Source organism: Amblyomma mixtum, chromosome 10 (assembly GCF_055824585.1).
Source record: "Amblyomma mixtum isolate Tamu chromosome 10, ASM5582458v1, whole genome shotgun sequence".
Lineage (NCBI taxonomy): Eukaryota > Metazoa > Arthropoda > Arachnida > Ixodida > Ixodidae > Amblyomma > Amblyomma mixtum.
The window spans coordinates 156,135,887-156,280,065 of NC_143021.1; the positions used below are offsets into that span (position 1 = coordinate 156,135,887).

The window sequence follows — 144,179 nt, forward strand, 5'->3', positions numbered from 1 at the left end:
TTGTACCCTTTTGACCGGTGGGTGCCCGGCGGTGGGTTGGTTTCGAACCACCCACCTCCCGCAGCCGAGACGGGCGCTCAAACCACTAGGCCACGACAATGTAGGCCCTTTAAGGTTTTTCTTGATGTTATCATGTATGTTTCTTATGATTTACTTCGCGAGATGGGTATGTCATATATTCTTCCATTGAAGTTTTAATTCCGAAGAAGCGCTGGTGTTGTGTCGTTTCCCCTACTTTGGACCTAGTATTTTGCGCTAACTTAATCATGAATAAGATTCAACTCGCCCAACTTTCCACCTTACTAATATTTAAAGTAGCCGAAGAGTTTTACACAAATCTATAGAGCAACGATTGCAATCAGAATGTTAGTGTTAAAGGCAGTCGAGCACAGCAATGGGACATCCGGCCAGTAAGGAAAGAGATAGTAAAGAAAGCCTTAGGAGCAATAAAAAGGTGGAAAGCAGCTGGTAAGGACCAGATAACCGCAGATTTGTTGAAGGATGGAGGAGAGATTGTGCTTGAAAAACTGGCCACCCTGTATACGCAATGCTTTGTGTTATCGAGCGTACCTAGAGCTCGGTAAATTGCTAACATTATCTTAAATTATAAGAAAGGAGACGTCCAGGACTTGAAAAATTAAGAACCAATAAGCTTATTGTCTGTTTCCTACAAGGTAATTTCTAAGGTAGCCGCTATTACGGTCAGGACAACCATAGACTTCAATCAACCAAATGAAAGGCGAGCTTTCGTAAAGGATACTCAGAAACCATATTCACGCTATGAATCATATGATGGAGAAATGCGCAGAATACAACTAGCCCCTAAATGTAGCGTTTATTGATTACGAGAAAGCATTCGATTCAGTAGAAACTTCAGCAGTCATGCAGGCGTTGCGGAATGAGATATTTATAATGACTGCACAGCTACCATAGTTCTCCATAAAATCAGCAATAAAATTTCAACAAGGGAAAATGTCAGGCAGGGAAACAAGATCCCGCCTATGCTATCCCTCTCTGTTTACAGGAGGCATTTGAGGGCCTTTAAAGGGAATAGATGGGATAAAAGTTAATGGACAATACCGAAGTAATGTGCGGTTCGCTGATGACATTGCCTTGATAAGTCACTGAGGACATGAACTGCGAAGCATGATCAATGAGTTAGACAGGCAGAGCAGAACGGTGGGGTTGAAAATTAACATGCAGAAAACCAACGTAATATTGAACAGTCTAGTAAAAGAACAGCAGTTCGCAATTGGTGGCGACGTGCTGGAAGTACTAAGAGAAGTAGTAAGGGGCCCGACACAGTTCGCCGCACCATGTTTACGGCCATCCCCTGTTCCAGATGCTGACGTGCTGGCTGCCTTCCAGTGCGTGCCCATCCTCGGATTACCAGCCTTCAACTACCGCCTTCACCCTGAGTGGAGCTAAAAAGTGGAACCCGCCTTGGCTAGAACCCCCTCCAGTCGCCGCGAACTCGAATCCAGCCCGAATACAGCACTTCGCCTGGCAACGTACCGCATCGCCAACGTCACCAGTCACAAGACCGGATCGGGCACTACTTAAGCCAAGCAGCTGCGCCAGCCACTTGAGGCCCGACACCGTTCGCCGCACCATGTTTACGGCCATCCCCTGTTCCAGATGCTAACGTGCTGGCTGCCTTCCAGTGCGTGCCCATCCTCGGATTACCAGCCTTCAACTACCGCTTTCACCCTGAGTGGAGCTAAATAGTGGAACCCGCCTTGGCTAGAACCCCATCCAGTCGCCGCGAACTCGAACCCAGCCCGAATACAGCACTTCGCCTGGAAACGTACCGCATCGCCAACGTCACCAGTCACAAGACCGGATCGGGCACTACTTAAGCCAAGCAGCTGCGCCAGCCACTTGAGGCCCGACACCGTTCGCCGCACCATGTTTACGGCCATCCCCTGTTCCAGATGCTAACGTGCTGGCTGCCTTCCAGTGCGTGCCCATCCTCGGATTACCAGCCTTCAACTACCGCCTTCACCCTGAGTGGAGCTAAAAAGTGGAACCCGCCTTGGCTAGAACCCCCTCCAGTCGCCGCGAACTCGAACCCAGCCCGAATACAGCACTTCGCCTGGAAACGTACCGCATCGCCAACGTCACCAGTCACAAGACCGGATCGGGCACTACTTAAGCCAAGCAGCTGCGCCAGCCACTTGAGGCCCGACACCGTTCGCCGCACCATGTTTACGGCCATCCCCTGTTCCAGATGCTAACGTGCTGGCTGCCTTCCAGTGCGTGCCCATCCTCGGATTACCAGCCTTCAACTACCGCCTTCACCCTGAGTGGAGCTAAAAAGTGGAACCCGCCTTGGCTAGAACCCCATCCAGTCGCCGCGAACTCGAACCCAGCCCGAATACAGCACTTCGCCTGGAAACGTACCGCATCGCCAACGTCACCAGTCACAAGACCGGATCGGGCACTACTTAAGCCAAGCAGCTGCGCCAGCCACTTGAGGCCCGACACCGTTCGCCGCACCATGTTTACGGCCATCCCCTGTTCCAGATGCTAACGTGCTGGCTGCCTTCCAGTGCGTGCCCATCCTCGGATTACCAGCCTTCAACTACCGCCTTCACCCTGAGTGGAGCTAAAAAGTGGAACCCGCCTTGGCTAGAACCCCATCCAGTCGCCGCGAACTCGAACCCAGCCCGAATACAGCACTTCGCCTGGAAACGTACCGCATCGCCAACGTCACCAGTCACAAGACCGGATCGGGCACTACTTAAGCCAAGCAGCTGCGCCAGCCACTTGAGGCCCGACACCGTTCGCCGCACCATGTTTACGGCCATCCCCTGTTCCAGATGCTAACGTGCTGGCTGCCTTCCAGTGCGTGCCCATCCTCGGATTACCAGCCTTCAACTACCGCCTTCACCCTGAGTGGAGCTAAAAAGTGGAACCCGCCTTGGCTAGAACCCCATCCAGTCGCCGCGAACTCGAACCCAGCCCGAATACAGCACTTCGCCTGGAAACGTACCGCATCGCCAACGTCACCAGTCACAAGACCGGATCGGGCACTACTTAAGCCAAGCAGCTGCGCCAGCCACTTGAGGCCCGACACCGTTCGCCGCACCATGTTTACGGCCATCCCCTGTTCCAGATGCTAACGTGCTGGCTGGCTTCCAGTGCGTGCCCATCCTCGGATTACCAGCCTTCAACTACCGCTTTCACCCTGAGTGGAGCTAAAAAGTGGAACCCGCCTTGGCTAGAACCCCATCCAGTCGCCGCGAACTCGAACCCAGCCCGAATACAGCACTTCGCCTGGAAACGTACCGCATCGCCAACGTCACCAGTCACAAGACCGGATCGGGCACTACTTAAGCCAAGCAGCTGCGCCAGCCACTTGAGGCCCGACACCGTTCGCCGCACCATGTTTACGGCCATCCCCTGTTCCAGATGCTAACGTGCTGGCTGCCTTCCAGTGCGTGCCCATCCTCGGATTACCAGCCTTCAACTACCGCCTTCACCCTGAGTGGAGCTAAAAAGTGGAACCCGCCTTGGCTAGAACCCCATCCAGTCGCCGCGAACTCGAACCCAGCCCGAATACAGCACTTCGCCTGGAAACGTACCGCATCGCCAACGTCACCAGTCACAAGACCGGATCGGGCACTACTTAAGCCAAGCAGCTGCGCCAGCCACTTGAGGCCCGACACCGTTCGCCGCACCATGTTTACGGCCATCCCCTGTTCCAGATGCTAACGTGCTGGCTGCCTTCCAGTGCGTGCCCATCCTCGGATTACCAGCCTTCAACTACCGCTTTCACCCTGAGTGGAGCTAAAAAGTGGAACCCGCCTTGGCTAGAACCCCATCCAGTCGCCGCGAACTCGAACCCAGCCCGAATACAGCACTTCGCCTGGAAACGTACCGCATCGCCAACGTCACCAGTCACAAGACCGGATCGGGCACTACTTAAGCCAAGCAGCTGCGCCAGCCACTTGAGGCCCGACACCGTTCGCCGCACCATGTTTACGGCCATCCCCTGTTCCAGATGATAACGTGCTGGCTGCCTTCCAGTGCGTGCCCATCCTCGGATTACCAGCCTTCAACTACCGCTTTCACCCTGAGTGGAGCTAAAAAGTGGAACCCGCCTTGGCTAGAACCCCATCCAGTCGCCGCGAACTCGAACCCAGCCCGAATACAGCACTTCGCCTGGAAACGTACCGCATCGCCAACGTCACCAGTCACAAGACCGGATCGGGCACTACTTAAGCCAAGCAGCTGCGCCAGCCACTTGAGGCCCGACACCGTTCGCCGCACCATGTTTACGGCCATCCCCTGTTCCAGATGCTAACGTGCTGGCTGCCTTCCAGTGCGTGCCCATCCTCGGATTACCAGCCTTCAACTACCGCCTTCACCCTGAGTGGAGCTAAAAAGTGGAACCCGCCTTGGCTAGAACCCCATCCAGTCGCCGCGAACTCGAACCCAGCCCGAATACAGCACTTCGCCTGGAAACGTACCGCATCGCCAACGTCACCAGTCACAAGACCGGATCGGGCACTACTTAAGCCAAGCAGCTGCGCCAGCCACTTGAGGCCCGACACCGTTCGCCGCACCATGTTTACGGCCATCCCCTGTTCCAGATGCTAACGTGCTGGCTGCCTTCCAGTGCGTGCCCATCCTCGGATTACCAGCCTTCAACTACCGCTTTCACCCTGAGTGGAGCTAAAAAGTGGAACCCGCCTTGGCTAGAACCCCATCCAGTCGCCGCGAACTCGAACCCAGCCCGAATACAGCACTTCGCCTGGAAACGTACCGCATCGCCAACGTCACCAGTCACAAGACCGGATCGGGCACTACTTAAGCCAAGCAGCTGCGCCACCCACTTGAGGCCCGACACCGTTCGCCGCACCATGTTTACGGCCATCCCCTGTTCCAGATGATAACGTGCTGGCTGCCTTCCAGTGCGTGCCCATCCTCGGATTACCAGCCTTCAACTACCGCCTTCACCCTGAGTGGAGCTAAAAAGTGGAACCCGCCTTGGCTAGAACCCCCTCCCGTCGCCGCGAACTCGAACCCAGCCCGAATACAGCACTTCGCCTGGAAACGTACCGCATCGCCAACGTCACCAGTCACAAGACCGGATCGGGCACTACTTAAGCCAAGCAGCTGCGCCAGCCACTTGAGGCCCGACACCGTTCGCCGCACCATGTTTACGGCCATCCCCTGTTCCAGATGATAACGTGCTGGCTGCCTTCCAGTGCGTGCCCATCCTCGGATTACCAGCCTTCAACTACCGCCTTCACCCTGAGTGGAGCTAAAAAGTGGAACCCGCCTTGGCTAGAACCCCCTCCCGTCGCCGCGAACTCGAACCCAGCCCGAATACAGCACTTCGCCTGGAAACGTACCGCATCGCCAACGTCACCAGTCACAAGACCGGATCGGGCACTACTTAAGCCAAGCAGCTGCGCCAGCCACTTGAGGCCCGACACCGTTCGCCGCACCATGTTTACGGCCATCCCCTGTTCCAGATGATAACGTGCTGGCTGCCTTCCAGTGCGTGCCCATCCTCGGATTACCAGCCTTCAACTACCGCTTTCACCCTTTGTGGAGCTAAAAAGTGGAACCCGCCTTGGCTAGAACCCCCTCCCGTCGCCGCGAACTCGAACCCAGCCCGAATACAGCACTTCGCCTGGAAACGTACCGCATCGCCAACGTCACCAGTCACAAGACCGGATCGGGCACTACTTAAGCCAAGCAGCTGCGCCACCCACTTGAGGCCCGACACCGTTCGCCGCACCATGTTTACGGCCATCCCCTGTTCCAGATGCTAACGTGCTGGCTGCCTTCCAGTGCGTGCCCATCCTCGGATTACCAGCCTTCAACTACCGCTTTCACCCTGAGTGGAGCTAAAAAGTGGAACCCGCCTTGGCTAGAACCCCATCCAGTCGCCGCGAACTCGAACCCAGCCCGAATACAGCACTTCGCCTGGAAACGTACCGCATCGCCAACGTCACCAGTCACAAGACCGGATCGGGCACTACTTAAGCCAAGCAGCTGCGCCAGCCACTTGAGGCCCGACACCGTTCGCCGCACCATGTTTACGGCCATCCCCTGTTCCAGATGATAACGTGCTGGCTGCCTTCCAATGCGAGCCCATCCTCGGATTACCAGCCTTCAACTACCGCCTTCACCCTGAGTGGAGCTAAAAAGTGGAACCCGCCTTGGCTAGAACCCCCTCCAGTCACCGCGAACTCGAACCCAGCCCGAATACAGCACTTCGCCTGGAAACATACCGCATCGTCAACGTCACCAGTCACAAGACCGGATCGGGCACTACTTAAGCCAAGCAGCTGCGCCAGCAACTTGGGGCCCGACACCGTTCGCCGCACCATGTTTACGGCCATCCTCCTGTTCCAGGTTGGTTACTTAAACCCTTGTAAAGAATGCCGAAGTAGCAACCGCTGCCTTGTAGCGGTGTCGTGCCCCAATTTTGTCGACTGGCGGGGAGTTCTGCGTCTTAGTTGTGACATGCTGGCGCTTGGAATACTGTCGCGATTATTTCTTTTGCTCTCAGGCGATGTAGAACTTAACCCAGGCCCTCCCAAGAAAGATGATAAAGCTATACTGGACGCTCTGCAGCGCCTTGAGGAACAACACGCAGCCTTCAGTACTGAGCTGAAACAGCTACGTACTACCCAAATCGCCCATGAAAAGTTAATATCCTCACTAACAAACCGCGTGCTTGAGCTGGAAACATCCCAACAGAACTTGAGCACACACACCAACCTGAACGAAACCGGCGAACTTAAACATGAAATAGCAGTCTTAAAGGCCGCAAGTATTGATACCAGTAATCGAATGCGACGAAACAATGAGCTCTTCCCAGGCCTTGAAGACACTGAAAATGAATCCTGGGCAGAATCTGAAACAAAAGTCTTGTCATTCTGTTCGAATGAACTTGACATCGAGATAGACCCAACCAGCATCGAGCGCGCCCACCGTTTAGGAAAATATAATGCTGAAAAAAAAAACGTCCTATCATTGTTAAATTAGCACACTTTAAAACCAAAGACACCATCCTAGCCTGCGGTCCCAAACTGAAAGATACAAGTTACGCCATCAGAGAAGATTTTGCTTTTGCCACACGTCTCGCTCGCTCTAAATTGATACAATTTATTCGGCCTAAAAAATGCGCATTCAGGCTTAACGTAGACAAGCTTCATGTAGGGCATAAATGCTATGTGTATGACCCTGTGTCTGATAGCGTAATTGAGACTGCAAGACAGCCAGCTGGTCGTGCTCAAGCCGAGCAACTCTCCGACAAACTATCACAAAGCACCGATTGACACCCCGCAATACATGCTGCGCCACTAAATCGCCCCGACCCTTCACGTTGCAAGCATCTTAATATCGTCTTCACTAACATACGGAGCATTTTACCAAAACGAGATAAACTGAACAGCTTTATCGACGACACTGGTGCTGACATTAGCCAACTAACAGAAACGTGGCTACACGAAGGCGTGAAATATACTGAAATCCTGCCTTCAAACGGGAACTACGTTCTTTATCGTCGTGATCGGCGCGGACAGAGGGGCGGAGGAGTGCTTATCGCCATCAGAAACACCCTATCATCATCACTCATCTGTCACGACACCAAACTAGAGCTAACCTGGGTATGCGTGCACAACTTCGGATTGAAAGAAATATTGGGCATTTGCTACAGGCCACCAGAGAGCGATTTGTCCTTCTGTGACTCCCTTCATGACGCATTAACGGCGATTGAAAACACGTATTTGAATTCGAACATCTTTCTGTTCGGTGATTTTAACTATCTACATATAAACTAGGCTTCCCTCTCTGTATCTAGCCATTCACCTTCCAAAGAATCGAAACAATTTCCTGACTTAACACTGGACTTCAATCTGCATCAAGCCATCACACGCCCCACAAGGGGTGCTCACACTCTTGACCTGTTACTGATATCTTGCCCAGACAACGTTCACAGTGTAACTCTGCTTCCGGGCCTCTGCGATCACATGTTTGTGCACATTTGCACGTCATTACATTTAAATAGGCGATCACCTATGAAAAATTTATTCACCCACTATAAGCGAGGTAACTTCGATTCCATAAATAAGGAGCTTTCATTCTTTTTCACCGACTTCCTAGGTTCTTATCTAACCAACACAGTTCACGAAAACTGGGAAAGTTACAAGTCAGCAATGCTGCGACTAAAAGATAAGTACATCCCAACCATTGTCGTCAAATCGGATTCCAACAATATTTGGTTTAACGAAAACTTGAAGCACCTTCTTAGTAGGAAAAAACGGCTTTATCCTTCCGCTAAACTAAGCCAAAAACAAGAAGCATGGGAAAGATGCCACGCCTGCCCGAGTAAATATTTAAATGAATTGAGTGCTACGAAAGATAAATTTTTCTCTGTTGACTTCCTATCCATTCTCAGAACAAATCCCACCAAATTCTCGCGTATCCTCTCCCCTAAACATAAATCTAATCGGTTCGATCTTGTAGGACCTGATGGCGAACCAGCTGATACTAATCAATGCGCAAAACTTTTAAATGACTACTTCTTATCTGTGTTTTCGCCCGACAGCAATTCTACACCCACAGTTTTGCAAACCCATAGTCAAAAAGAAATGGCGAAAATTCAAAACAGTCCCGAAGGAATCTCCAAAATAATCAGTTCACTCAAGCTCTCATCATCTGCAGGATGTGACCAAATAAACAGTAAACTACTTAAAAACACTCTATCATTATCAAGCCAGATACTACACCTGATATTTACCCAATCTTTAGACACCGGAATCATTCCTGACGATTGGAAGATAGCCCATATTGTTCCCATTTTCAAAACAGGCGATCTCGCATGCCCAGCTAACTATCGTCCAATATCCCTTACTAGCATATCTTCTAAACTACTAGAGCACATTATATCATCAAGCTTAATGTCCCACCTTGATTCAATCAATTTCTTTTATCCTCATCAGCATGGCTTCAGGAAATCATTTTCATGCGAAACCCAGCTGGCAGAGTTCACCCAAGACATCCTTAAGGCCATAGACGATAACCTCCAAATAGTGCAATCTTCTTAGACTTCTCGAAGGCATTTGATCGCGCACCTCACAATCATCTGCTTGCAAAACTTTCGTTCCTGGAAATTCCTGCCAATCTGATATGCTGGCTCGAACATTTTCTAAAAGGACGCTCGCAGTTCACATCCGCCAATAACATCCAGTCACCCTTAACAGATGTAACATCTGGTGCCCCTCAAGGGGCCGGGTTATCACCATTACTCTTCTTAATATACATCAACGATCTAGCCGCCGCGGTGGCTCAGTGGCTATGGTGCTCGGCTGCTGGCCCGAAAGACGCGGGTTCGATCCCGGCCGCGGCGGCTGAATTTCTTTGGAGGAGAAATTCGAGGCCCGTGTACTGTGCGATGTCAGTGCACGTTAAAGAACCCCAGGTGGTCGAAATTTCCGGAGCCCTCCACTACGGCGTCTCTCATAGCCTTAGTCGCTTTGGGACGTTAAACCCCATAAACCAAACCAAACATCAACGATCTGCCCTCTAATATTCAATGCAAATCCCGACTCTTTGCGGATGATTGTGTCAACTATAATGCAATAAGTAGCCCAACCGATAACCTCACTTTGCAACAGGACCTTGACGTTATTGCATCATGTTGTGAAAAATGGCAGACGCCTTTAAATCTTACTAAGTGCAAATCGTTGTACTTCGCTCACAAACACACCTTGACGAGTCACACTTACAGCATTTCATCAGTCCCTATAACCGTTGCAAAATCTGATAAATATCTAGGTGTACATCTCACATAAAAACTTTCTTGGGTCACCCACATTAGAACCATTTGCTCCGACACTTCACGCACACTTGGCTAACTGAGAAGAAATCTGAAATCTCCATCCCCTAACATAAAACAACTCGCGTATGAAACATTTGTGCGGCCAAAATTAGAGTATGCATCATCCATCTGGCACCCATGGCAATCATATCTCACCATCGAATTGGAATCGATCCAAAATCGTGCAGCTCGGTTCATCAATTCATGTTACTCAAGAGAAGCCAGTGTCACCGCCCTCAAGCAGTCCCTCCGTCTCTCAACACTAGAATCCCGTCGCGTCGTTTCCCGCCTATGCTTACTTCATACATTTGATCATAACACAAGATCACGGCACTCTCTATTAACCGCCCCACTACGAACGTCCTCCCGGCTCAGTCACGGTAACCCGATAGCACGCATCAGTGGCCACACGTCTGCTTACAACAACTCATTTTTTCCCATCGCACTAGCACTTTGGAATTCACTGCCTAACGACATCGCTGCATGCACTGATCACAAAACATTCCGCGAGAAAATAAAAATTCACATCACATAGATCTTGATCACTTCTGCGCTCCTTGTAGCGAGTATTGCTTGATATTTCTTTAATAGATGATGTATCACCTGCTGGGGAACCCTGATGTGACTACAACCCCTTTTCTGTTTGTTTGTATGTTTGTTCTTTTTATTGTTATGCATGTTCCCATCATCGCCGTTGTAAACCAAAATGCACCCCCCCCCCCTCTTATCTAATTCCTTCGGGCCTTTAAGGGAACAATAAATTAAATGAAATGAAATATGTCTATTTAGGGCAGGTAGTGACAGCTGATCCGGATCATGAGAGCGAAATAACTAGAAGAATAAGAATGCGGTGGCGCGCATATCACAGGTTCTCTCCGATCATGAATGGAAGTTTAATAATATTGTCACGTTGTAGTGACGGCACTCCAGCGGTCAGGAAAACACCAACAAGACTTGGAAACGAAGCTCTTTATTTGGGCTGACTTGCGCCCGCTAAAGAACTGAATCACTCGGTGGCGGCGTAAGCAACAACTTGCTCGTCAATCGTCGAACTAAGAATGCCCGCCGCTCACGGCATCGCTCAATTTAAAGCCAGCAAGGAAACTTCGAGATAACAGGTCAAGATCATCTACAGCAATCTAGAAAAACGTACAGCCGGCCAAATCTTTAGCTGGCGTGCGTGACGGCCGCGTTTTCCGTGCTCCTGTAGCTTATGACGGAGCAAACTTTCGAAAATATCAAATTTAAGCACAGGCTCAGTAAGCCCGTCCTTAATATTGAGATTTCTGCAAGATTTCTTCATCCCAAAGCGCAAGAGCACAGAAAAAGCGGCCGTCGCGCACGCCAGCTAAAGATTTGGCCGGCTGTACATGCAGCTCTTCATGGCTGTGATCAATCGAGATTAGTCAGGTCGCTTCTCGCGTCACAAACAAAAATGATAACAGCCCTACAATGAACGGACACTACAATGATACGTGGCATTACCCCCCTTCCAAAGAAGCGTCGCCTGGACGCTTATAAAAATGAAAAATGAATACGGAGAATGTGAACATCGAGTCCATTAGCGTTGATAGTCAGGTATAAGGCGTACGACATGTACGACTTCCGGGCGTGTGTGTCGTCGTTGAGATGCTGTAGTGCCGTCGGGGATGAATTCATAGTCGAGGTCACCGATGCGACGGAGAACCCTGTACGGGCCAAAGTAGCGTAGAAGAAACTTTTCACTCAATCCACGGCGGCGAATTGGCGTCCATATCCAAACACGATAACCTGGCTTGTAATTCGTGTCTCGTCGGCACAGATTGTAGCGTCGGGCGTCGGCGTACTGCTGGTCTTTAATCCGAAGCCGCGCAAGTCTTCGGGCTTCCTCGGCGCGATCAAGGTAGGCGGCGACGTCGTGGATGTCTTCGTCTGAAACGTGCGGGAGCATTGCGTCGAGTGTTGTCGTGGGCTTCCTGCCGTATACAAGCTGGAATGGGGTAAACCTGGAAGTGTCCTGGACGGCAGTGTTATAAGCAAAGATCACGTACGGCGGAATGGTGTCCCATGTCTTGTGTTCGGCGTCGATGTACATGGAGAGCATGTCTGCGATAGTTTTGTTCAGACGATGTGTGACTCCATTGGTTTGCGGATGATAGGCAGTTGTCCTCCGATGGCTTCTTTGACTGTAGTTGAGAATGGCTTGTGTCAGCTCCGCTGTAAACGCCGTCCCTCTGTCTGTGATGAGCACTTCAGGGGCGCCGTGTCGCAGGAGAACTTGTTCGACAAACGACAAAATTTTAGCGACTTCTGTTGCGGTACCATTAGGTAACGATTTTGCTTCGGCCTATCGGGCCATGTAGTCGGTGGCCACGATGATCCATTTGTTACCCGATGCCGAAGTGGGAAAGGAGCCGAGGAGGTCCATCTCAATTTGCTGAAAGGGCTTACTTGGAGGTGGTATGGGGTTCAGGAATCCGGCTGGTCTATTCGGAGGCGTTTTGCGCTACTGACACTCACGGCACGTTTTCACGTAATGGGAAACATCGGCAGGGAGCCGCGGCCAATAGTACTTCTCCTGGACGCGGTGCAACGTTCGAGCAATCCCGAGGTGCCCTGCATCAAAATACCGCAAAGGCGTGTTAAGTACAGGATGGTTAACTAATATAGAATACCTAACTTTTTAACTGATATAGAGTGCCTAACTTTTAACTTTTTAAACAACTTGCCCAGCAAGACCTTCTTTTAAGCTGTATTTTTAACCGCTGCAGTTAGGCTCCTTAATTACTGATTGGCATGTAGCTTGCCGTAAGTAATATCCATACCACTTTCTTTAAATTTCGAAAATGTCGTTACCCTCGACACGGTAGCCCAACAAATTTTGGGTGTTTCAACGAGTTACGTGCACTGGAGAGGTTGCTTTGCCTGCAAGCTTCTCGAAAGCTCATGTCATTTGGCGCGTTGTAGGCAACATTTACTGGTCCACAGCGCCGAAGGCAACTATGTATTTGAGATTGCAAAAATTCATATGGATATTATGGTCGGCTACAGGCCTCTCAATTAATAACATGCTTCGCAGTAATATTGGAAAAGTTAACTATTCACCCTTTGCTAACCAACCTGCTGTTAGCACGTTTTAGAGGTATTCTGATGTACTATACTAATGGCAATGCTATGCCGAAAAAACACTCTTCTAATTCAAAAACCTCCTCCCGGTCACAATCAAACTCTGTACAAGAACCACATGTATTTTGTCCCTGTTGACGACGTGCTATCTTCAAGTGCGCTTTCTTGTCATATCTATATATTCTGCATGATAATGGCCGCCCACTCCTGCCCAGGACCTTGCGTAATGTTGGCAGTACCTGTGAATGAAATAAATAAAATAAATAAATTAATTAATAATTTTTGCGAAGTATCAAGTGAAGCACCCTGTATATGAACGACGTTGAGCGCTGCCAGTCCTTGCCGCCGTGGAGTTTCGAAGAAGCTCGCCAGCACAACTCCCGGGTTCGACCCCACTCGCCCACCTTCGGAGTGGAGAGACAGCGTGGGGCAGTACACGGGACGGCCCCGTTGGTTCCCTCCGGTAGCCGGGCTGTCGCGGGGCCCGGTGAACAAATTGTGTTGTGTTTGCTTGTGTCTCTCCTCCATTAGTGCACCTTAGGTGCAAGACCTTTGTTGTATATTAGTCTCTGTTGCGTGTTACTTTGCATCAGTTACATTATTTTGTGAATCACTCTGTTGGCACTCGTACGAGCCATTAGAAACTACGTCCTGTCCTCTCTTTGCTGCATAAAGTTTTGTTTGTGAACCTTTGGCTTCGGGCCATCCTCTGACTTGCGATCGGCGAGAGCTGAGCACCACACGAACACATCACGTCTCACATGGTAGGCGATTTCTCGCCACGCTTGTCACGATAAGTCTACGGCATATCGCTTGAGACCATGACTGCTACCCTCACACAGTCATAAGGGGCCTGGGAACGCATGTGAAAAGTTCACAAAGGTGACACACAAACAGACAAGCCACAGGACAACTCAGTCGCCTTTTTAAGAACAGCTTGCAGAGAGGAATGCCCTGCAGTTTCGAGAAAGAAAAAGCGTGCGACAAGCTGGAGAATAAACATGCCAGCAAGAACAGCTCATCCAGACTCTAAGGGAAGAAGTAAATTGCCTCCACGCAAAGGCTTCTATTGACTCGCCACACAAAGGTCACGATACTTGCATGCTTTTTCAACAAAATAAGTGCACATTGGGCGGGCGGAAAGATCATGTTCCTGACGCCATTGTGTATTGCCACAATGCATGCAGGCACGAAAGCTGCCGTAACAATCAATATGTCGTCCTTATTGTTCTGAACTCTTGGCCGGCCAGACCGCTTGGCGTCCGCAAGTCTTCCCTCATCTCGAAAGGCACGGATAATAACCTACCAGTTCTTCGGCGTATCTGACACCGCGGTACACCTTCCTCAAAAAGTCTGGCGATTAATATTCGGTCTTCAATCGGAACACATGGGGATATTTCAGTACACGACCCACCTTTGTTCGCCGTACCACGCTCTCATGCGTTTAAAAAGTATCACTGGCCAATGTATTCATAATACATGACTAGCGGGTGAAGGTAAAGGAACGGCGTGACAGCCGCGTTCCAGAATAACCAGTGAAAACCAGCTGGTTAATTATGTGGATGAATTTTCAAGCTGGCGCAGTGCCCTTCTCGGGAGCCTTTTTTAGGCTTTTTTTTTTGTCTCGTTGCTATCCGTTGTCCAATTAGAGCAAAGTGAGCAGCGAACGCTTCACCCTTGCCATGCGCCCGCCTATGTGCGAGTTTGACGTAGTGAACAAAGAAAGCCAATCATACCGCCAAAAGCTGCATGCAGCCAGTATACTGCGAGCGATAAGAAGATGCGGCTGCGAGCATGAAATTAAGCGCACGCGCACTGCGATGTCTCGGCCCAAAAGCACAATGCAGTTTTATCTGATTCTGGCTTTCTGTCGCACGCCCCGACTTATTTTGCCGCCTGTTGTACATTGGTTCTAAAAACGTTATATCCGCTATATATGCAATAAACTTCCTGGGTTTCAAACCGGTGAGATAGTCCAGCGAAAATCGCACGGTCATAAATCTACAAACACTTAATCTTGCCCCATGTGCCCGCCAATAGCATATCTGAGACATTCTTTAGATAAAAAAAATGGCTGTGGTTTTCCTCTGGTTACACCTGGAGGTTTGCGAAAGAAACGTCTGCCATATATCGTAGCCATATATTGTAGTGTGAGCTAGACTGCCTACAGTATCGCCGTTTCGCGTGCTCTTGCACGATCATATTGCGCATGCGTGAGGAGCAAGTGACATCACTACGCATAGCTGGCGTGCCGGTGGCCCCGGAACGCTAGCTGTGCGCCGCTACGGCGCATGCGCAACTGGAGAGCGCGGTTGCGGCACTTCTGAGTCACCCACGCAGCGACGGCGGCAGCGAGCCAGCTGTCCGCAGTCTGACTTCCCTGCTCTTCGCGCATGCGCAGTATGACCTTTCCTCGGATCCGCGAAATGGCTCGGCGACTAGCCTACTGTTGCTTTCGCAACAAGAGAGCATTGTGTAGAAGAAGAGACGATAGGCGGAGTGTCAAAATGTGTAGACGAAAAAGCGTGGATGGTGTCTTGAAAACATAAATGGGAAACCGATTGCAGCTGAGGCCGGCAGCGATTGTTGCCATTGGTCCACCCAAAATTCCATTGCCACACGAAATCTCGCAAACTCTCGGTGAACCTCCATTGCAATTATTTATTATACAAGCATGAAATAGATAGCTCAATTACGAAACAAAACTTGATGGGTGAACCAGAATATGGCAACTAAGAACACGATGCAAATTACTGTCAGCGCAAATATCGACAAATGTCCACCTGCCCATCTTTTCGTCTGCTGATGATTTTCCCTGGCACTAGCGTTCAGGTACTCGGAATTCGCGTTCATGTGCTTCACATGGACGCAGAGGACAATGTAGTTTGCGCAGCTATATGCTCCGAGGGCGCCACAATATTCCTCGAGCACAACCTAGTTTGGGTATCACCTTGATGTAGGCACAGCAAGCCAGTGTACTCAAGAATGCTGAGAAAAAGTATGATCGCATTTTCTTCGGCTAGTGATAAGTAAGCGAACTTCCATATTTTCACAGCCAAATGGTGCGGCATCTGCGAGAGTAATCCTTATATATCTCTCCAAATATAGAGTGCACGTCTATCACAACTTCGGCAATATAATCGATCCAGAAAGCGTATTTTTTGGCCGCTTCATTTGTTCAAACCGATTGAGAACTTCACGGCACCCATGTTTTTCGTCTTCTTGACCTTCTTTTTTGAAGTACGGAGTGATCTCCAGTAACATGTGCAGATTTTTATTTTAAAAACATTCAGATGCGTCGAGGTATTTGTCCATGTGGATTCTGCTGTGATTCGTAGACTGTGTACAGTGAAGCCGGAACGGAACGCGAGCAGCGCGTGTGAAAAGAAACAAACATTATACTCTGTAATGAAGTATACAAGTAACCTGGCCCATAGCTCCAGGAGAATGCTGTACCGAAATGTGTATTCATAAACCAGTTGCAATGACCTACCTTGCTGCGAAGTGGAAAAGCACAACATGTGCGTGTTCGAGTTCAATTCGGCCTGACTCTAAAGGGACAATGAAAAGAAAAGGTAAACATATCGGCGAGTCTGTGCTTCGCTATTCGCGTTTTCCTCCATCCCGATTGCAGCTCGGTCGGCCACGGTGCCATCACAGGCAACTCAAGCATCTTTTTCTTACCTTTAAAGTACAAGCGCGATGAAGTGAACAGAGAAGAGCAGAACGTCTAGTCGCCGCGCTGTTCCCATTTCTTCGCATTACGATAGTTTCATTTATTTTTAATTTATTTCAGACAATGGAGAGGTTGTCCAGGGTGACGTGGCAAAAGGCATGCATTGCCTGACGAGGCCACGCAACCCGGATGACCAGCGCCACCACAGGCTACAAAAATCAACAAAAGCATTGCATGATAGAAACACACATTCATTTTTTACACAATATATTAGGACATTCATAGAAAACACTGGCTTTCGTCGTAAACAAACGGCATACTTTGACCACAATTAGACCATAGCAATATTTACAAAACCTATACAAGTGATAGGCATACGTTTAGTTTTCACCTTCAAAGTTAATTTATGAGCATTGCTTTAAATAATATTTTGTATTTACGTATAGAGGTAGTGTGGCGCGCAGTATCCATAATAATAGGGTATTGATTAACTAAGTCAGGAATTTGCCATCCTAACCTCTGAAAACCATAATTTGTGCGCACACGAAGTGTTTCTATACAATGTTTCCGAAGTTCATATGTGCTAAGTTTACTGTGATAGGTGGTTTCGAGCGTATTTTGTCTAGTCTGTACTGGCGTAATATTTTGAGTAATAGTTTGTATTTGTGCAGTTCACTTATTTCTAGTATTACATAAGACCTAAATAAAGGCCGGCAGCTGTGCAATAACTGTATTTTCCCAATAGCTCATAATGCCAGCTTTTCAAATGCAAGGAGGGAATTTAGATTTTTCTGTGTCGTCGTTAACCATACAAGGGAACAGTAGCTTAAACGGGAATGTATCAATGAATAGTATATTTGCCGCTTTATCGACGCCGGGAGATAATATAGTTGATAGGAGACCTCAACTAAAGGAGCAGCCTTAACTAAAATAAATAATCAGCTTTTTATTATTGATTTCATGGAGGTGGATGGGAGAAAAATAAGAAAAAGGACCTCATTAGAAGTATACGAATATTCGAACTGAGCAAGCTTCACTTGTGCCTCAAAGCATTAATCTTATTGTGTTATTATATAGTACAAGCTACGCAAATATATTATAAGGAATTGCCGAAGGAGGAGGCATACAAAAAGTGGCAGCACTACGAAAATAAACCAGCTCTACATGAGATTTCGCAAGGCGTCAGAGTCGTAAATACTTTTGGTCGTGAACAAAGCAATTGGCTGTACTTTAAGTGGGTATGGTACCTAGCGGGATACGGGTATGAATTTGTGTAGGTTTCGCAGCTTATTTTGTGAGATAAAACTTTAAACATTCCCGAGTGTTTCTTATATAGTAAGCTTGCGTAAAGTGCACAAAGTTCCTTTGGAATATATTGTGCCAGTGCAAATTAATTAGAAGAAGAATAGGCATTTTGTAGAACTTTTTGAACGGTACACTTTCAAGTGCTTATTGCCATCAGAAGCAGGGAAATTTACATCAATACTATCAATTAAGTGAAATGTTTACATAAGAATAGGAATTGCACATGGGTGTTTATATTACAAAAAAAAAGAGTTTTTGAATTCTGACATTCAATTTTTCACAGCATCTTCAACGATATAAATATGTATTTTAACAAATAGTTTTTCTTAGCCAGGTTTTTCTATTTCAGTAAGTGTGCAAGGCGTAAACTGATGTCTTGAGAGCTTCACTACAACATTTCTGAAGGTTGACGAGAGTGTTAACTAAATAAACTAAAGCCGTGGCTTCATCCACTCAGTTTTAAACTCTCGTTGCGCAGTACCAGTTGAGAATTGTACCTGATGCGTAAGTAGGCCCTTGTTTTCAGTTGTTATTCACGTGCTTGTGCACAAGATCACAAAATACGCCTTGTAGAGCACACTCCTTTGCTCAAAATATGCGCTTCTCACGCGGAATTCTAAGAGAACTGGGACATCACTGTCTTCGCAATGTGCTCAAAAAGCACCAAGTAGCTTCCAGATTTTTTTAACTAAAAAAACTAGGCTGCACGCCTAGTAGAACAACTGATATCGGTTCGACACTAGCGCACAGCGCTCTTCTCCCTAAAATAGAACTATTACACGTAGAATCTTTTTCTCCAGGGTGCTGTGTCCAGTTTCTAAAAGGAAGAGATGCTTTAGGAGATCTTTTGTTTATTTTTAAATAAAAGAAGTGTGTTCAATATTCGGGCGACGAAGAGCATCGGAAGGTAAAACCATGCAGGGGAGAGGCATGCCATGGCCCGAGAGCGATTTTATAAAGCAAGTAGCTGTGTTATCATTGTTGTTAGTTGAAGACGTTGCTTTACTGCATCATATCCACTTGATGTGAGAACCATTCGGAGCGTCTAGCTATATTTCTTCCTCTTGGACGCGCCAAGCAGAATTGTATTCGTTCCTAATGAGGTCTTGTCTACATTTTTCGTCGTGCTCTGTTGTTAATATTCCTTTCTAGTGGGAGCTTTTGATTGGGTTTTTTGCTTGTGGCCTTGGTCGGAAAGCGCCAAGAAGTCGACAAATGTAACGTCATGACAGTGAATATGTTTGAAATATACAGTTTTTTTATAGATTTCGTTTGCCAGCCTTCATGCATTGTATAAAGAGCATGGCTCTGAGGCCATTTGCCACATGTATTTATTGTGTAGACGTATGGGATAATGTCTCGTTGAAAAAAAAATACTTTATGAAATAAGAATACTCTTGTGCATTGAATTTTAATCATGCCTTCGGCTACATTGAGGAAAAATTATTCCAAGCATCTATTAGGCAGATTAGAGTGACTTTCATTGTATATATTGTGCACCCCTAGTAAAATGCGCATTTATGCAGTGAGATTGCAAGTTGCCAGAACAGCAAGTTGCAATAATTCTCGGTAGAGCTGCATTGGTGGAACATTAAACATGAAACGCAGCATTGAAACAATTTACATCACCATGAAACTAATGCTGCAGGCTGGTCATACCCCTAAACTTCTTGAAAGAATGTGAAAAGCTATCGTTACGCCTATTATGCATCAAACCCGTGTTTGGATGTCAGAAATGCTCTGTTGCTGTGCTACTATGAGCGCTGTCGCCCCTGGCTGTTTCTGTAGCCTTATTGAGCAGCTCTTCGAATTGTGAATCAGAACTCATTGCTTGCATCGGTGACATATGAACACATGCTATGAGCATAAACTTGGCATTGCGGTTCAAGAACACAAACCTGTTAGTAAGTTTGTCAGTCCACACTGCTGTATCCGAAATCATTACTGTCACACCAGCGGCACGAATACTTGCTTTGAAGCTTTGTGTTGTAGCAAAACTTTTCAATTTTTTTTCTCTCAATGCTTCCACGGTTATCCTATAGAAGTTTACAGAAAGCTGACTCTGTTTAAATGCGGTGCTTTGCAGCGAATGAAAGCAGAAGAGTTGCTTCGGAAGCAAAATTAACCGTACAGCATGATCCAAGTTAAGCATTTAAGAAGGAGCAAGAGATGATAAACGGCTGAGCTAAACATGCATTTTCCTAACAACATGCTCACTGGTACAATGTGAAAAATTCGTATCTGAAAACATATAGATCCTGAAATAACACGCTCTTCAACGTGTGTGACCAACTTGGTTCACTCTTTTCTTCTGCTATATTTCGGCAAGAATTCAGTCTTTATGCATAGTGTGAGTGAACTAAAGCTTCACCTCCGAGTTATTTCTATCGGCCCGTGTTCCTTGCTTCTTCACTACGCACCTCTTACTTTCTGCATGCTCATGAAATGATTTGAACTGCATGCTCATGAAATGATTCATGGAAACTTGCGTTTTCCATGAATGCTTATTCGGATTCTTAGGTGAGTTAAAAATTCCTTCTCCAGCTGCACTACTCATCTCAACCACGTTTGTCATGGGGACCAAATATGGCTATCATACATCATTTGAATGTATTGCTGAAACATTAGAGATCGTTATCTTTCCACTATTTAGATAAGTGCTGCGGTTGCTACGCTATACAATACGTTAACACTGTTACGGTCTTCTGAGCCGGCATGGCACCAGTGAGATTACTTTCTCGTGCAGGGAATGTGTAAGCAGTGGGCGCATTCGTTTTTAAGCCCCTAACTGTCCGAGTCTACTTGCGGACTCGAGTCCGGTGTACGATTTTCTCGCGTAGCCCGAGAGCTCCGCCCACCAGAAAGAAAGCTGCCCGCATCGCCGTAGCAACGCGTTCGTTTTTCGCCGCTGCGAGTACGTGGGCTACTTGGGGCTGCGAGGAAAGCAGCAGACGACAGCTGCCTGGAAAGTGAAGCTCCACAATGGCAGCCATATTGAGCTAGGATCTGAGCGTATTTTGAGTATTTTTTCCTTTCCTTGCAGGACTATACCGAGCGTTCAACCTTCACATGAACTCCACAGCTGCTCTCTGAGCCATGGGGAGACTTTTTGTTCTTGAATCTTCGTTTTATTGTCATGAAATCCACTACACACGGACGCGCGTTCGGAGCTGCGAGCGCCTATTGTTTGCTGGTGTCGTCAAAAGGTTCTTGAGCGCTTGTTTTGCGACATGCTGCCTGCGCGCTTACCTGAAAGCATTGCAGGTGAACCGCTCCTATTCTGGAGCAGCTCGCGCTTGTTAACATTTTTACGAAGGCTTTCTTCCGTCTGCCTATCGGCAACGAGTTGGGCTACTTTGTGCGAACTTTGCCGGAGCAGTAGCGGCGAGCATACTGCCGAAGCTGAGTTCTCTAATCACCTATGCTAATCTGACAGTATGGTCTTCAAATCGACGCAGTGACCGTGATCGAACGCATGACGTTGCTTCTGCGTCGTGCTGGCTTTGACTTGCGTCGTGTGCTAGCAGATGACAACGGACTAGTACGGTTACCGAGGGGTAGCCCGGCTCCGCTTGTCCGCAAGCAGCCGCTGGCGAGTAGGTCATGTGACCATGACGGTGTTTCCTGGCGGAGCGGAAGCTGAGACGTGTCAGGAAATAGTCCGTGATTGGAAACTCGAACACACCCAGTGAGCGCTAAGGAGGAGTTACCGCATGTTTCGGGGTTTATCATCCCGAAGCTGGATTGTGGTTACGAAATGTCGTTGTTGCGACCTTCCGGCGCGACAGTCAAGGGTGACCTTCCGGCGCGACGGTCAGGGACGGGCTAACCCTACCGCCCATTAGTGTTCTTTTTTTGTGTGGCATCTCCCCCTTGTCGTTTTCAGCCACATGTCCTTCTGGCCCGGGGAGCGCCTGGGGGGGGGGCGTTTGGAAGCTCGCGCTCTGGTCTTCCCAAGTAATCAGTTATGAGCCGTGCCGGCTCACCCAAAGCGGAAGCTCTTTGTGTGAGCGCGGGCGCCGATGCCCCCTCAAAGGTGCCGCGGTTGGAAGGGGCTTTTGGGACAGCGTGGGGAGAGCGAGGGCCAGTTGTACTCCGGACGCCGAACGACGAGCAGCTAGCTTCGCTGACTGCTCGAGCGTTCCGGGAGATGTGTAGTTGCTTGCATTTGATTCTTGTTAACGTGTAAATAAATTCAACGAGTTAAGTTTCAACGACTGGATCAAGTCTGATCATTTGTGATTACGACAACGAACAGCGGCAGCTACGCATAGTTACAACAAAAGTTCTGGTGCCGAAAGCCGGGAACGGATTTCTTACATCGACCGGACCCCAACGACAACGACAAGATGGAGGTGCTGAAGAAGAAGAGGAAGGCTGTCAGATCATCAGCGACGCGTCTTACTAAAGAAGCCGACGACATCTTGGCCGCCGAGACAGCACCCGACATCGAAAAGGTGAGCGTCCTTCTCGAGCGCTTACAATTGGTGCAACGGCAGCTCAACGATGTGGACTCCGCGATCGAGCCACATATCAAAGGTGACGACGCAGACGCTGAGTTTGAACAGGTCCTTGAGTATACCGACAAGATTGCCATTAGCATCTGCAGATTAAAACTCAAGACAAATCCTGAAAGCCGGAAGGAATCAGCGACCACCTCTACGACTTCCGCACATCACAAGATAAAACTTCCGAAATTGGAACTATCGAAATTCGACGGAAGAAGAAAAAATTGGCAGCCGTTCTGGCAGCAGTTTGAGCCAGCTATTCATACGAATCCGGACCTCTCCCCTGTTGACCGCTTTAACTACCTAAAGTCGCTGCTTTCTGGACAAGCTGAAGCCGCCATCGCCGGGCTTCAAGCTACAGCTGAGTGCTATACTGATGCCATCGAAATCCTAAAGCAGCGATTCGGCGACCAAGCGGCCTTGATACAGGAACACATGCAGGGGCTCATCGATATCCGGGGTGTGATGTCTGCGGGAAAAGTGCGTGACTTAAGGCGGCTCTACGACGACGTGCAAGTGCGTATGCGAGGCTTGAGAGCGTTGGGTGTTGGCGACGACAGTTACAACGCGATGCTGTATCCCGTCCTGCTTCGTGCACTTCCAAGGGAGCTCGTCCTCGCCTATCACCGCGCGCACGCAGATGACCAACATGCTCCGAGTACAACGTCATCTACAACGGCAGAAGATTGTGCCCGGTCCGCAACATCCTCAGCAACAGCGACGGACAGCCGGACACCACTCAAGTCCTTACTTCGGTTCTTCAGACTGGAGTTGGAGAGCCGCGAGAAAGCCTTCGAGCATCGACCTGAAACTGCACCCGGTAAGCCAGCATCTCATTTTAACGGGCCAAAGGAAGAATCAAGAGGGAGCATTCGACCTTCCTCGGCAGCAGCTTTGCATGGCTCAGCGTCAAACAAATCCTGCCCAATCTGCGGATCAAGTAATCACGGAGGCGAAGATTGCGATTCACATCTGGATGTGAAGCAGAAGAAAGCAATTTTAACGTCCAAAGGAAGATGCTTTCGCTGCACGAAACAAGGTCACAGATCCAAGAATTGCAGAGTGAGACTGATCTGTAAAAAATGCACACGAAGGCATGCGACCTCCATATGCGATCCTGCCTTCATTAATAACTCATCGAAAGGAGAGGGAGCTACCGAAAGAGCTGGAGGAGTCATCCTGCATGCTTCCGAAGCCGAGGAGAATCGCCCCAAGCAAAATGTGCTAATGCCAACGGTGACCGCTTGGAACAAAGGGGCTAGGGCAAAACGAATGTCTCGACTATTATTTGACAGCGGAAGCCAAAGAAGCTTCATTTCCGAAGATTGCTCGCGACAGCTCGGTTGCCGACTGCTAGGAACCGAAATACTCACTATTGGAGTTTTCGGAGGAGTACAAAAGCAACGCACATTCCGACGCGTCGAAGTGTGTCTATTTGGAAAAGATGACCCAAAAACAGAATATAAAATTGAGGCCTTGGAGACACCTACTATATGCGACCAAGCCATCCCTTGTCCCGACGAGCATATCAGGAAGACTCTGCGCGAGCTCTCATTGTCACCGGGTGACGAGTTTGAGTATCCCCACACTGCCCTGATCGACGTGCTGGTCGGTTCAGATCACTTCTGGGAATTTCTAACTGGCAGGGTGAAAAAATTGGACGCTCGGCTAACGGCACTCGAAACAGTGTTTGGATGGGCAGTGCAGGGCAAAACTTCATTTTCCTGCCAAGAAGCGACTTGCGCTCATGCAGTCGTGTTGAGAGCGACGGTCGCAGATGAACAGGTTGAGCCTGTTTTGAAGCTCTTTTGGGAACTAGAAGGCATTGGTGTTTCGGACACAACGACAGCTTCCCAGGACGCTGATCTATGGGTCGACTTTACCAAGACCGTCAAGGTAGTTGATCAACGGTATGAAGTAAAACTTCCGTGGAAAAATCAAGTGGACCTTGCAGACAACCGAGCTGTAGCAGAAAAAAGATTCCACTTCCTTGGCAGAAAACTGAGCAGAGCGCCAGCTCTAATGCATGAGTACGATGCCGAAATGCGTCGCCTGGTTGCCGAAGGCATAGCCGAGGTTGTTCCGAATGATGCTTCCAGTGACGGTCAGCATGCTTATTACATGCCTCACCAGCCTGTGCTTCGTGAGAGCAGCAGTACAACGAAGCTGCGGATAGTATTTGATGCATCATCTCACGGCTCAGGAGCAAAATCTCTAAATGAAAATTTAGAGTGTGGACCGAACTTGAATCCTGATCTAGTTCGACTACTGCTCAATTTCTGTCGACATCGAATAGCTCTGGTGCCGGATGTGGAAAAGGCGTTTTTGCAAATAAGTGTGGCGCCAGAGGACAGAAATTCATTGAAATTTTTGTGGTATGAAAGCACTCTCGAAGCTGACGGACCACTTCCAAAGACTGCTGTGTTAAGGATGACGCGAGTGCCCTTTGGAGTCACTTCAAGTCCCTTTCTTTTGGCGGCAACACTACGGCATCACCTGGAAAATGTAAAAGACCAGTACCCCGAAACAGCACAACTTCTGAAAGGGAGTATTTACGTCGACGATTTACTGTGTGGTGCTGCCAACGACGAAGATGCTGCTAAGGTTTACGAGCAGGCAAACGCCATTTTTGAAGCAGCGTCAATGCGCTTACACAAATGGGGATCGAACAGCGAAAGGATGAGATCGATTTTCTCCGAGGGTTGCCCGAATGAAAGACCGCTGGGCAAACCTGCCGACTTGCTAAAGGTGCTCGGTCTCACATGGCAAGCCAAAGAAGATATTCTAACATTTTCCCTGGACCCCATCATTGAGTTTTCCGAGAAAAGGATAAACACCAAGCGCTTCGTTCTGCAGACAACGGCGCGGCTATACGACCCTCTTGGGTTTTTGTCACCGTACACAGTAAGGGCAAAAGCACTATTCCAGGAGATATGGAAGGAGAACCTTTCATGGGACCAACAACTGCCAGATCACATACTGGAAAGCTGGGTCAAGTGGTGTGATGATCTTCCCTCACTTAATGACCTCAAGATTCCCCGAACCTATGACGCTAACGTCGAAGGGGCTCCAGAGCGCAGGACGTTGCATATCTTTGCAGACGCCAGCACGAAAGCGTACGGCGCCGTGGCCTATCTTTGCAGCGAAACCAGCCCAGGCCAGTGCTCGTCCACCTTGGTGATGTCAAAATGCCGTGTGGCTCCAGTAAAGCCGGTCACTCTAGCACGGCTCGAGTTAATGGCTGCTTTGCTGGCGTCACGGCTTTTTCAGTTCTTGAAATCCAATCTTCAAGTCGAGATCGACAACGCGTATCTGTGGACAGATTCCATGATCGCCCTTTGCTGGATCCGTGGGGACGCGTCTAGGTGGAAAGAGTTTGTCAGAAACCGTGTTACGGAGATTAAGCAAAACACGCAGAACATGACATGGAGGCACTGCCCTGGCAAAATGAACCCTGCGGACCTGATGACCAGGGGTCTGACCGCAGATCGCCTCATTGGCAGTGACCTGTGGTGGAAAGGACCATCATGGATTACACGAACAGCAGATGCCTGGCCAGACGAAAGAATGCCAAGCTGTTTCACACCTGTCGAGCTGGAACAACGAAGGGAAGTAAAAGCCCTGAATACCGTCTGCGGAGAAGAAAGCGAACTCCTAGACTTGAATCGATTCAGCTCCGCAACTAAGTTAAACCGGGTGACAGGTTGGATTCTGCGGTTTGTAAACAACCTGCAAACAAAACAAAGACATACGGGACCCCTAACGGCTCTTGAATTGGAACATGCACAGATTTATTGGCTGAAGCAGGCACAGAAATCGGCATTCGGTACCGAGCTGCAGTGCGTAGCCAAAGGAGAAAAGACGCCGCGTGATTCAACCCTCAAAGACTTCGTTTTACGGAGAGATGACAACGGGTTGCTACGGATACGCAGTCGCCTCTGTTCAGCGGACAAGGACTATGACGAGCGGCACCCTATCGTCCTACCGAAGCAGCACAGATACACTGTCCTGTTAGTGCATCAGGCTCACAAGAAGTTGTTGCATGCAGGAGTGCGGGACACGCACGTCCAACTACGCGAAAGGTTTTGGATAGTGCGCGGCCGCCAATTGGCGAAAAGTGTAGTGCGCTCCTGTGTTGTGTGCCGGCGGCTGAGTGCCTCCCGCGTCGAAGTGGACACGGGCCAACTCCCCCCCGACAGAACTTCTCAAGCAGAGCCTTTCGAGGTCGTCGGAGTGGACTTTGCTGGCCCACTCCTCGTGAAAGAGGGTTCAAGTGTAGCTAAATCCTACATTGTTCTCTTCACTTGTGCTGTGACGCGTGCTGTGCATTTAGAACTGGTGAAGGACATGAGCACTGAGACTTTTATCCAGGCCTTCCGCCGCTTTGTGTCTAGACGAGGGCTGTGTCGCATTATTTATTCTGACAATGCACTTACTTTCAAACGAGCATCGAAAGAATTGAATATGCTTTGGGATGTTCTGCGACACCCGGACACTCAAGACCACTTCGCTAACTCTAGCATACAGTGGAAATTCATAGTGGAGCGGGCGCCTTGGTGGGGTGGATTTTATGAGAGGCTAGTAAGAAGCGTGAAGACAGCTTTGAAGAAAATAATCGGGCGTCAGTGCTTAGCCTTTGTCGACTTGACTACAGTGCTTGCCGAGGTCGAAGCGGTAATTAATTCCAGACCCCTCACATATGTCTATGACGACCCCAGGGATGGCTCTCCCCTCACGCCAGCTAATTTTCTTTCCGGAAAGCGCTTGACGGCCCTGCCCTCGCCCGAAAAGAGAGCGGTTAATAACACAGCAGCCTCCCTCCGAACGCTATGGAGGAAACGAAAACAGATGCTAGAATTGTTCTGGCAAGCATGGCAGAAAGAATACCTACGAGAGCTGCGCTCGGCTTACGCCTCTAGGGAGCAAAGGGGGCCGACACTGAAGCCTGGGGACATTGTTTTGGTCCGCGAAAGTCTTCCTCGCCTCCTGTGGAAAAGCGGAGTCGTTGTAACTGTGTTCCACGGACGCGACGGAAAGATAAGGTCTTGCGAAGTCCGGCTGCCGAAGGGCAAAGTGGTTAGACTACCTGTACAGCTTTTGTACCCGATTGAGCTGTCAGAAGCGTAGAATGAGTCGTTGACCCATTCGGCGGGGGAGTGTTGCGACCTTCCGGCGCGACAGTCAAGGGCGACCTTCCGGCGCGACGGTCAGGGACGGGCTAACCCTACCGCCCATTAGTGTTCTTTTTTTGTGTGCCATCTCCCCCTTGTCGTTTTCAGCCACATGTCCTTCTGGCCCGGGGAGCGCCTGGGGGGGGGCGTTTGGAAGCTCGCGCTCTGGTCTTCCCAAGTAATCAGTTATGAGCCGTGCCGGCTCACCCAAAGCGGAAGCTCTTTGTGTGAGCGCGGGCGCCGATGCCCCCTCAAAGGTGCCGCGGTTGGAAGGGGCTTTTGGGACAGCGTGGGGAGAGCGAGGGCCAGTTGTACTCCGGACGCCGAACGACGAGCAGCTAGCTTCGCTGACTGCTCGAGCGTTCCGGGAGATGTGTAGTTGCTTGCATTTGATTCTTGTTAACGTGTAAATAAATTCAACGAGTTAAGTTTCAACGACTGGATCAAGTCTGATCATTTGTGATTACGACAACGAACAGCGGCAGCTACGCATAGTTACAACAGTCGTGTAGAGGGTAAGAAAATTGACATCAGACACCCCACGTCATTGCTATCTACCAGTGTCATGCGCTACTTGAATGATTCTGCTTTTCTGTGCCACTCATGTATTCTTGTAATCACTTCGACCAGGTCTTGAAACCATACTCGGCGTCCGAATGTCCACGCCACAATGTCGGCACGGACGGTGACTGAACAGGAATGGTGATTAATGAAAACATACTATACGCATACCTTTGTTATAACAGCACGCCGCTACACCTTTGCAGCATTTTACTCCAGTATTTGTTCGTGTCTCTCACATGTGAAAGACAACTTCCCTTAGTATAGGCTTTATTTTTATCTTGAAGTACAAAACCGCCCCTTGAATTTTTACAATGGTAACAAATGTTGTATAAAAACACGACGCATGACAGGTCACAGTTACGTACACTCGTGCTCAAAAGTATTCGTCGACATGGTCTGCTCTTGAGCTACATGTTGAGCACTGACTCTTTCTTTAGATACCAAAAGTGCGTCAAAGGCTGGCACAAAAGTTCTTCACACCTTCAAGAAGTTTATGGCTTTATTGTTACATTTATTGCTTCCCTCCATGGCTTGCATGACTTATATGCAACCCTCTGCCCTAAAGATATGTCTGGGGGCGTACGTATTTTGTTTTTACTGCAATATGCACTACTAAAACCAGGGAAATCTCCGCTCGAGCTCTCATCGTATAGGCCAATAGCTCTGGCCAGTCGCGTAGGAAAGGTCATGGAGAAAATGACTTTGTCGCGCCTTGAGTGGTACCTCGAGCACTACAAAATATACCCCGACGCTATGGCCGGCTTCAGGCGGGGTCGCTCTTCTATTGACGACGTCGTTCATCTTGTATCCACGGTTCAACAACAGAAGCGCTTGAAACGTTTGTCAGTGGCACTCTTTCTGGATGTAAAAGGTGCCTACGACAACGTGACCCATGAGGCCATCCCTGATGCGCTGGAAACTGTGGGCATCGGTGGTCGGATGTTTGCGTGGATAGAGAGCTATCTGTCCAAAAGATCATTTTTTATCCAATGTGAAGATGGCCCGACGCCTGCGCATTGCACCTACCGTGGCGTGCCCCAGGGCGGTGTCCTTAGCCCTACATTGTTTAATCTGACTCTCATCGCCCTCCCTGAGAACCTCCCGAACACCGTCCAGGTGTGTATGTACGCCGATGACATCTGCATTTGGGCCTCCTCTGTGACGCGTCCCCAGGTGCGTGCAAGACTTCAGCGGTCAGCATCGATCACTTCTTCCTATCTCCAGAAGCAAGGTCTCAGCGTTTCACCGGAAAAGTGCGCGCTAGTGGCATTTACACATAAATGTATGACTCCATATCCGGTACGCATCGACGGTCAAGTCATTTCTTACAGCAAAACTCATCGTTTCCCAGGGATCCTGATCGACCGCAATTTATCATGGAGCCCGCATTGCACTGTACTGGAAAAAAAAGCTAACATCTATCGCTCATTTACTCCGATTTCTAGGCGGAAAATCATGGGGCTCGTCGGTCCAGTCAATGCTGGAGTTGTACAGAGCTCTATTTGTCGGATTTTTGCGGTACAGTACACCTGTACAGTACACGTGCAAAACTAACATGCGTGCCCTCCAGTCAGTACAGGGTAAGGCCCTTCGCACATGCCTAGGTCTCCCTCGGAGCGCATCAACACTGGGTAGCATTGCACTCGCCAAAGACCACCCGATCTCTACTTATATTGTCCTAGACTGCTTGCGAATGCACATACGTCATATCTCAAGGATTCCACAGAATCACCTTGCGCCTCTGCCACTGCAGAGACCACATTCTGCATTTGCAAAGGTCATAACGACGCAACAGTCGTCGATCCCACAACAGTTCACCCCGGCAGCGTATTCGCCAACTGCAGCCTGTACAGCCACAAGGCTTGAAACCACAGTGAATTAATCACGGTGACTGAAGATTGTCACAACGGCTTACCTAAAAGGGATAATAAATCCTCTTCAATGGCGTTATATGCCACTAAGCATCACGATTTGCGACCTAAAAGGGAAAAAAATTTGACAAAAATGAAATTAAAAAAACAATAAAATTACAGTACAGAGAGCGGAGTCGAACGGCCGACCTTCCATACACAACACGTGCCTCTAATCCACTGCGCCATAGCGGCTTTTTTTTTTCTTTCATGGTATTTATTAACATGGTTTTGTATACAAAGCATATATATAGTGTGCGCTACCTTGTTGTTTCCCAACCTGACTCGAATCCTTATGATATGATTCTTCTGATTGGACTTCATAGTCTTTGGAAAACACGCATGCAAGATCGCAACGTTGAACCTCTTGTTTCGCCCAGAATTCACTTTAGCCGAATGTTGCTGCAGGTAACGGACATTTACAAAAAATCGGACTTTGTACCGGATTGGTTTCCTCTCCTGATGCGCTGTATATCTTTACCGGCCTTTTAGTTATAATATGTTACTATTATGTTTCTGCCACCTAGCGCCTACCTAGGTGCTCTGTAAATAGTTGTTTTTGTGTGTGTATATGCACACACACATATGTATATATATGCACTGCGCCATAGCGGCGATGTCAAGGCGTCGTTCTGAATGAATATTTATAACCAGCCTTAATGTGGCTGCTACCTGCCGGTGGGCGGCGCTGTCATCGCTGGCTGTACCGGCTGCATTTGGCGAACACGCACCCCGGCAGCACTACCTCCCTCTCCTCTGTGGTGTATGCGGCTCCCATGTGTGCGCCTTGCTATTCCGGGGATAGCGAAGAAGTCAAATTTATCGACGCCAGCCATTAAGCAACTGACACTGTCCATGCTCCACTTCGAATATTCGGACCGTACTCACGTCTATACGGATGGATCAGTAACCTCTACTAGTTCCGCTTGCGCTGTGGTCGTTCCTGCGCGACAGACTCAAATTCACCAACAAATTTCGCATCGGACTACCTCTACTGGAGCAGAGTTGGCCGAACTTCTTGCGGCGGTACAGTATATCTCTCAACAATCACCTCAAAAATGGGCTGTTTTCTGTGATTCAAAAGCTGCCCTACAATGTCTTCAATCTGCCTTGAGACATAGCGACCATGAGCAACTTACAGCGGAGATACGATATCTGCACCACCAGGCAATCGAACAAAATCATGAAATCATCTTCCAGTGGGTACCAGGCCATAGCGGCATTGTTGGTAACGCCTTAGCTGACGATGCTGCTCGATCGGCTCACGATGCAACCAACACTCTCCGCATACGACTGACAAGAGCTGACGCAGCAAGGCACCTTCAACTGCTCGCCCGAAACCTGACTGTAACGTCGTGGTCTGCCCCTGGAGGTTGGTCACCCCGCTCGCATCACTTCAACCTCTTACTCCAACATCATATACCATTCGGCCTCCCCCGCGGTGATACTACGCTGTTGTGCCGCCTGTGGCTGGGAGTGGCGTTCACAAACGCCTATTCCCATCTCATCGCAATGGCTGACTCTCCTGCGTGTGACCAGTGCGGTTGTGACGAGACGATCAGCCACCTCCTCTGTGACTGCCCTCGTTTTGAGCGAGAGCGCGGCCTCCTAAGTGCATCTCTGCTCCGCTTGTACTCGCGCCCTTTAACAGAGTCTAACGCTCTGGGGCCTTGGACACAACCTTCCAGACAACGGAAAGCGGTGAAAGCGCTCCTGACTTTCTTAAGGGACTCGGGGTTGCATTCCCGCCTATAATCTTAAAGGGTCAGTCTACTCACCGAGATGAGTGTATAAATAATGGCATATTCTGGTAGTTGGCACCCTATAACATCAATAACGAGGGATGTGCGCCCGGTTTAAGCAGGAATTTATATTTTATTTCGGCGTTAAAAGTCGCGTAAAAATGCACGGTGGCGACCCCAAACGTTTATTTTCTTCAAGAAAGTGGTAGTCTTTTTTTGTATAAGCATAAGTGAATATACTACGTACCATTTGTATGCCCCAATGTGAGAGAAACGCACGTTTTGTTCTAGTAAACTGTAGAAGGCGTACCGCTCGCTTTTTCTGTAAATCACATGAATATTTATAGTTACACGTACGAAAAACGCAGGCACATTCCCACTTTTAGTTCAGCGTATGCTAGCAGAGACGCAAAAATAAACTCAGCCTATAGTGGCGCCATCTGGTCGTCAGGACGGGAACCATTGCTGTAAACAAACCGACTCTCCACATAAGCCTAGGAGAGGCAGAATCGTCTCTCTAATTATTAAAATAAAGCAAATTTATCTCTTATATGTTTTCTTATAGGCGAGATGAGACGAAGCGAAAGACAGGCGCCCCATTTATAGCCAGTGAACGCACTGAAAAAGGCAGCAACAACGAGAATTCAGTCCGAAGCGAGAGGTCCAGCTTCGACAGGCGCCGCCATGTTTGTCGCCGCGCGGCGGAAATCCAGATGGTTGCCAGATGAGACTACCATCTCATACAGATGTGTTCCCACATTAATAAATTCTATTTTAAAATGTTCTACCGCACTCCTTGGCACCACAGCTGGCTAAACGGTAATTTGAGTAAAGAGCTATCGGTTGCCGCAAAGAAAATATGGCCGATAAAATTCAGTAGACTGACCCTTTAAAGTTTTCAGTGCGCGCCCTCTGTCTCTGCGACATAGTGGTCGCTGGACACTTAGACAATTCATTTCCTTGCCGCTCTTTTTCCTTTTTTCCCCTTTGTTCCCCTCCCCAAGTGTAGGGTAGCCAACTGGGCATCGCCTGGTTAACCTCCCTGCCTTTCCGTCCTTTTCTCTCTCTCTCTCTATCTCTCTACAATATGCACAGTGAACAAGTGATGAGCATTCAGGATTAGTATTACGCTATCTTAGATAATTTTGCTCGACATAGCTCTCGCTATCTGTTGCCAATATTTATTGACGCACTGCTGGAGTTGCCACTTCTTTCTCTATGGGTTCACTGGCTGCGTTCAGACTGCTTTCAGATTGTTATGACCTTTACATAACTTGAGCGACCAATGTGATTCATGAAAGATGATTTCTCATACTGTTAGTATGATAGACTGTGGGGGCCATTGACAGGAAGATTGAAGTTTTCACAAAAAAAAGGCTGATTAATAGTGTGCCGAGCGTATGACAAATTCTCAGGGACGAAACCATCAATCCTATTATCAGCAGTGGTATCTTGAGGCCTTCCTTTTCGCACAAGGTTGACAAATAGCTATACAGCTTGCATGTGCGGATTGTGCTGCATGCACCAAACATCGAAGAAGTTATGCAGGCAGTTGGCTTTATGTAAACTTCTGAGGGTGCCGCTTAGAACTGTGCTGCGAAAAAAAATATAAGCATGTTGGAAAACTTGTCACATGAAGTTGAAGGTGTGCTTCTCGTGATAAACGCAGAAGTGTGTGCACGCATATTTAAAGTGGTAACATCGTTCAGAGAGCGCACCTGGGTGGTCGTTAGCTTTTTGTGCACAAAACAAGTTCTTGGCCTCTTATTACCGATGGCGCAAAAGCGCTGTGTCGACTTCTCACGTCCAGTAAAGCAATATCAGAAATTGCAAGTGTTTACCCAGTGTACAGGTATTTTAATTTGTGTTGATTTACAATCTTAATACAGAAGCGTACATATCACAACCTGGGCACACAAAGCGATATCTACCTCAAGCAAAGACGATTCACCATCGATATATGCAGCTCTCCTGGGCGACCTGCAATGAAATGCTTCACGTTCGGTCGTTAAAGGGCAACTCCGGCGATTTTTTGATGTTCATCGATCGAAATTAAATTTTAAGACTGTATTGTTTATGGTAGTCTGATATCTCATGTAAAATTTCGCACCTGAAAGCGGCGTAGTTTTTTAGCAAGCGAATTTTGAAGACAAGCGCACCTCGACGCGAGCGGCACCCAAGATCGAGCAACTTCTACAGGCCACCCTGTACTGTGATGTCACTAGGAGGGCGGCGTGTCAAGCTAGACGGGCGCGCGCTGAGGAAAGTAAACGACGCAGTAACGGACACCCGAACCGGGACGTAAGGGAGGAGTGAAAGAAGAAAGGAAGAAAGAGGTGCTGTAGTGGAGGTCTCCGGAATTATTTCGACCACCTGTGCAATTTCGCGCCATCTCAACGTGCCTGATGTGATGTGTACGCCAGAGTGATGGGTCACGGCAACTTCTGATGTGCTGTGGGCTGCACAAATTCTTCATCTCTGACAACGGGCGTGATCTACCATAGGTTTCCTAGCGATAAGTACCTTCGCGACAATTGGGTGAGAGCTCTACGGCGTGTCAACTGTTCTCCGAGCAAGCATTCCCGCTTGTAATCGGAACATTTCGTGCTAGATTGCTATGAAGACAGCGTGTACCTCAGAGGGAGCTTTGGACTCGCTAAGGCTTCGTTCAACTGGGGCTTGAAGGCAGATTCTGTGCCAACGTTATTCGAATACAACCGCCCATCGAAGCGGCCAGCTGAACGAAGCGCGGCCGTCAAGAGGAAGCGGACCACGGAGAGCGCGCTTAATATATGTTGGATTGTAGAACAGTAGTTGGCGTGAATTCACTTACCAAAGCTCGCCGTCGAGACAAAGTTTCGCAAAGAGAGGACTTATGGTTATGCATTCCCCTGTAAGGACATTGTGCACCGCGGCAACGTTTCGGCAGCAGATTCTTTCATCAGGCTGGGTCGGCCGCACTCGCCGACCCAGCGGGAGGATCACATTAACTTTTGTTCTGAGGACTGTGTCACAATCGCATGCAGGAGAAATGACTCAAACACACACTTCTCCGAGTTCAGACCGTCTCCATGCTGCAGGTTACGCGGCCTGGGGTGTGACTCGGCTAGCTCGCGCGGCGGTGGATCATACCTGAATGGCGACTCGTCCAGTCCAAAATAGTCGAATGAGTCGTCTTCTAAAGACTCGCTGGTCTAGGAAAAGCTGTTCTCCGCACTTAAACCATGTCGACAGGGCGGCTTCGAACTTCGCAGCGCGGCCAACTCGCTATTAATGTCACAGTCAATACCGCACGAAGGCACCTCTCCGGTTTCGGTTTTGCGGTTACAGTTTGGAGTTTTGAGTTTTGCGTTTTTTGCTCTTTAAAAATTATTTTGGGGTTGCATTTGAAAACCTTGTATTGTACACATTACAGGAGGTTCTTAGGAACACAAAACAGCCATTAATTTAAATGGCGGAAAAATCGCCGGAGTTGCCCTTTAAGGGACAGACTGTAGTCCTTGCCCCTTCTCTCTCTCCCTTTAAAAATCCTCTCATCCCTCTTCCCAGTTGCAGGGTAGCCAACCGGAACACCCTAGCGACTTCACAGGAGCTGCGTTTGAAATATAAGCGTGTGGTTTAAATGTTCCCTTTTGCGTCATCTAGCACTTTTTGACCCGGGTCCTCCTTACTGCGCTTTGGCGACCACTCTGAAAAAGTGCCAAGCCCGGACATTTATTTTATATTAATTTCTGCAATTTCTGGCCAGTCAATGTGCTCTTACTTACTTAATATAAATGCATTCGTTAATAAAACAGACTGAGAGGTTGGGGCACGCAGCAGGCAAATTCCTTTTCTTTCTTTTATTCGTTGTTTAGACGTTTGCGATAAGCATGCATCAACGTGCAGCTGTCTGGCATGCTAGATCGCCCTGCGGGTCGAAAGTGCCTGCTTCAAAGATGGATGAATCGTGTATTGCGACCTCTTTTGACGCACCTGAAGCCAACGGTTAGAAAATGTCAAAAAGACAGAGAGGGGCGGGCCCTTCCGGCTCGCCCCATGGACCTCTCACTGTAAATAGAAATAAAAGTTTTCCTCCTCCTCCTCCTCTAATTGGCGCTGAAACATTATTCAGAACAGCTGCTTTCTATTATGAACGTGGGGAGAGAGCAGCTAACGAAAAGAACAACGAGCGCGTAAGGTATATACAGGCACCTCTTTATTGGCATCACAAAATGATCATTATCACAGCAGGCATGTTGCGGGTCACTTTCTAGGATATGGTCCCGCAAAAATTTGTACAACTCAGCCTCACGGCAAAGCGCATTAATCTTTGAAAGCTGTTACAGCTTTGGTTCAGCCATTTCTTACTGCATTGGGCCGTTGATTCTATATCGTCAGCCGCAAGAGAAAGCCTCGGCGTGCCGATGCGAATCAGAGAAATCTGACCTGGCCCCCCGCCGTGTTCCACCCTGTCTCAATCTTCACTTCTGCACTCAAATCTCCCCTAACACGGAGAGGGGAATTTAATACTGTGCAATTTTATACCTACCAACAAGGGCAGGTGGTGGCCAATGAACTGAATTTAAACTATGAAAATAAATGAAATCACTTAAGGTACGTGCATTCAATTCGCTCAGTAATTAAGGCCTTACGGCTGACGCTGGGATACCATGGCAGAATGCATGCCAATATGTCTAAACCAACTGAAACAGCTTTCGCCTTTAAGGAATAAAAATGTAAGCACATGGCAGGACCAACTGATCATGATATTTTAGACAATGCATAGACGCAGCATATATATCTACAGGAACACGGGAACAACATTCAGTACGGTATCATTCTACTCAGGTGAAGCGAGCACGTCGCTCAAGCGCAAGAAATGCCTGATGCGACGAAGACAAAGATCGGGCAGGTCACCCAGCTGCGTCTGCCCGTCATCCCTGGCGCTGCACTCTATGCCGTCACGCACTACGCCTGCGAGGCGCATGAACTCTGTGAAGTCTTGTAGTCCGAGCACGCACCGAGCAATCAGCTTTTTAGCTTGAGCTTCGTCGACAAACGCCGTGGCCTTAAGCTCGTCTACCAAGGTTGGAGAGGTGCAGATCTGCTCAAAAGCCTCTGCAGTGTACTTCACATGGGTGCCGGCGACGAAGCGAGCAGCCCGCTTTGCCAAGGCTCGGTTCCTGTGTAGGATGTCCTGGATGTCCAGGCGCTTTCTGATCCCATCAACACCACCACGAAGACAGCGTATGTCCTGCAGAGCGTAGTTATCCGCAAGCTCCGGCTTTGAGAGCTCTGCGATGAACACGGTGGAAGCTCTGAGACTGGGAGCGCGTAATGTGAAACTACGCAGGGCTCGACTTCGGAGCAGGAGTCTGGCCAGCGGTGCCAAGTCCCAGGAATTCTGCCTCGAGAAGATCACGGTCATGTTTCTGATGCTCGTATTTCGGCACACGGCCTCACATATAGCGGGTCCGCACACATTCCAGCACTGGTTACAGCACCACAATTCCAGACACAGCGCCAGGTGTGTGATGCTAGTCGCGCTCTGGACCATCTGAACGATGGGCGTTGAGGCTGGCTCTGTCACACCGTTAAAGCACAAAATCGAGTTCACTCGTAGCGTGACGTGTGTGAGGTTACTAGACACGGTAGCTCTGTCCACAGCGGTCTGGAGCAGTCCGAAGGGCACTGCGAAGGAGGGGCAGCCCACCGGAGGAGGGCCTTCGTCTGGGTAGTCCACCAAGCAGTGGCCCTTGACGACGACTCTGTCTTGCAGGCCACATTCAGAGAGCGTTTTGCAGATTTCCCATCTATGGCGACCGAGGTCTTTGAGGATGATCTTCTTCAGCGACTTGTTCGCGGTCACCGCTCCACAAAATTTCTGGCACTCTAAGAGGCTAAACCCGCACATTGAGAATGTCAGTTCCGAGATGTAGGTGTCATTCTCCAGCAGAGCGGAGATCCAGGGCTTTACGTAGTCATCGTTGTGCCGAATGTGGTACCTTCGGAATTCATGCCAATGGAATCCTTCAACTACTTCGTCATCGTCGGTGCAGCTGCACATCAAGCTGAAGTTCCTGAGCGTCTTGTTGGTGCGCAGAAGCTTCTTTATCGCTGTGGCATACTGCAACTTGAATATGCTCACCTCTAGCTTGAGTCTAACCAGCACCGTATGAGTAGCCAGGGCATCACAAATAGTCAACACGTCCATGTCCGGACCATATTCAGGGGCTTTAATAAACACCGATCTCAGGGACGTATTCAGCCTCAGGTACGTTCCAAGAGCGACATGCGGGTTGCCTATGCCGTAGGGTGCACTGCCACTGTTGAGAATCCTTGATGGGAGTGACAGGTGTCGGATGCTGCTATTTAGGAACAGCCCTGCTAGGAAGGTGCTGGCGTCTTCAGGGTACGCACGTACCTCCAAGGCTATAAGCGTCTCCAAGCAAGCTGTTTCCGCGAGAAGAGGCGCAAGATCGGCAATGAAGTGCCCGTGCAAGTCCACGGACAGGTCGAGCGATTTCAACCGCGTCAAGCAAATTACAGTCGCTGCAAGGGCTCCGGAGACAACGACTCCCGGTGACCTCAAGACCAACGAAAGCCTCTTCAGCCCCAGCGCGTCGCGAACTGCGGAACAGATAATTTTTTCATGGCCGGTGAGGATATCGTCGTTGATGGTGACTTCCGCAACGCACCGGTGCTTAGTCAGCAGGTGGTACAGAAGTGTCGCGGCTTGGTGTCTGTCTTTCGTTATGTTCAGGCTTCTCGTGCATAGGCCGTCACTCGCCTGAACGAGGATGAGCTTCGAGGAAGCGTCCTCTTGTAGTTCCAGCCCGACGGCCCAGAAGAAGCTGTTCCAAGCTTTGATGTTGGTTACGATGTGGCACAGGTGGCCTTCGCGGCTCGTGCATGGTCGACGATGGTCGACTCTTAGACCACCGTACCGGCTGCAGACTCCGTCCATCTGTTCCAATGGCAGTGACGGGGCCGTTGTCGCGTGAACGTCTTCGAATACCTCAACGCTTTTGGGCGCTTCCTCGTTTTCCCTCTCCTCGACTCCTCTGGGCTCCTCGATGCCTGGGCATGCCTCGACGCCTGGGTATGCCTCGACGCCTGGGGATGCCTCGACGCCTGGTAATGCCTCGACGCCTGGGGATGCCTCGACGCCTGGGGATGCCTCGACGCCTGGGGATGCCTCGACGCCTGGGGATGCCTCGACGCCTGGGGATTCCTCGACTTCGGCAGGCGCCTCGTCGTCGGCGGGCACCTGCTCGTCTTCGGGTACGTCTTCGTGTTTGGGAACATCAGCCTCCTCGGGAACTTGCACCTCCACGGGAACGTGAACCTCTTTGGACTTTGGAACCTTTTTGGGTGCAACCTCCTCGTGGTAAGTTTTGACAGCAGCGCTTACATCTGGACGCTTCCGCTTGGGCATGATGGCAGCCCCGTCCGGACGGAACTGACCTGCACGAAAAGCATCACAGGATGAATATAATGCCGTTGGCGCAGCTCAAATCAGTAAACACGTTTACTACTGATCTCGCCCAGGCTAGTGCCAGGGCTGGTGCAATTTCCTGTCCCAGTTGATGCTGTTACTATCCGGTGACGAACTAAACCCCGGTCCTGGCTCAAATAACGACCCCTTATCCGTTGACACTCGCATGCAACAGCTAGAAGAAAGTTTTGAAGCAATCCGCTCCGTAGTTGATCACCTCAAGGTCACTCTAGCCTTGCACGAAAAACCGTAAGTATCCGTCCAGAGAAACTTGAATCATCCGACCATCATCCGAACCCTGGCAAACCCTCAAAGGAAAGAGACAAAATACACCGCGAAATCACTGTCTTGAAAGCTGCAAACCTTGACACCAAGAACTGAATGCGCCGCAACAACTTGCTTTTTTAGGCCTCGATGACACAAACAACGAATCATGGGCAGAATCGGAGAAGAAAATTGTGACCCTGTGTGCTGATTACCTCGATCTTCATCTCGACAGCAACTGCATTGAACGTGCTCAGCGAATTGGAAGTCAGTCCGACGACAAGAAACGCTCCATCGTTGTAAATTTCGCACAGTTCAAAACCAAAGAGAACGTACTGTCCTGCGGGTGAGAACTTAAGGGGACAAACTACGCCATCAGAGAAGACTTTGAATTTCCTACTCGCCATGCACGTTCAAAGCTACTTCAGTTCATCCGGCTACAAAAGTGCGCGTTTAAACTTGCTTTTGACAAGCTTTATGTTGGCAATAAATCTTATTTTTACGACCCTGCCACTGCTAGCGTATTGGAAACCCCTAACTCAGCAGCTAGCGCGCGGCGTAACACAGGACCACCCACCGAGAGCGCTTCAGGAACCACGACATGACCCACTAAAAACCAGATACCATCATCCGTCCCCATCCGGCGTCTTTTGCTATATCTTGATCTGAATATTGCATTCACGAATATCCGGAGCGTCATCCCAAAACGTGATGCACTTGATAGCTTCATTACTGATATCGACGCTGATACAGCGCTCCTAACGGAAACCTGGCAGAACGAGGATATCAAATGCAGCAAAATCTTTTCCCCTAACCTTCACTACACAATATACCGGCACGATAGGAAAAACAGAAAAGGTGGTGGCGTCCTCGCAGCTATTAAGAAGATATTATCATCGCCTCATATCAGCACCGACGACACCCTCGAACTCATGTGGGTATACTTGAACGACAAGGGAAGAAAAATTGTTCTCAGCATTTGCTACAGGCCACCGGATAGCGCCTCATCCTTCTGTGACACGCTTGACCGTGCCTTAAACAACATCAAAAATAAATTTCCTAACTTCCTTATCTCTTTATTTGGCGATTTCAACTACCCGCATATTAGCTGGCCCTTACTCTTATGCTCAATAGGTCATCCTGAAACGATCCAACACAATTCCTTGATTTAACACGTGACCTCAATCTACACCATGTCACTACATGCCCAACAAGAGAAAACAATATTCTTGACCTACTCCTGACAACTTCCCCTATCAACGTAAAAGGTATAATCATACGGCTACAGAGGAAAGCTATACAGCTTTCTCAGAAACATCGTAGTTAAAGAAAAATTCGTCCTGGTCCGGGGTTCGAACCCGGGACCACCGCTTCACCGGAGCAGTCGCTCTACCAACTGAGCTAACCGGGACGGCAAGCTTATGGTAGGGCGAGAGCGAATTGATCAATAACTCGAAGTGGGAACAGTGTTGGTCAAATGAATTTGAATTTGAATTTATTTTTCCAGAACAACTGGAAGGATTTCCAGGCAAAAAGCTGCTTTCGCAGCTTGACTGGGCCCGGAAAACCGTTACATACAGTGGCTTAGACATTTAAGGTGATTGAAATAAACATAAACAAGATACAACAAAAGGAGAACAAAGGTACCACTATTTGAATACAAACAATAAAATACACTTACAATGAAATATACATAAAATCAGAGTACTCACATCAAGTTGTATAAAATGATCAAAATTTTAGAACATAGTGCATCTAGAGAATTGTAATAAGGAAGTAATTACTCCCTTATTACAAATTTACTCCACCTTGGGGGATTCCCCTAAACATTTGACCAAAAGGTATAACCGTTCCACGAGGCATTAGCGATCACAACCTACCACACTACCGTCTTTCTTTACCCATTATAAAACGGTCCTCATCAAAAAAAAAATAATCACCGACTACAAAAGAGCTAATTTGGATGCCATCAATCATGCTTTATCAGAATTTTACAGCTCTTTCCAGACTGCTTATCAAACTCGCTGAGTTAATACCAACTGGGAACTTTCTAAGACCACGGTCCTTTCGTTGAAAAATGAGCACATTCCGTCGTTTTGTGTAAAATCCGATTCTAACAACGAATGGTTTAAAGGGAAACTGCGCCACTTATTGAGAATTTCGCGATACTCAAGGATTGAAATCCATATAGGCTGTAGGTAAAGCATTCCAGGTTTTTTTGCACTACCATTTAAAATAGTGACGTAATCGACGATTGAAGTTTTGCACTTCTCCTCAAGGCACCGGAGGAATGCGAGGAAGTTTAGTGTGACGTCAAGGAAGGTATGATTTCAAATTACCGCTGCCGTCAGCCACGCCCTGCCGTGCCTCATTGGACGCTGCCAAACAACCTTCGGCGGGCACTGCCCTCGGTGCCGTCGGTTTTTTTCTTTCAAAGCAGGCGTTTATGCGTTGGAAATGTACCGGTACCATCGGTGACGTCATAATGCGTCCCCCACTTAGCGTTGTGCGCTGCGGAAAATCTTAAAGGCCGCCCCAGTTTTAATTAGTGATTACGACACCGTTTCAAATGCCAGGCCAAAAGGACTTCGCATACTTTACCTGGAAGTTTCACACATTCGGCATTTTTAAGCTTGTCGATTTCTAAAACCTATGCAGTTGCCCTTTAGCAAAGAACTAAAAAGGCTTGTTAATAGGAAAAAACGGCTTTATTGAACTGCTAACTTGCAAACCGGCCCGTAGCGTGGGAACGGTACCACCAATGCGCGAAAGAATATAACGAAAAATTAGCCTCCACCAAAAAGAAGTTTTTTCTACCGACCTACATTCAATCCTCAAATCCAACCTAAATAAATTCTGGCGCATTCTTTCACTAAATTGCGATCGAATCGAATTGAACTTCTAGACGCTGATCGTTATCCAATAGACAGTAAAGAGTGCGCAACAATTCTAAATAAATATTTTTGTTCAGTCTCCTCCTCAGCTGCTTGCAGTCCAAATATTTCCCCAACCACCTCAACAATGCCCACGCCTCAAATCACAGTCACCGCGACCGGAATAGAAAATCTAATCAGTTCCCTCAAGACTTCTTCATCATCTGGCTGTGACCACATAAAAAGTAAACTCCTGAAAAACACTAGTCTAGTCTCAAGCCAGATACTGTACCTAATATTTACACAATCATTAGAATCCGGAGAAATCCCCGACGACTGGAAGATAGCCGAAATCATACCAATCTTTAAAAAAGGTGATCGCACAGATCCTTCTAACTATTTCCCTATTTCTTTAACGAGCATTCCTTCGAAATTACTTGAACATGTTATATCGTCCAATCAAATGAACCATCTGGATTCATTTATCTTCTTTTATCATCACCAACACGGTTTCCGTAAACACTACTCCTGTGAGACGCAATTGGCTGAATTCACACATGACATCCTTCGCTTAATAGACGACAACCTTCAAATCGACGCCATCTTTTCAGATTTCAGAAGGCCTTTGAAAGGCCTCCGACTGTGTTCCGCACTCACACCTGGTCACAAAACTCTCTTCCCCAGGCATTCCCGACAACCTTATCACCTGGATTGAGACATTTCTTAATGGGCGAATGCAGTTTACCTCAAGCAATGGTTACCGCTCACCCCAAAATAATGTTACATCAGGTGTCCCCCAGGGCGCAGGCTTGTCACCATTGCTATTCCTAATTTACATCAACGAACTTCCAGTTAACATAAACGCCAAGCTAAGACTATTTGCAGACGACTGTGTCATATACAGCCCCATTCGTCATCCCACCGACAGCCACCTTCTGCAAAAAGATATTGATGCAATAGCTACATGGTGCGACCGCTGGCTCATGCCTTTAAACCTTAAAAAATGCCAACTCTTGTCATTCTCTCGCAAGCGCACTGTAATCCAGCACACTTAAAGCATTAGCACGGTTCCGATTGCTCCAACAACATCCTACAAGTACCTTGGTTTACATCTGACATCGTCACTCTCTTGGGTCACTCACGTCCAAACGATATGTTCCGATGCCTCACGTGTCTTAGGTTGTCTCCGGGGAAACCTGAAAGCAGCATCTCCAGATGTTAAAAAACTGGCTTATCAAACATTCGTCCACCCTAAACTTGAATTCGCATCATCTATCTGGAATCCATCTCAAGCATACCTTTCCGCCGAAATCGAGGCCATCCAAAATCGCGCCGCCAGGTTTATCACCTCAGAATATTCCAAAGCAGTTAGTATCACTGCACTCAAACGCTCTCTTTCCCTCCCATTGCTTGAATCACGCCGCATCATCTCACGTCTTTGCTGCTTCACCGCTTCTTCCACCACCCAGCATCAAGACACCCACTTCTAAAATCCCCGATAAGAAATTCAAGTCGCCTTAGCCATAGCCGCCCCATAGCCGGTATCAAGACCTGTACATTAGCAATGAATAGTTCAACTTTCCCCAGTGCAATAACACTCTGGAATGCCCTACCTAACGATGTAGTTTTATGCAATGAATCAAAGTCCTTTCGTGCAGAACTCGCCCATCATCTTCACAATATGTGAATAGTTCGTCATTTTTACCATGTTTGCTCAATGACTTTAATCTGTGCTCGCTGCCGCAAGCGATTTTTTCTTTGTATGCTTCCACTGTGCATGTTAATCCTTTATCCCTTTTCTTTATTTTTTTTCTCTTTAGCTTTTGAAGTTTGTAGTGTGTGTTCTTTGTGCGTGTGTTTTTATGCTTCTTTTATATCACTTGTTGCCTCTCCTTATGTAATGCCCTTTGCCTCCTTTTAGAGATCGTGCATACTCAGCAGCACGGTCAATAATGCACCACCTTATTTGGCCCACATGGGCTTCTCCGCACGTCAGTGGTATCTCGTATGCCACACCTGTGCAGCACAGGTGTGGCATAAGAGATACTAGTGACCTGTGTTGTGCGGGTTCACGGGTAATGAGAGGAGAAAAGAAACAGCAGTGCACAAGAATGTATGCTGTCCTAAAGCACACAAGTTGCAAGGATTGCCACGGTCATTAAGAGTCCACATGAAATGAAAAGCAATTGCTACAACTGCCCCTCAGGCGCTGCCTGCGACTCATAATACAAGAATAAAAAAAATTAGGAGTCACTTTGGCGACTAAAGTGGTGCAAGGCGAAAGCCTTATTACAGCATTCTGTCACGAGTGTGGTTGTGAATGATGATTCAAGTGCTGCCAGCGAATGACGCGTCCATTGGCTGTCTGCGTGTGTTACTGATGTGTGGTTAACATGTTAAGCTTCGCCTGTAAGAGTGGAACGCGACAGCGTCTTGCAACGCTGCCAGGGAGTCCACAGAACGCCATCGCCAATTCGGCTGTACGCCTTGCTGGACGGTAAATTTATTTTTTGAGGAAAGGAAATGTATCTCTCTCGCATATCTGGGTGGACACCTGCACCTCGCCGTAAGGGAAAGGGGGAAGATGGGAGTGAACGAAGACGCCGTATTAGCTAGACGCGCCTTTGTTCATTCCAAACCATTCAGCTGGCATTACGGAGTGGCTAGCGTGCTCGTATCGCACTCCGGAGACCCTGGTTCGATTCCCCAACTCGACCAATTTCGTTCTCGGTTTTATTGATTTATGCGGTCTAACTAGAAAGGTTAATTAGGCTATTTCATATTTATATTATTGTATTTCTATCCATCTTGTTCTGTCATTCACCTGACAATTGTTGGAACTGTCTAGGATGTTCGACACAACGTATATGAAACGAGCAACGTCGAACTGACTGGGGCAGTGCGTGGTGGTGGAGGGTACGCGGCTTCGTGATTAGCGCTGCGGTGTGTGTTCCGGCCGCCGGCTTGCGTCGGTGGCCGGTGTTCGACCTTTGGACGTGCGCTTTTGTTAAGGTGTCCTTCGGCTGGCGGGCGCCTCAATATGGTGAGCCAGCCACCTACAAAGGCTCTTGCCTTTGATGTTGTCGTCCCTGAGGGGGCTAGTCCGGAGGATGTCGTCGATGCGACAGCCTCCGTTGTTGGATTGGAAGAAGTGTACTGCGTCCAGCACTTCGGTGGACGCAACTACCAAGTCACTGTGAAAAGTGAAGCCGCCATGGCTAAAATCGTTGAAGCTTCCTGCCTCATCATCGGCAAGGAACGCGTCGCCATCGTTCCCCTGAGCCCGCAGGTGACCCAGGTGACTGTCCTCTTTCTGCCCGCCCGTGTACCTAGTGACGCCCTTGCCAAGGCTCTCTCTCCTTATGGCAAGGTGCTACACATAAGTCGCGGCGTCATGGGGTCGCGTCCCACTGTCACCACCGGGACCCGTTATGTGCGGATTGAGATGAAGCCGGAGTCACCCGTACCAAACTACATCAAGGTCGCGGGCCACCGCGTGACTTGTGACTACAAGGGAATGCAGCGCGTTTGCCGGCGTTGTGGGTCCACTGCGCACTTCAGGGCACAGTGCACGGCTCCTTTCTGCGCCCGCTGTGGGGTCTTTGGGCACCAAGGCCAAGGTTGCGTGCTCCCATGTCGCCGTTGTGGCGATCCACACGCTACCGTGGCGTGCGCCATCAAGCCCTCGTACTCGGAGGCTGCGGCCCGCCCTGCGCCCCCGCAGGCCGCTCAGGGAGCCGCTGAAACCATCAAGAAGCCCGGCGCATCCAACACCGACGCCGTTACGGTTGCTTCTGCTGCGTCCCAGCCTCACTGCGTTGAAGAACCGGAGTCTGCTCTTGATGCGTCCAATACTGCACCAAGTGAGCAGACAGTAAATGTGCGTGCTGCGTCAGCCTCCGTCTCTCCGTGCGTCCCTGATGCCACGGGGGTCGAGCCTACTGTGGCCCTGGAAAACCATGATGCTGAGAACGTGCCCCTCTCGGAGCCCGTGCTACAGCCCGCGGCCAGCGTTGCGGATTTGAGCAGGGACACCGACATAGCTGAGGTTGACGGTGACGACAGCAGCTTGCCATCCTCAGCCTCTTCAGTCAACCTCGTCATTGACGAGACTGTCATCACGCCTGAAGAGGACCCGACGCCGCCGTCGTCGTCGCCGACATCGCTTGGAGAGGAGCCAAGATCATCTCCAGACGCTGATACTGTGCAATCGCCGTCCTCTTCGACATCGAGGACCAGCGCCAGCACTTCCAGCGCACAGTCTTCCGATGTTGAGATGGCCGCTTTGAGTTCAAGCTTAAAGCGTCCACATGCGTCAACTACGGACTCGGACAATTCTGCCGGTCGGCCAAGGAGGCCTCGTGCCTCCTCTGGTCCGACCCTCCGCAAAAAGTGAGGTGGTTTAGCGCCGTTCGCGGCGCGCTTTGTATTGCCTAAACATCACGACTTTTCAGGTTTAATTTTTCATTTCCAAAATGACTCATCTTAAAATTATTACTCTTAACGTACAGGGGTTCCGCAGTGTTTTGAAGCAGGCAGCGGTGGTCGCATTCGCTCGTTCCTCGGGTTGCGATATTGTCTGTCTGCAGGAAACCAATTTTTTTCGCCTCAGTGACGTGTTGAAATTCAAGCGTAGGTTTGGCGTCGATGCCTTCTTTTCGTACGCCAGCACGCGTTCTAGCGGCGTTGGCGTTCTCGTTTTGAACCGCTCACTCTTGCGAGATCATCATGTTATCTACGATGCGCTTGGACGCGTGCTGGCGTTCGACTGCACGTTTAACGCACTTCAGCTGAGAATTCTTTGCATTTATGCGCCTGCTCATTCTAATTGGGTAAACGCATTCTTTAAAGATTTAGATGTGTATTTTCTTGGAGGGCGTAATGTTGTGATGTTGGGCGATTTCAACTGCGTGCTCGATACGGTCGCCGATGTGCAAGGCCCTGGTAGGGGTAGGCCAGGCTGGAATGCGCGCGAGTTGCGCCGCCTAGTCAGCCATTTTATGCTCACGGACGCTTATGAGCTCCTCTATGGCAACGTCTTTGTGTGGACTTGGCGTCGCGGGTTATCGGCGAGTCGGTTAGACAGGGCGTATGTTCCGACGAGCCTTTCGCGGACAGTGTGTGCAGCCAATGTAATGATGCTACCATCCTCGCCGGTGCACATATCAGACCACCGCCCTTTTCTTCTATCGCTCGCGGTTCCGGCAGCTGCAGGATCTCCTCAGAGACCATGGCGGTTGGATGCACGCATCCTTCACGACGCCAGCACTAAAGAGGGGCTCACGCGCGTCTTGCGTTTTTCGGTTGTTGGGGCCGTGCCTGGTGACTGGGACCGTCTGAAGGAGCAGTGGCGTCACCATTGCGCCGCATCTGGTCGAGCCCTTAGGGCTCGCGTGTCAGATGAGGTGCGCGTGGTGACGGCGAAGTTGCGTATTGCTCAACGCACCCCGTCGCCTTCGTCGCTTATGTGCGCATGGAAAGAGGAGCTTTCGGAGCGCCTACAGCGCCTTTTACGTGCCTCCTCTTTGACAGCTTCTGCATGGCGTTGTCGACGCAGTCCAACTGCTCATCCCGAGATACTTCGGTTGGCCCGCCAAGAGCTGTTGTACACTCAAGGTGCCCCTGCGTTTACATCTTCCGCCGGGGCTACGTCCCAACCAGGTGGCAGGAACTTCAGTGCGTTTTTTAGCCATTTCAGGAGTATTGCTCAGTCGGTCATTCTAGTCGATCGCAATGTCGTTTCCGCAGCCCCATTTTTAGCAGGCTTGCCGCAGGTTTCCACTGAACTCCATGACGGCCTAATGGCTGTGCCAACAACAGATGAAATCAAGGAGGCGTTGGACTCCATGAAACGAGGCTCAGCGCCTGGTCCAGACGGCCTTCCTGTGGAGTTCTATTTAGAATTTTGGGATATTGTGGGCCCTATTTTCTCGGAAGTATTAAAAATATGCTTTACTGAGCACGTATTTCCTGAATCATTCAAAAGAGGCCGCATTGTCCTTATTCCTAAAAAGTCTCCTATGTCGACATGTCCGGCAGATTGGCGCCCTATCACACTGCTAAATTCAGATTACAAAGTATTAGCAAAATTACTCGTTCGTCGTCTACGAGCTCTCCTCCCGTCACTTATTTCCTGCCACCAGGTTTGCTCCATTCCAGGCCGTGAAATACATAGTTTATCTTCTGTAACGCGAGACATCCTAGCGTATACTTTACGACGGCGCGCACAGGGCCTTCTTGTTTCTCTTGATCAGGAAAAGGCGTTCGACTTCTTAGAACACGAGTACATTTACGGGATGCTGGTTGCTTTCGGCTTCCCACCTTCTTTCGTGCTTCTCATTAAAGAGATGTACAGAGATATTTCAAGCACTCTGTTCCTCGATGGCCGGGAAAGTACCGCATTTGATGTTCGCCGCGGCGTCCGTCAAGGTTGTCCGCTCTCCCCCCTTTTGTTTGTCTTAGCATTAGAGCCTTTCCTCTTGGCAGTCAATCGCCACTCCTTTATTAGAGGTCTGGCTTTGCCAGGCACCGAAGCGGTACGCGCCACTGCTTATGCAGACGACATCACTCTGTACTTAGCTGATGAACGCAGCCTGCTTGAAACTTTAAATGTTTTCCGTGAGTACGCCTCCTTGTCTGGGGCTGCTCTTAATTACTCGAAGAGTTGTTACTTTTTTGTGGGGTCTTCCCAGACTCGTATTACATCTTCAATACCTTTGCAGTGGTGCGCGCAGATGCGCATTTTAGGTGTGACCTACGACTGTGCTGGAATATGGAATGGTGTGTGGTCTTCGGTCGTCGAAGACATTACTGCTCGTGTGCGAAGGGCGCAGACATTCGAGTTGCCTCTGCTTGAGAGGCGCTACCTGGTTCAGTCCGTCATACTTGGTGCCTTCTGGTACCTCTGCTATACTGTTAAACCACCCCTCCGTGTCATAAGGCGAGTGCAGACTACAGTTTTTTCGTTCTTTTGGTCAGGCGGAACCGAGCTTGTGGCCCGTGCTGTTCTTGGACAACCACGGGAGAGAGGAGGGTTTGCCTTTCCAAATTTGTCCGTCACGTCCTCGCTGTTAGCGTTGAAGAGTATTTTGCGTATCCTGCTAGGAAACGCGTCTCCGGCGCGAATCCTGGCTCGGTACTTTTTGGGCCCTTCTTTACGCTTTTTGGATCCGGCGGCCCCTATTAATCATGGACCCCAGTCAGAGCAACCCACCGCTTTCTACGCTTCATCAGTGGCCTTTTACAGGCATGTAAGAGCAGTAGCACCTGCTGTCAACATCGTTGCAGACCGTGTGGTGGACATTATGGGCACGCTATTGTTACCTGTTGTGCCGGCGTCTCGCCGCTCACCTATGCGCCGCGTTCAGTGGGCGCGTTTAGCGTCGACACCTCTCCCAGATCATCTGCGTGACTTTGTCTGGAAACTTGGCTGGGCAGTGCTCCCTACTTGTGATCGGTTAGAGCGGTGGGGTGTGTTACGCTCCAGTACCTGTCCGAATTGCCCGCTCCCGGAATCTAATCGCCACGCTACAGTCACCTGTGTTGTAGCGCGTGTATTTTGGCGCGCGGTTCATGCGGGATTTCGTGGGCAGGGAATTTCGTGCTTCGTCTCCCGCGGCCGCTTCCCCAGCGGCCGTTTTGCTCGCCTGTTAATAGTTGCAGGTCTTTTTAGTTTATGGCGCAGTCGATGCGCCGCGGTCGCTAGTGGCTTTCGACGCCGCGCTGTGTGGCCAATTCTCGGCCGTCTCCGACGGGAGCTGATCAGTTTTTTGTCCGAGGAACTCTTTTTCTTGGGTGAGGAAGAGTTTCTCCGACAATGGTCATGCCAATTTATTTCTGTTAATAACGGTCGTCTTGTCTTGGTTTTTAGGCCAAACTGGCGCTAAGGTCAACTTTTCAATGTTTCAATGTCTAATTATCGACTTTTCGCTCTTCTGTCAATCGGTATATATGCATTCCTATTTTACATTGCCCATTCCTGTTAGTTACTTAGAAATGTTTATGGTACCTCTTTAATTGGCTCACCTTACATGCTTAATGTCATGTGTTTTTGTAAATGTGAATGTATCTTGTAACCTTGGCATGTGTACATATGTAAATAAATTTTTTCTAAACATCGTACGTATCTGTTTTTTTCAGCAGCGTCTCCTTCCGCGGACGCTGTTGTCGCTGCGGCGCGCGTCTTTCTTTTCTTTTCCTCTTTCTTCTGACCTCTTCATTCTCCTCTGTATTAATTAGGCTAATTGATTGATTAATTAAGCGATTAACTAAACTCAGTTGGAGCTTCACTATATGATCCCTTTGATTGGTTGCATGGTTACTAGCCAAAGTACAATTGGCCCCATTTGAAATTCGCGCACTGTGACGTCACGAGCATTTCGACCAATTGAAAAGCGTGACATTTTCTGTCGACAACTCCTGCTTACAACGATGAGGCATTAAAGGCTTCCGCCTTAATACTAGTAAATTAGTACCCCACGTAGTGGACAACGCAGCATTGTATGGAAAGAAAAATGATAGATGCGACGTCAAGAGCCTGGAAGCGGGCAGAGTTGGTGAGGGAACAAACGCGGGTTACTGGCATCTTAGTCGAATGCAAGAGGAAGAAATGGGCTTGGGCTGGGCATGCAATGCAAAGGCAGAAGAGAAGGCAAGGGTACCAGAGGGCTGCGGAAAGTAAGGTCGGTGGTTGAGATCAAGAAGTTTGCGGGGATACGGAGGCCGTAGCTGGCAACGGAAAATGGGGCATGCCTTTGCCCTGCAGTGGGCGTAGTCGAGCTGATGATGATGAAAGCAATACATTAGCCTAATGGAGCTGAAGACCAGCGCGCTACTGCAACGCTCACTAAAAAAAAAATAGAACATAGCGCACGCAGAGAACGCCGGCAATCGCTAGCAGCGCTATTATGATCTCGCATTCCCTGTAATCTATATGGAAACCCTGCTAGTGTGACAAAGCAGGGAGTGGTAGATGAAAAATCCCTACCCTGTATGGTCTGGGACAGACCCCTCCCCATTGTGGCAAGGCTGCCTGCGTTGTCAGGCTATTGCAGGGTCATGAGAATCGGCCGACGCCATTCGCTAGAAGGGCTTCCTTTTAGGGGGAAAGTCCGCTCCGTTCTTAAAATGCATCCACTTCACGTCTCATGAGTGCAGAGCTTACGACTCAATAAGCGCTTCCGAGGACTGGACATTCGGCACACAACAGCGAGCTATGTGATCAAACGAATCACATCTACAGCGAATCGGCATAGGTCGGCACACTCACTCATGAGTTCACTCATCGTTAGTGTGAGTGGATGCGAGTGTGGGTAGTCATGAGTGCGAGTGGAGATGAGTGCGAGTGAGTGAGTGGATGTGAGCGCGAGTAGAGGAGAGTGGACATGATTTATGAGTGGATGAGAGTGGTAGGTGGACGCGACAGCAAAGTCGGACGCGTATATTTCGACACAACGATACCCGCTCAGCTATTTTCACGTTGTCGACAGCTGAGGGAAGCAAATATTCACTACTGAGGACGCTCGAGACAGCATAAGGCATCTGCCGATGTCTTTGGACAACCGAAGCAGTGGATTCCGCTGGCACGGGAACGACAATCTTTCGTTGCTCTGGCAGTTCACCGTCGGCACCGGGGCAGGCCCTTCGCGAACGCAATCACCTGCTACGAATTTTGTGAGATCGCATTGCCAGTCCTGAGAATATAGCTAGATGTCTCTTGCCACGCTCCCCGCACGGCTCGATCTCATGCAGTGGACGTTTAGTTATGTGCCCAGTTGTGCGCATTGCAGAGCTCTGCTCTGGTTGTAATTTGTTCATTGGGCCGGACCCGTGCGAAAACCAAGTGCGCTTTTCGGCAACGCAAGAGGGTTCTTGTTTCTGCCATGTACCTGAAGGAGCCCAGCGTCGCAAATTAAGCATGTTGTTTTTATTTTTTGTTTGCATAGCATCAGGCATGGTGGTGCCTTTGACGCTCAAAGAGATATCCAAAATGGCAATATTTTACGTTTTAATTTCTGCCAGAAATGGTTCTTTCGAGTCGATGGTGACAGTGAAGTTCTTGGTGCTGTGCATTGTCTGTCGCGTCCGGGTTCGCGATACAGGAATGTCCATTGAGTTTTTTCTTGTTGTTCTGCCCTCTGGACAACTGCAGAGAAGCGGGTGAGTCACACACGCTGCCCCGTGGGATAAGGGGAGCCGGACAGCGGAGGATTCCGAGAATACGGGAAAGGTCAAATCTCCTGCGGGACAGTGTGTCGCGCGCGCGATTAGTCCGAGACAGGACGCTACGTGCGCGCGGCTATGTACATAGAGTTTACATCTTTTGTGATCGTGCGCAGTGGCCGCTCGCGCGCACTTATTTTCGGACAATGCTTGGACATTAGCGCGCGAGCGGCGCGAACTTGATTACTTGTGTATTTTGTAAATAGTGTACAAAGCTCTCCCCTGTCCTTTCTTGCTGTCGCTCCCGTCTATACTTCTCCTCACTATCATCCCCCTTTCCCTTTCATTTCCGCCGGCTGCAGCTCGGCTGCTTAAGATATTAGATAGCAATTGCCGCGGCCGGCAACACTCTTTTGCTTCACTTTTTTATTTTTTTTAAATAAACCACTACCACCACTACCACGTACACGTCAGGCCGCATCCCACTGTGCACGTTCTTGTGGCAAGGCGGATCGGCGTCGCGTGGCTTTTGTCCGATGTCTATGGCGGGGCGCATTGACAGCTTGAGGCGCGGTCAACTGGACATTGCCAGGCTAGCTGCAGGCAGGCAGACAGTTTCTAAGTGACGGTACTGAAAAGATGGGTCTTGAGGTGACTTTCCTCGAACCTGGGTTTACAAGACGTTGAAGCAACCTGCACCGTGGTAATGCGAGAACGTTCGCAAAGGTCGCGGGAGGAAGGGAGAATCCTCTGAATTCTGGATGGAATACAGTGCACATATTTATACAGTCTGTATCGACATGAGTTATTTTCTTTCCAAAATAAATTACTGGCTGTCGTCCTTTCCCAATTGTTGATGATTTCCGTTCCCCAATGATGCATTGGGTGGATATTTGAGCTGTTACCTGATCGGTTACTGCCCCCAACGAGGGCGGGGACATAGGGCTGAAAACCAACTGTTTCGGGCGGGACCGAGGACCGGTTTCATCTCGTAAAGCTACAAATCAATCAAATGTCAATAAGTTTTCTCCTTGCTTGTATCTTTCTTTATTTTATGAATTGTTAAGAATAAGGTAACCTCACCAGAAGTGTGGAAGCATCCTTCAATAATCATCATCGACGCAATTTCCCTCTACAAGATTGAGAGGAAAACTGAACTGTGATGAAACGTTGCGGCGATTTTCGGCAGTGGATATGAGGTGGCAACTAAATTGGCCGCACCCTCTTTGATTGGTTGGGCGCACAGTTTGAACTTAATTTTTATCTACGGGCGAAAGGGATATAAAATAGAATGTCTCCGAGTGTTGTCACCGCTTCGCTCGATAAAAGAAAACTACGAAAGAAAAGCAGTACAATCGGATGGAGGCTAATAAAAATCAAGCTAGGCCGACAGTTTTCGTTTCGGCTAATATTATCGTGCAAGCGAGTGCTGCTGCTCAATCTGGCAATAGACGCTTTACAGCGGCGTATCATGGGGGCTGCCATCTTTGATCACGTGATCACGCCGCCATTACTCGCCTCCTGACCGCTCGGCGCGCGCCTCGTCGCGACGGCTGCTGCGTCTGATGTTTCGGTTCCGACAGGCAGTATTTCGGCTGATACGGTTGCAAAGGAGCGGGAAGACGACACTGTGGTTGGTCCGAAGCTTCGAAGGACATGTGAAAACCCTAATTTGATCACTTTAGGCGTGAAAACGTGATCGGGCTTCATGTCGCGGAGAGCCCCTGAGCTCTCCGCTTGTTCGAGGCAACGGGTGGATCACCTGAATGCCGCTGAAGGCTTTGCTTAATATTTTTTTATTGTTATTATCTAACACAGGAAGGTTTAATCACCCTGCGGCTGCGCAGGTCGTTGTCGTATTGTGTACGTGCATGCGGAGGCTGCTCTAAAACGCTCACATGCACATCGTACTCATATTTCTTTACAACCTGTTAAAGGTGCTTAGGAAGCCTAAAATATTTTCTGTTCGTTTGCTAAACAAAGGAAGGCTACAAGAATAAATAAACAAACAAATGTTACCCAATCATGTAAGCAGTACCATGCATCAAACAGCCTTCGCAAGTTTGCATGCAATCGTTTACAAGGATTCCGCGATATAACTGTTATAACGCGCGCATGGCAGAGCGTTCACTACAAGAAGTTCACATTTATGTCAGCCTCACATATTATAAAATTGTGGTACGCTCCTTGCTCGATATGCGGTCATGAAAATGCTCGAGGCCTCGTTGGTTGTAAGTACTCAGCCGGAGTCACTTCTAGTGACTGTCTCGCATGGACCGCGAGGAAATGACAACCGCAGAGCACAGCAGCCGTAACACAAATGCTTTATTCCGATTGTGGTCCACAAAAACCGCGCTACTTGGAGCGAAGTTCAACAGTAGCACCAAGACAGTGTGTAATAGGCGAACTGACGGTAAGCGTTGTCCGCTCGCACGGCTATGCACTGCACAATATGCACTAGCGGTATAGGAGCGTAAGTCGTTTTTTTTTTTTTTGTGACGTTTCGGTGGCGGGACAGCTTGTTCATGCGGCTATGTTGCGCACTTACCGTCGCAGATTTTCCAAGATCGAGACCTTTCCTTCTGTATTCGCTGTCTAGCACTGGCGAACGTGTGTGTTGCGTTCGCCCGTTCGGAAAGGGTGGATGTCCAACGGGCGCGAACAGCTAGGGGCAGTACGTCCTTGTGCAGGTCGGTTCCGTGAAGCTAGCAAACGATCCCATCCCGCCCCATTAACTTTTTGTCGCAATTCTTGCAATCCACAACAGAGCATGTATTTTCTCTTTCCACATTTCCACTGCTGCGTCGGGGCGTACACGCCGGCGACTTACGAGGCAAGTAATGACGCCGTGTTCCGAGTGCACCTGTGGCGCCATCTGGTCTCAAACGGAATAACTGCGCACTGTAAACGGTCTATACCGAGAAGGCAGCGAAGAAAAAAACGTCCCACTGACGCCACAGCCAAAAATGTGACCAGAAGAGAACAGAAAACTGAGGGCAGAAGTGGGGAGGGGGGCAGGTGCTTTTCATAAACAGGTCGAAGGGTGCCGGCTTGTTCGACACTGGAGTATTCTGGTAGAACAGGAAAGCGTTGAAAATTAAGTACCCGATGCTTTCCCCGCAGTCCAAAAAAAAAAAAAAAAATTGTGGTCATGAAAAGCTCCCCTCAGCGTCATGCAATGACGCCCTAAGCTCCCCAATCTCCTAGTCTTCCCTATACATTTATGCTGTCAGACACGTTCCGTCATTGTCTACAGTGCAGTGCTATGGCCAATCAGGTTTGTTAACGGCCGAGGACCAATGATTTTGCGTCCCAAGAACTGTTTACTTGCCGGGTCATTTTGAGGCATTCTTTAAAAGTCATTTTTTGCAATATCAGTAACCAAAAAACAAAAACCTGTTACATTTTCTGGGGTCTAGAGAGAATCGAAATTACTCCGGAAGCGCGATGTTGCACTGATGCTCCATCGACGCAGTGACTGCCTTCCTCTGCTGGCAGTCACGTGGTGAACAAGGGAGGGGAAAGCGTCAGGGTGCTTGCGAACGTTTCAACAAAAGGACAGCCTTTGTCTGGACAAGACCTCTTGTAAAAACGCTGGCAAGCACCCGGAGGCTTTCCCTCCCTTGTTCACATTTTGAGCGTCAAAAATGCCGCTGCTTATCCTCTCCATACCATATATTCCTCTGCCGATGTTACAGATTAAAATAAAAACTACTGCCGAATAATATCTTCTACATTTTGCAATTCTATCACATGAAAATAAATGTTTCATAATCATTTCTCATATTTGCGCTCCGTTTTGGCCGTAGGGGCCTACGTGAGAGAAAATTGGGGCGGGAGACACTGTGCTGAAACTTGGCTCATTTTCATGGAGAACCCTGCGCACGCCTATGGACACCGTTCAAAAACTTGTCTAAGCATCCTTAGGTGACGCTTAACAGGCACTCATCGTCTCAGCAGCGAGTGCAGGAGCACACGTGCGTAGCATTCGGTGCATGGAATATGCGTGATGAGGGACCACTTTCTTCGAGCATCGAAACTGTGAAAACTGGCCAAATAGCCCGACAGAAACCGGGCGGCTCACCACCACATCTTTGCGACCCAGGCTATGCTAGGGGAGCTGCGAGGGCATTCGGCCGCTGCAGTAAATCTCCCATCCCCTCTGTTGTCAGCAAACAAGGAAAGAGTGGGTGAACGTGAATGAGAGTGAGTGAACATGAGGGTGACTGAATGGTTGTGAGCGCGAGTGAGTCATTGTGAGTGCGAGGGGTAATGAGTGTTGCATGCAACAACAATAAAGTGGAGCAGATTGACCTCTTGACCTCCGGGTTGCCCTCTTCGGTTTTGCTGGAGGTGAGCGAATAATTGGGGGAAAAAATGAAAAAGTTTAGAAAAGCCCGCATGCCCAGTGAAAGAAGATAGGAAGATCGAAGTGGTCCCCTACTTTCACAACACGTTACATGGGCAGAAAAAGTGGTTCAAAAATTTGATGTTTTCTGTCCGGCGAAAGCTATCCGGTTTGTGCGCCCAAATTTGTGGTGGCCAGCAGCAGACTGGCGCTTGCGTCACTAAACACCAGACAAAGTTCACAAAGTGCGCAGTGGGGATGGTTTACTCCATTCCATGGTCCTGCGGCAAAATATATATTGAGGCAAACTGGAGCGTGCCTAAATTAACGTTTAAGGCAGCACAGAGCAACTTTGGGCTCGGGCACAGGAAGCAATTTATCCTTGCATGTCAAGGAGTGCTACTGTTCCACTGGGCTCCACCTAGTCAGTATTATCGGTCGGGGGAAATCAAGACGTGAGCGTGAGCTGCTGGAAGCGTTTATAATCAGGAAAAACAAGCAGATATGCGTAAGCGACCCTTCAATCATAATCACTGAAAAGGAGTTTCGATTTTGGCCTTCATAAAGCTTTCCCTCACATTGTCCAAAGTGTGGGCTTGCGCAGGGAGCATGCAGAAATGTGGCTCAATACCTCGGAATAAATCAGTTGTAAGTACAGCGGTGTTGTGTGTGTGCCTTCTCCTTCTCGTCTTGCGTCTGTTTCGCTGGTTCCATCTTTGCATAAGCAAATCAGTTGTCCTTGTAGTTGTAAGCGACAAACCCCGGGTAACAACAATAAAGTGGAGCAGATTGACCTCTTGACCTCCGGGTTGCCCTCTTCGGTTTTGCTGGAGGTGAGCGAATAATTGGGGGAAAAAATGAAAAAGTTTAGAAAAGCCCGCATGCCCAGTGAAAGAAGATAGGAAGATCGAAGTGGTCCCCTACTTTCACAACACGTTACATGGGCAGAAAAAGTGGTTCAAAAATTTGATGTTTTCTGTCCGGCGAAAGCTATCCGGTTTGTGCGCCCAAATTTGTGGTGGCCAGCAGCAGACTGGCGCTTGCGTCACTAAACACCAGACAAAGTTCACAAAGTGCGCAGTGGGGATGGTTTACTCCATTCCATGGTCCTGCGGCAAAATATATATTGGGGCAAACTGGAGCGTGCCTAAATTAACGTTTAAGGCAGCACAGAGCAACTTTGGGCTCGGGCACAGGAAGCAATTTATCCTTGCATGTCAAGGAGTGCTACTGTTCCACTGGGCTCCACCTAGTCAGTATTATCGGTCGGGGGAAATCAAGACGTGAGCGTGAGCTGCTGGAAGCGTTTATAATCAGGAAAAACAAGCAGATATGCGTAAGCGACCCTTCAATCATAATCACTGCAAAGGAGTTCCAATTTTTGCCTTCATAAAGCTTTCCCTCACATTGTCCAAAGTGTGGGATTGCGCAGGGAGCATGCAGAAATGTGGCTCAATACCTCGGAATAAATCAGTTGTAAGTCCAGCGGTGTTGTGTGTGTGCCTTCTCCTTCTCGTCTTGCGTCTGTTTCGCTGGTTCCATCTTTGCATAAGCAAATCAGTTGTCCTTGTAGTTGTAAGCGACAAACCCCGGGTATGTTCTAGCGCTTTTCGCGGAACCGACTGCGCACATTTACCACATCCAAGTCTGCGGGAAGGTGACCTCTCTGCCAGTGCACGCGAACGACGAGTTCATTCAGCCGCTCCCGTCTTGAGGGCAGTCTGCTTTGTTATCCAGCTGATAAGGGTGTTGTATAGCACCGAAGGAAAAGACCAAAAAACCAGTTTGCATTGACCGCGGAAGTTGTCTTGCCTTTCACTATCTACCCCTGCCTTTTGATGACATATTTATCCCGGAGGAGTGATGACGTCATTATGAAGGGCCACGTTTGTGCCAGGGCTTGTCTGACGAGGGCGGGTTTTTGCTGAGGAATTCAACTAATGGTGTCCGGTCAAAAAAGAAAGCGCAGAAGCCATACGCTGCTGGTTGTTGCTAATAGCTGAGCCTCTATATTTCCGTGTTCGGGAGAAAGGCAGACAGAAACAGGAGGGCGGACGTGGTGGTTGCTGCCTCTCAAAACCCAACGCTCCATTTTTTAGCCTTCTGAGGCGACAAAATCGTAGAACCTCGTCCTCTTGATGGTGCCCACTATCTTATCACACAGTATCACGACCGCAAACTGGGAACTTGCAATCTCCGCAAGCTAATGAAGAACGCGCACTGGAAGCAGTTTAACAGTTTTCAGAATAGCAAAGGAATTGCGCACAGTGATAACTAAAAAATGAGAACACCCTAGTTAAGATACCAGGGTCTTCCAGCGCTCGTCGACTCTTAACACTCGGAATAGTCAGCTCTTATTGTTACCCAACGTGCTATCGATTATAAGCGAACCACCACGCCGATTAGTCGGACTGTGTCGAACGAGAATGCATAGCCGATCTCTTCGTTAGGGTCAGTTTTCTGTGGCACTGCAGCCAAAGCTGGGAAGGAGACCGGCCTTTGCCCCCTCGCCCTAACACTGCGCCATGTAGCGCTCAGGAAACGAGGGTGTTTTCCTCCCGCTCAGGGAATCGAAGCTTCTGTTATCGATACAAATCGGTCACCGCCACATTCTACTCACTTGTCTAATCTTATATTTACAAGGATTTGGTGGGGTAGTTCTCTAAGCTGTAAGGAAGGGTTATAATCCTTTCTATAAACGTGTTGGCCTCGTCAACATCTTCAGGACCAGATTCTGCCGTGGAATGACATTTGCGCTTCTGTGCTCAAACCCTGACTCCAGTACCCTGCTTAGCCTTAAAGGGCCCCTGCCCACCCCATGGCCCCAAACACTCTCTACCTCACTTTGAGCGAGCCTCCTCTCCTTCCATTCCCTCCTCGAAATTTTTCTCTCCCGCTCCTCGTCGAGTAGGCTCGGCAAGGCAAAATCACCCCTTCGTTCTCCGGTGTAAGCCGGAGGCGTGGTGTCTGTAGAGTGCGTCACAGGGCGACGTCATGGCCCCGCCTTCAATAGAATTCTTTTCTTGGTTTTTGCATTTTCTCCGCACACTGAACGATCGAGAGGCGCGATCGGCTCGACCACCTAGACTTGTTAGCGAGCGCATCCTTTCATACATCTGTTTGCCATTCCCAGTTAAAGGGGCTGCGAAACACTGCCTGGGGGAATACTGGCTATACTTCAGGTGGGTTCTTTATGTCACACAGATGCTGACTTAAAAAGAATTACAGGAATCGATGCACAGGAACGGGAGTTAATCAGTGAAGAAATTTCAAAATACAAGCAAACAAAACGCTGCCCTCAACTCGATTTTGGCGGGGCTTCCCACTCCTATTTCGCTCTCCCAATGACGGCACCTGGCGCAACCAATCAAAACAGCCAGCCAGAGCACGTCGCGGAAGTTTGTACTCCATGGTTGCCTGCTCTCTGTAACTCGTTCTTGCTGGGACTGGCAGCGTTGTTTCCATGCCAGAGCGCCCCTGGTGGTGTATTTTTATTTTACTTGCTTTGCAGGGCTTTTATCTAAGACAAACAAGTTGTTTTTGTTGATCTAATATAAAACGCAGACAGGTCACAAAATGTGTCTCTATTTATTCACACAATTTGCAGTATATTTACTGTTTGCCCGATCATCAAGCTCGCGCCAGGTGATGTCATATCCGCTGCTAAAAACCCGCCACTGTGTGGCGACACCATCAGGGCCATGAAGTTGTTTTTGGGAGGACATTAAAATATTAAAAAACGGAATATACGTGGTATTACTGACGCTAATAGCACCATTATAACTCACTGTATGCAATCAACAGGCAAAACAGCTAACTAAGATTGTGTTTCTGGGCCCCTTTAACGAGCCACCTTTTCATTTTCTTTTAGGCCTCCCCACCGTTTCACGAGCGGAGGGGCGGAAGTCGGTTGTGTTCGAAAAACAGGGCGAAGCGCGGACCCGGCAACCGCCCGTTTGCTTTTCTCCATGCGTGTTTGTGTTCTGTGTGTTCGTGTCTTTTCTCCGCTCCAAAGCATATGTCATTCATTGGAGTCAAGGCGTACGCAAGATGCACGAAAGATAAGCGGTGTGTGTGCGGAGCGGTCAAGTGGGCGAGCGAGGGAAAGGCTCTGCTGCACTAGTAATTAAAACCTTGTTTTGGGGGGCTTGCATAGAAGAAAAAATCTGAGAAGGGAGCGCGTACGCAGAGCGTCTCGTGAGGTGATCACGGCGGGGGGAGGGGGGGGGGGGCGAACCAACTCCCTCAGTTTTACTATTTTTTACTTTTTATGGCAAGGGTTCAAGGCTGTCGCCGCACGCTCCCTCCGCAGTTTTTTTTTGTTCCTTCATGCGGGTTTGTAGGCATGAGCCAGAACAGAAGGCGCTGCGGAAAGCGTTGTGCAGACGACGCGACGCCAAGGCTACGCCCAATGTTCTCCCGTCAGTCTGAACGATGCACCAATGGAGTGCCTTCAGCGAAAGTAACCCCCCATGACGTCAACGGGGCTCAGAGTAGTGGGCCGGGCCCGTTTTTGTTGAAGGAAAGAACGAGCGGGCTTTGATTTGAATTTTCGCAGCTTTTTGGGGCGCGCATGGCTCTAGTATTTTGCAGAGGTTATGTTCGATGCCTCATCTATGCAGTGGGCTTGTTTTTCAAAAATGTCCGGACCCTGGGCAGTGGCCCTTTAAGATGTATTTGGTATGCGGCGAGGTGTACGACGAACTCGCGCTCTTCTCTAATGCGTACACACATAAGTAAGAACGAACTAAAAATTAAAAAACATGTCCTGCTACATTATTAAATGGCGGCATTTCTAGAATACACCCTGAAGAAGGCAACAAAGAACAAAACATACCGGAAAACGAAACATCGCGTTTTACCGGCAAGTCTTATTGTGCAGCCGTACAACTAGCAGAGCAGTCTTAAATAATCAATTCTGAGATAAAACAACAAAACTTTCGCTATGGTAGAAAGTGGAGAATCCAAACGAAGCAGCAGGCATACCAAACAATTCTCTACAAAAGAATTTTTCAACGGGAAAGACTTCTTGAACGCAAATCTTTGCATATACTGCAAGATTTCAATGAAAAATAATAGGCGGTGTTGGGACTGGGGCACCTCGCCTTAGTCACCACTGTTGGCACGCGACATCCCACCGCTGCCACCACTGTTACGAATGGTGTGTCTCAGTCTGCTGCCTATGTTCAGCAGACCTGAGCGAAGAACGGTCGATTCGACGGTAAGTGAACTGACGTTTATGTACAATATTCAGAAGGCTTGTTACAAGATATGTACAAGGGCCGTGAGCACAACGGGCCGTGAGCAGGACGAGCCCTGCGGATAGCATCGTTGCAAGCCGTGCCATGGCGGCGAGTCCGGGCTTGCTTTGCGCGACGGCGGGCCCACGACTTCGGTTCCCAGACAGGCCAGCGAAATGAGCTCCGCCTGAAGGGTATTACAGGATAGCGTAGCGGGTTAAGCTTTCCATTCTGAGCAGATTGACACCTTTTTTCCATTGTTTCAATTAATTGTTCAATTGCACACAAAATTTCTTCCTCTAATTAGCATCAAGCATTGCGTTTTAATTCTGGGCATTTTGTCCCCTTTGAAGCCCCTTTTCCTAATTTTTTTGTTTTCTTAATTAAGCCATTCATTACAATGATTTCATTAATTCGTCCGCGCCTATCACACACGCGTCCATCATCAATCATTAGAACAACACATTACCATGATGCATTTATTTTACACAGCGCACGATTATTTCCGACACGCGTTGCCGACTACGCCGACGGCTTTTCAAGAGAACGAGCCGCATACGCTATCGCGTAATACATATGCGCAGATCTCCCCCGAGCAGGATTGCTTTTTTTTTGTTTTGCTGCTAAAGTTCTTGCTGTCGTCAAAAACGTCTAAACTTCTTGATGCTAGTTAGGGAAAAAACTTTCGGACGTTTCGGACGGAGCCTGTCCTTTTCCAAGACTGAAGATACAGGGTTCTTGGTTCTCTCTTAAAGGGTTTGCATCTGTACAGGTGCCGCATACATGAACCAAAACAACAAGCAAACGGTGCGGGAGAGAAGAACGGCTCAAACGAAAATATATATATAAAAAATAAAAAACTGAGCGTAAAAAAAAGAAAGAAAACCGGAACTGGAAGGGGGAGAATAGGCGTCGTCGCCCGCCACCCACGTTTGAGATCGCGGGGATAAAACGAGCAGAAGGAAAAAGAGAGAAAAAAAAGAAAGGACGGGAGGGAAGCAGGGACGGTGGCCTCAGTCGCAGCACAACAGCAGCAGCAGCGAGTAAAGTGTATGGAGACAGAGTGGCCGAAGCACAGAATAGATCTGAGATGCAGTCGCCTGTTGTGTACATAAACGACTAAACAAAATACAACAAAGCAAATGTGAAAAGAGCGGAGGACTAGAGCCACGTGTAACTCCTTCGGCCCGATAAGTCAAGACGGGCACACTGGAATAGCCACATGGGCTAAAACGGTGCCCGTGCTGCTCGAATTGAGCGCCTCAGTGTACAGTTATGACGCCGCCAATAGTCACTGACCTCCTCGTTTCATCAAAGAACTGTCAATGTTTTATTACGAGATTACTGTCATATTTTCGCTTTTCCCGACCTACACATGAGCGCCGCCATATTGCTGCACTACGGCTCATGTTTTAGAATGTTTTAGAAGAATGTTTTAGACCGCCCATTTAACGCTATCAGCATAAAAACCGATCGAGAGTCACCGCTTGTTTGTGTCATTCTTTCGCCTATTGTCCCGTTCTTGTTGCGCTGTGAGCAAAAACATTTGATGCTTCCAACGACAAAGCAGCCGCCATTTTACTGTCTATGGAGCAGTGCGAAAGGCTGCCGGCGTGTATAAAATACTATCGAGTCCAGCTCCGGCCGGCACTGCCGATGCTACGCGCTCAACAAAATGGCAAAAAATGTGGCCAAGCGCGAACACCGTCTGTTTGTCCAGTACACAAACATAATTTGTCCGTGAGAAACCCTGGATGCTACAAGAAAATCTTATCCACTCTGCGCGACAAGGACCACTTTGGCCGGAACTTGTTTTCGCTTACCGTGGAGGTCTGGCAGGCAAGAAGACGTATGTCGCGCTGTGCCGAAGTCTTCTTCAATAGTCCACGTGCGAGCGACGCTGCGATGTCGCGTCACTGCGGGCGGCACTAAACACCGACTGGCTGTCCGCGCAGAACTGGCGTGGAAGCGCGTGTGGAGAGAGGCCTCCGAAGACCAAACAAAGGGGAAAGAGAGGGCAGAAAGCTCTGGTGTGCGAGGAGGAAGCCCCACGTGCAACGCTCTCTAGGTATGAGCATGGCTAGGGTGGATGACCCCCGAGGGAGCGAGCTCGTCCGTTCTCCCCCTTCGCGGAACAGGAAACAGGAGGAAAGAAAGACATCCCCATTGTAGATTGCATTTCTTTCTCCCATGGACTAGGCGGCGCTCCATGCATGAATGGAAGAAGAATGCCATATCGATACTGGAAAAAGCAGATCAGGAAGGAATCGTTCCATAATAACTCAAGAGGCAGTGCCCTTCTCTTTGAAGCTAGGTCAGGGTGTCTTAGAACGCGCAGCTACAACAAGAGATTTAACAAGGAAAATTACAGATGCGCTGTGTGAGGTAAATCTGTAGAAAGAATTGAACACCTCATACTCAAATGTGATGGTATCCATCCGGATGTCGATGTAGCCACAGCCACTCTACCTGAAACCCTAGGGATTACAGGTAACAATGGCAATGCAAACAAATCAGCGGTGGAAGTTAGCAAAAAGCGATTGGAAGACTCGTGGCTAAAATGCAGAGAGCAGACATAAGGTTAGAAGTGTTGGAAAACGTATTGTCACAGAAGCAGGTAGGCAGGTTTATATTTGCCACAACGCCCCAGCACCAGCGGAAACGGCCCGGCCGGCTAACCGACTTGCGAGCGAGCTCTCGGGCGGAGAGCGCGTGCCAGCCTCCTGAGCGCGACTACTAGGCGGCGCCAGTAATGGGTTGCGGCATTACCCCTCCCGGTGGAAAAAGCATCGTCCCGATGCTGCGTGGCGAGGTCTGCTGCGTAGGCTTGGCCTAGCGGGCGTGGAAGGGCTTCATCCGGACAACGTGTACGACTTCCGACTGTGGTTGCCGTCGGGACGTACGAACAGTTCCTTGGGGAATCACTTCGTAGGTGACGTCGCTGAGTTTGCGCAGCACTTCGTACGGGCCGAAGTAGCGGCGCAGAAGCTTCTCGGAGCGACCCCGCTGGCGAACAGGAACCCACAACCAGACCTGATCGCCAGGGTTGTAAATTACCTCCCTGTGACGAAGGTTATAGCGTTGAGCGTCTTTAACCTGCTGCGTCCGGAGTCTCATTCGAGCTAGCTGACGGGCGGCCTCAGCGTGCTGGACGAATTGGTCAGCGCCGGCAACTGATGGGAGGGCGACATCGGGAAGTAACATTGCATCCAGCATGGCAACGGCTTCGCGACCGTACACCAAACGAAACGGTGTGAAGCGGGTCGTTTCCTGGACTGCGGTATTATACGCAAATGTTGCATACGGTAGTACCTGGTCCCAGTTCTTATGGTCTTCGTCGACGTACATTGAAAGCATATCGGCGATGGTCTTACTGAGTCGCTCAGTAAGGCCATTCGTCTGAGGATGGTAAGCTGTTGTCCTGCGATGACAAGTGTCACTGAGCCGCATAACTTCCTGGGTTAGAGCTGATGTAAATGCAGTGCCTCTGTCAGTTAAAACGACCGCAGGGGCACCATGACGAAGGACTAGGTTAAAGATGAAAAAGTTCGCAATATCAGTAGAAGTGCCGCTGGGAAGAGCTTTGGTTTCACAATAGCGGGTGAGGTAATCAGTGGCGACTATAATGTAGCGGTTGCCCAATGATGACGTAGGAAACGGCCCGAGCAAGTCCATACCGACTTGGAGAAAGGGCACTCGAGGAGGACCAATAGGCTGCAGCAGTCCGGGCGGCTTTACAGGCGGCGTCTTCCGACGTTGGCAATCACGGCACGTCTTAACATAGCGCTGGACAATAGCAGCAAGCTTGGGCCAGTAGTACATTTGTCGTACGCGAGCCAAGGTCCGTGAGAAACCAAGATGGCCGGCAGAAAGCTCGTCGTGGCATGCCTGCAAAACGTCGGGACGGAGCGGCGTTGGGACCACCAGCAGGTACTGAATGCCTGCGGATGCGTAGTTTTTCTTGTAAAGGACGCCGTCCCGCAAGCAGAACGACGACAGGCCACGCGTAAAAAGGTGAGGTGGCGATGAGACGGTTCCCTCGAGGTAATCGATGAGGGGCCGCAGCTCGCTGTTGTTGAGCGAGATCAGGCGTCGTGAGAGCGCCGAGAAAAACGGATTCATCTCAAGTGAAGAACACGGGATAGAGGCTCGGGATAGACAGTCAGCGTCACTGTGTTTCTTGCCGGACTTGCACACAATAGTGACGTCGAACTCCTGCAAGCGGAGACTCCAGCGGGCTAACCGGCCAGAAGGATCTTTAAGATTTGCTAGCCAGCAGAGAGAGTGGTGATCACTGACCACTCTAAACGGCCGACCATACAAATACGGCCGAAATTTTGTCACCGCCCACACAATTGCAAGGCACTACTTTTCGGTAGTAGAATAATTAATTCTCTTCGGCACGAGAGAGGGTGGGACTGGCGTAAGCAATGACCCGCTCAGCACCATCTTGCCAGTGAACGAGAACTGCTCCGAGGCCAACATTACTGGCGTCGGTATGCAATGCTGTATCCGCCTCCTCGTCGAAGTGGCCAAGTATGGGCGTTGTTTGAAGGCGTGTGCGAAGCTCCTCAAAAGCCCTTTGCTGCTCGTCGGCCCAGATGAAAGGTTGGTCGTCCTTTGTTAGACGAGTCAGTGGTTTTTTAGCACAGAGGCCCAAAAACCGTCGAACCGAACTTTTATCAGTAGGAGTCGGGAAAGCAGCTACGGCAGCCGTCTTCTATGGATCAGGACTAATACCTTCAGCGCTGACGACATGGCCCAGAAACTTCAGCTGTTGGAACGCAAAGTGGCATTTTTCCGGTTTGAGTTAGAGGCCGGCCGCGCAGATGGCATTTAGGACGGCCGTCAAGCGCTTGAGATGCTCGTCGTAAGTCGCAGAGAAAATGACGACGTCGTCAAGGTAGACGAGGCACGTCTGCCATTTGAGGCCGGCTAGGACAGTGTCCATCATTCTTTGGAAGGTCGCGGGGGCGAAGCCCAAACCAAAGGGAAGCACCTTAAATTCGTAGAGGCCGTCAGGAGCAATGAACGCCGTCTTTTCACGATCACGTTCATTGACTTCGATCTGCCAATAGCCACTGCGTAGATCGAGCGATGAAAAGTATCGGGTATGGCGGAGTCGGTCGAACGAGTCGTCGATTCGAGGCAGTGGGTAGACGTCTTTTTTTTGTAATTTTGTTGAGCCTCCTGTAGTCGACGCAGAATCTGAGTGTTCCATCCTTTTTAGCGACCAGGACATCAGGCGAGGCCCATGGGCTTGTGGACGGTTGGATCACATCATCGCGAAGCATTTCATCAACTTGCGCCCGAATAGCCTCGCGTTCCTTAGTCGATACTCGGTAGGGGTGTTGGCGGATAGGGCGTTCGGTGGGGTCAACTATAATGCGATGCTTTGCTACTGACGTCTGTCTCACCTTGGACGTGACGGCAAAGCAGTCATGGTAAGAGTCAAGAATTGCTTGAAGGCGGCGTTTCCGGTCAAAAGGCAAAGCAGGATTCACGTCAGTTCGAACTGTATGGCCAGTGCTCTCGGGAGGGTTCTTGTTTAGCAACGATAGGGCGCAGTGGGCTGAGGGCTCGCCGACTTCATGAAAGTAAGCAATGGCTGCCCCTTGCGGTAAATGGCGGTATTCGGCGCTAAAGTTCGTTAAAAGCAGTTCAGTTCGCTTATTACTCAAGGAAAAGACCCCACGAGCGACGCAGACTTGTAGGCTCAACAATAAATTCACATTCATTTCCGCGAGGCCTTGAAGGGCGGGAGGGTTGTTGCAGTGCACTGTAACAAACATGCTGGTGCGTGGAGGTAGTGTGACATGATCATCGCATACCCGGAAAACTGGCCTCTGCTGTGTAGTCGTCGGAAACTGCGCGCTGGGTCGAAAAAGTCACCATGAGGTCACGGAGGTCGATGATGGCGCCATTTTCTCGAAGAAAATCAAGACCGAGGATCAGGTTCTTGGAGCACTCCGCCAGCACAGCAAAGCAACAAGAGAAAGTTACGTGGCGAATCTCGACTCGAGCGGAGCACACGCCTAGCGGCGTCAGTACATACCCTCCGGCTGTCCTTATCGGCGCGCCGTGCCAAGGAGTCAGGACTTTGCCTAGGATTGTAGCAAGTCCACGACTCATAACGCAAAAATCAGCGCCGGAATCTAAGAGGGCAGTCGTATGGTGGTTGTCAACGACGATCGGTATCTCAGCGGAAAGAAGCTCACCGCCGACGAAGTGCGCCGTATCGCGGATCGTCGGACTAACGCGTCGTTCAGTGCGTCGAATTGCGGCGTCGAAGGTAAGCTTCTGTGGTCGTCGGGTCGTTCAGTGCGTCGAATTGCGGCGTCGAAGGTAAGCTTCTGTGGTCGTCGGGAGGTCGTCGGACTCGTTGGCCGTTCGGTGGGTCGATTGGAGGCGTCGGAGCAAAACTGCGGCGAATGTCGGAAAGTGGTCGGACTGCTGGTCGGTTCGGGGGGTCGGAGGTCGGAATGTTTGATCGAATCGGCGAACGGAGGATGTTGGTCGTTGTGCTCATCGGCGGCGGCTCTACCTCGGAGAGTCGCCGTCCTCAGTTTTCCCGGCGCGGACTTGGGGACTGCCTGAAGGAAGTACGCCGGTTGGGGGAAAACTGTCGCGGCGATGGCGACCTGGACAGGCGATGCTGTGGGGATGCAGGTGGGACGGTGGCGCTGAGGTACTGGTCGATGTCCCGAGGTCGTTCACCATAGCGCGGCCGAGGGGCATCAGGTGAGAATCCGCGCAAGCCCATCTGACGGTATGGACAGTGGCGCAGTACGTGTCCGGCTTCGCCGCAGTGGAAGCACAGAGGTAGATTGTTCGGCGTACGCCACACGTGTGCTTTGCGAACGGGCGGTCGAGTGTCCGGCGCATCAGCCGGAGCTGGATGTCGGGGTGCAGGACGGACGAGAGGAGCGGGCCTATAGGGCAGTGCTGGCAGTGCTGGCGCAGGGGTACGCAACGCGTCGCTGTAGGACATGACGTGCGGCGCAGGCGGCTGGGGGGATGGCATTGATGGCACTGCTTGCCGCAGCTCTTCACGTATAGCATCCGAGATGCCTCCAACACGCGGGTGTTGATCGGGAAAGGGCAGTTTTTGCAGTTGTTCACGTACGATGCTTCGGACAAGCTCGCGAAGGGTGCCACTCTCGTTGCCGTTCATCGGCAAGCGGAAGTCCACAGCAGTGATGTTCGCAGAACGATCAAATTGTACGAATCACTGTTGAAGGGCACGCTCCATGCTTGTCGCCTCCTTCTTAAAATCAGCCACAGTACATGGAGGGTCACGTACAAGGCCGACGAAGATCTGTTCTTTAACGCCACGCATCAGATGGCGCACCTTCTTTGCCTCCGACATGGACGGATCCGCGCGGTTGAAAAGCCGAGTCATTTCTTCTACGAACATGGCGACGCTCTCATTGGGCCGCTGCGCTTGGGACTGTAGAGCCAGTTCAGCCATCTCTTTTCTTGCGTCGTTGCCGAATGTGCTGAGTAGCTTTTGCCGGCAATCTTGCCAGGTGGTAATGGTAGTCTCGTGGTTTTCGAACCACATCTTGGCGGCGTCTTCAAGTTAAAAATAAATGTTCCGCAACTTCCGCTCCTCGTGCCACGCATTAAACGCAGCGACCCGGTCGTAGTTGGTCAACCAGTCCTCAACATCCTCAAATTTGTCGCCATGGAACGGAGTGGGCATACGCGGAGCATGGAAGAACAGCGGCTGGGCACTCACTGGAAGGTGAATTGGCTGGCTTGCCTCTGTAGTCGTCATGGTTCGCGGTAAGGAGAGAAGGGGACCACACTCGGGGGCTAAGCCTCTCAAGCGGCGGCTGGCCTTGTGCACAGGTGTGTCCACTGTGTGTAGCGGGGCTTCGGAGGCACCCAAAAGCTCTTCGGACATGGGATGTACCCAGCAAGCTCCACCAAAATGTCACAGAAGCAGGTAGGCAGGTTTATATTTGCCACAACGCCCCAGCACCAGCGGAAACGGCCCGGCCGCGTGTTCGCCAAATGCAGCCGGTACAGCCAGCGATGACAGCGCCGCCCACCGGCAGGTAGCAGCCACATCAAGGCTGGTTATAAATATTCATTCAGAACGACGACTTGACATCGCTGCTATGGCGCAGTGGATTAAAGGCTCGTGTTGCGTATGGAAGGTCGGCCGTTCGACCCCGCTCTCTGTACTGTAGTTTTATTGTTTTTTTAATTTCATTTTTTTTCAGTTTTTCTCTTTTAGGTCGCAAATCGTGATGCTTAGTGGCATATAACGCCGTTTAAGAGGATTTATTATCCCTTTTAGGTAAGACGTTGTGACAATCTTCAGTCACCGTGATCAATTCACCGTGGTTTCAAGCCTTGTGGCTGTACAGGCTGCAGTTGGCGAATACGCGGCCCGGGCCGGCCGGCTAACCGACTCGCGAGCGAGCTCTCGGGCGAAGAAGAGCGCGTGCCAGCCTCCTGAGCGCGACTACTAGGCGGCGCCAGTAATGGGTTGCGGCAGTATTTAAAGAAAATGGAAAAATTTTATAATATACAACACATTTAAACAAAACTAAAGAAAGATAAGCCGAAACCCCTCACCCCTTTTCCACCTCCCCTCCCCCCGTTTCAAAGGGGGCGCTCCTATCTTCCATCCATCCATCCAATTAGAGAACCTACATATACGCTGGGAGCCTACATGTACAGTCAGGCCGGAATGAAACGCGAACACGCATATGTCATACATTTCTGCTTTGCAGCGAGATATTCCTTTACAAACTATTTTCGATTATGCATTTCAGTAGGCCCTTTACCCAGACACATGAATCAGGCTAGTTGTACACTTCAGCTGAAAGTAGGCAGGTAAAATATTTTGTTTTCTTGACATGCTCTGTTCGCGTTTCATTCCGGCCTGACTGTACCTAGGAGACTACAGGCTCCCTAGGATTGATTAGTGTTGCCATGCGTGCTCCCGCATGCAGGGAGCAGAGTTTCGCGACTGTTTTAGTGGAGCGGCGATTACATTATCCCGCTGACTCCGCTGATTTATCCGTGCCCCGCGCGCTAGGATAAATCAGAGGCTCGGCGCAAGGATAAATTGCTTGAACCGATCGCCACACGCGTGGTTTTGGAATGCATGACGTGCTCGTGACTCGGCAGCCTTGTTTGCGTTTATATTTTCCTCCTGAGCATACAAGCGCCGTTCAGCACGCTGCGGCATTCCAGCTCACGGGTTCATGCGTGTACGCGCTACAGCATCGCTGCACTGTGGATATACAGTATGTTTCACCTGAGACTTAACCCAATTTTTTAAAAATGGGCTTTTTAAGTGAAAAGAGCATTTTTTTTCGACATAGCACTGTAAGCGGTGTAGTGCATTACAGCTAAGATGTGCTTGCTGTTTAACAATACAGTAACAATCCTAGGACTAGCAGGCTGGTTAACAATACTGGGATGCCTGTATCCCACAGTAATATCCATATCAGTTTTCAGAATTTCGAAAATGCTCTTACCTGACCACTGTGGCCGAACGAATTCTGGCAACATTGCGATAAAATACATGCACATGCGCTGTCGAGACGCTTGCAGGCAAAGCAACTTCTCAAGTGCGCGTAACTCGTAGAAATAGCCAGATGTCACGGACGGCCTCGGCCCACTCTTGCAGACCGAGGGCTCGTTGGACTGGCCGAGGTACTGCGAAATCATGACTGGGCAGTTGAATCCCTTCGCCCTGGACGGGCCACTCAAGGATGGCTGCTACATCTTCCAGCACGACCGCAGCCCCGTGCACAAAGCGCGCGCTGTGAGCGACCTCCTGGAGCGCTACGCCGTGCGTCAGCTGTCGTAGACACCTAAAGGGTCTACCAGAACCCCATAGAGAACATGTGGGAAATATTTAAAAAGGAAGCCTCCTCACGGTGCCTTAAGCCCGCGTCACACTGTGAGAACACAACAATGACATCACCCAAACACGTTCACAAGCGAGCCGTCAACCTAACCTAACCAACTCGTCCCACAAATTCTTGTCACACTGCACGAACGGCAGAGAAACGAGACAGGTTGCTGGGGCGTTGCCTCGGCATCTCAGCTTTCGGGGACCCGAAGAATAAACAAACAGCGTTCGTGGATCCGGTAAGCCCTGTTCGCCGGCCGGCCGAATTTCCTGGAGACACCCCATCAACCAAAGTGGCGCTTTGCCGTGATTCACCGCTTTTGTGCCTTTCGTTCTTGGAAACGTCGTTTGCAAAGTGCAAAAAAGAGCGTTTCCTTTCATTGCAATGCTGTCTGCCGTGGTAAGGCGTATTGCAGGCGGGCGCATACAAACGGGAATTCTGCCGTGGCCACCGTCGCCTGGCGGATGCGGCCGCCGTGGAGAAGCACGTTCCTTACGATCCCCGTCGCATTCTTGCGAGCAAGTGGACACTTCTGACGAACGCGGCTCTGTAGGGAGCCAAAAGGAATGCCTTGTGTAGGGACTGCCTAAGCCGCGCGCTCCAATGGAGGAGGATGGCTCCCAAGAGGTGCAGCCGTAACAAACATAAGCAGTTATTAGAGAGATATAGCATATCGTTACCGTGTTTACGTTACCGTTTACCGTGTTACCGTACGCCGGACTTTCCGATTAGCGTTCCAAAACACGGAAAGTGTTTTAGCGTAGCGTCACTCCCGTATCAAGTTACCGTAACGTAAAGACTGATGATGATAGCAAGCATAACTACGCGCGTATTGAAAGAATTTCTTAGTTAGATCCTGCATAGATGGTAATAATATTTATATGAGCTTATTAAGTACATACTACGTTACAGGCCGAGCGGCTTTTCAAGTGCACTCGTGAAGCTAACCAGCTTAAGCCGTAGCCAGCACCTAGTCAATCCCGTAGGCCTAGCCGACGTCTGTAGTTTTCATCTTTTCGTTTCATTTGTGTGGTTGGGAGCAGTGTTCTACCGCTTTGTCCGTACGATTGGAAGTCATGGCCTGCTACAGTGTTTTGAGTGACCCCCTCATACTTGGGGATCTATCGTGGAGGGAGATTGAAGATATGTATGCATACGTTTCCCTCCTGGAGCCGGAGCCGCGCCGAGATCTGGCGGCGCGTGGCCTCTTAAGGCCGTTGTACGATCGTTTTTCAGGCGGATCCGCCAGCGAGCGAACCGCTCGCTTTCAGCCTCCGCTCGGGCGTGGGGCGGAATGGTGTTGTACGATCACTTTTGCTGCTGGCGGACGAGACGCATGGTTCGAACGTTCCGATTGGCGCTCCCGGCAGTGCCGCCCGCCTAATCGCCTGCAGCGGTACAGGCATGTGTTTTTAGCGAAACACGCAGATATCTTGCGGTAGGTATCTGCGTATTAAATGCGGCGTATTCAAGATCCTGCGGGATTTTCGTCGAAGGTAGACTCGTGGTCGGCTGTGATTCGGGCTGGAACGGCACAAATCTCGGTTCAGACGACCCTGACGGCCGCGAAACAATTCTCGACAAAAGTTTGCAAGATCGAAGGCCAGTCTGCTCATCTGAAGCGATGCCTTCGGAAACGATACGTGTGTGGATCATTTCTACCCAAGAGATTGAAAAACGCGTCACATCGCGTCCCCGTTCGACGATACGTTCTCACAACGGACCGTGATTTCCGGCCCCAAAATAACAGAATGCTGCTTGCTCTGAAAGTTACGCTGACCTGACGATTTCGCTGCGACGACGCGATTCTTTCTGCGAATTCTCGATCGGGCCACACTGCAGTACAGGCTGCTAACAACCGTCCGTAATTACTATCGGCATAATCCCACTTTTTAAAATAGTTACGACTGCATACTTAAAATTTTTAGTCAGTTATTCAAAATAGCACACTTCAGTGTTTTTGAATTCCTGACAGAGAAAAAAAATAATTGCACTTGCAGCATTTCCCAAGCAATTTGCACAGTCACTGTAATATGTAAACGGCCTTCTCCTTGGCTAACTATACTGTTACTGCAAAAGACATGCTTACCTATTCAATATATAAGGTGCGTGCGTGCGTGTGGGGGTGTGTGTTAATTGTGCATGCGTTTAACGTTCACAACTTAGCACAACACTGCTGTCAAACACAAATGCTAATGGACATGAGAAGTTATGTTTCCAGCTAATTGGAACAGGTAAAATCAGTTGTAATTAAAGCAGTTATGCATTTCACAGAACAGTGAAAATGCAACAATAATGATTTATTTTTTTCATGTTTTTCACGCCATTATTAAAGCCAACATAGAAATAGCACTCTGTGGCTCACAGCATCACTGGGCTAAAAGGGCATGGCTTTGTTTTGCACAGTGACAGCGGGCCATCAAGTTGTGGTTTAACATTCCTTCCTTAGCTCATGATGCAGTTGCACAAGCCAGAATGCAGTGTTGAAAACAACTATGGGAAGTTCTGCTGAAGGCCATGCAATTGTTGCCATGTACAAAACAAGCTGGCATATACTCTGTGCACTCCAAAGCATTCTCAAATGTCGCTGTGAATGTAAAACAAAGTTGGTGCCTTCGTATTGCATAGAAGTCTGTGCATGCCATTCTCATTAATATAAATATAATGAAATGTCAGAGCCAGTAAACTGAATTACATGTTCAGTAAATGCAAGAACCAATTTGGAGGGTTTACATGGCGACGGCTCCCGGCTTAGGCTGATACTTGTATAGTCAGGGGAACAAGGTACGATGGCCATACTGTCAGGTTATCTCGAGCAAACACAAACACCTCAAGTAGAATTTGTAAAATTGGATTTTGCAATAAGGGAGCTGTGATGTCGTGCTATAAAATGAAATTACAAATAAGCCGTTTAAGTATGTGACAGGTTCTCTGATACAGCCTTGAAGCAATGTGTAAAGTTATTTTAACTGATCAGTAAAATGTAGAATGGCTGAATGTAACGATGACCACTTCCCAAGGTAGCAAGCAAAAGTGAACATTGCTAACTGTTAAGTGATGTTCATACCACTTAACATATGCTGAATTTTAGAGTGCTATTAGTTGCTGACTATCAACATGTTCAGCAAAATATACCTATATCACTGCCAGTTTGCTTTCAAAAAAAGAAATTAACTGAGGCGTTGACAGGCAACAGAAATATGGAAAATAGCAATATGAAGTTAGGCCGAAGAATGCCGAATAAAAACAGAATAGCAGTGATGGCTTTTGTCGTTTCTTGCATCTCTATACTGCAACTTGAAGTTGACGGCTTTTGTGTTTAAGATGAACCAGCAGTCCTGTAAACACTATCCTGAATATATAAAAGTCACATGCATTGTATGCATTTGCAGCATTCTCACTGAGCCATGTTATGAAGTCGATGTCTTGCTTAGCTGAAGATACGATAAGAGAGAAGCGCCAAGGAAAGACTGACACAGATAGGCACAGTAATGCATGCTTAGCTTTTCAGTGCACGAGTTTAGCTGGCTAGACCTAGCTTGTGCAGTGTGCAAGTTAGCCTAAATGCAACTGTGTACCGTCCGACAAAACTGTTGTGTAAATCTGCCCCAATATTACTTGAAATAAATTGTGAGGATAGTTCTTACACATAAGATAGCTTTGTATTGGTTTCCTGAGCTGAGCAAGCGGCTAAGCACTTTATTACAATAACTTATTTTAACATTTATTATACCTGAACAGTACTAATTTATACTAATAAGAAGTAATTAACCATTAGCATCCAAGTACAGCCATACCGCTACAAAGGAAAACTTTGTAGGTTTTCTTTGTAGCCTTATGGCTTCACTTGAGTGGATGCTAATGAGTAATTACTCCCTTATCACAAATCTTCACCTGGGGGATCTACCTAAATCAGAGGATGAACACCATCATTTACTGCATGGATTACTGCAGTGACTAGCTCAAAGGACAAGAGGTTAGTAAGCCCTGAGAGTTGGAAGGCCATTCCAGCCTTTTGTGGCAAAAACAAAAATGAATCTTGAAATGCAGTGGCATGCGCTAACTGAGGCACAACACTGTTTGTGCGACTAGTGCAGAAGGAACCATGACTCAGAACAGATTAGTTGGTTATGTGACAATAAACAGTTATAAAAAATCTGCAGTTTCTGCACGGCATGCAGAAATTTGAAGATTCACTTTTAGTGTTGTTACACTGGAACTTCAAAAATAGTCTGAGAGAATAAAACAAGTGCCTCAGGTCTGAACTCATTCCAGGATTCTAGTTAAGTTAGATTTTGTGGCATGTGCCATTCGAATACACAAGCTGATGCCACACAGGGGATTTGAACACAAGCAACTTGGAAGACGGTGATACTAAGGACACGTCGAATGTAAATATCTTGGGTTGTGGGTGTCTGTATGAGGATTATTAGGTATTTGAACCAGTATACAGTGAATATACCTTTATCGGAAGGCCTTATAAGTTGGCAAAATGTAATGCTGACAATAAAAAAACAATATTAGTGCATTCTTAGTAACATTAGCAAACAGGCCAACGCAGGGCATGCTAATTGTTGTTTTGGAGAACTGAAATGCTGGTATTGATTGCAATATGGCAGACCCCATATGGCTGTCAGTAAAGGCATGTGACAAAACACTGAAGGGACGGTAATAATGCAAGTAATAAAAAGCTGAGGCCCAAAGGAGTGCCTTGGCGGACGTCCGAGATTGCAGGAAAAGGCAGGACGCATAAGAATTGGCAAGGGAAATCTGCCGAAGGCTGGCTGTTTAAGCTTGGATCCAGTTTAGAGCTATTGGATGCAAGTTAAAGCACGAGAAAACCAGCCTTACATAAATAAGGGAATCGCATGCTTTTTCAAAGCAAACAACAAAAGCATCATGGGGGATGTTGCAGTCAAGGTGCAGGTCGTGAAGAACAAGAAAAAGTTGGCTATTGCAGAAATGTTTTCTAAAAGCTGGCCGATTGGGATGAAAAAACTTAATGGGCCAAAGCAATCTAGCAGGGTCAAGAATATGAAATGTGTTTGGTGATTTGCAGCACATGCCAATAACACAAATAGGGCCATAGGTGCTGGGTGATGAAGGGTTAAAAACAGAGGGGCCAGGCTATAATAAGGCAGGAAGCTATCTGTACAGCATGCAATAGATATGCCTATACAACCTGCTTCTTTTCTTGTTGTTGCTTTCTGTAAATTTCACAGAACTTGATCATAGCGTACTGTGGGGTGCACCGGTGGCCAGTTGGCATGTGGAAACTGTGCTAAGGGACGACGACAGAGCAAGAATTGCTACCCTGTGCAGTGATGTTGTTACCATCGTCTTTGTTCCTAGCGTAGCTTTACCAGCTCCACAGGGCTTATTTTGCAGTCTGCCAGTAGTCATGTCTGTAGCAAGCAGTCACAGGCAAATGAAGGTGGTAGCAGATAGACATATGCAAGTGCATCGACGAGATCTTCTCAAAGCTTCGAGAATGTCTTGTTAAACAAACTGCTGCGGCTGACCCAGGAAGCGCCGCTGAACAACCGCTTAACACCAATAAGGCCCATTTCGCGAGCAGCTCTGCAACAATAGCATTGCGAATACATCCAGTTTCATACCACTGATCTCCGGATCGAAAAGGACCATGAGCAAAATCAACAACAGACACTGTCATTGCCTATGAAGTGCTTCAAGACCACTGTATTTTTCTGATTGCAGTGGAAACCAACATCCCACTTAAACTAAATACAGCCAAGCGTTTGTCAATATTGACTTAACACTAAGCAAAAAGAGAAAAAAAACAATGGCAAAGGTTTTCTCAATATTTTTTTTCATCTTTTCCATCAAGACTCGTTATGCTCAACTTGCTCTGTGGACAGTTTTGATTGCATAAGCTGCTGCTACACTTTTTTTTTCCGCGCTACATCAATTGAAATGCTCATGAAAAACAGACTTATGATTTGGCACATATTAGAGATTTGTACACTGTCAATCAGTCGTGATTCAAAAGCGGCAATGATTCTTGTTTGTAATCGCGTAATACCATGTTGTTACAATCTAAACCGAAATGGCTAGAGGTAGTCTTCAGTCACCCATTCATCACGCCGATATGTTTATTGCAGGCAAATGTGCGCACAGCCGGCAGGCAATAAAAAGAAATGACACTCCCGAAGATACATTTGCACTGCACCGATGTTTTCACACAGGTTACACAGTTTCTCCGGCGAGTCGTAACCCGAGCACCCATCATCACAAAACGTACTGATTGGAGCACCAAAGCGCAGAAGGATGGCGACATCGCTGTTGTCGCCGCAAAAGTCCTACGGCCGTGCAGCCAAGCTCGCGTCGCGTCACGTCGCACACACGGCAATTCTCAAGCACAGTGCCAACACGAATCGCGAACAAAATGGTAACGAATGCGTAGCCAGCAACTCGGTCGCGATCACTGCAACCATCGCAACGAATGCGACTAGCTGCACAACGCCACGTTCATTTCAGCATTCGGAAAGCACGGCGTGCGTAGTGAGCTTTCGAAGGTGCACATTTCACTGCCTTGACGTAAAATCACTCGCTTCGATCGCAGTCACTTTCACTACGCGGACACTAGTCACTGTGCTAGGCAGCTCATGCACGCACAGAAGTTCACCGTGAGCAGCTGTTGCTCGCCGCTGTGCGTGATGATCCTCGCAGGAATTAGGAACGCTTGCCGCAACCACAAACAGCTCCATGTAAACACTTCGTGACACCGCCAACGCGTAGGGCTTGGGTCGGTTTGAAGAGGCGCTCTGTCAACTACATCAGCGTCGATTTCAACTCTGGAAACTGTCGCTGCTCGCCGCTGCTGCACGCGGAGAAGTTCGCAGTCGCCCTGAACACTCGTAATATCAACATGTGGCCAATATAGTATGCCTCGCGGCATAGCTGCCACCACTACAGCCACGTCTGGTCGTTCGGTCCGTCAGTCCGCCTGTCTGGCGGATCCGCTCAAAAGCGATCGTAGAACGGCCTTTAAACATCGACGGCATGGAGGACACAGATTTTGAGCGGCACTTTCGCTTCAAGAAGCACCCTGCTCGCTTGAACACGCTGCGTGTGCCGCCATGCTTCCTTTCTCTACTTTCTCCGAGCTAGCTATCTTGGATTGGCTCGTCTACGGCCGTCTCGCAGCCCGCCTCGTAGCTGGCACAAAAACTACTGTTGTTGCTACTTTGGCGACTTTGGCTACGTACGCGGATAGCTAGGCTTAACGTCTCGAAAATCACTGAATTATCTCAACAACATGGGCTAGTTGTCACTTAATCCTCAACGTATGGGTAAGAGTATGCGAAATAAAAGCGAACCGCTACCATTTGAGTGAGCTATCGCCTCAAAGAATCCAGCGGTGACACGCATTTATTCCGAAGCGGGCGAGCAGGGCGCCGCCATGTTTGTTTACAAGCGAACGCTAACTCTCTCCGCCACGCTAAAGAGATTCCGTCAAGTGTAACCGGCACGGTAATGTTCGCGCATGCGCAGATGTCGCTAGCCGAGCCCGGTAAGCGGTAACCGAGCCCGGTAAACGGTAACGTAAACACGGTAACGTTATGCTATAACTCCCTATTGGCAGTTGAAGTAGCGCGACAAAGGCTTTCGCCTAGCGCACTTTAGGCTGCCGAAGTGCCCACATAGTTTCTTACTCTCATACACGCGTATTTGTGTTTATAGTGTAGTGTTTTTAGAATAATTTACAAATTGCTGGCCAGTCACTGTGCCCTAATTTACTTCAATAAAAACGCATTCCGTTCCAAAGCTGAAAGGATGCATTAAAGAGGAATGTGAACTCGTCTTGTTACCGCGGGATCTCGATGTGCGCGTTCCGTGCATTCTTAGACACTTCGAGTTATTGTCTTGTGCGACCGATTTTCCTAATTTAAATCAGACTATACGTTCCGGCTCCCGCCTTTTTTTATTTTTTCAACTCACCGCTGAGGTAGGAGCAATTTTCTTATTCGTGGGGCGCCTTTCAGGCAGTCGCCTGGCGGTTTGGCTTTCGCTTTTATTTTGTTTTCAGCTATTCTTGAATAAATAGATCCAGTCAGAGGCTGCTGCAAATTAGGCCTCACGGAAAAAAAAATACACGTGGACTGTTTGCTTCCGCCGATTGCTACGCATAACTCCGCCGATGGCAGAGCGGAGAGCCGACACGGGACTGGCTGAAAGCCACTCCACGCGATGGTTAACTCCTCCTACCGTCAGCGGTGAGTTAAAAAAAAAATGCGGGAGTCAGAACGTTTCATCCGATTTAAATTAGGGAATTCGGCCGCACAGGACAATAATTCGAAGTTTCTAAGAATGCAAGGAACGTGCACATCGAGTTCATATTCCTCTTCAGTGCACCGTTAAGAGACCGAGGCACACTGCAGGCAAATTTGCCGATAAGCATCGTGCTGCATGCTGTGCAGCCCTGGGGATCGATAGTGCCTGCTTGATAGCTGTACGAACCGTCTGCGGCTGCACCTGAAGCCAACGGTTCGAAAACGCCAAGAAGACCGAGGAGAGCTCTAATCGGTGCTGAAGCAGCGCTGTTTTCCGTGTTGGTAGACCGCAATTGATAGACACTTTTAAATGAGCGTATGCTGTGGGTAGCGAATGCGCATGAGCCGAACACTACGTGCCTTGTTGTATCTCGCTGGCACAGGTGCCCGCTATAAGCAATAGCGCGCGGTCGCCGCGGTTGCTCAATCGTTATGGCGATCGGCTGCTGATCCGACGAGGCGGGTTCGATCCCCGCCGCGGCGGTCGGACTTCGCTGGTGGCGAAATAGGGGATATTCAAAATTCCGCAAGTGCGCTTTCCCGCATAAGAATGTTTTCCAAGACAAGATGACTTACCACGCGTTTCCACTTGAAACAAAGCAAGAAGGACTAGTTTTTTTGTTTGCCTCTTCCAAAATACGTTTCTTACATTCTGTACACAACCTAAGCGCCTCTCCTGTATCTTTATACATGATTTTAGTTTCGAAACCTGGGCGCCGCCATGTTTGTTTTACTCGAGCGCCGCCTACCGCCGACGCCATCGTGGGCTGATAATTTGCAGCCGGTGGGCTGCAGACGAAGCAGCGTGTGATCTCTGGAAGTGTCACCCGCCTGTTTTATTCCTTGCAAGCATAGAAATTGTGCGTGGTGGTTCGCCTCGTGTTCATACACGTGTGTGCAATGCTATTAGCGACTGCAACAGCCAACCGGGAGCAGGCGGCCATTCTTCGACGGAGCGATCAGCAACGGTAGCAACGGTGAGTGCCATGCTCGCAGTTCGCGCGTGTAGTTTCTGTCGCCGGTTGCCTCTAGGGCGAATATGGTATGATGTTGCATGTTGGAAAAACGAAAGAAAAATGCGTTGAAACTCAAGGTCGCGGAGAGCAACCGAATATCTAGTTTTTCGTGAAGCAGTTTCTTATGAACGCTTTCGGTGTCTGCTTGGCCATGGTGAGTGTGACAATTTAGATGCAGAGCTTGCGACAGAGTACCCCCGCTCAAAAATTGAACATTACGGAAACAACATCGAGTACATGACCGAGACGAGTCCACGTCTGATCACTGCAATGTTTGTTTGCGGAGAAACGCGCGATGAAATTGAAATTTGGTCCCCCCTGTCGCTCGCTCGCGCTGGACTGTTCGTATACTACGAGCGATACAAGCCAGTTCACTGAAAGCAATTAGCATTCTCGCCTACTTCACTCCGGCCAGTACTCGATGGTTTACAAATACCAGAAAATGTGCAGTTATACTGTAGATAGGTTGCTACGCTAATGGAACGCTATTACCGCTTACCAACAGGCCGATCGAATCGCCGCACCTGTGTTGAGAATTCCGATCTCAATCGGGTAGGGGCACTGCTCAAGTCGTTGCGTTTGTTGTATCTCTGGTACGGTTATGCATAGTGGACTTTTTTACTGTGCATTCGATTTGATTTCAGCCGAATAATTTAGTACAATGCATGACAGAGTTTACCGTCACGTGCATACCGTGTTTTTTTCTTCTTACGTTGCCGTAGCTGCATATTTGCTCACTTTGCAGTTGGGTAAAATTTCTTGTCCCCGCTTTCATTCATGCCGTGCTGTGCAAATTAAATTAGTATTTTTGTACAAACGAAATGTTCATTTTTTTTTCAGGGGGCGATGCCCACACGCTCCCGACGTTGGCGATCACGTAAGGTGCCAAAACGAAGTTGTGGGAAATTTGTGCTGTCCTTGCATCGTGTACTGTTCAATTAAAACAGCTTTGCCAAGAACGTCAAAAAGCTTCATCTCTTAAAATTATGCACAGAGTATAGTTTTGGCAAGCCAGGCTGTGCTCTTCGTTCCGCGCCAGATATTAAGCACAGGCAGTGAGTTTGTTTCTGTATGCATTTCATTCACAAAGCGCGCTGATGCGTAAGCCTGTTGTTGGCGCAGGCACTTTTTGTTCAGCTACGTCCACTGCCAATGCAACTCGAGACCGGCGAGAAAGCGGTGAAGAAAGAGACATCGCAGACGCGCTGCGACCTTTCCTTCGCATAACATGCTGCGCGTACATACTGGGGCGTTTTTTTTTTCTACTTTATTTGACAAATGTCGCAACCGGCAATAAAACAATGATGTCTAGAGGACGGCGTTCTGTACAGCATTGCTGCTTTTGTTGTACAGACGCAAACACGCGCTTGACCGGTGGCTAAGCGGCCGGACGTCGCTACGCGCGCCGGATTATCAGCCCAGGGGAGGACGGCAACAGCGGGGTGTCGCGCTGCACACGTGTTTGAGAGTATTTCTCAATCCCCTGCCGATTCCTCGTAAAATGCACCCGCCAGGCACCGCCACCGTCGAGGCTGCGTTCAGCTCCCCCGCGCGGCCAGTTCCTCGTCCCTGTCAGGAAGGCTCGCCCCGCGACTTCGTAGGGATGGCGTCTGCTAGCGGCTGCCGCTGTTCGTAGAGGCGGGATTTCGACCTATTCAATCATGAGGCTGAAAAATTCTTTCGAGGAGTGAACGTCAGGAAAGGAACGAAGCTTTTTGAAGCAGGCCATGTACACACTGTGAAAGAGGTGGTGTCGTGCGATGGGAGCGAATTAGCAGCCCGGTGCATTGCGCAGACAAGCATCACTGCACCACCGAAAACAACCAAATTAACGCTAAGAAATATTTTTATCTAATGCATGTCAGCGCTGCACTCTCACATAATTTCTTTGTATGTAGCTCTCCTCCAGTAGACAGCTTGTAGCCGCGAACTGCAGTTTCTAGGCAGGCAAATGTAAACACGCTGCTGCTGCTGCCGATACCGTGTTTTTGGAGCGGTGTGAGACGCTCTCCAAAACAAGCCACCAGCAATCCTGGGGTGTTCCTTCATTTAGAAAGGCTTACCCTGAACTTTCAAAGACGGCCAGGCGGAATAACATTGAAGGTAATTAGAAAACTCCAGTTTCTGAGCGAACGGCGCAAACCTGACTTCATAACATTCTCGTTTGCCGCACCTTCGATGATCGATGTGGACTACCCTGTTCAAACTACGTCTTGAAATGATGTGCCCATTGCGTAATCTGCCACTCATGTTTTCTCTTTTTTCAGCAACTGTCAGGCCATTATCGCTACAACACGTGCGTCAGTATTTTGGTCATAAGAAATGTCCAATGAACCAGCTTTTGCAAGCAGAAGAGAATGCAGGCTGCAGCGAAGCACCTGTGCGCACTGAAACTCCTTCGGAAAACAAAACTTTTTGACTGGGATTCTGCAAAAAAGGAGTACCCCGGCTATTTCATGCAGCATTCTTGCAGAAAGCTTGTACTCAAAAAGCGGAATTTCATTGCAAGGTTTGTTTAATTTCTACGCATTTAGTACAAGTGCCCTGACTCCTCGACATTAGGATATATGGTTATTGTACTAAATTATCACTCAGTCGTTGAGACGTGGAGGCAAAGATTTATCAGGAGTATGTTGCCGTTGCCCCTAAAAACGTGCCTTTTACTGTCGAAAAAGGCGCTGGACGACAAGGCGCAGAGAAAGCGAGCAAAGATTCTGCGCATAGCTGAAACTAAGGTAAAGCGCAAAATTTGGGCTCCTTCCTATGTTGGGACTGCGGGCGAGTTTCGGCGTGGCTTTTTAAGCCCACGTAATGTTGACAGCCAAGTCAGTGACCGGAAATTGTGGGCGCAAGAAGAGGGAAGGGTTCCCAGAGAGCCATTAGCATTCCTCCGAGTCTGCTGAATTTGCCATGAGTCAAAAACCTGTCTAGGAGGTAATGCATGAGTCAATTAAGCGTCTTCCACATGGGTTTGTCCATTGTTTGACCAGAAACCGCGCGCGAGTGCTGCCCGTCGCGAAGGGTGGGCCGTCTCCCAATGTCGCGTTGGAAATCCTTAAAACCTTGCCCGAGGCGAATTTAAACATGTATTATTGCATCCTGCAACACAGAAATGTGTCCTGCTGTTATTATTTGCCATTTTGTACGCGCCGCCGCCAGTGGCGCGCGCATACAAAGTTATGCGGGAAAGCAGACTTGAGGAATTTTGAATACCACTATTCAGAGGCACGTGTACAGTGCGACGTCAGTGCACATTAAAGAACCCCAGGTGGTCGAAATTTCCGGAGCCCTTCTCTACGGCGTCCCTCATAGCCTGAGTCGCTATGGGACGTTAAACCCCTTTAAAGGCCCACTTGACCGAAACTTTACTTCGGCTAATTTTGCGCTCGATATAGTGTGCATGTTATTAACAACATTTATATTTAATATTACGGCTGTGAAGCGTCTAGAATTTTAGTTAGAAGCGTTCAAAAACCTCTGTAGCAGACGATGCAGTCCCCTAGCGGTGTGCTGGACAACTAACAAACCTGACCGGAAATGACGCACAATTGAGACACCGGAATCGCCGGCTCGCCAGTTTCAGGCGTTCCGAAGTGAGTGCGCGCCCCTTGCAAGCTCTTTTTCTGGCGCTTTTCTGGCTGTTTTCACCGCGAAGCTCGATGGTCTACGAGAAAAATAAGTGCTGGCATCATGTCGGCGAAGTGCATGGCCGCGGAAGGGAACACGAAGAATCCGGAAAGCACCATGTATACTTCTCGGGCACTGCCCTTCACCCCCGACCTCGAAAGCTGGTGTCAACGGTCTGGAGCTCAGGCTTCAGCGTGAATTCTCCTCTCTTCTTCAAAAAAGATAATGGTGGGTGACTGACGCTCCTGCCTCGCGCTAACCCCTTTTGTGGGTTGGGCTTTGTCAATAGACCTGTCCCGGTCTGCATCATGCATCAGAGCACGCACGTGTTTCTGGCCCGATCGGCAAAGCATGCCACGAACCGGGTTGTAATTCGGAGAAGAAAGGCTTCGAGGCGTCTCTAATCGGGAGAATAAAGAGGAGGGGGGACCGTTTGTCACAAGCTAGCTAAGCCGGTTCAGAAGTTAAAGTGGACGGCTTTGCTCATCGAGCAACGCCCTTTTGACGGCACGTTGTTTACACTAGGTAGAAGTCTAAGGAGAGGTTTGCTTCGTCTGAAAAGGAATCAACATATGCACACCCGTTTATTGCAGGTACAGCTCTGCCCAATGCGCAATAATGCCGTCGTGCGCCGAGTATATCTGCTGCCTCGAAGATTTGCAGGCCGGGCTGAGAATCCTGGAAGGCCACACGGGCGTTACTGAATACGTCGACTTTCTTACTGCCTCACGCCATTCATACTTGAGGTCGATTACAGGAAGCTTCAGCGTTACCATTCGAGGCGCGTCTCCAAGACCCCAGAGAACTGAACGCATGTTATTTGAATGATAACATTTGCAAAGAATTTTGATTTTATGTTCTTCATTAGTCAATATAAACACACTGCCTACGGTAATTTGCACGGTGGGCGTATACGGTCGACTGGGGTTCGGCAACCACGTCGTTCTGTCCAGCTGTGTGGTTTGAAAAGATTAGAGAAACCTTTCCGTCCTTGCAGTACACGGGCTTTAAGTGGTTCTAGGTAAATACTGTAATGAACGCAACGCATAAGTTTTTGTTCATTTGAACCGGCATGTATTTCGCAACGTGCAGTGGCTTGCCCGACCGAGGCGCGCAAAGATGAACCAGTCCACCATCGGCACCGCACTGATGCCACGGTCCTCGAAGAGAAAAATATATATTTATTTTGCAACACAAATTTTGCTTCTGGCATATTCTTTCGCTTAACGCAGCACTTAATTTTCTTGAGCTTTCTTTTTAGACATCCATCTGTCTTTATTGATTGAACTGGCGTTCCAAATTTCACCGGTTCCAAATTTCTGTGCACAGGCAGGAATACCTTTCGGCGGGGCAGAAAAATGAGAAGGAAAAGGAGAAGGCAGGTGATTTTTTTTATCAAGACAACAACCACATTGCACGCACAGCAGAGCGCACATGTGCTGTTGGCACGCGCGTGCCCGCTCAGAAGAGCCGACTTTATAATATAAGCACTTCTACTTGGCCTCCATCTAAATACGCTTCATTCGTCCGCTATATCCGAACTTTGCACAAGCTGTAATCGAATACTGCCAGCAAACAGCGCTCACTAGCATTGCGGCGCGATCATCTTCGCTGAGGTTGAGACACGACTTTTCTAGTCTACTACAGCAAATAAAACACGTTTAAAACTTTTGCTAGGGCGTTTCATCCGTTTTAAGATGTGTGTTTGCACGAATAACCAGTATTTATAGCACAAACTGCTGCACGCGCTACGCGGTACCAGCGCTTTGCTCGAGCCGCAACGAGCAGACGCTCCGAACCCGTCCGGACTAGTCTCAAACATGCGTCACTTCCGGCGGGCGGCAATGGCCCCCGTTTTTCCAGTTTCGATATTGAAAACTCCGTTTTTTGCGTGCCTTTTTCACCGTAACTGCTTGAAACTGAAGCGTAATATTTTGTGGGTAGCATAATACGGGGGTGTACTATAAAAAAAACAATCTTTTTACGGTTTGAAAAATTTCGGTCAAGTAGGCCTTTAAACCAAATCGAACCAAACCATAGCGTGCGCGCCCTACGGGCACGTTACGGGATGCGTTGACAAGATGGCGGCGCCCTGCTCGCCCGCTTCGAATAAATACATGTCGTCGCTGCGTTGTTCGACGCGGTAGCCCATTCCGCCGTGATTTTTCGCCCTCATCTGCCTTCAAATCATTGCAAATAACTTCCCTCGCCACTCGCCGGCAACCAGAATCGTTAACATTTTCGCACTGTGTCGCTCATACGCACCACCGACTCTCAAGCGTCAGATATACCACGAATGCCATACCATCGTCAACAATAATTATCATAATCTTAATCTCGCAGCTTACTTTTCTCGCACGAACGTTTTTGAATATAGTTTCTTTCCTGCTACCATTGAACATTGGACTAGACTGCCCGCTCCAGTGCGTTCCCTCCCAACAGACAGATTTATGCGTGCCATAACTGACTCATAATATTACTTACTGTTCCCACGCTACCAATTTGTGTAGTGTCCCCTATGTTTCCAACTTCGGTGTTTTAATTTTTGCTACCATGTCTTATAGTTTTGACTGTATCTACGATGTTCTGTAATGCCCACTCCCGCGATAGCCCCAGCAGGGGTGCAGTATGTACAAATAAAATAAAATAAGATTTCAAATGGGTGGAATGCACGTTTATTTCGAACACTCTCGCCCCAATGTAGAGGTTTGAGCGACTACGAGCCCCAGATTTAATGACAATTTGGCGATTTTAAAGCTCTTCGGCGTAATTAAACTAAGCGTTTTCATTTTAGCAACGACACCTGGCGAAGCACTTCTCTAGCCTTTAGTTACTTGTTACATTTCCTTCTATTCGCATACTTTTTCTACTTGGAAAAAAAAAGGCGCGCAGTGCACCCAGCCATGTTGCGAATAATTACAGAAAAAAAAAACTCTTCAACACAGCCTTGATGCGCTTCGACGTCTTGTCGCTAGATGGCGCAACTGTTTACACGTGAATCGGAGGGCCGCTAAGGCACGGCTAACTGAAGGTGTCGTGTTTGGGCCGTTTACAGCGTCCGCAACGTAGTGAGCGATGCGTACGCAATCTCATTTTGAGAACGCCCAACTACAAGTCTAACAGAAAGAACACCGAGTACGTGAGAGGCACCACTTTATTGGTAAGCTTATCGACAGCTTACGCTGTGAGGGAATAAAAATGTAAGTACTTGGCAGAACGAATGAATTGATTATGATATTTTACACGATGCAGAAACCTAGCTAAGAGCATCACAGGAGGCACAGGAACAACGTTCAGTACGGCATCATTCTACTCCGGTTAAACGAGCACGTCGCTCAAGAGGAAGAACTACCGTATGTGACGTAGACAGGGTTCGGGAAAGTCACTCAGTTGCGTCTTCCCGTCATCCCTGGCGCTGCACTCTACGCCGTCCGGCACTACGCCTGCGAGGCGCATGAACTCTGTGAAGTCTTGCAGTCCGAGCACGCACCGAGCAATCAGTTGCTTGGCTTGAGCTTCCTCAACGAACTCCGCCAACTGGAGCTCGTCTACCAAGGTTGGAGAGGCGGAGACCCTCTCGAAGGCCTCTGCAGTGTACCTCACACGGGAGCCGGTGACGAAGCGAGCGGCGCGCTTTGCCAAGGCTCTGTTCCTGTGCAGGACGTCTTGGATGGTCAGGCGCTCTCTCATCCACTCATTACGATAGTAAAAAAAGCTCAGGTCCTGCAGAGCGTAGTTATTCGCAAGCTCCGGCTCTGAGAGCTCCGTGATTAACACTGCTAACGCTTATTGGCCGGGAGGTTCGAATGAGAATTTCCTCAGTGTTCGGCTGCGGTGCAGAAGCCTGACCACCGGTGCTGTGTCATAGCCCCACCGCCTCTGGAAGATGAACCTAAGGCTTCTGATGCCAGGAATTCGGCGCACGGCCTCGCATATAGCGGGACCGCACACATTCCAGCACCGGTTGCAACACTTCCATTCCAAAGATAGCACCAGATGTTCGATGAAAGTCGCTCCCTGGATGAACTGAACGATGGGCGTTGTGGCTGGCTCTGTTTCGCCGGTAACGCACAGTATGGAGTTGACTCGTAGCATGACGTGGCTGGGTTTACGAGACATGGTCGCTCTTTCCACAGCACTTTGGAATTGGCCGAAGGGCACGGCGACCGAGGGGCAGCCAGTCGGACGGGCGCCTGTGTCTGGGTAATAGACCGTGCAGTAGCCCTCCACAGTGACTCTGTCTTGCAGGCCACATTCAAAGAGGGTTCCGCAGATCTCCCACGAATGGCGACCGAGGTCTTCAAGGATGATCTTCTTCAGCGACTTGTTCGCTGTGACCGCTCGACAAAATCTCTGGCACTCTGAGAGGCTAAAGCCCCGCATTGAGAATGTCAGATGCGTGATGGAGGTGTCGTTGTCGAGCAGGGCGGATATCCAGGGCTTTACATGGTCGTCGTCATCGAAGCGCCTAATGCGGCACCTTCGGCAGCAGTCAGCAGATGGTATAGAAGTGTCGTAGCTTGGCGCCTCTCTTACTTTTTTGAGGTAGCCCGTGTACGTGCCGTCACTCGCCGGGACGAGGGTGAGCTGGGAGGCGGGGTCCTCTTGCATTTCCAGCCCGACGACCCAGAAGAAGCTGTTCCAAGCTTTCCAAGCTTTAAAGTTGGCTACGATGTGGCACAGATGACCTTCCCAGCCCGTGCATGCTCGATGGTGGTCTACTCTTAGACCGCCGTACCGGCTGCACGCTCCGTCTATCTCTTCCGGTGGCAGTGACCGTGCCTCTGGCGACTGCAAGTTTTCGGGCACCTGCAAGTTTTTGGGCACCTGCGAGCTTTCGGGCAACTGCGAGCTTTCGGGCACCTGCGAGCTTTCGGGCATCTGCAAGCTTTCGGGCATCTGCAAGCTTTCGGGCATCTGCGAGCTTTCGGGCATCTGCGAGCTTTCGGGCATCTGCAAGCTTTCGGGTACCTCGACGTTTTTGGCCACCTCGATGTTTTCGGGCTCCTCGACGCCAGTGAGATCTTCGCCTTTAACGAGCTCCTCGACGGCTGCGGAGTGCTCGACGCCTGCAGGCATCTGAATTCGGGGGCCACATCGAGGACGGCGAGCACTTTCTCGTCCTCGGGCACTTGTTTGCCTTCGGGAACCGCCGCCTGCTCGAGAACCTGCATCCGCACAGGAACCTGAACCTCTTCGGACAGCACAGCCTTTTTGGGCTCCGCAATCTCCACCTGTTCTCCTCTGAAATCAGCGCTTGCATTGGGGCACTTCCACTTGGGCATGGAACTCTAGGCGGCAGTACCGGCTTGGCGGGAACTGTCCTGCAAGAAAAGCATCGCGGATGGACATAAGGATGTTGGCGCTATGCAGATGACGCAACACGTTTCCTACTGGTCTTTCATAGCTTTAACGGTCTTGCAACGCGTCCGCATCACCGTTGTGGTACGTCGTACGTCGTATTCACCTGATTATCCCAACGAGCATGACCCACAATGGCCATGTGGGCGTTTAGGGTTGCCAGGAAAACATGTTGGCATGACAGTACTAAACATGCCACGAGTTAATGCGTTGTCCTCAGTGCCTCGTTGAAGGCGTTGTGAAACACTGCTTGAAGGGATGCCGGCTATACTTGAGGTGAATTCCTTGTCGCACAGATGCTGACTCAAAAAGAATTACGTGAATCGGCGCATAAGAATCGGAGTTTTTCAATGAACAACTTTCAAAATACAAGCAAACAAAATGCTCTCCTCAACTCGATTTTCGCAATGCTTCTAATTGCCATTTCACTCTGCCAGTGAGGACATTGGGTGGTACCAATCAAAACAGCGTATCTGAGCACATCGCAGAAGTTTGCACACCATGGTTGCCTGTTCGCTGTAACTCGTTGTTGCCAAGGCTGGTAGCGTCGTTTCCATGTTTAAACAACGACGTGGACAACCAGCTGGCCCAGCGATGCTTCATTGCCAAGTTGACGGCGTAGAAGGGACCATTGATCAATGGCCTTCCTTGACTTATCGAAATTTCTGGAGACCCTCACCACGGCGTCCCTCATAGCCTGAGACGCTACAGGACGTTAAAACTCTTTCGCTACCGCGCCATAGGCCATCATTCGCATATGATAGATTCAAATCGCTCGCGCAAAAAAGCTCATTTTGAAGCGTCGTGGACGTGCTCCGCCATCTAGTTAGCGAGCTCAACAACTGCTCTTTCGATTGCAGCCTTCGTTTTAGTGTTTTGACATGAGGGGGCGCCGTGAAAAATAAAACTTTGTTGACAGTTGACAGCCGTGCTGTGCGGACGTGCGTTTTTGGTGCTCTTCGGATCACGCGTGGAGACCGGGACCGGACAGACTGCGAGAGCGACTGCGTAAAATAGATGAGTACTTTCCTTTAATAGTTTTAAAAGTGCGTTTAGTTTTTTAGGCTGTTAGGGGAAGTGCAGGTTAAGGAATAGAATTTAGGTCAGTGACCTAATTTCGGCCGGGACTATTTGGCCGACAGTTGTCTCAGTGTTTTTTCTTTTTTTGTGCGTTGACTTTTAGAGAGATAGCTATTTTTTCCAAGTGATTGATCGGCATTTGCGGTAGCCAGACTTTTATTTTAATTTTGCACGTGTTTTCAAGTGTTTTCGTCTTGAGCGTGTAGATATCTGGGCATTTGGAAAAGCAATAATCGAGTGTTGCTACCATGGTTAAGCTACTGAAGGTTAGATGTATGGAGTGTGAGGAATCGGTGAATTTAAAAGAAACGCGGTTCGATTCAGTGGAGGAGGCCGAAGGCGCAAATTTTATGTGCAAATTCTGCGTATTAGGTGCACGCCTGGACAGGGCTGAACAGGCGAACAGCGAACTAGTGCTAAGGATGGATGCTCTAGAAACAGAGTTACAGATAGAGAGGGCAGAGAAGCGTAAGCTTCAAGTACAGCTATCTCAGATCGAGTCAAAAACGGCTGACACCGCCATTGGAAGCCACAATGGCGGGCATTCCAGCGCCAGCCACGTGGATGGGGCTTGCACTGGCATGGACAGCGAGGGGCCAGTAGGTCAGACATGTTCAGGCAGGAACAGCTATGCACAGGTGGCAGCTGGGAATTCGAGAGGCGGTACTGAGAAGGGGTCGGAGCTATTTCCAGGAAATGAGGGCACAGTCGCTGATAAGAGGCAGCGAGATCCGGAAGTTAGGAGGGAGTGGCAGAGTACCCTAGTGCTTATCGCTGGTGACTCAAACATGGGGCGCTGCAAAAGAGCTATTCTGGACCGGGTGAAGGGTGATAGGCGGGTAGCAGTCGGGGTGTTTCCAGGAAAGACAATGGACGATGTCCTGACAGCGACTAAAAGTGAACTTTCCGAGAAGGCTGCAAGGCGTAACTTGGTAGTGGTAGCGGCGGGGCTAAATGATGTCCTGAATGGTAACGCCGCACAAGTAGGGAAAACATTAGCTGAGGGAGTTGACGGTATAAGGGCGATAGCACAGCAAGCGCAGATCGTGGTGTGTACAGTGCCGGAGGTACAAGGAAGGAATGCAGAGGTTGCTAAAGACGTTGTGAATCTTAATCGCGAGATAAGGCAGTTAGGCCTCGATAAAGGCTTTGAGGTGGTAGAAATAAACAAGGAAGTGCACAGGGCAGGTTCGGGCAGAGACTTTGGACGAGATGGCATCCATTTCAGTGGAAGGGTAGGAGAAGAGATAGGCAGGCGCCTGGGAGGCCGAGCGGTAGCTTTTTTAGGGGGTCCACGGTGGCTCAGGGCGTAGGTGTAGGTAGAAGCGATGTAAATGTAACAATGGCGGCTGATCCCAACAAAATGGCCACTAGGAGGCCCAGAAAGAAAACTACGAAAAAGAAATTTAACGCCAGGATCAGTTACATAAACATGCAAGGGGGTAGAAAGAGAGCGAAATGGCTAGAAATAGAACAGCAGTTAAAGGACGAAGCAGTAGGTGTGTACGCTCTATGCGAGACACATCTGAGGGATCTAGAAGATCCACCTTTCATCGATGGCTATGTCTGGGAAGGGTGCAACAGAACAACAACGGAGAAGAAGGGAGGAGGAGTAGGTATGCTGATACATCAAGGAACAAATTGGCAAAGAATAAAATCAACTTGCAAAGAACATGTCTGGGTGTCAGGTACAATTGCTGGCAAAAGGACATGGCTAGGGGTAGTTTATTTAGGGACCGGGGACAAATGCAGGCAAGAAAACAAGGATCTAGTTAAGTGCCTCAATGACGATATAAAGCAGATTGGAGACGGTGTCGATATTATTTTGCTTGGAGACATGAACGGCCACATCGAGGATCTGGATGGATACACAGATTGTAACGGGAAGTTAATGCTAGACTTGTGTGAGCGGCACAACTTAGTTATTGTCAATAGAGAAACTAAATGTGAGGGACAAATCACGTGGGAATCCCGTAACAGGCAAACAACCATTGACTACTGTCTAATGTCGCAGGGCATCTATAGCAAGCTCGCAATAATGGAAATAGACGAAGAGGGGAAGGACAGCCTAGGAAGTGATCATAAACGTATTAGTCTACAGTTGGGAGCCCTAGTCAAAAGAGAAATGCAACGAAGTCCAAAAGACAACGCAAAATTAAATGATGAAGAAATAGCGCTAATATCAGCCGATATAGAAGAAGTAATTGAGAAACGCCACATGGAAAATTGGGATTATAATCAGTTGGAACTGCTCATCGCTACAAAAATGAAACAAGTGAAAGGAGTTAACCGCTGGAGAGGAAAGAGGAAGCCACGAAGCTGGTGGAATATGGAAATTAAGGAGGCCATCGAACAACGACGGGTGGCTTCAAGGGAACACAGAGAAGCAAAGAGGGCGCAGTTATCTGTGGAGCAAATAGGAAAAAAATGGGAATCTTATCGACAAAAGAAACAGCAAGTTCAGGTCCTAGTCCAGGCTAAAATAAAGCAGTCCTCTGATAAATGGCTGGCTGAAGTTCGCGAGGCAAATAAAGGAGGGCCAAGAAAATTCTGGAACCATATAAGCTGGTTGGGAAAAACAAATCAAAGAAAGCAGGAACAGATTATAGATGCTGAGGGAAAATGTTTGGAGGGAGACGATGCTGTGGACTACATTACGTCATTTATAGCTGCGTCTTTTAGCGACGCCAATGGGGTAATCTCCCCAAGTGAGGCGGCAACACAGGACAGCACAAAAGAGAACAGCTTAGAACTGACTAGTCTTAACTGGGAAAAGGCGGAAGCGAATATTCCTAAAACCACATCCACAGGGATAGACGAAATTCCAATTAAGCTGATTAATGAACTTGGCCCAAGAAGCAAGGACGCGCTGATAAAAGCATTGGAGGCAGTCATAACAAATCAGCAAATTCCGCACAGCTGGAGACAGAGTAAAATGAATTTGATTTGTAAAGGGAAAGGAGATAAGATGAACATAAAATCCTTCCGTCCGATTACGATAACATCTGTTATGTACAGGCTGGCAATGCAGGCGGTGAAATTAAAAATGCAGTCATGGGTAGAAGGGAATAGGATACACGGAGAACTTCAGAATGGGTTCAGAAGGGGTAGGCGGTTAGATGATAGCCTGTTCGTGCTTACCCAATGCATAGAAATAGCTAAGGCGGAAAATAGACCTCTGTTTATAGCCTTTCTAGACATAAGCGGTGCATACGATAACGTGAACAGGGAACTCCTGTGGAGCATATTGAAAGATTTAGGTATTGGTGATGAGGTAATTGATTTTCTACAGGAAATCTACCGAGATAATGAAGTTGAAATTACATGGGAAGGGAAAAAAAGTACCACGACTGTAGGGGTGCACAAAGGATTAAGGCAAGGTTGCCCTCTATCACCGCTGCTGTTCATGCTTTACGTGATAAATATGGAAAGAAGGCTAGAAGAAAGTAATCTGGGTTATAATCTATCGTACAGATTAGGCGGAAATGTAGTTGAGCAGCGACTCCCGGGTTTAATGTATGCGGACGATATTGTACTGTTAGCAGATAGCCAGGAAGATTTACAAACTTTGGTTAATTGCTGTGGAGACGAAGGAGACGCTCTAGGATTCAGTTTTAGCGCAACTAAATCAGGTGTGATGATTTTTAACGATACAACTGATCAGGTGCTTACAATACAAGGCCACGAAATACCCAAAGTGGCCGAATACAAATACCTCGGGATATGGCTAAACGAAGGGCAGATATACACGGAAAAGCATGAACAGGCTCTTAGGGCAAAAGGACGAAGAGACGCCGGGATAATGAAACATAGGGCATTATGGGGGTACAACAAATATGAAGTACTAAGAGGTATTTGGAAAGGAATAATGGTGCCGGGACTTACTTTCGGCAATGCGGTTCTGTGCTTAAGGGCAGAAGTTCAGTCGAGATTAGACGTAAATCAGAGAGCTGTTGGAAGATTAGCACTAGGTGCCCACGGCAAAACCACAAACGAGGCAGTACAAGGGGATATGGGCTGGGCATCTTTCGAGGCACGGGAAGCTAAGAGTAAAATACTATATGAAGAACGCCTGAGGAAATTGGACGATAACAGATGGGCAGCTAAGGTATTTAAATATTTATACAGAAAGAACGTTGACTCACAGTGGCGGAAAAGAACTAGAAAACTAACCAGTAAGTATGCCGGTCATGAGGACGGAGAAAGAAAGAGCATTAAACGACAGGTCAAAAACGCGGAAGTTAAAAATTGGATGAATTCAATGGAAAAGAAACATAGTGTAGAACTATATCGATTCTGGAAAAGGCAGATCAGGAAAGAATTTTTCTATGATAACTCAAGAGGCAGTGCCCTACTTTTTGAAGCTAGATCAGGGTGTCTTAGAACGCGCAGCTACAAAAAGAAATTTAACGAAGAAGATGACACATGTGCAGTGTGTGGTAGATCTGTGGAAACAATTGAACACCTCATAATCAAATGTGATGGTATCCATCCGGATGTCGATGCAGGCACAGTCACTCTTTCTGAGGCCCTAGGGTTTAAAGATAACAATGGTCATGTAAATAAATCTGCAGTGGAAGTCAGCAAAAAGCGATTGGAGGATTGGTGGCTGAAAAGCAGAGATGTGGCATAAGGTTAGAATAGTAGGAAACCGTAGGCAAAGTTGATGGAGAATCTTAATGAGAATTGCCAACACAGTAAACAAAAAAAAATAATAAAGAAAGAAAAGCTGAGCATGGTGGCAATTGCCACCACCCCATTTCAAAGGGGGCGCTCCTATCCATCCATCCATCCATCCATCCTTTGAACGGCCGCGGCAGCGTCAGCCGGAGAAAATGGCGTCCGCGTCGCCGCGCGCTCCTCGAAAGCGAAAGTTGACACCGAGCACGTCGGCCGGTTTCGGTTTTGTTTTTTGCGACAAATGCAGCGGTTATTAGTCGGGCAACAATGTAAAAACGTGGGATTTCGGTTTCGACAGCAAGAATTCGCTTCGGGAGCCTGGAATGTCAGCGCGTACTTGCATGTAAGTTCTGTTTTCGTTCGCTGTGTGTTTTCTGCGGTGCATACGGTTTGTAATTGATGACAGGGGTTTATTTTTGTGCTTCAGGGTCTTGACAACGTATAGCGAAGACAGTTTGCCAAATTCTCAAGGTCGCGTCGCGTTTTTCAACCAAGACGACAGCTAGGTGTCCATATCGGCACATCGCTGCGGAGCGGCGCTCGGAGATTCGCTCGACTTCTTGACTTTTTTTCGATGCTCTTCACGGCGGAGAGGATGAATACCGTGTGCGGAAACACTAATAATTATGCATGGAAGAATATTTTCAGCAAATTCGGCGTGACGGCTTATGAGAAGACTTGAATCTGTTGGAGATTCTGATGTTCATTGGAATCATCATATACATTGGAATTGTTGACCTGGCACGACTGTATCTCTACTGAAATACCAGAATAATCTATTCTGGCCCTCTGCCATCAAAAATGTTTTTTGCTTTTTTGTTGGTTTTTTTGCACGTAACGGACCCGGATGATTGAGTGGCGGCAGCTTCTCTTAGCAACACTTGGAAAGTGTCCTGGCTTTTGAACCACATCGATAAAACTTATTTCATCCATCCTGATGTTTTAGAGCTTGCCTAAAATGCCAAATTTTATCAGCTGGCTTTCAGGGAGGAGCTCATTCAAGAAATCTTCGGGTATGATGAGGGAAGAGAAGTCCACGCCCCAATCCTCATAGAATCCATTCAACACCAACCGAAAATAATGAAAAAAAGAAGAAACTGCAAGCTCGGCTATCAGAGAACAAGGGAGGAACAAAGATAAAACCTTATGTGAAGCACTTGTCAGTCTACCTCTGCTTCACATCTTCACCCCTGATTGCTCTTCACAGTTGCACCACAGCCATGACCCCTGACTTGACAAGCCATGGAAAGTGCAGTAAATTTTTCTCATAGCTGAAACTGTGAATAATGACAGCTATAAACATGTGCAACAGTTTGTATATTCCAGTTTCCCTCTAATCAAGTTCGGGCTTAGTGCAGCCGGTAATTTTTGTTTTTGCTATCTACTTTTTTTGTGTTTTTAGCAAAGTTCACAAATAAATGTTGATTTACTTTTGCACACACAACTCTTCTGTTTGTTTCATTCAGAAGTGTAACTACTAAGCTACAATTTTATGCATTGCAATATGTGCTGAGTGTATTAGTTCTTGGGAAAAAATGTTTTCTTTCAGTACACTCCAAATAGTGCATTTTTCCGCGGTAGCGAAAGAGTTAAACTCCATAAACCGACCACAAATGCCTGATTTTACTACATTATTCACCCAAACGATTGCATTAAGATATATGTGGGCAAAAGAATAACGTTCTGTGTACCAACCAGTACGTGCCCACGCAATCATTTTGTTGTACCGAGTGCACGCACTAGATATGGTGAACGAGTCACGGAATATTACGTTCCTTCAACAGTAAACAGACTGTCAGATTCAACACGAACACCAGAAAACCGATTAGAGTTAGTATTCTTGACATACAAATAGTTTTCTTCTGTGATCTCTATAATGTACTTTTGTGTACTTCTTGCGAGATACACTTGAATGATGCCGGCCAGTGCGAGCCACTGCCCTACAAGCCCGCCTGTTGACTCGGCAGGCCCGCATGTGCATAAAGAATGACCGACTAATCGAAACATAGGTTTGGTTTGGTTTAGTTTATTGGGGTTAAACGTCCCAAAGCGACTCAGGCTACGAGGAACGCCTTAGTGAAGAGCTCCGGAAATTTCGACCACCTGGGGTTCTTTAACGTGCACTGGCATCGCACAGCACACGGGCTTCGAGAATTTCACGTTCATCGAAATTCGGCAGCCGCGGCCGGGATCGAACCCGCGTCTTTTGGGTCGGCAGCCGAGCGCCGTAACCAGTGAGCCACCGCGGCGGGTGAAAAATGCATGCAATCGGATATCAAGCCTTGAGTCCACAACAACAACAAGGTCCTGTACACGGGCAGCACGAGACATTTTCACAGCAAGAAAGACATAATCAAACTTAAATGCGTCACACCTTCTAGTCTGCGAGAAAAGAGAAGTTTTTTTTAATGTTTAATTTAAGGCGATTCATTGTCTAATTGCAAACGGTGGCAGTCTTCTGAGTTCTCAAGCTTACGGAATATAAGATAATCTGCAAAGTGCAATATCCTCGTGTTCATGACGAGTAACGGCAAATGATTAATAAATACTACAAGCAACAGCGGTCCTAAGTGGGAGCTTTGAAGCACTCCCGATGATATAAGCTCGTCGAACACACAGCCGGAAAATCAAACGAGATTGCGACCGCTACCAGCCAGCAGGTTTTGAGCCATTTGCAGAACATGTTCAAAGCCCATATTTTTCCCATCTTCATCAGAAGTACCTCATGGGAAACCGCCAACAAAGAGTTAGTCATTTCAAAGTAGATTACAGCCGCGTTTACATGAGTGCGACAGGACAGCATCGCATTTACGTAAACGATGATAATGGGCTAGGAAAGCGCGTCGCATCAATGCGCCAGACGGGGGAAGATCAAGAATGGCAATTCGGCTTCAGCGGTGAAAGGAAACATGTTTGGATGTGTTCCTCCTCCTCACTAGAGGCGTTTACATGACGGGATTGAGTTCATGTAAACACTGGGTTTCATATTTTCTCGAGCCATCTGTCTAAGTTCCGAGGCACATATCATACTGCTAGCACAAGGTGACCTAAGCTCTTTTCGCATTTTTTTCTTTGAAGAATTTTACCTTGTATCTTATAGAAATCACAGAAAAAACCTGATCTTGCTCTGATCAGGAAAAACTACGGAGAAGGATTACTACATTCGAATCGGGGTGAAAGCATAGTTGGTTGGTTGGCCTCAAGTAGAATGGCACATACCCACTACGGGGGAGTGGCCAAGACACAGGCGGTGAACTGTTGGAATGATTAGCAGTTTTAGAGGAAAAGGAGTATTAATAGGGTATAGGCTGACAGATTGGACGACGCAACGAAAGGGGTCCTGTTAGCTGGGAGATCGAAGATGGGACGACGGCTTTATGTGCAAATTTGAGTGCAACATATGGAATGGTTTCATTTTGTGTTAGAATCTAGCTTGTTTAGCTCTAAAACGACGTGGCACGTCGAGTTAAGCACGAATACGTGCATTTCACGCAGATCGGGAGATATTACGTTTTGAGTGTACATTCAAGACCACTCGTAAAACAGTGTTCGAATCTAGCTTGTTTAGCTCTAAAACAACGTGGCACGTCGAGTTAAGCACGAATACGTGCGTTTCACGCAGATCGGTAGGAATTACGTTTTGAGCGTACACTCACGAACACTCGTAAAGCAAAGTGTTCGAATCTAGCTTCTTTAGCTCTAAAACGACGTGGCACGTCGAGTTAAGCACGAATAGGTGCGTTTCACGCAGATCGGGAGGTATTACGTTTTGAGTGTACATTCACGAACACTCGTAAAACAAAGTGTTCGAATCTAGCTTCTAACACTGATAAAGATATAGAAATAAATAAATAAATAATAATAATAAATGAACTGTTTGATAATCAGAAAAATGAAAACAAATCGAAAAATAAATAAATAAAATTAATATTAGCATAGGAGTCGCTGTGTTTCTAGAAGAAATTTTTGAACTGCACAGCGCGCACTCCTGTTGCTTTGTCCAAGCGAAGTAGCGCCAAAGGAAAGAACAACCTCAGTGGACACAGGCAGACCCAGCTGGTGAAACGGAATTTCTAATAGGCGCCTCCTCAAAGAAGAGAATCGGCGGAAGAACAGCAGGTAGTGATCCACTGTCTCAGGCTCGGCACAAAATGGGCACAGTGGAGAAACCGCCAAACCAGACCTGTGAAGGTAGAAATTTAGCAGAGGAACTCGGCATCGCAAACGCGTGAATGAGACCTCCAGTCTGCGCGAGGTCCAGTCTTTGCTACTCCAAGGGTGCAGAAGGTGCTGATATTCGGGAGATGAAGTAAGCGCCGAGGCTGAAAATTCCTGATATATTGTGTAACTGCGAAACCTCACCGCAGCTGTATATGCGCAGGTTGGCAGGACAGCAATTATTGGGCCACAAAGAGAGGCCCTTGCTAATGAATCAGCAACCTCATTTAGCCGAATGCCCACGTGACCCGGTACCCAAAGCAACCTCACCGAATTTAGATGGAGCGGGATCAGCTGCTTAAAGAGGCGTAATGCCCGAGACTCGGAGGGTGATGATAATGAAAAACAAATAGAAAGAGAGTCCATCATAACCATGACTTGGGAAACGGTCGGATCTAATTTACGTAATGCCAGAATTACAGCTAATAATTCGGCCAGATAAACTGGAGTGAAGTCAGGGAGACGGAGAGAAAAGGACCATCCCAATGCAGGTGAAAAAATGCCCACACCTGCCTTTTCTCGATCCTGCGAGGCATCGGTAGCAATAAGAATATGAAAAGGAAAGGACCTTAGGTGGTCCTGTAACAAACCGTGAAGGAGAGGAAGGGGCTGGAGCTTGGCATTCGATGGGAAAATGTTATCAAATGCAATCTCGACTGAAGGGGAGATGTTATACAGTGGATGGATATCTGTGAGCTTAATGTTTAAGGGATTGAGGAAACATATACACGAAACATATCTTCGTACTATGCAAACAAGACCAGGTGACATTTAAAAAGACTGCGGGTTGACTAAGAAATATTACGTTGGATGTGTGGAGAGGAGAGTCGTAGACTTCTGCTGCGTAGAAGATGACGGTGAGCAGGCAGTGCCGCGGGACGGAGCAGGTGGAAGTTGATGAAGACGACGCTCTCCAATGCACAGCGCGAGAGTGTGGTGCAGTTTAACATGAGGCGTACTGGCTGCGGCGATTAAATTTAGTTCATTAGTAAATTTTTATTTAATTTAGTTCATGTTTTACCCATCCTCATTGTTTCTTTTTATGCTTCTGATCGTCCTTGTTTGTGGGGATTTAAGCATGAGGTGTGTTGTTCGTTTCCTACTTGATCTTCCTGTGTATCTTGATCTTGATCTTCCTGTGTATTCTCTTAATAACGCACCTTTAGATCCGGTAACTACTTACAAGTATCTTGGCCTTCACATCACCTCTGATCTAACGTGGACCGTTCACATCGCGCATATAATATCCAATGCTAATCGAATGCTTGGCTACTTACGACGCAATTTTTCTAAAGCACCATCCTCTTTAAAATTACTGCTTTACAAAACTCTAATACGGCCCAAACTCGAATACGCCGCGTCAATTTGGGATCCCGGCCTAACAAACCTAACACAAGCTTTGGAAATGGTTCAGAATAACTCTACTCGCTTCATTCTTTCTAACTATACCAGAACAGCAAGCATCAGTGCCATGAAATCTAGCCTTAGCTTACCATCCTTATCATCACGTCGCAAAATTTTTCGCCTTTCCCTTTTTCACAAGTTATTCTATCACCCGCAGTTTCATACCGAACTTATCTCACCCCCTCAGTACTTATCATCAAGACTAGATCACATTCATAAGGTTGGCATCCCTTTCTGCAGAACAAAAACTTTTTTTTCAGTCATTCGTACCACGCACATCGAATGAGTGGAATCACCTTCCTTCTTCGACGGCCACCATCACCGATCATCATTTATTCAAGAATGCCATAGCTAACATTGTTTAACTAGGATGTATTTTATACTGTGTTATTGTTTTTTTTCTTTTCCCTGAATGCCTTAGCTAACAATGTATGTGTAGTAGTCATGTTTGTACTTTCCCTGTTTAATTAACTCCTGTTTGTTAAATTTCATTTTTTGTAACCACTCCCCTCTGTAATGCCGTAATGGCCCTGAGGGTATAATAAATAAATAAATAAATAAATAAATAAATAAATAAATAAATAAATAAATAAATAAATAAATAAATAAATAAATAAATAAATAAATAAATAAATACTTGTTCGTTTTTTCCCCGAGTTCCTTTTTTACGGTGTCAAGGAAACGACTGAGAAGACATAGTAGTAGCGCTAAAAAAACAAAGACGACAGGGTAGAGAAAGACAACACTAGTGCCTGTGTTGTCTTTCTCTACCCTGTCCTCCTTGGTTTTTTAGCGCTACTACTATGTCCTCTCAATCCAAACACCATCTAGCCCAGCTTTCTGCCTTAAATGTACAAGGACTTAATCTGTATGCTCTTTCCTCCGCCAAAGTATCGCTTTTTGTATTTTCGTTTACCGGGTCATGACGTACTCAACAGAGTACGTAAAATGCCCCTCTCGCCATGCACAAAAACATTTCTCTTTAGGGTACACACTGAGACAGTACCAATTAAAACATGGCTAGAAAAAAATGGTATTTTCGTGTCTATGTTGAACTGTCGCCTTTGGGATGCTTCTGAAACGATTGAGCATTGTCCCATTCATTGTAAAGATGCAATACTCTTCTGGAGCATCATGCAGCAGACACTGAAAAAAAAAGACTTCATTTAACGCCGCATTCTGTACGATATCTCACTGCACTACCATTTGTTGATCAGCCCTGGGATATGTTGTTTTTAATTGGATTACACAGCCTGTGGAAAACACGCATGATGGACCGACGTTGTGAATCTGTTGTTTCTGCGAGAGGCCATTTCGGTAGAATGACTGTACACATAAAAGAATTGTATACTCAGACCGAGTATGAACGGGAGTGGTACTCACTCTTAGTGCTCTGTTGTTCACTGCCTTTTTTCCAGTTTTTTGTTGCTTATGTGTGTTGATGTGCCACGGTTTGTAGATAGCTCATGCACATAGAACGTCGCATCAATGTAATAAATACCATGTTAAAAAGGAAAGCGGCGATAGCGTAGTGGTCTCGCTGAGCGGCCCTTGAAGGTGATCAGTTCGTGTGCAGCCGCAGGTTCGACTCCCATTCATGGATATTGATTCAATTTCTTTAATCTCTTTTCATGGTTTGACCTCTAACTAAGCTGAAGGTCAGAACTAGGCACCCGGCGATCGAAGCATGAGGCCTCGTATCGAAGCTTTCGTTTCAAAACACCGGACCGTGGGTACGCAAATCGAGAGCTGAGAGTTGATGTCAATATCTTCCCGCATTTCTTTTCTTTTTGGTTCACGGGAAAGTTCAGCTGGGTTTGGAGCACACCCTGGCTTGTTGTGTGAGCTGTCATAAGTTGGTGGTGATCTTAACTAAAACAGCTACTGTTGTAACTATGCGTAGCTGCCGCTATTCGTTGGCCTAATCATGAATGATCAGACTTGATTCAGTCGTTGAAACTTAACTCGGTGAATTTATTAGCATGTTAAATATAAGAATCAATAGCAAGTAACCACACATCTCCCGGAACGCTCGAGCAGTCAGCGAAGCTAGCTGCTCCTCGTTCGGCGTCCGGAGTACAACTGCCCTCGCTCTCCCCACGCTGTCCAAAGCCCCTTCCAACCGCGGCACCTTTGAGGGGGCATCGGCGCCCGCGCTCACACAAAGAGCTCCCGCTTTGGGTGAGCCGGCACGGCTCCTAACTGATTACTTCGGAAGACCAGAGCGCGAGCCTCCAAACGCCCCCCCCCCCCCCCCCAGGCGATCCCCGGGCCAGAAGGACATGTGGGGGAAAACGACAAGTGGGAGATGGCACACAAAAAAAGAACACTAATGGGCGGTAGGGTCAGCCCGTCCCTGACCGTCGCGCCGGAAGGTCGCCCTTGACTGTCGCGCCGGAAGGTCGCAACACTCCCCCGCCGAATGGGTCAACGACTCATTCTACGCTTCTGACAGCTCAATCGGGTACAAAAGCTGTACAGGTCGTCTAACCACTTTGCCCTTCGGCAGCCGGACTTCGCAAGACCTTATCTTTCCGTCGCGTCCGTGGAACACAGTTACAACGACTCCGCTTTTCCACAGGAGGCGAGGAAGACTTTCGCGGACCAAAACAATGTCCCCAGGCTTCAGTGTCGGCCCCCTTTGCTCCCTAGAGGCGTAAGCCGAGCGCAGCTCTCGTAAGTATTCTTTCTGCCATGCTTGCCAGAACAATTCTAGCATCTGTTTTCGTTTCCTCCATAGCGTTCGGAGGGAGGCTGCTGTGTTATTAACCGCTCTCTTTTCGGGCGAGGGCAGGGCCGTCAAGCGCTTTCCGGAAAGAAAATTAGCTGGCGTGAGGGGAGAGCCATCCCTGGGGTCGTCATAGACATATGTGAGGGGTCTGGAATTGATTACCGCTTCGACCTCGGCAAGCACTGTAGTCAAGTCGACAAAGGCTAAGCACTGACGCCCGATTATTTTCTTCAAAGCTGTCTTCACGCTTCTTACTAGCCTCTCATAAAATCCACCCCACCAAGGCGCCCGCTCCACTATGAATTTCCACTGTATGCTAGAGTTAGCGAAGTGGTCTTGAGTGTCCGGGTGTCGCAGAACATCCCAAAGCATATTCAATTCTTTCGATGCTCGTTTGAAAGTAAGTGCGTTGTCAGAATAAATAATGCGACACAGCCCTCGTCTAGACACAAAGCGGCGGAAGGCCTGGATAAAAGTCTCAGTGCTCATGTCCTTCACCAGTTCTAAATGCACAGCACGCGTCACAGCACAAGTGAAGAGAACAATGTAGGATTTAGCTACACTTGAACCCTCTTTCACGAGGAGTGGGCCAGCAAAGTCCACTCCGACGACCTCGAAAGGCTCTGCTTGAGAAGTTCTGTCGGGGGGGAGTTGGCCCGTGTCCACTTCGACGCGGGAGGCACTCAGCCGCCGGCAGACAACACAGGAGCGCACTACACTTTTCACCAAATGCCGGCCACGCACTATCCAAAACCCTTCGCGCAGTTGGACGTGCGTGTCCCGCACTCCTGCATGCAACAACTTCTTCTGAGCCTGATGCACTAACAAGACAGTGTATCGGTACTGCTTCGGTAGGACGATAGGGTGCCGCTCGTCGTAGTCCTTGTCCGCTGAACAGGGGTGATTGCGTATCCGTAGAAACCCATTGTCATCTCTCCGTGAAACGAAGTCGTTGAGGGTTGAATCACGCGGCGTCCTGTCTCCTTTGGCTACGCGCTGCAGCTCGGTACCGAATGTCGATTTCTGTGCCTGCTTCAGCCAATAAAGTTGTGCACGTTCCAATTCAAGAGCCGTTAGGGGACCCGTATGCCTTTGTTTTGTTTGCAGGTTATTTACAAACCGCAGAAGCCAACCTGTCACCCGGTTTACCTTAGTTACGGAGCTGAATCGATTCAAGTCTAGGAGTTCGCTTTCTTCTCCGCAGACGGTATTCAGGGCTTTTACTTCCCTTCGTTGTTCCAGCTCGACAGGTGTGAAACAGCTTGGCATTCTTTCGTCTGGCCAGGCATCTGCTGTTTGTGTAATCCATGATGGTCCTTTCCACCACAGGTCACTGCCAATGAGGCGATCTGCGGTCAGACCCCTGGTCATCAGGTCCGCAGGGTTCATTTTGCCAGGGCAGTGCCTCCATGTCATGTTCTGCGTGTTTTGCTTAATCTCCGTAACACGGTTTCTGACAAACTCTTTCCACCTAGCCGCGTCCCCACGGATCCAGCAAAGGGCGATCATGGAATCTGTCCACAGATACGCGTTGTCGATCTCGACTTGAAGATTGGATTTCAAGAACTGAAAAAGCCGTGACGCCAGCAAAGCAGCCATTAACTCGAGCCGTGCTAGAGTGACCGGCTTTACTGGAGCCACACGGCATTTTGACATCACCAAGGTGGACGAGCACTGGCCTGGGCTGGTTTCGCTGCAAAGATAGGCCACGGCGCCGTATGCTTTCGTGCTGGCGTCTGCAAAGATATGCAACGTCCTGCGCTCTGGAGCCCCTTCGACGTTAGCGTCATAGGTTCGGGGAATCTTGAGGTCATTAAGTGAGGGAAGATCATCACACCACTTGACCCAGCTTTCCAGTATGTGATCTGGCAGTTGTTGGTCCCATGAAAGGTTCTCCTTCCATATCTCCTGGAATAGTGCTTTTGCCCTTACTGTGTACGGTGACAAAAACCCAAGAGGGTCGTATAGCCGCGCCGTTGTCTGCAGAACGAAGCGCTTGGTGTTTATCCTTTTCTCGGAAAACTCAATGATGGGGTCCAGGGAAAATGTTAGAATATCTTCTTTGGCTTGCCATGTGAGACCGAGCACCTTTAGCAAGTCGGCAGGTTTGCCCAGAGGTCTTTCATTCGGGCAACCCTCGCAGAAAATCGATCTCATCCTTTCGCTGTTCGATCCCCATTTGTGTAAGCGCATTGACGCTGCTTCGAAAATGGCGTTTGCCTGCTCGTAAACCTTAGCAGCATCTTCGTAGTTGGCAGCACCACACAGTAAATCGTCGACGTAAATACTCCCTTTCAGAAGTTGTGCTGTTTCGGGGTACTGGTCTTTTACATTTTCCAGGTGATGCCGTAGTGTTGCCGCCAAAAGAAAGGGACTTGAAGTGACTCCAAAGGGCACTCGCGTCATTCTTAACACAGCAGTCTTTGGAAGTGGTCCGTCAGCTTCGGGAGTGCTTTCATACCACAAAAATTTCAATGAATTTCTGTCCTCTGGCGCCACACTTATTTGCAAAAACGCCTTTTCCACATCCGCCACCAGAGCTATTCGATGTCGACGGAAATTGAGCAGTAGTCGAACTAGATCAGGATTCAAGTTCGGTCCGCACTCTAAATTTTCATTTAGAGATTTTGCTTCTGAGCCGTGAGATGATGCATCAAATACTATCCGCAGCTTCGTTGTGCAGCTGCTCTCACGAAGCACAGGCTGGTGAGGCATGTAATAAGCATGCTGACCGTCACTGGAAGCATCATTCGGAACAACCTCGGCTATGCCTTCGGCAACCAGGCGACGCATTTCGGCATCGTACTCATGCATTAGAGCTGGTGCTCTGCTCAGTTTTCTGCCAAGGAAGTGGAATCTTTTTTCTGCTACAGCTCGGTTGTCTGCAAGGTCCACTTGATTTTTCCACGGAAGTTTTACTTCATACCGTTGATCAACTACCTTGACGGTCTTGGTAAAGTCTACCCATAGATCAGTGTCCTGGGAAACTGTCGTTGTGTCCGAAACACCAATGCCTTCTAGTTCCCAAAAGAGCTTCAAAACAGGCTCAACCTGTTCATCTGAGACCGTCGCTATCAACACGACTGCATGAGCGCAAGTCGCTTCCTGGCAGGAAAATGAAGTTTTGCCCTGCACTGCCCATCCAAACACTGTTTCGAGTGCCGTTAGCCGAGCGTCCAATTTTTTCACCCTGCCAGTTAGAAATTCCCAGAAGTGATCTGAACCGACCAGCACGTCGATCAGGGCAGTGTGGGGATACTCAAACTCGTCACCCGGTGACAAAGAGAGCTCGCGCAGAGTCTTCCTCATATGCTCGTCGGGACAAGGGATGGCTTGGTCGCATATAGTAGGTGTCTCCAAGGCCTCAATTTTATATTCTGTTTTCGGGTCATCTTTTCCAAATAGACACACTTCGACGCGTCGGAATGTGCGTTGCTTTTGTACTCCTCCGAAAACTCCAATAGTGAGTATTTCGGTTCCTAGCAGTCGGCAACCGAGCTGTCGCGAGCAATCTTCGGAAATGAAGCTTCTTTGGCTTCCGCTGTCAAATAATAGTCGAGACATTCGTTTTGCCCTAGCCCCTTTGTTCCAAGCGGTCACCGTCGGCATTAGCACATTTTGCTTGGGGCGATTCTCCTCGGCTTCGGAAGCATGCAGGATGACGCCTCCAGCTCTTTCGGTAGCTCCCTCTCCTTTCGATGAGTTATTAATGAAGGCGGGATCGCACATGGAGGTCGCATGCCTTCGTGTGCATTTTTTACAGATCAGTCTCACTCTGCAATTCTTGGATCTATGCCCCTGCTTCGTGCAGCGAAAGCACCTGCCTTTGGACGTTAAAATTGCTTTCTTCTGCTTTACATCCAGATCTGAATCGCAATCTTCCCCTCCGTGATTGCTTGATCCGCAGATTGGGCAGGAGGTGTTCGACGCTGAGCCATGCAAAGCTGCGGCCGAGGAAGGTCGAATGCTCCCTCTTGATTCTTCCTTTGGCCCGTTAAAATGAGATGCTGGCGTACCGGGTGCAGTTTCAGGTCGATGCTCGAAGGCTTTCTCGCGGCTCTCCAACTCCAGTCTGAAGAACCGAAGTAAGGACTTGAGTGGTGTCCGGCTGTCCGTCGCTGTTTCTGAGGGTGTCGTGGACCGGGCACAATCTTCTGCCGTTGTAGATGACATTGTACTCGGAGCATGTTGGTCCTCTGCGTGCGCGCGGTGATAGGAGAGGACGAGCTCCCTTGGAAGTGCACGATGCAGGACGGGATACAGCATCGCGTTGTAACTGTCGTCGCCAACACCTAACGCTCTCAAGCCTCGCATACGCACTTGCACGTTGTCGTAGAGCCGCCGTAAGTCACGTACTTTTCCCGCAGACATCACACCCCGGATATCGATGAGCCCCTGCATGTGTTCCTGTATCAAGGCCGCTTGGTCGCCGAATCGCTGCTTAAGGATTTCGATGGCATCGGTATAGCACTCAGCTGTAGCTTGAAGCCCGGCGATGGCGGCTTCAGCTTCTCCATAAAGCAGCTACTTTAGGTAGTTAAAGCGGTCAACAGGGGACAGGTCCGGATTCGTATGAATTGCTGGCTCAAACTGCTGCCAGAACGGCTGCCAATTTTTTCTTCTTCCGTCGAATTTCGAAAGTTCTAATTTCGGAAGTTTTATCTTGTGATGTGCGGAAGTCGTAGAGGTGGTCGCTGATTCCTTCCGGCTTTCAGGATTTTTCTTGAGTCTTAATGTGCAGATGCTAGTGGCAATCTTGTCCGTATACTCAAGGACCTGTTCAAACTCAGCGTCTGCGTCGTCATCTTTGATATGTGGCTCGATCGCGGAGTCCACATCGTTGAGCTGCCGTTGCACCAATTGTAAGCGCTCGAGAAGAACGCTCACCTTTTCGATGTCGGGTGCTGTCTCGGCGGCCAAGATGTCGTCGGCTTCTTTAGTAAGACGCGTCGCTGATGATCTGACAGCCTTCCTCTTCTTCTTCAGCACCTCCATCTTGTCGTTGTCGTTGGGGTCCGGTCGATCGAAGAAATCCGTTCCCGGGTTTCGGCACCAGAACTTTTGTTGTAACTATGCGTAGCTGCCGCTATTCGTTGGCCTAATCATGAATGATCAGACTTGATTCAGTCGTTGAAACTTAACTCGGTGAATTTATTAACATGTTAAATATAAGAATCAATAGCAAGTAACCACACATCTCCCGGAACGCTCGAGCAGTCAGCGAAGCTAGCTGCTCGTCGTTCGGCGTCCGGAGTACAACTGCCCTCGCTCTCCCCACGCTGTCCAAAGCCCCTTCCAACCGCGGCACCTTTGAGGGGGCATCGGCGCCCGCGCTCACACAAAGAGCTCCCGCTTTGGGTGAGCCGGCACGGCTCCTAACTGATTACTTCGGAAGACCAGAGCGCGAGCCTCCAAACGCCCCCCCCCCCCCCCCCCCCCTCAGGCGATCCCCGGGCCAGAAGGACATGTGGGGGAAAACGACAAGTGGGAGATGGCACACAAAAAAAGAACACTAATGGGCGGTAGGGTCAGCCCGTCCCTGACCGTCGCGCCGGAAGGTCGCCCTTGACTGTCGCGCCGGAAGGTCGCAACAGCTACCATAAGCAATCTTAAACTCGACTTCTCCCATATCTTATACTGATGAGTCAGTGTATCCGGCCTTCATTGCACTCTTGGCGGCATGGATGGTTTTCTTTCTCGCCAAGCACTGAGCCTCCTCTTTTGTTATGTTGGTTTCCATTGCAATCTTGTCTAAGTTTGACACACAAAGACACAAGGCCTCGGCTTGGACCTTCATCGATGCCGCCGCTGAGCTTATCTCCAAAATTATTATCATACTGCTGCCTGCTAGCAGGAGTGTGAAAAAAGCTTCGAAGTCGAAGGAAAACGGCTATATTTTGTGCCTTGTGACGGCCCTTGACGAAAATATTAGCTCCATTTCCCTTGAACCCTGGACCCCACTGATTTTTCCCAATGCATATTTCCAGTCAATGTAACTCGCATGATGGTTTAACTTGTTCCTTTTCAAGAGTGTATACAGATCATACTATTCGTTTTCGCTTGCCTTAAATAAAAGTGGAATAGAACTAAAACTGACAATAACATGGGTCCCGTTAATTTTATGACATATATCTCCCGAGATGCCTTTTTTCTCGGAATTCGAACCAAAATTTCACCTAGTCTAAGGTCCCCCCCCCCCCTCCCCCCCCCCCCCCCCGCACACACGCACGCACACACCGCACTCCACGTTTTATTAATTCCTGTATTTATCAAAACGGCCAGTTAGCACATTCTTGAGAGCGCACACACTGACCGGAGGTCATTCAAGGCCGTCCTGTTTTCCAGGAATTTTGGCTTCACTTTGCTGATGCGATCCTAGAAATCGCTTTTCTCCAGTTGTTTCTTTTTTCTCTCTTTTTTTTAATTACAGTAAACTGGAAACGAGAACAAGAATTTGCGGCCGTGAAGACATCAAGAACAGAAGAACAACATGACTCAAAATTAGGAAGATGGTTGACGGTGAGCCGGACTGCAAGGCCTCCCACCGCTCAAGTTTATGCAGTGTGGTACAGTGTGGGGCGATCCTTGCAAGAGGCTGAGGTGGAATCGAATGGTGGTGGTATTCTGGGGATGTGATGAGAAGAACATTCCTGCCCGCTTCGAGAATGCGTTCGGCGAAGAGGAGAATAGAATGACTCATTGGTTATACATGACGCAAGCCAACAGTCGCCGAAAGCATGGAGCACTGGGGATTTATTTTTATTTTATTTTGAGGACTTAATCAATGGTATTATAATAGGGTTATAACCCTTGAAGATTGTTGATTAGAAAGCAAAAAAAAAACACATTCCGCCGGAGTGATCTGAACCCACGACCTCCTAATTTCGCGTGGGTTGACAGCAGAGGGTGTTTCTAGTAAAACCTCACGCACTTGTTGAAAATAGGCCTCTTGAGTTGGAAACGCCCTTTTTTTCGGGCATAGCATTGTCAGCGGCGAAGTAATTTAGAATACGGCTAAGACGTCCTAACTGTCAGCCTTGTTAACTAATATTGGATAGTTGACTTTTAACTATTATTGTGAGGCTTTTTAATTATTGATCGGCGTGTATGCCATCGTAAGTAATATCCACATCAGGTTTTAGATTTTGAAAACCCGTATACCCTCGGCGTTGTGCCCCAAAAGAGGTTGCTTTGCCTGCTTATCGAAAGCGCATACATTTTGGCGCGATGTAGCCGAAATCTGTCGGGCCACAACGCCGAGGGAAACTGTGTTTCTCAAATTCTAAAAACTGATATTGATAATACTTACGATGGCCTACACACCTCTCGTAAGTAAGGACTCGAATTGTAATAGTTAAAAGGTAATTATTTAATATTAGTTAACCAGCATGCTAGTTAGCAGGCCTTAGCTACATTCTGATGCACTTCATCCCTGAATATGTTTTGCAGAAAGAAGCGTTCTTCAAACTCGGAAAGCGAATTTTTAAAAATTCTGTAAAATCTTAAATGTGACACCCTGTATAATTAAAGTATGTTAATACAACGGGCGGAAACAATGTATCTTATTCCAGTATTACGCTGCGCATGCGCCAGGAAGAACAGGTGCTCAGTCTGGATGGGTTCCATTAGTCACAGATTAAGCAGAGCTCACCTCTACAGGCAAGTATTCTCCGTTTCGTACATAGCAGGCAACGCTGTGGAGGTTGCTGCTTTTTGCGCGCGACTGAGCCTGCGCGAACAGGTGCGCTAGCTTTGGCAGCGTTGCCTGCTATGTACAACCCACCCTGTCATTGTAAAGAAGTTTTCCTAGAAATGGCTTGGGGGGAACTTTGGCGACCAGACCCGGATGCTGGAGGGGTCCGCTTCTGGAAAGATGTGCATTCATCTCCAGCGGTGACTTACTCAACGCTACTGGGGCTTTTGGTAGAGTTGTCAGGAAGAAAACCAGTTACTGCTTTGTGCAAAGGCTGCCGAGTCTTGTCAATTCCACTGCAAGGGGTGGTTGACTCACACTCGAGGACCCTTCACAGCTGCCCAAAAATCCGAAAAGCCAAGCGAAATCATGTGTTGACTTCGTGAAGAGGCGGAACCGCCGTGCCGCTGCTTTTTCTCGTGGCCACGGCGTCGCAGCTGACGGCGTACGCAGATATGGTTAGAAAAAAAAAACGTAACTCGACACTCTATGCGTACCGTAAGCGTGCATACGCTAAACGCTGGTGTATTGCGGGACGCTACGCTATTTCTAAAATTCCCACTTTTAGCTCAGCGTATGCTGGCAAAGACGCCAAGATATGCTCAGCCTGGAGCCGCCCTCCTCTGGTCGTCAGGACGGGAACCATTGTTGCCAACAAACCAACGTTTTCTTTAGCCTAGAAGCGGCTGAATCGTTGCTCCAAATAAAAAAATTAAGGAAATTTGGGTATGTTTATTTTAGTTTTTTTACAGGCGAGATGAGACGAAGCGAAAGACCCGCGCTTCATTTGTGGTCAATGAATGCAGTGAAAAAAGCAGCAGCAATGATTTCAGTTCATTGCATTGGTTGTTTATTTGCAGTATTTCTTTCAAAATGAAAAACAGTTGTATTCAGCAAACAGATGCGGCTTAGCGGGGCAACCTGCTTCGAAGAGCGCCGCCATGTTGGTAGTCGCGGGAATATAACTTCCTCCTGGCCTTCCTATTGGCCGAAGGGATCGCCAGAATTTTGCAGGTGGCAGAAATTGGTCTCGGACCGATCGGCCTCCCCGCGCCACCCCCGGGTCGGCGTGAAAAGCGGCCGAATCCGGTTACCTTCCCGGATTTTCGGACAAGGGTGAACGGCCCTTCAAGCCTCCTTGGCGCCCAGGGAAAGCATTTTCGCCGCTGCAGTCGTCGAGTTGGGCTCACCTTGCTCAGCGCGATTCCCTCTCTCGACCCACCACCGTCGGATTTATGTAAACGAGGTTTATGTTGAAGAACCATCATTAGTTCCAGCATCGTCTAGGCCCTATCAGAAATACTCGTCCATTTCCAGCCGAAACCAAAATTTGTTTCTAAGGCCTTCGATGCCCTCTTGGCGGCAAGGATGTTTTTCTTAGGCAAATGCTGAGCGTCCTGTTTTGTCATGTTAGTTTCCGACAGTTCGTTGGACTCTTGTCTAAGTTTGACACAGAAGGACAGCGGGTCGACATCTTTTATCTGAGCTATATCTCCACTGCTATATCACACTGCTGCCTGATGTCTGGACTGTGGAAAACGCTTTCAATTCAAATACAAAAGGCTATTTTTTGGGCCTTGACATTGCCCTTGACAGAAATTTAAGCGCCATTTTTCTTAACCCTTGAACCCACCGATCTTTCGCGAACCTTATTTCCAGTTAAAGTAACCCGCATGATGTTCTGACTAGTTCCTTTTCAAGAGTGTATACAGATCGCACAATTCCTTTTTGTTTGCCTTAAAGAAAAGTTGAACTGACATTAACATGGGCGCGGTCTATTTTGTGGCATTTCTTTCTGAAAATACCTTTCTTTTTCCCGAGTTTGATCCAAAATTCCTCCTCTTATAACGTCCTCCACCCCGCTGTTTACTAATTTTTATATTTATTATAGCGGCCAGTTTGCACAGTTCTGAGAGCGCGGGTACTACTGACCAGAGGTCCTCTGAATCCGTCCTGTTTTCTATGCGTTTTGGCTTAACTTTGAAGCTTCTATCCTAGAACGCGCACTTCGTTTATTCTGCGTTTTTTTTTTCTTCAGCAACTGGAAATAGGAGCAAGAACACCGGCTTTGAAACTGTCGAGACGAGTAAAACTTAGTAGTAGGGGGTGGGGATAATAGACGATTAGCCGGCCTGCGAGGCCTCCCACCGCTCAGATTTCGGGTTTTGTGAGTTGCCTGCATGCCTTGCGAAGCTCGTGTAGTGTGATACAGTAGTGCGGGCTATCCCTGCATAGCGACCTTGTGTGTGGTATGTAATTTAAGAGGCTGAAGAGAAATGTAATGTTTAAGGAAAACATTCCTACTGCTCTTCGAGGGTGGGGTGTGGCAAGGGTGAATTCTGCTTATCTAGTACTCTTGTATGATGTGATGCTTTTGGTTTTGAGTATATTATGTCGCTATTTGTTGTGTTTATATGTCATTGTAAATATTTCATTCATGTTGATATTTTAGTTGTTCTTTTTTTCTCAACTGCCTCACCTGTAGCATCTTGTAAACAACTGAGCAAATACGGTGCCTTAGGATTGTGGGCGCAGGGTGCCTCTCAAGCTGCATTCAAGCAGCTTTTTTCCCTGCGTCCTCTCTCTAACAGCGATACCTGTACCACTAAGAGCGAGAAATAAACTTCAACTTCAACGACTTCACGGAGTGTCTCACTCGTTATATATGTCTGAAGTAAGTCACCAAAGCCGTGGAGCAGAGGGAATATTTTTTATTTTGTGTTATTCATCAATACGAGGGTAACAGGTTAATCATTTTTAAAGATAACTGATTAGAAAGCAGAAGAAAACACAATCACATGCCACCGGAGGGATCCGAACCCACGACCTCCGACTTTCGCGCGGGTTCACAACATATTAAAAATAATTCAACCCAAAGAGCGTAAACAGTGTAACTTTTTCCCAGTATTGTCCTGCGCATGCGCGAGTACACTCCAGCCAAGCCTCCTCGTCTGTTATTTTCGCTGCACGTATTCGTCCAAGAGCGACGTTTCCTAAGCCAACAACACAAGTAATTAGGTGCATCTTCAAGGCCCTCCCAGAAATACTCGTGCATTTCCAGTCAAAGCCAAACTTCGTTTCGAAGGCAATTATTAATACTGCTCGAATTAACGAAATTCTCACGACGGCACTGCTTTCATAAATAGGCTAAAGCGTAGGAAAATTTTCAGCTGGGAGGTAAGAAAGAAACTGGCTGACAAGTTTCTCACACTCCCTTTTTCTGACGCAAGCTGCGCAGGTAAAAACTTTTTCAGCTATTAAGAACTATTTTCAGAACTAGATTTGCTTTCTTTTTAATATATAATTGACACAGCAGCTCTCCCCATGAAATCACAGTCCTTGGGTTACATACGCAAAACAGCCACTGCAGCTTTGGTGCCCCTCCTGTCTCTGATGTGAATTTTCATGCTACTTTCGGTGTTTGAGTGTGCTTAGTTCAAGAGTACTTTTTCACCTTGGTTAGGAAAGGGAACATCAGTATGCCTTCGAAATTTCCTCCTTTGCGAGATTTTAAACCACATATCTCATCGAGACGCACAGAAATAAGTCAGTTTCCAGCTGACAAAAACACGGCGGCATTATACTTCCAATTCACAGCCAAAGCTGTGAATCCAGGTAAAACAACTGGCTGCACATTATCGAAGATCGCGGCTTTTGCAGTTTTGACTTGGCCGAGAGCAGCATCTAAAAGAGAAGCAGTTTTACCTGGATCGCGCAAATATCCGGCAATTCGAGAAGGCTAGAATTTTTATGCCGCTCATATTTAGCCCTACGTCGGGTCGCCAAAGCCCCCTGTCATCATTTATGAGAAAACACCATTACAACGGTGTGATGGGATTATTTTGCCAGCATTAGTTATGAGGAAACGAAGGTTGAGCAATGCTCATAAGAACCAGTATTGCCCGATGGCGGGGCATAGTCAAAGTATAGAAAACTGTCAGCCGGAAAATAGCCAGCGATGCATCAAGACGAGACAGTTAAGAGCCAAAAAGTATGCAACGTTGTGGTTACGAAATTGCCGACGCATCTGCCATTGCAATGTGCTCTTTAAACTCCAACACAATAAGCTAAAAGCATCAGGCGACAAAGCAGGAAGTGAAACGTACCTCCTATGCAAAATCCGATGCCCTTAAATACAATCACGTTTATTTGAAAGGTGAGAAATGGAGCAAGCAAAACGCGGACACGCGCTTTCTTTTTGCTCTGTTTCGAACCTTTGAAGCTATGCATCAGCTAGCCATTTCTGGGCAGAGGAGGAAGTGAAAACTGAGTCTGTCAATCTTATTTAAGTTATCGCGATCGGAAGGAAAACTGCATCAAGAAGTTTCCTAAAAAATTAGGAAGTGGCCACAATAGAGTGGCTTACCTGGGCTCTTCGACCACGGCGGAGCTACTGGGTCTTCGCCTGGGCTTGGATCTGGTGCTCACCCTTAATCCGCCGCCACCCAGGTGTGCTCTGCTGTGTGATTCCCGTGCCGCTTTCAGCCGCCTGCAGACTCCCGGCCGTGGCACCCCGTTGCTGTGCGCGTTACGCGAGCGCATTGAGCGCCTCGCGGAGCGCAGATGCAGTATTCGCGTGCAATGGGTTCCCGGGTACTGCGGCATCCGCGGCAACGAGCAGGCCGACGAGCTCGCCACCGCCGCACATCAGCTTCCTCCCAGCGACGAACCGTTCGCCATGGAAGACGTGCGTGCGGTGATCCACGACCACCTCCGTCAGCTACACCCGGACCCTCGCATCGCGCGAGGAGAGCGCATTTCTCTCGTCAGCGCGCGCTCACTGTCGCGCCTCCAGCGGGCGATGATCATCCGAGTGCGCGTCGGCTGCGTGTGGCCCGGGGTAAGACGGGTGCGCTGACTGCGGCGCAGTGGAGACATAGGAGCACATGCTCCTTCGCTGTACCGCTTCTGCAGTGCCGCGTCGCGAGATGCTCGCGGCCTACAGGGCGCTGGGAATCATCCCGGACAGTCTCGAAGCGCTCCTGTGGCCGCGCGGCAGTGCGCGCACCCGCGACAGAACAATGGTGAGCCTCTGTGTGTTCATCGAGCGGGCAGGCTTGACTTCCCGCTTGCTCTTCGCCAGGTAGTGCACGCGTGCTACCTCGGACGGTATACGCGGCCGGGCGCCCCACCCCGGCCGCTAGTGCAGTGTGCCGCGCGCGCGATTAGTCCGAGACAGGACGCTACGTGCGCGCGGCTATGTACATACATACAGTTTACTTCTTGTGTGAGTGATTGTGCGCAGTGGCCGCTCGCGCGCACTTATTTTCGGACAATGCTTGGACATTAGCGCGCGAGCGGCGCGAACTTGATTACTTTTGTATTTTATAAATAGTGTACAAAGCTCTCCCCTGTCCTTTCTTGCTGTCGCTCCCCTCTATACTTCTCCTCACTATCCTCTCCCTTTCCCTTTCGTTTCCGCCGGCTGCAGCTCGGGTGCTTAAGATATTAGATAGCAATTGCCGCGGGCGGCAACACTCTTTTGCTTCACTTTTTTTTTTTAATAAACCACTACCAGTAGGAAGCCAGGAAAAAGTTGCAGTAGGCCTATCCGGCGGCCATTTTCAACGCAACGTTTTGGGACCGACTCGGTCCCAGGAATTCAGGGGTGCTTGAAATGTTACACAGCAGCAGACATCCTCCTTCACTTTCCCTTTGTTAAAGCGCGGCAAACACGGAGGTAGCAGCAGTAAGAGGATGACAGAAAATGTAAGGAAATTAGCACGGGCCTGTGACTGGCGAGTTGTCACCACCACCACTGCAGACGTGCGGATAGGGAGGATAATAGGTAGAGGGGGAACAGGAAGGATATGGCACTCCTGGAATCTTATTCTTCATCCTGGAGGAATGCTGTCAACTGTGATCCCAGCTTCCTGGTTTCCTGGAACTTTTTGACTGCCCTTAGCTGGCAAGCATGTCTTGGGTGCAGTGATTGTTGGGCCATGCCTTTTTCGTCGTGTTGTCGGAACTCGGTGCAATGTAGCTGCGGTGGACAAAGGGAGAAGTTTTTGTAAGCCCCTGGTGGCGTTCCTGAAACGCAGACACGATGCGCGTCGACGTGGCTGCAGCAGGCTTTGTAATGCAGGTTTCACATGCAGGCCAAAACGCTAGAGAATCCTCCTGCCACGACTTAAAAACCTGTTCTGAGTCGCCGCAGCGATCAGCGGCGGGGTTCGAAAAGTTGGAAATTTTCGCTGCGACGCGGAAAACGCGATGCGATATTCTGTTTCTTGAATCTTTTTCGTGGTTTCCACAAGACAAATAGCGGTGAAATTTGTCGTAATTAAACACTTTATATATTTTCTTCATTGTCTTCGTGAACACAGTTTTTGAGTCCCGTACACGTGGCAAGCGGCTGGTAGTGGCGCTCGATTCCCTCATGCAGCTGTCAAGCAGCAGCTTGCCTGCGCTGCAGTTAATATTCGCTAAGAAGGCTGTAGGCAAACACCAGACCTAACCAGGCGTGCTCTCCTAACCACAACGTACACGTGCAGGGTTGGTGCTTCTACTTCGGGTTGAAAGACGCAAACGGGCCGGCATAAGATGGCATCGAAGTCTAGTATACAACGTCCGGTAGTGTTCATGCCAGTGGTGAGCATGAATTCTCGAGTTCGATCGCAGCCATGTATAGTGATCACCCACACGGCCGCGCTAGATCACCGCAGGCAGCTGAAATTAATAGAGAGTTTTAGTATAGCGTCACCCTATCGCTTTGGGTCATAGGGGAATAGCGGGACGCCACTGCGCATGCGCAGAACGCTATCGGCCCTTGGGTCTTTGCGTGAGCGGGCGACGCTAACGCTAAATGGGCGAAATAGCGGGGCCCTCTAACGCTCGATAGCGTAGAAAACATGGCGGCGTGCATCGAAGCGGGGCTGCTCACTTCACCGCGTATTTACCGTGGATACGTCGCTGTGGGTTATTCGAAGCATAAATAAATGGTGCCGCGTGACTTCGATTTGTTTCAACTTCACTCGACCGCAAAGATTGAACCGTAAAATGCCTTATTTTTTTAAAACGGCTCTCGAACTCATCGATCGTAGCCCTAACAGGGAGTGTTTACGAGGTTGTCATAGAAACGCAGGAAGCGGAAGCGTGCACTGGCTAAAAATAGTTACGGTGCGTTTTTCAAGACGAAGTCAAAGCCACGGCGACCAAGGAAGAGAAATAGCGCGCGAAATGTTAGTTATCGTCGGTCTCCTGCAATGGCATCATCAAAGACGGCGACTCTTGCGCGGCTGCGCTTCACCGTGACTGACGACATTTTTATGTTGCGGGAAGTGCTAGCCACAAATCCCTTTGAAGGGGGAATTAGCGGGTGGGTGACCGTTTCAAACAATTTGCACAATGCTATTAAGAAAAAATTTTCTCCGCGAGCCATCCACGACCGCTGCGACCTGCTGCTGGCACAGTTTGCGCACAACGACCGCGTGAATCTCCGCAAGTAAGTACAAGTTCCAGTTGGTTTGTTATGTTATGTATTGTTAGTTTGTTATGTATAAATAGCGAGGAGATGGCAGTACATCCTGGGGAAACGTATACTTAGAGCGCTGGAGCGGTGTCTGCAAAGGAATTGAAGCAAGCTTAAGTCTGTGTTGGTTCTAACATTTCTAGTGCTCTAGAATTTAGACAGTTTTGAAAAATGCGTAAAAATTCATTAGCACGTTCAAAAATTCGTCGTGCTTAAATAGGCAGTGACATATGAGCAACTGCACCACTCAGGGCACTAAGCAATCTTGTTAACTTATGTACTGGCTTGGACATGTGCAGATCAGGAACAGAAGAGCAGTACGACGAAAAAGAGAGACTGCTCCAAGAAATCGCTGATCTTGCAAAAGAGCACGGTTATACCGTGAGGCCAGCAGCTGCCAAGAAAGTTTCAGGCACCCGGCCAGTACCTCCGCCGACCTGCGCAGTGCTGCCTGCAGATCGCAACACAGCGTCTGCGGCCAGAGATTCAGCGGCTGCAAGGCGTGTGACTTACCCGGACGAAACAGCGGCGGCGGATAACGCGTGTAAGACCATTTTATTCTCATTTGGTAGCAGGAGAGAGATATTTTGGAGACTGGCTGTTCTAATAGCATATTTCAAAGGGCATTTTTGCAGGCTAGTTGATATACCGGTAAGACTGAAAATTGCCAAGTTTCACTTCGAAGGCTGGTGTAATTTTCAGGCACTTATAAGCCCTTGTGTGTCATCTTTTTTTGTTGATAAGCGTACCAGCTGTATTTAACCAAGTGGTCTTTCAATAAAACCCAAGTTGTTAATTACCACTCTGTCCAGTCAAACATTTTTTTCCTGTGTTTTTTTGTGCTAAAAAAGCAAGTCGAATATTCCAACAGCTTGCTTTTGCAAGCAGTTACCACATTTTTATCGTACGGTGGAAAACCTGTTATTGAGATGAAGGTGCAGACTTCATGTCTATCGTTGTAGCTCAAAAATGGGCATGCTGCAAACAAGGACAGATTTTCCAGTAATTGTGCATTTTGTCATATGGGATGCTAAGCAAGGCTGAATTGTGGCACATTAATTTTTTGAAGCAATGAACACCTTTGCACCCTTACTTTCATTTACAACACCTAATTTCAATTCAACACATCAGCTTATAGCCTTTTTAATTTTGGTGAAATGGCAAACAGTGGGAATGTATAGGGGTCACTGTATGCCGCTGAAGAAAAGCCACAAGGCAGTAACACACATACTCTTAGACAAAAGCCTCCGAGGGTAAATGGCTTGAGAATGAAGTAAAATGCATGGCACAGGTGTCTTCATGTCATGACTGGCACCTTAGGGGCCTCAGCTTTCACTAAAGCAAAGACCTGATATTAGATTGAGTGCCGCAATTTCATGGATTAATAGAGAAAGTAGTAGTTTGGGAAACGAACATGAGTTGATGTGCAGAAGGAAGTTGAGGGACTCGTCAAGATACATCACAGGTAAACAGACTGACACCATGACAAGCAAAGGATATTTCTATTACTGTTGGTAATGAGAAGAAAAAATTGATGTCACATGTTTGTAAACTGTTCATTAGGTATAAATAATATGGAAGAAAATGTGCCACCAAATACATAACGTCTTGTGGTATCCAACCCACAACCCCCAGAAGTCATGAGTTCTTAACCGACCAGTGGCATGGCTCTTTTTCCTTCTTTGTAGCTAATTACCAACTCCTAAGCATGTGACACCAATTATTTCCCGTCATTAACAACAAGAAAAAAAATCCCCACTACTTTATTTGGCGACAGACTGTCAATCAATTTCTTTGTGATTGTTCAGGATATCCTTACCAAATGGACAAGTGCTGGGCACATAATATGTAGGAGACATTCACATCACAGTTGCGATTTCGTGGTGTAGCTCATTCAGGGAAAACAAGTCAATTACATATGCATGCTACCTTTCGGTCTACTTCCTATAACATAAAATCGCGGCCACTGTGACACAGTTGAATGCATACTATAGATATCTCTTTTATAGCAATGCAACAGAGTGTGAAAAGGTAAACATAGGAGAGGGTAAGTCATGTTAGCTGATGAGGTTTGGATGTTTGGAATTGTAGGACAGCTGCAGTTGGCACATACAGCAGTAGGAGAGATTTGTGTTCTTTAGTTGTGTTGCTCGGCTGCTCGGCTCATGAAACACTCAATACACAAGCTCCAGAAATTTTATTGGCAAGAGAAAAGTGTCGCAGCTCAATCTGTATTCAAATGAGGTCTAAATTAGGCAGAAAAATACAAAGTATACATGAAATTGATGCACAAACAGTGTAATAAAAATTCACGACAGAGACAACACTAAAATTGGGGGCTGTGCTCCAGTTCGTCCAGCCTTCGGATTGTTTCATAGCAGTTGTAGGGATCAAATAATCAAAGAGTCCAACTCGCCACATTTGTGAAAATGAAAGCATTGATGGTTCAATACGGTTATATCATTGCTATAATCTGTGTTTTTTTGCTTCCGCAGCGAGCTCGGCTGAAGAGTCAGCAACAGAAATATTCCAGAGGATTTATGCTGGAGACACTACAGAGAACACCGAATCACCACCACCACTTCCAGATTACACAGCCTCCAGTGTGCCCATCTGCAGCTCACAGTTGGCTGCATCCTGCAGTCCCCAGTTGATAGAGACAACTCCAACAACAACTGCTACAACCTACAGCAGCGGAACTGCTGAGCGCGAAAAGCGAGGCAAGTGAACAGCTACAGACACCAAAAGAAGAGTAGTCACTGTGGCTAGTTGGTATATCATCATGCTGTGTTTTTTTTAGCGCAACCCATTAGAGAGTGCAACTCAGATATTCATTCCTTAATTGCATGGTTTGAGAGTCAGTAGCACGACAGAGACGCAAGCCTTTCCTTTCCTCAACTTCCTTCCTTTCTTGTTGCTCCCCAATATACAGTGCAATTCAGGTGTTTACCCTTAGCATGCTTCAATATGGGCTCCGGGAAGCGTCTTCAGATGGTGTAGTGGCTAGAGCGCTCGTCTTAAAACACGAGCATCTGTGGTTGGATTGAACAACAGGAGTGTTTATTTTTTTTTTACCATCAAACTGGGCATGCTCCTTCATGCAAGATACAAGCTAAAGAGCTGCTTTACCCAAGAAAGATAAAATTTTCATGAATGCATTATGCTCGTAAGGACAATGCAAACAAATTCTGAACTCTGACATTTCAACACATATTAAGATATTTATCTTGTATTTGTTCTTTGAGCGATTTGCAACAAGTGATCCCCTCACATTGTTTATGCAGATCTGTACAGTCAAGCACTTGTAAAATACAGATCACATTAGCGCAGACTTTTCCTACTGCAGTGAGCGTGATATGTTTCACCATGCAGCAGTGGAAATGTCCTCTATGTAGGACAAACAATTGAATGGACAGATTGATAGTGCAACCAAGTTTCAAAGGCTGCCCTGAGCACGGTTTATAAACACACATTTGTGAAGGCATCATCTTGGACTTCATCCCCTTAAAGATTAACGCATACATGGAATGCCTTTATGTGAATGACAAAATGTGTCTGGTAGTAGGCAAAGACAACTTTATTCTTGGGATATTATGTTTGCAAGTGAAAGCAGAGACCTCCTAGGGAAAATTAAATATGAGAACTACCACTGCCTTCATATTTTACTTGCAGGTACCAAGAGGCGACAGCCAGACAATCTGGTTTTTTTCGAAAAAAGACTTCACCACGAAAAAAATGCGCGCGGAAAAGAATGGGCACTTGAAGAGAAGCGTCTCAGCCTTGAGCAGGAGCGCCTAGCTATAGAGAGGCTCAAGGTTGAGCAAAGAAGGGGCGAGTGGGAGGCAGAACAGGAGGAGAAGATAGAAGAGCGGCGACTTAGACAACAAGAAGCTGCCAATCGGCAAAGGCTCCTCGAGATGGAGCTCCAAGAGAAAGCCCAAGAAAGGGAGCTACGGGCACAGGAGGCTGCTGCGCTCCGACAGCAACGAGAAAGTGAGCAACGGGCCCGTGCAGAGGAACGCCAGCTATTTTTAGCTCAGCAACAAGCTCTGCTCGGCCTAGTAGAACAACTGTTAAAAAAATAAAGTTTAATTTATATGCATCTTGAAAACATTTCACTGTTAAAATTTTTGTGTATTTATCATCACTGACTTTCACACTGACATATAATGAACACATGAAAGAACCTATTTTAATAATTGTGTAAAGGTGCACATTGGAAGCACAGGTCGGTGGTCATTAATCAAAGAGCATCGTGACAGGCACACTCCCAGGAGTCACGAGTCAGGGGCAGGCTCTGAACCATATAAGGGAAAGAAAGGGGAGAATCCTATTGTTGTCTGCATAGCCGTATTGTATGCGTAGGTTACAAAACGAAGTACTTTGTCCCAGTTTTGAGTGGGCGTTATCAACATACATGGTGAGCCTGTCACTGAGTGTGCGGTTGAACCACTCAGTAATGCCATTGGTTTGGAGGTGATAGGCGCTGGTACCACGATGAACGATTTGGCATTCCTTTAGTAGCGTCTCGACGGCTTCCGATAGAAAAACACGGCCGTGGTCACTCAGCAGTTCTTTCGGGGAGCCGTGAAGAAGAACAACACGGTGGAGGATGAAAGAAGCAACACCCTTTGTGGTGGCAGATTGGAGAAGCGACATTTTTAAGTAGCGGGTGAGGTGGTCAACGGTCACGATGACCCAGCGGGTGTTAGCTGAACTGGTTGGAAGTGGGCCGCACAGCCACTTCCGCTTGAACGGCTGCCGGGATCGTTCCCATTACAGTTGTAATATTTAAAGAGGTCAGTCTTGTTAAATGTAGTACCACCCCACACACCATATTTGTTATTGTAGGATGGGGGTTTGTTAAAGCACTGGGACCTCAGGAGCAGGGCGGCAACAGTCCGTGGTCGGCAAAGGCGAGAACACAGCACGCGCAGCGATCGCAATGCCGCCGCTAAGCAGAACGGTCGTCTTCGTCTTCACAATTGCCCCCGGGGAAAAGAGGAGCCAACCTGGCAACTTAGGGCGCGGGCAGAATGGCTGGGTTGCAGAATGGCTTGAAGCACTGGACGTGAACAGTCTCGCGTCCACGGCAGCGGCGATCAGAAGACGGCACGAAAGGTTCGACTGTGTAATTAACTGGAGATGTACGCTCCAGGACACGGTATGGGCCATAGTATTTGGGGAGAAATTTTAACGACAGGCCAGGAGTATTTGTAGGAACCCAGAGCCACACAAGGGAGCCATTGGGGAAGTGTGGCATTGTTTGATTGAGGTCTTGGCGGGATTTCTCTCTGCACTGGTTGTCAGTTGTGAGAGCACGGGCGATGCGGCGACAGTCTTCGGCGTGCTGGGCGGCTTCAGATAGAGGCGTATAATCGCAAGCGTCGGGTTGGTACGGCAGAATGGTGTCGATGGTAGCAGAAGGGTGACGGCCATAAAGAAGAAAGAAAGGAGAGAAGCCAGTAGTGGACTGCGTTGCGGTATTGTATGCATAGGCTACATACGGAAGCACAAGATCCCAGTTAGACTTCTTTGAAGAGACGTACATAGATAACATGTTACCGAGGGTACGGTTAAAGCGCTCGGTGAGACCGTTGGTTTGCGGATGATATGCGGAGGTGGTTCGATGAATTATATTGCACTTGGTGAGCAGTGCCTTCACAACATCGGATAAGAAGGCGCGGCCTCTGTCGCTCAGCAATTCGCGAGGGGCGCCATGACGAAGGATGAATCGGTTTAAAATCGGTAAATTCATATAAGCCGTCAGGTGTAACAAAAGCTGTCTTGGGGCCATCGGCCTCTTCCATGGGTACCTGCCAGTACCCGGAACGTAAATCTAAAGAGGAAAATATTTCGGCACCTTGCAAGCAGTCTAGCGCGTCATCGATGCGTGGCAGGGGATATACGTCCTTGCGCGTAATCTTGTTTAGGCGGCGGTAGACTACAAAGAAACGGATGGAGCCGTCTTTCTTTTTGACAAGCACAACTGGCGAAGCCCATGGACTGCTTGAGGGTTTAATTACGCCGCTCTTGAGCATTTGGTCGACTTGATCTTCAATAACTTGGCGCTCGGGTGCCGACACACGATAGGGGCGCTGCCGTAGAGGAGTGTGGTCACCTGTGTCTATGCGATGTGTGACAGTCGAAGTTTGGCCCAGTGAGCTGTGATGACAGGAGGCGCGGAACTGGTGGAGCAAGTCAAGAAGCTGCGTGCACTGCGGCGGTGAAAGATCTGTGTCGACGGAGCGGAGAAATAGTTCGGTAGATGAAGGAGTGGGTGTAGAAGATGGCGGGCTGAGCGCAGCGAGACTGATGTGCAATGAACCGGCAGTCTCCTCATGAGTTAGAATACACGCGACAGGTTGGACACTGCTGACACATTCGCCACGGCGCAAAGCACTAGGGTAGGAAAATGGGTTGCAGACCCACAGTACGGAAAGGCCAGCAGAAATAGTCAATACGGCGTAAGGCAGAGGAAGGCACTTTCGCCGGAGAAAAGTATAGGCTGGCGTGAAAAGAACAGTGTCATCACAGGAAGGGGCACAAGAGAGGTACACAAGGACGGAAGAGCATGGAGGCAGGTCGATGTCTTCGGTGACGAGGGCTTTAATACATGGCGGTGAAGGAGCAGCGTCCGGCGGGGATTGGGGCAGAGCACAGAACCCGACTTCAGCACGAGCGCAATCGATGACAGCGGCATGACGAGACAGGAAATCCCAGCCCAAAATAACAGAGTGAGAACAACATGGCAGTACGACGAACTCGATCGTGTAGAGGACATCCTGAATTAAAACTCGAGCGGTGCAAGCTGCCGACGGCTTGATGTGCTGAGCGCTGGCCGTGCGCAGCGAGAGACCGGCAATTGGCGTCTTAACTTTCTTCAAGCGGCGACAAAGGTTTGCATCTATTACTGAAATTGCGGCGCCAGTGTCTACAAGGGCCATGACAGAAATTCCCTCGACCGAAACGTCAACAAGGTTCGCAGGGGACAGCTGAGGTCTTTGGTAGTTCGACGAGGACGCAGTTCTTGCCTCAGGAACTGCGACATCTAGTTTTCCTCTTGAGAATTACTTGGGCGGCGACGCATCAGAGAATTGGAGCGTCGTCGCGGCGAAGGGGAATGGCGGTCGGTAATCGCTGAACGGTCGGGGGAGAAAGGACGAGTGGACGCACGGGGCTCAGCAGACGCGCAGTATTGACGCGCTGGAGGCCAGTACCTGACCGGCGGTGCCGAAACTGGGAGACGGCGACGACAATGGCGGGCTACGTGGCCAGGCAATCCGCAAGTGTAGCAAATAGGCCGGTTATCCGTCGTGCGCCAAGGATCTCGGTCTCGTGGAGATGGTCGCAGATAAGGTGGCGGCGCTTGTACGGGCACTGACATTATAGGGTGCGTAGGCGGTCGAGGTTGTGCGACGACTTCAGCGTAAGTCATTGGACGGGCGACAGGTTTTGGGGCGACGTTGGCATAATTCAGAGCGGTGGGCGACTGGTCTTGGGGCGGCGTCAGCGTACGCCAGCGGAGCTGCGACAGGTGATGGTGAATGCGCTGACGGAAGCACCTCAGCAACCTGCTCTCGAATAGCATGTTGGAGGCACTGGGACCTCAGGAGCAGGGCGGCAACAGTCCGTGGTCGGCGAAGGCGAGAACACAGCACGCACAGCGATGGCAATGACAGCGCTAAGCAGAACGGTCGTATTCGTCTTCACAATTATTAATAACAATAAATGAGCAAGTGCAAATGCATGTTCAAAATGAGTGTTCTGACGTGCAGACAAGAGTAGGGAAGTTAAGGAACTCGTCAAGATACAATCGCAAAGAAATGCACTCTGATACGGTGGCAAGCAAATGTGTTTTGTTTTTACTATTGTTGCTAATGAGAGGAAATGATTGATGTCACGAGTTTAGGGAGCGGTAATTGGCTATAAACAAAGTAAAGTAAAAGCAACCATGCCGCCCTATGAAGGCAAAGTTCTAGAGGCCCGTGTGCTGTGCGATGTCAGTGCACGTTAAAGAACCCCAGGTGGTCGAAATTTCCAGAGCCCTCCACTACGGCGTCTCTCATAGCCTGAGTCGCTTTGGGACGTTAAACCCCCATAAACCAAACCAAACCAACCATGCCGCCAAGTGAGAATAAACCCACGACCTCTTCTACTTTGTTTAAAGCTAATTACCACTTACTAGACATGAGAGATGAATTATTTCACCGCTTTAATGAAACTGCGACGTTAAAGCCTCAGGAAGTCTAGTTTTTACTATTACTTCTAGCACTTGGACAAGAATCTATCTGTTACATTAAAAGAGTACACTTTCAACCTGTTACACTGCAATGAAAAAAAAAAAGGCAGCAAAAGCTGACCACAGAGAAAGTGCTCTATCTGTTACATTAAAAGAGTACATAATTAAATTCAAAGGCGCCAAACCATACGCACACACACACACAGGAGAAGAAAGAAAGACGAGACAGAGCGCCACTCACAACTGATTTAATGTGCAGAAAGGCACGTACATATATGTCACTGTTGGCGCATGCGCAAGGAAGACATTCAGCTTCATGAGGATAAGCAGCGATCAAAAAACGCTTTTTCAGCCTTATACAGGTTTATCAGCGTTTCGCTGACGCACAAGTTGCCCCTCTTTTCGATATGGAATGCTTCTATCAGTTCTCTGGCTTTTGTCACACTACTCTTTGCCAAAATCCGCACATCAGAAAAGCATGGCTCACAAGTGCGCGACGGGCAGGTTCTGATGTGCATGGGTAAATGGGGGCCATCTTTATTTTGTTCTACATTTCTTTGGTGTTCTCTGATCTGCTCATTGACACATCGCCCGGTTTGTACGATGTAGGAACTGCCGCAGGAGAGGGGAACTTCGTACACAACCCCTACCGCACATTTCGTGAACGGTCGCCCATGCCTGGTACCGCAGCCACTTTCTTTTACTTTTTCTTTTCATTTTGGCAAAGAGTAGTGTGACAAAAGCCAGAGAACTGATAGAAGCATTCCATATCGAAAAGAGGGGCAACTTGTGCGTCAGCGAAACATCGATAAACCTGTATAAGGCTGAAAAAGCGTTTTTTGATCGATGCTTATCCTCATGAAGCTGAATGTCTTCCTTGCGCATGTGCCGACAGTGACATATATGTACGTGTCTTTCTGCGCATTAAATCAGTTGTGAGTGGCGCTCTGTCTCGTCTTTCTTCTCCTGTGTGTGTGTGTGTGTGTGTGTGTGTGTGTGTGTGTGTGTGTGTGTGTGTGTGTGTGTGTGTGTGTGTGTGTGTGTGTGTGTGTGTGTGTGTGTGTGTGTGTGTGTGTGTGTGTGTGTGTGTGTGTGTGTGTGTGTGTGTGTGTGTGTGTGTGTGTGTGTGTGTGTGTGTGTGTGTGTGTGTGTGTGTGTGTGTGTGTGTGTGTGTGTGTGTGTGTGTGTGTGTGTGTGTGTGTGTGTGTGTGTGTGTGTGTGTGTGTGTGTGTGTGTGTGTGTGTGTGTGTGTGTGTGTGTGTGTGTGTGTGTGTGTGTGTGTGTGTGTGTGTGTGTGTGTGTGTGTGTGTGTGTGTGTGTGTGTGTGTGTGTGTGTGTGTGTGTGTGTGTGTGTGTGTGTGTGTGTGTGTGTGTGTGTGTGTGTGTGTGTGTGTGTGTGTGTGTGTGTGTGTGTGTGTGTGTGTGTGTGTGTGTGTGTGTGTGTGTGTGTGTGTGTGTGTGTGTGTGTGTGTGTGTGTGTGTGTGTGTGTGTGTGTGTGTGTGTGTGTGTGTGTGTGTGTGTGTGTGTGTGTGTGTGTGTGTGTGTGTGTGTGTGTGTGTGTGTGTGTGTGTGTGTGTGTGTGTGTGTGTGTGTGTGTGTGTGTGTGTGTGTGTGTGTGTGTGTGTGTGTGTGTGTGTGTGTGTGTGTGTGTGTGTGTGTGTGTGTGTGTGTGTGTGTGTGTGTGTGTGTGTGTGTGTGTGTGTGTGTGTGTGTGTGTGTGTGTGTGTGTGTGTGTGTGTGTGTGTGTGTGTGTGTGTGTGTGTGTGTGTGTGTGTGTGTGTGTGTGTGTGTGTGTGTGTGTGTGTGTGTGTGTGTGTGTGTGTGTGTGCGCGCGCGCGCGCGCGCGTATGGTTTGGCGCCTTTGAATTTAATTATGAATAACTACCAACTAGCCCAACAACAAGTTCTTCTAAAAGAGTACACTTGCAACCTGTTACACTGCAATGAAAAAAAAAAAGGCAGCAAAAGTTGACCACAGATAAAGTGCTCAGGTCTCTGGCCTTAGATATTCATGCAGAGATGGTGGCCGCAAACCAAAGAACATGCTCACTTGGCTCCCATAAAGGCATGTGTGACAGTTTGTCAGAATGGTTGCAACCTTGTACATTTGTGGTACATTCTGAAGCAACAATTTTTTATTTTTCTTGTAATCAAGAAAGGCAAACAAGCCTATTGTCTTTCCGAATCCCCACTCCACAGCCTGCCGAACAGTGCTCATTCCTCGGTTGAATGCCTGTTGCTGCTGGCTTAGTGTGGCGCCGCCATATGGCCGCATGAGGAGGGGACGCAAGGGATAGGGGGGATCACCATAAATCGTGAAGGTGGAGCCTTGCACCAAATCCACGAGCTTTTCGTAGAGGCCACTGTCACGAAGGATGCCTGAAAAATATGGTAACTAATATGAAGACATATGTGAGGAATATAACAATAAACTTCTTAACTGTGAAACTAGCACATTCAGTAAGATAAAATTTAACCTAACGAAGAATGTTACTGAGTGCTATTTGTAGACTTTTATCTACTAGGGTAGGTGCCTAATATGGAACAAAGCGTACTATGTCTTGCCATGTTATAGCAAACATGCAGCACAAAAAAAGAACATATTAAAAGAAGGAAGGAGGCACATAATACAACATGCACATAAGAGGATTACTCAAGTGGACCCATGCCATACGTCCCGTATAAAACTGGCACAAGACTTCCTTTTAAACTCGGTACCTCAATGCTACTTAGATATGGAACTCAAAAAGCACTTATGACTACACAGTCTTCGGTGCTGTGGCAACCACAGGTGATATTTTTTGAAAATTTTTCTGGTAAATTTGAAAAAATTGACGTTTCATTTTCATTGTAAAAACTGATAACTAACAATAATGTAAAACAAAAGAATAACCACATGCTAGCAGTGCAAATCGAACTCAAAATGTCTGAAGTATGCATCTGGTGGCCTTACTAACTGAGCTATGGTGATGGCTGCCTTTCCTTCCCTTCAAAAAGCATTGGTTTCTTTTTGCTTATAGTCCATTTAGTGCTATAAATTATGACACAGCGAAGAAAACAACAACGAAGACACGACAGGGCACTATTTCCTGTCGTCCTTGGTGAACAAGAAGCATGTGTTTTTTGCTTCCCGATCAAATACATGCAAAAGCACACAGCTCTGCTTAGTACCACGCCCCATTCATAATGCATCTCTTAGCCCTTATATACTTTGCTTAGTACCACGCCCCATTCAGAATGCATATCTTAGCCCTTATATAAAGAAAGCGGAGAAAGGCGCGAGTGTTTAATTTTCTACCTTTGCTGACATGACATTATCTGATAGCTTTTAGTCTTTGCCGCAAAATTATTCACTGCAATGAATGCCTAATATATACTGGTCTCAGTGACACTCTCCAACAACAAATAGATGTTTTCACAACCTATGCAAGACTGCTTAATAGTTATACACCTACGATGTAGTTGCTTTAGTGTACTGTATGGTTCCTTGGGAAAACAAATGTGCAAGCCGATGTGAATAGTTTCTACTTTTTACATATAGTGAACTCTTCACATTGCCCAAGTAATGTTGAAAGCGTACAATGTTTCAGATATCCTTTCTTTATCGCTTTGAATTATGCATACAGCCCTAGTTACAATAGGAATGAGGTCAAGCAGCATGAAGCAATTTTGCACCAGCACTCTTGGTCTCTGACAGCGCTAGGGCTGGAAAACAACATGATATCAGGCTCTACTGTCATGACAATGATAAGTCAGATGTCCTCGCAGTGGCACTGCTAGCCAGCCCGTAAATCACCCAATTCATGACTTTTTTGCATGCAGAATCGGGGAAATCAAAGTACACAACTGACAATTTCCAAGTAAGCAGATCAGATAAATTGTTTTAATTTGAAAATTCATGTCTGTTCTGGTACATACAGGATTCCGAACACATTTCTCAGTAATGAGTTTATTTCTGTTAAAGGTTTTCATATACCTAATCGTAGTATTTTTGCATTATTTTTATTCCAAATTGCAAAAATTAATCACGTTTCACTCACCAGCATCATGTCTGTGACCAGGGTACGGCCCATCAAGCTCACATATGATGCCGTTAGCACACATTATGGCTTGGTATTTAACAACATGCAGCCTTTTGTGTCCAGAGAAATAGATCCTCTGGTTTGTTGTCGGCCTACAAATAGGCCTGGCCGTGCCGTCCACAAATCCCCAACAGTTGGAAAGGGGGGCACCCCTGCGATGAACAGCCTGCAACAAAACAAGCACATTTCTATTTTGGTTTTTCTTTTTATATACCGTATTTCATTTATTTCCATGTACTGAGCACATAACCTGCCCTTGCTATAACTCATGCCCGTAACTTTGAACTCCAGAAAAAGAAACCTGCCCTCAAGCTAGGAAGCTGCGGAGGGCCCTTGAGCGCACTTCAAAGTTCCCACGGTTCCGTTTTCAATGGGCTCAGCAGGCGCAGGTGCTTTATTTTTCTAGGAACACCCACGTAACCACAGCCGCGAGGCGCGGGAGGCCCGTTACCCGCACCGCTCGTTTTCTTGTTTCTCTTTCTTTATCACAGCGCCCCAGCACACAGGCGCGCACGGTTGTTGTTTTTCTCCTTTTTTGTTATCATGAAATGCGCAGTCGGGAAGGACCGCAAGAGGGGAGCAGCGGTTTTAACAATGGGAGGTCGGAATCTCTTCCGCTTCGTACAGGAACGCGTATTGCTTGATGTGTACGTACCTCGGAAAAACGCGCCAAGTCGGCGAGCTGCAACCACTGGTGCACCCGAAGATCCAGGAGGTGGCCAAACGTTGTCTCTATGTGGCCGAAAAGAGTTGACACAATGCTCGACATTGCCGAGCAGTGGCGGCCGAAAATCGGCTCCAAATCCCACCACCTATTAGGGTAGGCCAGTCGGCGGAGAGCCATTAGAAGGGCTTCTTCGCCGGAAACTCTGACGCCTTGGCTGCTCTCGATGGCTTCAGGTATGAGCAGGGCAGTCTTCAAGTTATCGAGATGCTCTTTCTCAAAACGAAACATTCGTCGGAATGTCTCCTCTTCCAAGGCGCCGACGTTGAGGAGCCCGTTACTGGAGAAGTAGCGTCGGGTCGCTGGTTCCCGACACCCGAGAAAAAGATCTTCCAAGTCGCTCCAACTTAAATCCAGGTAGAGCAACTGGTCGCAAAGCAAGCTTGCTTGCGCTCGGCTTAATCTCGGCATCGTTTCCGAAGAACAAAAACTGCGTTTCGGAAAGACGGCAACGCGCGAAAGCGAGCGCGAGCTTGGATGATGATGGCCACTTTTGACTACAAAGTTGACTTAAGAAAAGAAAAATGTATTAACTATTTTAATTACGTACTGTTTCATTTCTAAATTGATTGGAATGTTATTATACTACTGTTCTGTAAACAAAAACGTTTTGCATAAAATATATTTTTCTACTACCTTTTCTTTTTTGCCGTCATGGCGCTGCGTGCAAACGACGCTATCCGACCGCTTCCGACGCTATTCTATAGGGAAGCGCACCTGAAGTTTGCTCCGACTGCACCAGCGCCACTTCTCCCCTGCCGGCCATTTTGGCGTTCCTGTCCGGGCACGTCGCGGGCGGAGTGCATTGAGCCAGCAGCCTGTCGACTTGTACGCGCGTGCTGCTCGCGCAGCTGGCCCTCTCTCGTTCATTGTGAGCAGGTGCCTTCCTTCTCGCGGGCGCACAAAAGCGTTGTTGCCGCTCGCTGTGAATTCCGCGACGTTCTAAGAGTGGAGAAACTTGTTGTGTCTGGGGCTGTCACAATAGTTCTCTGAACATCGACGGCCAAGGACTGCTCGTGGAATTCTGCAGATTTCCTGGAGATGTCCTACATTCTTGGGGGAAAAAAATTTAATATTGGAAAATTGTAACGTACAGTAACGGAAATATTGAAGGTAATGGTCCACCCTTTCTATATGCAGCAAAATCTTAAATATTTTTCATCGCTCGTATCGAGCAGTTGACGATAGGAAAAACGTTAATACGAAAAAAAAATGGAAGCCTATCGATGGGAGATTGCTATAGTGAAATCTTCCCGTATATGAACAAAAAATGCGTTCATACACTTTTTCCTATTATAAACTGTTTTTGTCCGGAATTGTTGGGTATGAAATGGATGATGACGAGAAAAGGCAGGCCTCGATAACTGCTATGGGCAGGGTGAAGTAAGCTTTTTCCTGTTGCTAAACACGTTTGGCATGTTGCACGCGTAATATTTCTGAGCAGTTTTTGCTGTAATTCACTAAGCATGCAGTGTTTAGTAAAGCTCGCGCTAACGAAACTCATTTCTTTTGCCATTTTTTATTTTGGAGACTGACAACAGCTATCGGCATTATGCAGACGCGTGTGAGGCAAGGTCAGTCATCGCCTCAATGTTCTGACTTGTGACACGTGGCTCAATTTTCGAGGTTGCTTTACATGTAAAACATTTCTAAAAACAAAAATAATCAAAATGTTTGCTTGCACATCACTGAGCGTTTGCATATGAGCGATGGCTCTGCCAATAAATTGTTTTGGGGATGCGCGTGCGCTGTAATCGGCATTAAAATAAATATACCAACCGCTTATCTCCGTTGTAGCAATTGACCAAACTGGAGCATTTTTTCTCTTTGCCGTACATAGCAAGAAGCTGGTAGGCGCATTTCGTGCGTGTTTTCGTTTTTCTTCTCAGCCTCGCGTGTCGCCTTAGGCCACTTTATTTTAAGTTAAAATAAAAATTATTTCCATTATTATTCAGCGAAACACGTAACAAAATCCTTATTATTTGGCCAACAAACCTGCATGCACCTAACTGCTCAGCCACCCAACGAAATTAAGCATCTTGCGAAGATGGCCGCGCCAAAAAAAAAATGGTATTTACCTCGAATTCCACGTCTTAAATGACCTCGTCATTTACTTGTGATACACATTTCGCCGTTACGGTACCGGCTTTTTCGTCAACAATCTGCTTCACGTAGTGGGCCTGATCCACTAGCAGTTCATTTTTCAAGTTTGCGCAGTGAAAAAAAAAAATTCACTGTCCACTATTTCTTTTAACCTACATCTCAGAGCGTACTGCCGCGACAGAAAGAAATGCAAACAGCGCAGTGCCTAGGCGCTCCGCGGTTGGAACTTATTTTCGTCACGCTTATACTTGGCTAGCAACACAAATGCGCTAGAGACATCCGTGGTACAATAATGTACCACTCTAGGGTCTTTTTGTTACTACCGAGATAAAAACGCATTGAAGATAAATTCCGACTGCGCAGTGCGTGGGCGCCGTGCTGTCCGCATTTTTTTTTCTAGCGCCCCTGTACATTTTGCTAATCCTCTGAAGCTCGTCAGCGTTCAAGCACGAGGGAAAAAGCTCGCGACTGCACAAAGAGATTTGCAGGCTGGCCTACACGTGCAAAGTACGTGCAGAACTGGCTTTTTTTCAGGAGAAAGCGCGCTGCTCGCGCAGCTACTCAATGGGAGGGAGACCGGTTTGCCCGGACGAAAGTGCGGAGTCGGCCGGAGAGGGCACTTTTCAGTGGCGTCCGCAGCGCCCCCCTGCGAAGCTGCGGTCCCCTATAGCCGAGAAAGTGGACTCGTAGCGCTGCCGCTATGCGCGTTCAGATAATTTCACCCTATGCGGGCTGACGCTATACTAAAACTCTCTAATGCGAAGCCTTCCGGTGTCCATGCTGTGTACCAGTGCCCGATTGATGGCTTCGACATGGAAAACTGCGTCTTTTGAACTGTTATTGACATACTGCATATTAAAAATTGTAGGACGCTTAAGCTTCGCCTTTATGAGTGGAACGCGACAGCGTGTTGCAAATGGTGGTGGTGTAATTAGGAACGCGTTTTTCGTTTTTTTCATTTGTTCCGATGAATTCAGTGATCTAAGGCAGACTCTAAATTTTGTTAATTACCACAATCAAGGATTGCGTTACATTCCGAGCATTTCTACAGCTTTTATTCCCCTTTTTCCATTTCTTTCAATCGTTTAATTAATCAGTTAATTACAATAATTTTCTTAACTCGTCATAGATATCACACACCGATCAATCGCTAAAAGCTCAAATTACCACGACAATATTTTTTTACAAAGCCCCCAATTATTTTCGACACGTGGAGGCGACTACTACTGCGCCCTTTCAATGCAAATATGAAATTAAATTAATTTTTATTACTTGCTCGGTGCATCTAGCTAACTTCCGAGGCACATCCTGCTGCCAGCATAACAATTTTATGTAGTATCCAATTGAAGTTACAAAAAAAAAAGTGGGAAACCTGACATTGCTCTGATCTGGAAACCAACGGACAGTGGATATGCAAATCGAGAGCTGAAAATTCATGTCTGTAACTTCCCGCGTTTCTTTCACATATTTAGCTAACGGGAAGTTTCACTCGGCCCAAAGTACACGCTGGCTAGTATTATTCGTCGGCATAGGATATGCGGTGATGTGAACTAAAACAGCTAACAAGAATTTTCTTAAACATGACTTTTTCCATGTCCTTGAAGAGAAGTTCATTGGACTCATTCATTATTCGTAGAGAAAGGCGCTCGTCTACCGAGCCGGAGTACCCGGGTTCGAACCCGACCGCGGCGGCCACGTTTCGATGGAGGCGAAACGCAAGAGGCGCCCGTGTGCTGTGCGATTTCAGTGCACGTTAAAGATCCCCAGGTGGTCGAAATTATTCCGGAGACCTCCACTACGGCACCTCTTTCTCTCTTTCTTCTTTCACTCCCACCTTCCTCCCTTCCCTTACGGCGCGGTTCAGGTGTCCGCCGATATATGTGAGACAGTTACTGCGCCATTTCCTTTCCTCAAAAACCAATTTACAATTTACCATAGTCCCTCACAAAGACAAAAACAACAAGGCAGCGACTAGTGTCGCTCGGTACAAACAAGCTATGAAACAAGTACACGACGGCGACTGCTGTCGCCGTTCACACAAAATCATTCACAGCACAGAATGTTCAAAGGGTCCATAATGTCCAGGCATCGCGGGGGGAAGCACGCTCACTAAATACGATGAACGCGCACCGACACCGCGCACCACACACTCAATACGGCAGGAGCCGCACCGTAACGCGGCCCCCGCTGGCGGCGATGAAGCGAGTGCTCCACCGCCGCAGGAACTCTTCTTCTGGGAGTGGTAGGGTCACATGATCTAAACACGCCTGTTGAAAAAGGCGCGCCCGAACCCTCTGCAGCATGGGGAACACGGCGCATTGAGGCCGGCCCTGCAAGGAAGCGACGCATCTCTGGCGCCACAAAACACAGGCCCCGCCGCACAGCAAGAGCCGCACAAATGCGTTGCGCGGCCTGGTGTGCGAGTCGAGGCTAACAAAAAACATGCGCGACATCAGCCGCCAAAAAGTGCGCGCTACGACGCACTCAACAAGCGCGTGTTCGAGGGTCTCTGTCGCACCGCACTGGGGACACCGAGAAGAAGGAGCGATGCCCCACGCGGCGATGCGGAACCCCGTTGGGAGGACTCGCCAGCCTCACAGCCAGCCGAAGTCGCGGACGTCTGGTGGTATCCAGTGCGACGTCAAGTCTCGCCACCGTACCCGCCTGCTCCGCTCTAGCTGTTCAGGTGTAGCCTCCTGGATGGCAAGGAGCTCGCAAACGCGGGAGGCCTGCGTCTGAGAGACGTCGACCTCGGGCAGGGTGGCGGTGAGAGACTCGGCCGTCCGACAGACATACCGGAAGAACGCCGGCTGCTGTTCGGCTGAAGGACCTACTAGTTCACCAAAAAAGAGGCGCCGCGAAGTCCCTAGAAGGTAGGCGAGGAGCCCTCTTCCCGGGTAGTCGGTGGTGTTGACCAGGTCGCGGACGCCTCGAACAGCAAGCACGCTGCACACTGTGCGCAGGTTGGGCAGGCTGAACCAGCCCATGCGCGTGGGAAGACGGAGGAGCGCGCGAGCGACGGTCTCCGTTTTTCTCGCCCAGAAAAAAATCTCTGCCTCTCCCGTAACCGAGAGTAGAGTAAGCATGAAATGTTTACGGGCCTAATGTCATCTCGGTGGACACCCGAACCGCACCGTACAGGAAGGGAGGAACGCCACCACCCGTTCAGCGCGATGCCTTGCCATTTGAACGCAAGGTTTTTTGAGGAAAGGAAATGGCGCAGTAATTCTCTGCCATCTCGGTGGACACCCGAACCGCACCGTAATGGAAGGGAGGAACGCCACCACCCGTTCGGCGCGATGCCTTGCCCTTTGAACGCAGCGCTTCTCCCCCGGGCCCCTGTGCGCCTGCGCGGCTTTGCTTCGATGCGCGAAGCCCCTAAGAGATCACGTATGACAACGAAGTGTATCGTGGCATTTATGTGTTTTTTTGCACGCGTTATTAGAAATCGGAAATTATAATTCCGTGCATTATCAAACGCACAGCGACTGATATCTTGATAAACATTGAGAAGGCACTGGCAGCAGTTATTTTTTGTGACTCCTTTGGAGACCGACCGGCGCTTGCATGCCGGTCACGTAGGAGGGCTTAGAGAGTCTCGTTAAATCTCGTTAAGTCTCGTACGGTGCCCGGATGTTCTCATTTCAGAGCCCGGATAACTGGAATTCAGTGCCCGGATGACTGGAATTCAGTGCCCGGATGACTGGAATTCAGTGCCCGGATGACTGGAATTCAGTGCCCGGATGAGTGGATTTCAGTGCCCGGATGAGTGGATTTCAGTGCCCGGATGAGTAGATTTCAGTGCCCGGATGAGTGGATTTCAGTGCCCGGATGATGGCTCTCGGTCTCGGCGTGACGTCACCACACTGCCGACAACGGGGGCTAAAAGCATTTCATGCTTAAAACTGCCACAGAGAGTGGCCAAGCGGCGCGTAAAGGTGCGCGGCGGACAAGCGACGCGAGAGCGGCGCGTACACCGATGACCTGATGATAAACGCGCGTTCCGACAGCGACAGGCGGAAACGCGCTGCTACTGTCAGGCGTCGCTCAGCGGTCGCTCTCAACTCGGTCCACGAGTCGCGGGCTACCTCCCCCGAGGAGAGGAACACGACTCCTAGCACCTTACAAGCCAGGACCCACTCCACCTCGCTCAGCAGGTCCGACGCGAAGGCCCCGAAACGCAGAGCCTTGCTCTTGCCCCTGTTGAGGAGGGCGCCGGATAGCTCGCTGTAACTGGAAAAAAGCCGTACAAACGCTACGAAGCTGTCCGCGTCCCTCAGAAACAAGGACACGTCGTCAGCGTATGCTGACACCTTCACCTGGCCCTGGACAGGCAAAGGGGAACCGCGAATCGACGGAGACTCTGCTACGCTACGCAAGAGCGGGTCTAAACATAACACGAAGAGCATAGGTGACAGGGGACAACCCTGGCGAATACCGCGCTCTATCCCGAAACGTGCGGTCAACGCTCCGTTGAAGAGCAAGCAAGCTGTAAGATAGGAGTACAGCCGCTCCAACCGCTCTACGAACTCCGGAGGAAAGCCGAAAGCCCCGAGAACTCCAAAAAGGTATCGGTGCTCGACCCGATCGAAGGCTTTAGCCTGATCGAGAGAGACGAAACAACCCGGAATTCCTGTTCTCGAGGTGAACGTGAAGAAGTCACGCGTTAGTGCGAGAGACGAGAACACAGAGCGTCCGGGCACGCTGCAGGTCTGCGCAGGGCTTACGAGCACCGATAAAATCTCACTCAACCTTTTAGCCAGCAGTGACGCCACGATCTTGTAGTCTGCGTTTAGTAGAGTGATCGGGCGCCACGCCTGCGGGTCAGATCGACACCCGCCGGGCTTCAGGATGAGCACTACGCGGCTCTATCGAAAAGACTCCGGCCTCTCCAACTCAAAAGACCAACGGCTAAAAAGACGTGGACGAAGGCAGACAGAGAGGACGTCCTGTCTGTCTACCTTCGTCTTCGTCTTTCTAGCCGCTGGAATGTCTCACAATAGTACCTTGGAACATGCACTTCTCGTTTCCGTTTTCTTTTTCCAGGAACAGGAAACTGCTAGAAGATGGTTCCGTAACAACAAAAGCTGCTGCGCAAGCACCTGAATGGGAAAGGGGACTTAGGCAAGCACACCTGCAGTCCTAGCTGTGGGAGACCAGGTGAATGGAAAGACTCACTGGATGAAGGTAGTTCCGTCATCCTGCTTCTCAAGAACTCAGATGAATAAAATATGCGTTGGTCCCCTAAGCTGTCTCGCATCTTTGCAGGGAAAATATTGTACAGTGATGAGATGGGTTTATTTCCACATAGAAGTTAAGAGTAGTGCTGGCTTCGCTCTGAAGAGGTCAGACAGGCGTGATTCATCGGGGGACACATATTCCGTACTGCACTACATTATTTTAATTCGGGACTAATGGCCACTGGCAGAGCTGATCGCGTCGAATCATTGCCTCATAGTTGATTATGTCGTCGACTAAGAATATGTTCGTTAAAGAACGCGTGCAGCAGATAATACGTACTGAGCCTCAAGATAATAGAATTATTGCATAGCATGATCGGCGATCTGCTTTCGCGGTGCGCTTCACACTTGTCCGAAAAACCGGCGAGCGAAGCGGATTCTCTCACCGGAAAAACTATAGAAAGATATAACTTAAATAAACAGCAAATGCTAACATTGGGCCGCGGGGTGCTGTATTACTCCGCTGGCTAATCGCAACTATAAACGAAATCAGCTTTTTAATGTTTGACTACACCAAACAACCCACGTATCAATATTCTAGAGCTCAATAATTTTTTTCTTGCGATAAGCTTCTTACTCCAGGCCACCACGTCATCGCTCGCAGCAAACACAGATATGGTTAGAAACGAGCATAAATCGACGCTATTTTGTTCTATAACCGTATGCACGCTTGCGTACATTAAACGGGGCCACATTCCCGCTTTTCGTTCAGCGTAAACATATATTATAGCCGGACAGTAATTTCAGCCTAGTGGCGCCATCTGCTTGTCAGGACCGGAAGCATTACTCTCAACACACGCACGAAGATGACGGGCGCGTGGCGCCATCTTGAGCTTTTATTGCGTCGTGCGCAGTGGCGACTCGGTGAGCACATCGCGTGGACAGCCAGAACTCGAAGGGAACGGTTCATTTCAGAATGTTCTACTTTGGGCGAATGTGCCTTGGGATGTTTGGTGCAAGTTTCTGGCCGTAATGTTGGGAATAAACAAAGTCACGTGCTGCACCTGTTGCTCTAATTCGATAACAAGACTACTCGTACATCAAGATGGATGGACAGTTGGGCAAGTTCGTAACGGTTCATATCGGAAAGCGCAGCGCAAGAGACGCAAGACGTACAGAAAGAGGACAAAGGCAAGCGCTGACTCAACACAAATTTTAAAATAAAATTAGTTGCGAGTTAGCCCTTGTCTTTGTCCCCTTTCTGTGCCTCATGTGTCTCTTTTGCGTTGTGCTAGAGTCTTTCTATGCTTTACTAAAATTATTAAAGGACTGTAGCTGTACCTTCCAATACGTGTACCCGTACATGACTGCAATCTGAAATTTTTCTAAGCAGAATTTCTCCAGTACCAGTACTCCTTCAATCCACATCACACATTGCTCAGTAGGCGCGCTTAGTGTTTTGGGGTGATATGTGTTTGTTGTGGGTTGATGCCTCATCACGTGCACAGAAATGTACCCGGCGCTCTCCCCCTTTGAGTTAGAGCAGGGATGCGAACGTGAAGAGCAAGTAGAGGCAGGTATCAGTGAAGGGAAAGCGCCAATGTACCCAATTTGGCTACAGATGGCCCAGGCTGACAACAGTCTGGAAGCGTCTGGGCCTGAGGCCAAGGGCTCCCAGGGGCCCCAAGGTAGGGAGGGGCCCCTGGGCACCTCGAGCCTACTCTGTTTTGTTATCCTGCTGAGGGGGTATTGTGAATCCACGACAGGGATAAGGAGGGGCACCTCCAAACCTGTTTCCATTCACCACTGAAGTCGTCTTGTCTTTGTCTGTCTTCCCCCCATATGACTCACTATCGCCGTTTACAGGAACGCGACGCCCTGCTGTGGCATTCTGGCTTCTGCAAGCTTCTCTCCCTTGTTGTTAACCCTTTCACCCTACCCCCTCCATCCTCCACATGCCCCTTTCTCATGCTTTCAGGGTCTTTGGTATCTGAAATGTCGTCATCAGCAAAAACGCCCAATGAGCAAAGCAGACTTCCAGTGATCTGTAACTCACCCGACACTCATTGGTGAAGACGTTAGTTTGTCGCCGCCTATAAGATAGGGTGCGCCCAATATGAAAGGAGCTTTCCAGTGGTCTGGCACCCGCCCTATACTTCGTCACCGCCTCGTAGGCGAGGAGGGTATATGCTAGATTTGCTTTAAAAAGGCCTGCATCGGCCATGCCGAGTCCAGTCTGTCGTTCTACCGGGTGGTAGTAATAGCTTGGTTTAGGCTGACAGTTCGAGACAGCGCCTGTCCCGTCCACTTGTGTGTCGTCCGTGTCCTTTTTGCGCTATGTTTTCAAAGCATTTTTCGTCGCTTCGTGTTCGTGTCATGCCGGTGGTCAGTGGGCCAAGGCTTCGCTCCGCGTGCTGTTCGAGTCCGTCCTCGTACCGAGTGTCACGTCTTCTGCACATCTGAGGACGTCAAGCAAGCGGAACCTTGGAGGAATGGAAGGTGAGTGTGATCTCCCGTTTCCAGCGTCCGCGCTCGTCACCATGGCGCGTACCAAGCAAACCGCGCTTGCTCGCGCGTGTGTTGCCTCGGTGCGTTAGCCGTTTGCGGATTTCCTTCCGAGAGACTGCGGCTTCGATTCTACCTGGGTGAACTGTTTCCATTCCATTCTGGGCGCGTTTAGCCAGGTTTCGGGAGCTTCTTGTTGATTGTTGGCGCGGCGTGTTTACACGCGCGCGCGGTCACCGCGCTAAAGCGGCCGCCCGATCAGGCGGTCGCCACGTGGTGTGCCATCATGGTATCGCCCTCGCGGCTCAGGCCGTTTACGTTTTTCTCGCGTGTGCCGCAAGGCTTCACGAATGCTGATTTATGCAAGGACTTAGTTCAGCGTTTCAACAAGCACGAGCTTGGTGGAGTGCAGGATTTTGGTGCTGGTCAATTTGAAGTGATTTTTAAGACGAGGCAGGCAGTTGAGCGCTTTTTAAGCGATCCTGTTGTTAAGGTGCGGGATGTAGTGATTGTGTTTGAGTACCGCGGTGTGCGGTCCAAGTTCGTTCGCGTGTTTGGCTTCCCCCTGGACCTGCCCGAATCTCTGCTCACTTCTGAGCTCGAGGCTTTTGGAAAGGTGCAGGGCCGTACGATGGAGTGTGTGCCTGGTTTTACAGATGTCCCCTCTGGTAACCTTAAGATCAAGAAGGAGATGGCGAGACCCGTCCCGAACCTGCTGCACGTAGCTGACAAGGTCATCCAGTGCGAGTACGAGGGGGTCGTTCGCGTTTGCCGCCGGTGTAACTTTGAAGGACACCACGCGGCCGCGTGCAAGACACCCAAGTGCTCGCGCTGCGACCAGTTCGGCCACGAGGCATTCCAGGCAGCGTGTGCCAGGTGGCAAGGCGATCACGCAGTGTCCACGTGTCACGTGCGCACTTTCGCCTCAGTCGCGGCCAACTCAGGCACGCAAGAGGCTACAGAAGGCATGTTCTTTGTTCCAGAGATGCCGCCCGAACAGAACAAGGAATCGAGCCCTGTCCACGTGGTCGCCCCAGAGGAGGGAGCTGACGAGGCCAACGCCGGGAGAGAGGAGGTCCCGCCTGCCGCGGCGCTGCCCTTTGTCCCCGCCACACCCAGTGGCGGCGAGGGTGACGCATCCGCGGCGGGGCAGCGCCATCTTGGGCGGGGTCGCCCCCTTCTCTCGCTTCCGCTGCGCCCAGCAGTGGCGAGAAGGGTGCGGCAGAACCTGTTGTCTCGAACAACAGCGAGGGCGCGGCGGGTGTTCCCGAGCCTATCAGCCAAGAGCCTGCAAACCAGCCAGCCTTGGATGCGAGCACTTCGGTGACTGCGGCTGCTGCGTCACTGCAGGACGAGGGGTTCAAAACTGTGAAATCCCGCAAGCGCCGCAAAAAGCGCAGCGACAAAGGCGTGTCCAGTGCTGCCGCGGACTCGGATTCTGAGGGAACCTCCTCCCAGGCACGGCCTGCAGCCAGGCGCCACGTGGCAGCGAGGTCTCCTCCAGCAAAGGCCTCCCGTGCGGTCCACTCCTCCCCCTCGGACATGGACTCGGATATTGGTGAGCGCAATTCCATTTGTCCAATTTGTCTGGTTGAGGATTGCGAGTGTTCTGTGCTTTCATCCGCCTCCTACTCCTCCACTCACGAGGGGTAAAACTTTCTGCTGGGCGAGTTGGCTGATTATACTAGTATG

General features: G+C 48.7%; 2 protein-coding genes across 2 annotated transcripts; both read right to left on the reverse strand.

Annotated features, from left to right (window-relative positions):
* Nucleotides 1-36,650: 36,650 nt before the first annotated feature.
* On the reverse strand, nt 36,651-88,702 carry LOC149327442 (uncharacterized). The gene is made up of 2 exons (XM_089564882.1): nt 88,399-88,702; nt 36,651-39,277 (listed from the first exon to the last, which is right to left on the reverse strand). The coding sequence occupies exons 1-2, from the start codon at nt 88,700-88,702 to the stop codon at nt 36,651-36,653; spliced, it is 2,931 nt and encodes a 976-aa protein (XP_089421008.1).
* Nucleotides 88,703-129,794: 41,092 nt separating this feature from the next.
* LOC149327443 (uncharacterized) lies at nt 129,795-133,151 on the reverse strand. The gene is made up of 3 exons (XM_089562395.1): nt 132,631-133,151; nt 131,934-132,141; nt 129,795-130,272 (listed from the first exon to the last, which is right to left on the reverse strand). Exons 1-3 carry the CDS (start codon nt 133,108-133,110, stop codon nt 129,881-129,883), a joined length of 1,080 nt encoding a protein of 359 aa, XP_089418521.1. The 5' UTR covers nt 133,111-133,151; the 3' UTR covers nt 129,795-129,880.
* Nucleotides 133,152-144,179: the final 11,028 nt, after the last annotated feature.

Bases quoted from the DNA above. Each gene is read 5' to 3' on its own strand.
- LOC149327442 (XM_089564882.1), bottom strand. From the start codon at position 88,702: ATGAGAGAGCGCCTGACCATCCAAGACGTCCTGCACAGGAACAGAGCC. The intron at 39,278-88,398 runs GTGACTTTCCCG...CTTTTCGTGCAG, and splicing joins TGACGGGAAGACGCAACTGA to GTCAGTTCCGTCCGGACGGG.
- LOC149327443 (XM_089562395.1), bottom strand. From the start codon at position 133,110: ATGCCGAGATTAAGCCGAGCGCAAGCAAGCTTGCTTTGCGACCAGTTG. The intron at 132,142-132,630 runs GTACGTACACAT...GTTTTGTTGCAG, and splicing joins ACTTGGCGCGTTTTTCCGAG to GCTGTTCATCGCAGGGGTGC. The intron at 130,273-131,933 runs GTGAGTGAAACG...CATATTTTTCAG, and splicing joins TGGTCACAGACATGATGCTG to GCATCCTTCGTGACAGTGGC.